The sequence below is a fragment of the Ruditapes philippinarum genome, unplaced genomic scaffold, assembly GCF_026571515.1.
Source record: "Ruditapes philippinarum isolate M1 unplaced genomic scaffold, ASM2657151v2 ctg2680_1_1_1_1, whole genome shotgun sequence".
In the NCBI taxonomy this organism is placed as follows: Eukaryota; Metazoa; Mollusca; class Bivalvia; order Venerida; family Veneridae; genus Ruditapes; species Ruditapes philippinarum.
The window spans coordinates 72137-216315 of NW_026855094.1; the positions used below are offsets into that span (position 1 = coordinate 72137).

Consider the following 144179-nt stretch of genomic DNA (forward strand, 5'->3'; position numbering starts at 1 on the left):
TCAATGACCCCCGGGGCGGGGCCAATTTTGACCCCAGGGCTTTTATTTGAACAAACTTGGTAGACACTTATTAGAACATGTTTCATGCTAAATATCTTAGCTCTAACTCTTTTGGTTCTTTAAAAGAAGATTTTTAAAGTTTTTACTATATGCATATAGGGAAAATCAATGACCCCCTGGGGCGGGGCCAATTTTGACCCCAGGGCCTTTAATTGAACAAACTTGGTAGACACTTGTTAGAACATGTTTGATGCTAAATATCTTAGCCATAGCTCTTTGAGTTCTTTAAAAGAAGATTTTTTAAGTTTTTACTATATGCATATAGGCAAAATCAATGACCCCCCGGGGCGGGGCCAATTTTGACCCCAGGGCTTTTATTTGAACAAACTTGGTAGACACCCATTAGAAGATGTTTCATGCTAAATATCTTAGCTCTAGCTCTTTGGGTTCTTTAAAAGAAGATTTTTTAAGTTTTTACTATATGCATATAGGGAAAATCAATGACCCCCGGGGCGGGGCCAATTTTGACCCCAGGGCTTTTATTTGAACAAACTTGGTAGACACCCATTAGAACATGTTTCATGCTAAATATCTTAGCTCTAGCTCTTAGGGTTCTTTAAAAGAAGATTTTTTAAGTTTTTACTATATGCATATAGGGAAAATCAATGACCCCCCGGGGCGGGGCCAATTTTGACCCCATGGCTTTTATTTGAACAAACTTGGTAGACACTCACTAGAAGATGTTTCATGCCAAATATCTAAGCTCTAGCTCTTATGGTTTTTTAAAAGAAGATATTTAAAGTTTTTTCTTTCGGTTGCCATGGCAACCAGAGTTCTGCATGGAATTAAATTCTTTGAACAATTTTTAAAGGTGACCACCAAAGGAACATTCCTGTGAAGTTTGGATGAAATTGGCTTAGTGGTTTATGAGGAGATGTCATTTAAAGTAAAAGTTTACGGACGACGGACGGACGCCGGACGAAAAGCGATCACAAAAGCTCACCCTGTCACTTTGTGACAGGTGAGCTAAAAATAAACAATGGACGGTTCCAATTTCTGTACAGAGCAAGTCCATTATGCAATTTAGCATGTTATTATTTAAGAACATGTGGTTACAATGTTTGTATGAATCTCAAAAATGTGTTATATGGGTTACATTTGTATTTTTTTGCTAGTCTTTAGTAGCAGTCTTTTTATATCAGCATGCCTTGTACAGAGAACCACTTCTGTAGGTTTATTAATATTATGTTAAAAAGAATTTATTTTTACCAAAAAATCAGTCAGTAGCCCCCACCTATGACAGAAATCCATGCCAATTATTGGTCAGTTATTATTAACGTTAAGCTTTAAAAATTAGTTCCTTTTGTGGATCGCAAACATGTCTTAAAATACCATCTGATCAAAGATTGGAAAAGAGGACCATTTTCAATAAATACTTAATTACATTTGTATGTGGAACTCCTTATACAAAGCAATTGCTTGTAAAGGTGACTTGGTCATTACTCATTTTGTGTAAAAAAAATTCTGTTGTTTTTTTGTTACATCTTTACTGATTTTTTTTTTTTTGTAAAATGTTAACATTATCTCCTGAAGAACTAAAGTGTTTATAACAATTTGTTAAGTTTTTTTAACCATTCATTATTAAGCCAAAGATTTTGCCAATACTTGTCTACTTAAGATTTTAAGAGTCACTTTTGCTCCACTATTCAAAGAATATTGTTGCCGTCCCGCAAACAGCACTAGAGTTGTTTGTATAACACTTGTTTAAGGTCTTACAAGCATTTTGCAGCCATTCCACACATTCAGAGTGTTTGTTTGATACTTCAAACATGTATTTGGGGTTAGTATTGTATGTTACAGTCCAAGACCCATAACTTTTACATTTTTGTAAATTATTTCCCTTGTCAATATTGTATTTTACTGTCCAAGACCCATAACTTTTAGATTTTGTAAATTATTTCCCTTGTCAATATTGTATTTTACTGTCCAAGACCCATAACTTTTGCCTTTTGTGAATTATTTCCCTTTGTGACAATTTGTTTTGTTTTTTGCCTCTATAACGCTGAAGACATAGAGGTGAAATGCCACAAATCTTTTGAAGGTCATAATTGAAGGTCACTGACAAACACAAAAAAATGTTAACTTGATATATAACTTGATTTTGCTGAATTATTCCCCTTTATGAAATCCAATGTCTGTATATGTTTTGTGTATTTCTGTTTGGCATTGTGAATAGTCAAGCATGTATCTTAGTTTTGACAGCTCCTGTTAGTTATATTGTTTATTGTTATTATAATTATGTGACATAACAATTTTTGATGTTTGTTATAGGGTTAATGTTTATTTAGTTTGATGACAATCATATGTTTTAAGTTTGAGATTTTTATTATAATATTGTATATATTTCATACATTACTTTTCATTTCATGAAAGATAATTTGAGATTGTTAAGTTTTGTCATTGTGTACTGTGTACACATGTATATATATATACAAGACAGGGAAAATAGAATATAATTATAAACTCTGGTTCTGAACAAAATTTATAAATTTTCTTTATGTTAACCACACTTACTGAATGTGTAATGAAATATTTTATTATATAATCTATAAATAACTTTGAAATGCTTTTTACTGATTGGTTAATATGTAGCTTTATTTAAAAAATTAACAGGTCAGTTTCAAAGTACATGTATATTCACAAATTTTTTCCTAAAACTAGTTTATTATCATTTGAGTCTGTATTAATTTTGTATTTAGGAACATTACGATTTTGCATTCCTATGTGTTCATTTGAAATATGAGCCGCGTCACAACAAAACCAACACAGTGCGTTTGCGACCAGCATGGATCCAGACCAGCGGCAGATTTGATAAGCTTTACAAGAGTTGTTTATGAATTATATAATAAAACAGATATGGATTTTTTAGCAAATGTATATGATGTGATAGGTACTGAAATATTAATATTGACCCAGGCTATTGTCTTGGCAAATATTTTTTTCCAGTACATACCACTTCATCTGAATATAACATCTGTATATTTTTCTCTTAATTTTACAGTACATAAAAATATATTCATTAAAATGATTGAATTTGTTTTAAGTTGAAATTTAATAAAATGAGGATCTGTTTTCACAATGACACCTGTCATCGTAAGGTCGTACTTTCATCACAATTTTTTTTCAGATAATCATGACCACAGGTACTTAATACCGATAAAAATGCAGCCATACTTATTGGATTTTTAAATGATAATTTACTTTTTTGTTTATGCTTACTGAATATTTATCAAAGCAAGGTAAAATTTTTTTTATAGATTGGTGATGTTTAACTTATATAAAATAATTACCATATTTACAGTAATTGTTTAGAATATGCTAAGTACATTTTGTATGACCAAATTACAAATTTTTGTTAACTAAATTCAATCATTTTGAATTTCTATTGAGATATAATAAATTTTGTTACAAGTTTATTATTGAATTAAAATAATACCTTTTATGGTTATATAAAAAGATATAGATATAGAAAACCCTCTATAATCAAATGGGAAAATAGTCAAAATAGAGAATTTTTTAAATGTTAATAATTCTTCAAAACAGCTTGTAGTGTCAGTATTAGAATTTAATTGATAGGTAATCAAATAAAAGCTCACTCGGAGCTAGCTCAGGTGAGCTAAAAAGGGACTAAATTGTTACATATTTCTGTCTTCCAGGTTATTGTTTTCATTTTTGTCGAGTTTTAATCAACTTTACTGTTTGATCCACCAAATTTTTGACTGGATGTAACTCTTAAGTTTGAGTGATATAGGTTTATTTATTTTTATTACCATAAACCCATATGGGCAATTCACCAGATAATTTTAAGGCCTTGTGTCTGATTAATAAGTTGTATTAAACTGAAGTATTTTTTATAGTTACACATACCCTTTATCTGGAAATAATTTTTAAAAAGAATGAAATATAATTTTTGTATGTAATAATGATGTAGAAGAAATGTATTATTAATATGGTTGTGGCCTATTGGTGAAGGCGTCTGCTTTTGGATCATAAGAATTTTGGGTGGAGTCATACTTTCCTCACAGCAATTTGTTTAAGATTATCACAACAGCAGTACTGGCTATCTTATTACAATCAGATCATAGTTTTCACTCTGTTACTTTACGCTAGGAAGCATAAGACGGTGGAACGTCAATTAGGATATGATTTTAATGAGATTGCCTGTACTGTTTATTTAAGGGTAAGAGATTTAAATGAAAATGATCTAAAATGGAAAAATTTTGATTCATAATAAAGATGAAACAAATAGAATTCTGTTTAAATGAATTCATATCCCACAGAAAAATAATTCATACCCTACATTCAGCAAATTTGATTCATCTGGTCAGACTTCACAGATGTGCAAGCTAGCCTGGCTGTATCCAGCTGGCAAAAGCCAGTCAGTTTTAGTTAGCTGATTAAGGGTTTAAACAAATCAAAGCTTCGCAACTTACTGTTAAGAACAGAACTTGCATTTAATATCAAAACAGCTTATAGAAGAATTAATTTATCAAAAACAGTTACAATAATCAAAATATATGCTATCTATGCTATTCTTAAGAAGTGGTGAAACATTGCATTTTTTAAATAGAGGTTGCAGTATGATGACATTTTATTTTATTAGAAATAAAAATCAAACAATAGAAACAGTGAAACTGTTCAGGAAGTCTGTATACAGTAAAACCTGTGAATAAAGATCATCCTATGGAGAGACCAAACATGACCTTTATAGACAAGTGGGCTTTATTTGGAGGTTACTTTGTTTTTTTTAATCAGTGGAGTTTTGAAAAATGGTCTTTATTTTCAGGCTGATCTTTATTTGGAGGTGGTTTTTAACACAAGTTTTCCTGATATCGGTCATTCAAAACAGCATGCTATTTATCGACTAAAACATAATCTTGATGTCAAATATAAATGTACACATGCAAGTCATTGTTTATGCCATAATTGTGTGGATCAAACAGTAAAGTTTTTGTTATATGTTACATTGAAATTAACTGTATTGTCTAGTCATTTGTGTATAAACTGTTAACATAACTGCTGGTTTTAACCTTATATGTCTTGAAAAATAAAATGAGTATGTATGAATATGCTAAATGTTTTTAGTGTTATTACTATTATCTTTTCAATGAAGTTTTTACTGAAAAATATTAGACATCGACAAATCTAAACACAGTTACCTTTGGCCTCACATGACCTTGACCAAAGTATGTTCCTGTTGTAATTTCACACTGAAAAAAAGGTACAATGGTAAGACACTGAAGTGATGTCCGCAACAAAATTACTCATAATATCTAAACTTGTACAGATGCACCAAAACATTCCCACAAACTTTAGTATAATCAGAATTATAGAACATATTAAGTATTGAGTAATTAAGGGGAAAGGGAAGGCAGAGTGAATTCTTCCTTGATAATGAGTAACTTAAATCAGAGCATTACATACATTTTCAATGGTTATGTGTTACAATGTTTTACTATTGTCCTTTTATTTCATTTGCTGAAAATGTTGGTGATGTTCTAGGGATATAAAGTTGGGGTTTCCTGTTTAAATGGGTACAGGCGGTTTTCAGCTAAAAACTGGTTAGGAAACTCAAAAACCAGTAACCGAAATTAGCTTTAGTTAAAAAAAAATTCTAAACAAGATCTTAGTTTTTAGTAACAAGATATGACATTCTATTAGTATTTCAGTAGTTTTCTCCGATTGCAATATCTGATTGTGTACTGTACTATCCAAATGGAAAATAATTACTTAATTATCAATCTATTGTACTCGTTGTTTAGTACACAAAAATACGAACAAAATGTCATATCTTGTCATGAAGAAATAAAGTTAATGTTGAAAATTATAAGAATTTTAGTACTACGATCCATTAAATGTTTATCATTTATGCTAACCATACTATAATATAAAGCTATAATCACTTACCTGTCCACTTACCTTTTGATAAAAAATTTGTTTGTTTCGTTTTCCGTAAATGATTCATAGCAACTTCCAGCGTTCCTCTTACCATTGACAACTTCTACACATTGTAGTATACATTAGCACCACACCATGGATAACTGCTGCATTTGTTTGTGTGGAATAAATTCCACTGACAATAATTTGAAAGGTACTTCTTTCGGGATTTTTTTTTTTTTTTTTTTTCATTTTATTCTGTTTGGTGGTATTCAAACCACATCTTTTCATTCATTTTATATACACATTTTGTTAACAATATCTTTTCTACAGTCAATTTCTTTTTTTTCTTTTCAACATTTCCTTAGATATTTTTTTTTCTCCAAATATCTTTTCTTTTTCAATCTTTTCAACTTCTCTTTTTTTTTTCAAAATCAATAGCATATCATAAGATGTTCAATCGAGAAAAAAAAATTAAAATACATTCATACTCCATTATCTGTCACAAAAAGCAATACCAACATGTGAGCTATTTTAAACATTTTGTTTCTCTTTTTCTTTCAAAGCTTTGAACTTATTTTTATTTTAGAATACAGAAATCATAACTTGATATTGCAGGGGTTTCATTAGGACCTGACCAGTTGGTAAAGAATCGGACAATTTCCTTTACATCCCTTTCTGGCTGGTACTTATAAACCCTCCTTCTATAATAAATCACCCAGCTTCTTTTACCCTTAACACTCCAAACCATTATTATTATTATATTTTTTTTCAAATTTCAAAACATGCACTTGGTGATTAGCGAAACAGTGCAGCCGTGACCAAGATGGCATATATGATGTCAGATGGCACTAACATATATGCCGGCTAGTCCAGGTCTGCACTGGTGCAGGAGATAGATCTGTGGCCACCAGCCAGCTGAGGGTTCAAGAAATAATTAATCCCCCTTGTATTGTGACAGACAATGTTTACAAGCCAATACTACAAAATATAGTTAACAAATGTCTTTACAAAACAGCTTATCTCTGTCAGTGCTCAATGAAAAAAAATAATAAAACACAAAAAAATTCCAACAACAACAAGAAACATCCCATCATAGAAGAAAACATTTTCTTCAATTTATAAGCAAGCTTAAATTCAAATGCTACAATGTACATAAGAGTTTTTTAACATAACCATGCACATTAGAATGTTTAACAATGTCTTTGAACTATCACTTTTATGCTACAATAAACTTTGAAGTTGTACCATTCTGTAAATTGTTTAAATGCATCAAATTTGCATCATTTTCAACTAATACTCTTCACCTTAACTATTCACTATTTAACTTTACACATATTTGAAAAAAAAACACATATATTTTATAATTTCAATTAATAAGAAACATTAATATAATGATAAAGAACACACAGAAAAAAATGCATTTTATAAAATGCATTTTTATCAACACATTCTATTCCATCATTAATATTATGAAGATATAATATATAAAATTCACAAAAAAAACATGCATCAACTTAAATAAAGAGGTCATAAACCGTACTTCCTTCTTATGAAAGCATATAATTGCAGTTAAGTGTTGAGTAACAGAGATTTCTGATAGTTATAAGCAGGAAGTAATATTATTTTACATAAAAGTACATTCATTTATATACACCTATCATTTTTTGTAGATGGCACACAAAACTAGTGATTGGCATCAAAATAAATAGCACAATTGTTTTTTTAACAACCAAATGTCTTTAATAATTTTTAAAAAAAGGTCAAAAGTTGTCTATGTCATCACCCACAGGTCAAGGTCGCCATGATCTTTCCTCTTCATTTTCCTCCTCTTCGTCTTCCACCCCGGCTAACAGTGCTTCCTCGTCTATTTCCTGTTAACAATTATATAATTTTAAAGTGAATGAGCCTTAGAAATTACATTTTTATATGATTTTTTTTCCTTACCTGAATCATATTTAAATGACGACAACATTGTTTAGATCATATGGTGACAAACCTACCTTAGTGGCAGAGAAAGCCTCAGATACTTTTCCATGCACTATTTCAGGTTGGTTGGGTTTTATGTCGTACTAACACACAAGATGTCATATGGCGACATTCCAGCTTAACTGGTGGAGGAAGACCTCAGGTACTCCTCCGTGCATTATTTCAGACACGCACAGGCACCTAGTAGAACCATAGACATTCCATAAGCTAGCTTAATAGCTTTCTCACAAGAAATCCCTGGCAGAATTCGAACCTACAGTGGTAAGGGGCAAGTGGTCTGAAGTCTAGAACCTTACCACTCAGCCATGGATGCCCCATTATTACTATAATTTCACGTATAAGCAGACTGAATTGAACAAACAACCACAGACTCGGTACAAGTTTAAACCTTACTTTAAACATTCAGCACTTCACCAATTTGCTACAGAAAAGATGAATAACTTGGGGGGTTGCAAAATATTATTATATGATCCATTGACCAACCAAATGCTTTATATATAGGAAAACGTTTAAAATATATTTTTACATCAAACTGTCCCGGCAATATGATGATTATCCAGCTTTCCTGGTGAAGACAGACCTCAAATGCCCCTTCAAACAACATATTAATCAGAAGTTGGCACTGGAGTAGACACACTGACCTAATGTAGGCAGACCAGATAGCTTCCTCTTATTCAAAGTAAAGCCCCTAGCAGAATTTTATTCCAAAAACAGTGATGGTCAAACAAAGTCAGATATCTCAAAAACTGCACCATCTGTATAGATTGTCAATGTCATGTATGTAAAAATGTTCTTGTATGTGACGAATATCATGTATTTAAACCAACTGCACCACGGAGTCCACTTAAGCGAGATAAAACAAGCAACATTTCATAAACCAGTAAAAAAGAAAACTGAGCAAACCTCATGATCCTCTGAGTCTGCAGATAAAGAACTTATACTCCTTGAGAAGTCTGGCTTAGGTATATGCCAGTTCATCTTCAACATTTTCGTCTTAAACTTTCCACCGTGTAAAATACCCTGAAATAACACAGTATGTCAAGGAATTAACACTTAGATATGCCTTTTAAAAGATGAAAGGAGGAAAATTATTCTTATTTTGTTTGTTTACAAAATGGCTGGATCTCACACACGGAAGTTCTTATGGCAACATTCATGCTCTAATTTGCAATGAGCCTAAAGTAGCACTCCTTTCCCGTTCAATGTATCAGGCAAGCAACCTCCTCAACCCAGCCACTCTGTATAAAGCAATCTAGTGCATACTTGCTCCATACAAAAAAAATCTTTGTCTTAACAATGCTAATTAATTTGAATTAGCAATAAAAATATTCCTAAGGGTCAAAACTTAATGTTTCAATAATAAAAAACAAAACAAACACCAACAGGTGTTATAAAAAAAATCATACCATTTCTGCTGCCCTGCGTGTTTTAAATGTCACTATTGCACTGGGAATGTCCATATTGAGCTCCACTTTCTCCACTTCCTTCAATTCCTGTAATTGAACAAGTTACAGTTTTTATCTTAAGATTTCACTGGATTTCATTGTTATACAAATCAAATACCATAGAATTAAACCAAATATTGTAAATATTTCTAATTCACAACTAAAATTATAAAAAAAAATTCAATTTCACAGATATATTTTTGTAGCAAGAGCTGTCTGGAAGACAACATGCTCTACTATTCTCAGTGCAAGACACTAAGAAAAGGGGCATAACTCTGCACACTGATAACTCAAAGATTTAAGGGACCTGTGCCCATCATGTTAGATAATCATAGAAAGCAAGTGTGCATAGTTTTAACCCATTTATTTCTTCAGTAGTTTCGGGGATACCAGCTTGCAGTCTTGCATATAACTTACAAAAGTGTGTTGCTGACGCTGGTGTGAGTACAAGAGCTCTCCCTATTCTTCAATTGTCACACTTTAAGTGGAAATCTTATTCATTTATAGCTGTAATCTTCTATAAATCTTACATTTAAATGACTAGTGATTTCTTCTTGCTCTTCCGCATCAAATCCCATCACCTCCACAACTTTTGGTCTTCTATCCAGGGTCCTTATAGCTGCTCCAGCCTTTCCAAACAAAGCACCACGGCCCCTTCCTCTTCCAAAGGCAGGAGGACCAGCTGGTGGGGTAATACCACTGGCCACCCAGGTAGTGGCTGCGCGACCTCGAGCTACAGCTCCTCTCCCTCTGCCACGCCCAAGTATACCCATAGAATTTGCCTATAGAAACATGGTTAATAAAGTACATGACAAAAATTTGAAAATAGCCACAACTTTTTTCTTCCGTTTAAATCTCGTTTACTGGCCCTGTAAAATTTCATGTGCATGTTATCTAGCTTTAAAATAAATGCCTATTGTTTAATATGAACCCAATATAGGTACTTACATTATCTTAATAAAACCTCTATCTATTTTTATTACAAGCTATCTGGCAGCTCACTGAAATTCTTGACAAATAAGGCACCAACTTTAAATATGCTTTGTATGTTTGATAACAAGATCTTAAAATGTTTACAATTTGAAATCTGATATTAAAGTAAATTGAAACTATTCTTAAGATACTCCCATATATTCAAACTATAAAGGAACTCCACTGACATCCAAAAGCCTAAAAATATGAAATTTGATATTCTTACAAAGAACAGCTGGGGCACATAAAACGAAAGAAATGCAAAAGGTAATAAATTAAGCAATATACTCTGAAATAAATTGAAAATCACATTTTCATGTTAAATTTAGTCTGATTTGAGTGAAAAACGGTGCAACGCTTTCTAATTTTAGGTCATTTTTCAAAATAAGAATAAATATCCTGGAAAAACAGAGTGAGCAAATGATCTGAAATTTTGAACACAAGTTATTGGTCTACGTCTTCATCTAATGAAGCATTAGACTAATCTAAATTATTTCCAGTCCTGTCTCTCTCAGTGGAGTCCCTTTACCACACAAATGTATTGAATCTACGTACCACTTTAGTAAGCTCGTTCAATTTTTTCTTCAGTTCTAACGTCTCCTCGCCTGTCGAAGGTTTCGTCATCAGCTCCAGCTCCATGTCTAAGATCTCTTTCTTAGCTTGCTCCGGGGATTTCACAGTAATGCCAGTCACCGGCAGCCCTCCTATCTCCAGCTTTAATCCTATACCACCGGTACTTAACTCTGTCTTTAACTTATCTATACTGTTACTTAATGTCTTTAAGGTCTGGAAAAAAGGTGTATAAGAATATTTTTAACAATGATGGATGCTCATTGATGACAATTTGGAAAATGAAAAACATGGCGTTACGGTAAGGAAAATGTGAACAACAGCTGTCAGTAGAACAGCATGTTCAACTGTTCTCTGCTTGGAGCCTGGATAATGTAGAATTTTCTAAATTCAAAAAGGCCATAGTTCTGTTAAATATCAAGAATGACAAGTATAACAATAATCAGAAATTCTTAACTCTTATCATGATTTTCAAGGTTATAAGGAGGTAGCTGAAGGCTAAAATGATTGTCTCAAATGCATTTGTGGCCCCCTCAAAACACTCTTTGTTGTATGTGAATGCTCACCAAATTTAAAATGGACAAATTAAAATTTGACAATGCTGGATCATGGTATGTCAGTATGTAGATACATGTATATCAGTTTGTATCAGTATATCACCATGGTGATAAAAATAGAAAATAGATGCATGGTTACCTCCATAATAGCTTTCTTGTTTGGTTCTTTCATGTCTTTATTTTTCTCTAATGTTGCTATCAGTTTCTGAAAATAAAATGCAGTTCAAGTCAGAAAGATATGCAGACAAATTCAGATTTAAAAAGTGGGGTAAAAGAGTGAACTCATAATCAAGTTTGTAAACAGAGGTTTTCATCTTTTCCTTCTTTTTTGTTAACCTGCACCATTACTATCATACAGCAACTTTCAAACTTTACAGGGGAAGGAAGATCTCAGGTGCCCCTCTATGCATTTTTAATATTTCAGGCACAAGCTTGAGGTCAATCAAAAAATAAACCTTTACTTTACTAATATTAGGCAATTCAGGATGCACTTGGTATGTCAATTCAGGCATTGGTAACATGTGTAAAATATAAACTACTAATAAATAACAATCACACCTTTTGTTGTTCAATCTGCCTCTTCAATAGATCCTGCTTATTTTTCTGTATCTCTAACTTCTTAGCTGCAGCCTCCTGAAAGTAAAATGACCAAAATAATTAATATATACACCCTAGATTTCCAGAAATTAACTTGCCTTTCTTTAGATCTAGAAATATCCATTTCTAATTAAAGGGATTTACGAAGTATGTTTATCAAACAGTCTTTACACACATATTATTTCAGGCATGAGTGGGCATTCATGTAGAACAACAATCTTTCCTAGGCTGTCTAGCTAGCTATACAAATGTATATATTTCTCATCCTTAAGGGATTTGAACCAACGGCATCCAGGGTCAAATGCTTTGAAGTCAGTGATATTAACAACTTGGAATGGAAGCGACTTGCACTTTTTATCAAGTAAATATACCATGAAGATAGTCCTATAAAACCATCTTACAGTGAAAGTAAAGTTACTAGATATAAAGAAACAGCTAAAATCAACAATAAAAGATGCAGATAATAACAAGAAAAGGTTTAAAGTGGCGTAATGGCCCAGTGGTTAAGCTGTCAAAGGTTCATAGGGTCATGTTCTACACAGTTCTCTTTCTCCTATCAGAATACTAATTGAGCAGACCTGTACCTCATGTGAGAAACATATGCTAAAAGTCTTTACAAACCTTCTTCATAGCATCCATCTGTTTAACTTTTTCCATTTTAGATACAAAGTCTGCCGCTTTCACAGCTGTAGGACTGGACAATGAAGCCTGAGCCTTGGCCCGTGCAGCCATTGCTGCTGCAGCTGGGTTGAAAACAGTCTTACTAATTCCAGTTGTAATATATGATATACTCTGAAACAATGGAAAAATAGTCAAGCCAATTTTTCTCCTATAAACTAAACACAAAAACACTAAAAACTTATAATTGGTTTCAATTTTTTCCCTTTGCATTATCATTCTTTAACAAACATTTGGATTCGGTAGTTTTTTTGTGTGTGTTTTCTTTTTGATATTTTGGAAAGTGGGTTTCAATTCATGATTTTCCTGAGACCGGGTTTTATGTCACATAAGGAACCTCTAGATCTCAGGGCCCCTCCATGCAGTCCTGTATAAGCCAGCTAGAGAGGTCCCTCATGTACACGAACCCCTAGTCCCCAACAGGTATCAAACCCTTAGCAAGCACAGAAATGCAGGTGTTTTGAAGTCAGATCCATGATAAAAAAGGTTAATACAATTCAATTATATGTACGTACATGTACCTATTACAGGGACTTTCTAGCTATTATGTTGGAGGCATCAAGGGGGTGGGGGTGGAGGGAACTAGGAAATCGACTGAATGACTGACTGACTTATGAAACAAAAGTGACCAGTTATTTTCTCACAAATTCTCACTATTATTACCATATTTTGTGCTGAGAGGTAATTAATAAAACTTTTCAATTAACTTACAAATTTTTCAAACTTATTCATAATGCTCAGAACTTATGTCAATATTAATCAATTGAATCAGTGATATAAGGGAGAAAAAAAAAATCTTTTTAAAGAGGGGAAGAGGCTTTTATTCGCTTCAGCAAAATTGTAAAATAACTGCCCTGAAATACTAGACATAACCATTTATACCTGTTCTGCGTGTGTCACAGTGGGGGAAGTATCTGATGTCACCGCATTTTCTGTGGATTTTTTAATGAGATTATTCAATTGCATTTTGCTTGCTGGTGGTATGGGTCCGAGCCTTGACTTCAGTGAAACATTAGAGTCTTCTTGCGCTACACCCTGTGTGGTAGTAGATACTGGAGAAGCATCCTGCAAAAAATAAACAGAAATATATTATTGGCATATAGTGACTTCTAAGAAAAACTAGAACTATAACCGAAAGTGATAAATACCCCAGCAAATAGGTTTTATCCCTAAAACAGAAGCCACCACAAAAAGGGGTCAAACCTGACATTGTCTTATATATAATATCAAATGCAACAAGAGCTGTCGGTAGGACAGCATGCTCGACTATTCTTAGTGCTTGATAGTAAAAAAAATGCCTGATACAGTTACCTCCTCCTGTTTACAGGTTGGGGTCATGATGGTGAACAAGTGTGCAAAGTTTCAAAGCCATATGTCAATGGACTTTGAAAATATTTGAACTATTACAAAAACTTTAACGTAAATTCTAAGTCGAAAAAGTGGCATAATTCTGTCAAAATGCTTAATAGAGTTACCTCCTGCTGTCTACAGGTTGGGGTCATGATGTTGAACAAGTGTGCAAAGTTTCAAAGCCATATGTCTATGGACTTTGAAAATATTTGAACTATTACAAAAACTTAAACGGAAATTCTAAGTCGAAAAAGGGGCATAATTCTGTCAAAATGCTTGATAGAGTTACCTCCTCCTGTCTACAGGTTGGGGTCATGATGGTGAACAAGAGTGCAAAGTTTCAAAGCCATATGTCAATGGACTTTGAAAATATTTGAACTATTACAAAAACTTTAACGTAAATTCTAAGTCGAAAAAGGGGCATAATTCTGTCAAAATGCTTGATAGAGTTACCTCCTCCTGTCTACAGGTTGGGGTCATGATGGTGAACAAGTGTGCAAAGTTTCAAAGCCATATGTCAATGGACTTTGAAAATATTTGAACTATTACAAAAACTTTAACATAAGTGGTTACGCCGACGCCGACGCTCGGGTGACTGCAATAGCTCTACTTATTCTTATCGAATAGTCGAGCTAAAAACAATGATAGAGGCCTTTATTAGTGAAACTCAGTTAAAGGTCATTGTCTCATTATGAATAACTCAATTTAAAAGTTTGATCCTTTATAGCAAATTTTAAAAGTAAAAAGAGACCCTAAAAGATCATTTAAAGTTTTAAATTAGATTCACATAAGACAGTATGATGATGTTGTCCAGCATTTAATTGGGTTCAAATATTAATCATATCTGTGCATAAATCACTGTTATACACGATTCAAATCAATTTTTTAATGTGTCCTTCAGTGTCAAAGACAATTAAATGTGAAGGTCAAACCAACATCCATGTAGTCTGACCAGGCTCTATATATTAACTGTTCAATTTTTGTATTTTGATATTGAAATCCCTTGAACTTTGAATGGACTGTTTCAAATTCAAAGCAAAGCTGGACAGATCCAATATAGAAATATAGTAGGTTATGGGTTAACCTATTCTCAGGCACTTTGATTTCTGCAGAAATTTCCTACACCTTGTCTTAAACAAGCAGATATTTTTTCTCAATCCATTATTAACAAGGAAGAAGTTTAGGTGATAAACAGACCTGGGGATAATTACAGTAATTGATATAATTATTTTGCATTTTATTTTAAATTTTATAAAGATTTTATTTCAATCATCTGGACAGAGTCCAAGATTTACATTGTCATACATGATATTCAATAGCCAAGTGAAGGAACATAAATTATGTAATTATGTAATAGCAATTAAGTGGCAGTTTACCAACTTTGTTGGTTTTTATACAAATTACAATGCATTTCTTAACTGTTTTACATTGATCATTTAATCAAAACTTCCTGTTAATTTCAATCCAGCCTGAACACTTTGTGATCAAAACTATATTAAAATGACGGTTTAAAAAAAATTTTTGCTGCATTTTAATTGATTTGAATGCCAGACACTTTTTGAAAATCAAGTAATGAGAAAATTTTTTTTTTTCTTTTTGTCAGAAAAAAAATGGATATGTTAATTTTTCTTCTCATATTTCATATGCTTGGAAATATCAATGGGAAAGATTCGACTGATTTAAGTGAAAATGTCATCAATCTTCAACAAAGATGCCAACAATCAGGTTTCATGCTGAGGTGTAATTATTTACCGAAAGAAATACCAGAGAACGTCACAGGTGTATATATTGAAGATAACTATAATGACATTGAATGTGATCGTGAAACCTTTCACTCTAATACATGGACTCTCGTGAAGAATTTAGAAATTAAAACTACAAGCCTTTCTTTAAAAATTATTCCATATCTTGCTCTACATTCAAAATGTTTCTACTCATTAGTACAGTTACAGGAGCTTCATCTACAATCGGACAATATTTATATCTCAGAAACGGCATTTGAGGGTTTGGATAAACTGCGGCTTCTAGATTTTACTGGATGCTCAAGGCTTAGTATAGTGTCATTAAAAACAGCTCTGTGGGGAAGGAACAAAGTACCAAACTTAACAACAATAAATTTGTCTCAAGCCAGTACTTCCATGGACCCAGAGTATCTTCAATTCGATTCTGAATTATTTCATGTTTTATTTCAAAAGCCTATTACGAAGATTGATGCCAACACAGCTCAAGTAAGCGTATTTAACTTTACTGAAATGTTCACAGTATCAACAGGTTTAAAATATCTGAACATTTCCGATACTATAATCAGTAATGCCAATATAAATGGATTGACAAGTCAAAACTGTAAAACCAAGTTAACATCAGTGGACTTAAGTTACGCTAAACTACCAGCTGATTTTGTCTATCCAGGAAAAATACATTTGTCATATATATCAATTTCATCAGATATTCTAGGTAATGGTATTTTAACAGCATTGCTGTCCACAAAGATATTAAACATTAGTGGAATTTACACAGAAAGAAATTTGCTTTGGATAGAAAATGTCACTTTCATTATTCTGAAGCCTCTCATATGGACAACTGAAGAGTTAATTGCGAATGAAATGAACTTAGGAAGACTTGACTTCCGAGTGGTATCTGGCAACTTTTCAGTTCAAACTCTTAAGAAGCTAGCCCTGAATAATAACCTGATAGACTTTGTGCATCCAAGTTTTCTAGCAATATTTCCAAATTTGAAAACTGTTGAAGTTTCAGGAAATAAACTACATCAAATGGCAAAAGAGAACCGTTCAGATTTCGAAACACTTTTAAGTCCTCTCCATCTTTTAAAAGAAGTCCATTTGTCGAACAATGGGCTTAAAGAAATACCAGTAACATTTTTTCAAAACAACATCAATGTTGAAACAATTGACCTATCTAAGAATAACTTGGAACAGGTGAACTTCGACCTGAAAAACTTAGTTCATTTAAGAGTGTTGAATCTTGAAGGAAACAACATTGTGCGACTAAATGAAAACTCACTGAACAACCTAAATATACTCATTCATCAAAGTGACCCAAAATTACATATCAATCTAAGATCCAATCCTTTATCCTGCAGTACTTGCCAAGACAAAGCTTCTATCAAATGGTTTTGGAGAGCCATTAAAACAAAAATAACCAATCAAAAACTTCAATGTCGCAACAAAGATGGACAACAAGAATTTATCGATGTTCAAATCTTACAAAACATACAAAGAATATGTCAAAGAAAAGTGATCATCTTAGCATCCTCACTGACAACTGGCTTTTTCTTACTGGTTATACTAATTATTTCAATTATAGTATACAAGAAAAGAAAAACAATGAAAAAACTCAAACACAGGAACACAGTTCTCAAAAACCTGCGAGTCGGAGAAAACATGTACGAATATGTGGCATTTCTTGGATACAGTAGTGATGATGAAAGATTTGTAAATGCGAATGTATTGAAACAAATGAACCAAACACTTCAACAAATCACCGGAATTAATCGTGACCTTGTGTGTACAGGTGATCGGTGCTTTCATCCCGGGCAAATGATTCACAATGAAATCGCCTCAAGCTTAGACAGGATTTGTACAATGGTTATCATGGTAACAGATTCCTACTGTACAAGTATGTATTGTCGAAGTGAATTTGATCAAGCCCTCCTTCATGGAAAACCAATCATTCTAATGCTGTGTGGTAAAGTCAACTTGGATTTGATGCCCCTAGCTATGAAGCAACTTTACCGCAGGAATGCCCGAATATTATGGACGGAGGAGAACGGGGAATATGTTTTGAAAACAACATGGGAAAATGTCTGTTTGTCAATTCTTGATCTCGTTAAATAAAAGAGGAAAAAAACTAATTGCCACGATGGCAAACATAGAGATATAAAAAAAAAACACTTTTTATTTGAAAGATGAAACAAAATGCCAAAGCTGGCCAATAAATAATGGTTTCAGACCACCAAAGAGATCAAATTAAAAAAAAAAAAAAAGAATTATCAAAGAATGAATGAAATTAAAAAATTTGCATTAGAGTCAGCTATCGATGACATTTTGCGTGACAGATTTATTCAGGCTTCTGATTTCCTATTATTGTTATGATCAATTTGTTACAAACATATAAAGCTGTCTATAGTTGTGACACATATAACGCATGTCAGTAGAGCTTTAAGTTAGAAAATATTGACATGCTAAAGTCTAAATTCTGAAAACTTGTATAACTTAGTAGTTTGCAACCCACGCTTTTTAATGGAATACACATTATTATTCACTGGGCACTAATTGTCCTGTTTGGTTCAATCCACAAATTTAAGATCCAATGAAATCTTATTTCGTCTGCTGTACAATTTAATCATGTTATTTGCATTTTACTTGAATTATGTGTGCACAAACAGACACTCCATAATTTAAGATCTTTTTTTGACAAAACCATGAAAATTCATGCCCTGCAATTTAAATGAATTTTCAAGTAGATTTAGTTTGACAATATTGTTATATTATGGCAGATTGAGTTTATTGGTTGATTTGAGCCGTGTCACGACAAAACTAACATAATGGGTTTGCGACCAGCATGGATCCAGACCAGCCTGCGCATCCACGCAGTCTGATCAGGATCCATGCTGTTCGCTTACAAACCCTATAGCAAGTAGATAAACTGATAGCGAACAGCATGGATCCTGGTCAGACTGTGCGGATGTGCAGGTTGGTCTGGATCCATGCTGGTAGCAATCGCACTATGTTGGTTTTGTCGTGATGCGGCTCATTTATGTTTTGTACAAAAATTATGTTTATCAGGAGATGCTTTGCTGTAAGCATTGAATTGGTGGTTTTAATTTATGAGTTTCTTTTGAAATAAAATATGAAGATGCAGGAGACAATTTCTTCATGAATGAATTTAGTATGCAAGTTGTACAATTATTTAGTTTGCATGTTTAGGCATTTTATCACTGATACTTAAAAGTTTTTATAGATTTGCAGATTTGATTTCGTTAAAACTGTTTTGTTTGAACTATCTTTAAGAGCAGGCCAACTGTCAATAACTATTGTGGAACGATAGTTGTAAAAAAAAAAAGATGACTGTATAATAATTGCGTGGATGTAAGTTTGTTTTGGGTGTAAATAATGATCAAACAAGTTTGATATCATGTGACGTTTGTCATACATGTATATACCAAGGTTACATGAATATTAAATGATAAGATTATTTTCCTCCACGCTTACACTTACAAATAACAATTCAATATGATTGCACATTAGTTGTTATTTTCTTCTTTTTGTTTGTTGTGCTATTATTACTCATTTGTAATTATGCATTGAAAGTAACTAGTGTACTGATATGTGTTGTTACTGAGCATATGCTGGAAATAAATTCACATCAGTCTTTGACTTTCTTTTCAATCCTGTATTATATCATGCTTTTGTATCATAATTGTATATGATTGAACTTTATAAAATAAATACTGTTTAAACCAAATGATAAGAAAAACAAGCAATTATCATAGTATTGCAAGCAATCCATAAGTCCCCTACGGGTAAGAGCCCAAGCAACATTCTGAAGGGCCATTGGCCATTCACTTATGTTCCTATTTTAAGTAAATTTGTTGAAAAAGTTCTTTAAAAGTGATCACAGGAAACAGTTTTTATGTACAGACAGACGGACTGAAGGACACTCTAAAGTTATTTTTTAAACATCCCTGTTATCAAAATATAACATTTTTAAAATCCTATCATGATTAATGAAGTTGGAGTAAAAATTACCAATTTCTCAAAAAAAAAATCTAAGTTCAAAAGGGGCATAATTCTGGAAAAAGTCTTGCTAGAGTATTGAACACTCACAAATGTTGAGTGATAATAAGAAACATTAATATGAAGTTTGAAGTAGATACATTCAGAAAAAGAAGTTATCAAAAAAAAAAAAAAACAATGTTTTTCATGAAAATTTTAAGTTCAAGGGAGGTAATTCTGATAAATTTTGTGCTAGAGTTGTAAATCTTGTCACATATGATGTGGTTGATTACAAGCAACTTATATTTAAAGTTTGAAGAAAATACCTTATGAAATAAAGAACTTATAGTGAAAAAACTTAAAAACTAGAATCAGAAATCTTGAAATTCAGTCTATTTGTTGCCATAGCAACCATAATTTTCAACATAGGAAGATAAGAAAAGGATGTGCATAATTTCCATACTGCCATATACCCATATGTCAAGTTTCATAAACATATTTTCAGTACTTTTTGTGTTATCACTGGATCCAGGTTATGTGTAAAATTTGCCATATTTTCAGTCTATTTGTTGCCATAGCAACCAGAATTTTCAACAAAGGAAGAAAAGAAAAAGATGTGCATAATCTCCATACTGCCATCTATCCATATATCAAGTTTCATAAAAATATTTTCAGTACTTTTTGCGTTATTGCGGGATCCAGGTTATGTGTAAAATTTGCCATATTTTCAGTCTATTTGTTGCCATAGCAAAACCAGAATTTTCAACATAGGAAGAAAAGAAAAAGACGTGCATAATCTCCATACTGCCATCTATCCATATATCAAGTTTCATTAAAATATTTTCAGTACTTTTTGTGTTATTGCGGGATCCAGTTTTGTGGACGGACGGACGGACAGACAGACGGACGGAGGGTTAACCTAAAGTCCCCTCCGGTAAACTGGTAGGGGACTAATGACGTAACACCATTTGCGTGGTTAAAATAAAATATCCAAATATTAAAGTACTTTAGTTCCGGTCTGCTACAAACATACACTTCTGCATGTTATTCCAGCACTATTGTCAAAGCTTGAAATAGCCTGTGGATTTTAATTCTACATTTAAAACGCTGCCACATGTTTAAACAAGTTATGAAATGCTGCTGTTAAAAATTTGCAATTTAATTTATTTGATGATCTATAATTATGTACTTAAGTAAAAAACATATTTAAACTTTATCATTTTTGATTTATTTTACCTTAAATCTTTTTTCATATCACAAGTCTTGGATTGCGTTTAAATGTTTTAATTTAATATGAAATATCAACATAGCACCCTTCAAGGTGTGTGCCTATTGTTGTAAAATGTAAAAAGAAACTGTTCTGCCTTGAAAAATGTAAATCTATATGTAAGATGTAATTTTACCCAGCCCAAAGCACTTAAATTCTATCCACTTTAACTACATGTAACATTTCATAATAAGCAGAAGAAATAACCATACACTGTAATGTAGTAGGAACTAGAAATGTGTCATCATGCCACGGATGCCCCCGCATGCAGCCAAAATTTCAGATGTTATAATATTTAGTTCCAAATTTGTTTGCACAAATTATTGTTTTCATTTTAAGTTCAAAGCCCTTAAAACTTTTCAACGTTTACACAAACCATTTTCATACAATGTTCAAGGCACTGAAATTATTCAGTCTTAACCTTTTGAAAATAGCATATTTCATATTTGTAGCCAAAATAATGGCTACATACATTTCCACAAAAGTATGAGTGCTGAAACTGAAAATTCAAAATTTTTCCAACATTCAAGAAGGATAAGTTTGTCCAAAATCATTGAACCATGACCAAATTCAAACTTAAACTGCTTATTCCTAAGATGTATCTATATTATTTTCAAAGTGAAAGGGACATAACTCTGCCAAAAAATCATCGAACCATGACCAAATTCCAACTTGACCTGCCCATTCCTTTGACATATCCATATGTCAAATTTGAGTTGAATATGTAACACTGTTGGGTAGATAATGAACAGAAACTGTAAATTTCATATTATTTTCAAAGTGAAAGGGACATTACTCTGCCAAAAATCATTGAACCATGACCAAATTCGAACTTGGCCTGGGCATTCCAAAAACATATCCATATGTGAAATTTGAGTTGAATGTGTTGTACTGTTGGGGAGATAATAAACAGAAACTGAAAATTTCATATTATTTTCAAAGTAAAAGGAGCATAACTCTGCAAAAAACATTGAACCATGACCAAATTCAAACTTGACCTGTATTTTTCTCATGACATATCCATATGTCAAATTTGAGTTGAATGTGTTGTACCGTTGGGAGATAATGAACGGAAACTGAAAATTTCATATTATTTTCAAAGTAAAAGGAGCATAACTCTGCAAAAATCATCAAACCATGACCAAATTCGAACTTGACCTGTATTTTCTCATGACATATCCATATGTCAAATTTGATTTGAATGTGTTGTACCGTTGGGGAGACAATGAACGGAAACTGAAAATTTCATATTATTTTCAAAGTAAAAGGGGCATAACTCTGCCAAAAATCATCGAACCATGACCAAATTCGAACTTGACCTGTATTTTCTCATGACATATCCATATGTCAAATTTGATTTGAATGTGTTGTACCGTTGGGGAGATAATGAACGGAAACTGAAAATTTCATATTATTTTCAAAGTAAAAGGGGCATAACTCTGCCAAAAATCATCGAACCATGACCAAATTCGAACTTGACCTGTATTTTCTCATGACATATCCATATGTCAAATTTGATTTGAATGTGTTGTACCGTTGGGGAGATAATGAACGGAAACTGAAAATTTCATATTATTTTCAAAGTAAAAGGGGCATAACTCTGCCAAAATCATCGAACCATGACCAAATTCGAACTTGACCTGTATTTTCTCATGACATATCCATATGTCAAATTTGATTTGAATGTGTTGTACTGTTGGGGAGATAATGAACGGAAACTGAAAATTTCATATTATTTTCAAAGTAAAAGGGGCATAACTCTGCCAAAAATCATCGAACCATGACCAAATTCGAACTTGACCTGTATTTTCTCATGACATATCCATATGTCAAATTTGATTTGAATGTGTTGTACCGTTGGGAGATAATGAACGGAAACTGAAAATTTCATATTATTTTCAAAGTAAAAGGGCATAACTCTGCCAAAAATCATCGAACCATGACCAAATTCGAACTTGACCTGTATTTTCTCATGACATATCCATATGTCAAATTTGATTTGAATGTGTTTGTACCGTTGGGGAGACAATGAACGGAAACTGAAAATTTCATATTATTTTCAAAGTAAAAGGGGCATAACTCTGGCCAAAAATCATCGAACCATGACCAAATTCGAACTTGACCTGTATTTTCTCATGACATATCCATATGTCAAATTTGATTTGAATGTGTTGTACCGTTGGGGAGATAATGAACGGAAACTGAAAATTTCATATTATTTTCAAAGTAAAAGGGGCATAACTCTGCAAAAATCATCGAACCATGACCAAATTCGAACTTGACCTGTATTTTCTCATGACATATCCATATGTCAAATTTGATTTGAATGTGTTGTACCGTTGGGGAGATAATGAACGGAAACTGAAAATTTCATATTATTTTCAAAGTAAAAGGGGCATAACTCTGCCAAAAATCATCGAACCATGACCAAATTCGAACTTGACCTGTATTTTCTCATGACATATCCATATGTCAAATTTGAGTTGAATGTGTTGTACTGTTGGGGAGATAATGAACGGAAACTGAAAATTTCATATTATTTTCAAAGTAAAAGGGGCATAACTCTGCCAAAAATCATCGAACCATGACCAAATTCGAACTTGACCTGTATTTTCTCATGACATATCCATATGTCAAATTTGATTTGAATGTGTTGTACTGTTGGGGAGATAATGAACGGAAACTGAAAATTTCATATTATTTTCAAAGTAAAAGGGGCATAACTCTGCCAAAAATCATCGAACCATGACCAAATTCGAACTTGACCTGTATTTTCTCATGACATATCCATATGCCAAATTTGAGTTGAATATGTGCAACCGTTACTAAGAAAATGAACAGAAACTGATGATGACGGAATGACAGAATGACGGAATGACGGAATATCGGAAGGACGGAATGACGGAAGGACGGAACAGGGTAACACTATATGCCCCGGCCATTACATGGCGGGGGCATAAAAATTGCAAATCTGACAAAATTTGTAAGAAACATGCAAAGTGTCAACTGGATAGAGTGGCTATATTTTTACATTTATTTCAAGTATCACTATCCTTATGCATTACTTCCACTTTGATGAGTACTTAAATAGGATATAAGTACTATCAACTGCATTGAAACTGAAGGTCATGGGTTCAACCTTTTTTTCTCTCTTTTTTCCCCCCCTCTTTTTCTCTAAACATTACATACAAGGTATGATTAAAAAGTTCATGGACTGTAGCTCAACTGTTCACATCTTTTAATTTAAGTACTTTATTTTACAAGAGACAAATATCCAAATATGACCTTTATATACTGTGAAAAAAATCAATATAATATGTTCACAAATGATAATTCTATGAAAACTACCAATAACAAGGGGTACGCTAACTTGTGTGTACTCACAATACAACAAATAATGTAAATGATGTCCCAAAATAAATAAAACAAATAAACCATCGTCATTAACTTTGAAAGTACTCTCACGAGTATTCAATGTCTCTGGATAATGTATTAGTATTACGAAATTACCAAGCCTTAGCCACAAGTATAGAGCCAGTTGCGGACGGACCAGGCTCTATATTGTACGTAGCCCTTTTTTGCCTTTTGATATTGAAATCCCTCAACTTTAATATAGACTATTCCAATATAATAGATGGGCACATCCATTTCATAAATGCAGTTGGTTAAGGACATTCATTTTTTTTAATAAATATTTTTTTGTAAGAGACTTACCTGGTTGGTAGTATCTTTGTTTTTCTGATGCCAGAATAGTTTGATAAATCGGTTGTTAAATACCGGCTCAGGACATTTATAACAGCTGAGAGCCTCCTGGTTACTGGAGAATGACACCAGGGCAGCCTCTGGGTCTCCTTCAAACTTCACCTATAATTCAAAGTAAATCTAATGAACCTATTAAATTATTTCTTTAAATAGCAAAGCTTCATATTTTTTTCAAGATTTTCTCCTATTTCTACCAGTACAGTTTACAAGCACTTAATATTGTTACTTTTTCCCCAAAATATTGCTAACTTTCATTTATTTGTTGTCATTGTCATTACTTATATTTTTCCTCAAAGAATATGTAACTTCACGATCAAATTGACCAACAAGGGTGAGAAAAACAACAAACATCTCCACTGCTATCGCAAAAATATTAAACATAAACAGGCTTAAGTTTTTAAGGTTAAAGTTCATCAAGTTAAAGTCATAAAGAAGCTATTCTTTAAAAAAAAGTATAATCATTAAAAGATAATAAAAGGGAAATAACTCTGAATATCACTAAGTCATCTTTATGAAACATAACTGAGTAATTAAATCATAAATAAACTAATACTAACATGCACCTTCATTAAATCATCAAGTTAATGCAGTAATGGGTTAAATCTAATCAAATTTAATAGGAGTTAACGCCTAACTGCACTAAGATGATGAAATATGCTTATGAAAATACTTCCATACATGTTTTTCCCCCTATTTCCTTTAAGATTGATAGAACATGTACAATAATATGTTCAATAATCTTCTAGATAAAAAGTATAAAAGCTGTGAATAAGAACAGAAACTTTAGTCTATAAAAATGACTTTACCTGTATATTTGTGAGTGAACCAAACTTTCCAAAATGTTCATTTATTTTGGCTATGTTGTTGAACTCTTGTGGTATCTTTCTAACTTCTAATGTACAATTTGTCTGATCAGGACGTCTGTAACCTGTATGTACAGAAATACTCGTCATCATAGTAAACTAACTGACATTTTGTCAGGAATCTATGTTGAAAGTTGAGTTTCAATTCATACCAACACTACTTATTTTTTGTTTGGTTTTACATCGCACAAACACAGTATTAGTCATATGGGGACATTCCAGTTTTTCTGGTGGAAAAAGACCTCAGGTGCCCTTTTGTGCGTTATTTCAGGCTCAACAGCCACCTGAGTGGAGCCATGGACATTCCATACTTCAGCTGGATTGCTTCCTCAAATGAAAAAATCAAAAGTCCCTGTAGGGATTCGAACCCAGTGCAGTGACAGACAAGTGAATTCAACGACCTGAACCATTTGGCCATGGACTATTCATGAACTATACTATTAAGGTCATATGGCAACTTTCCAGCTTTACTAGTTGAAGAAATCCTTGAATTCTCCTCTGTGAATTATTTCAGGCACAAGTGGTCATCCGAGTAGAAACACTGACCTTATGTTAGGTAGCTGGATAGCTTCTTAACATGAAAGAATACAAAGTCCTTGGCAAGACTTTAACAAACAGCAATGAGAGGCAAATGGTTTAAAGTTAGAGACCTTAACAAGTCTGTCACTAATACTTTATATTGAATACCAAGGTCATTTTGTTCATTCAAAGAATCGAGTGAACACAGTGTTACAATGCGACGATATCTTTAAATAAAGCCCACAGGCCGGAGTATCACATAACAAGCAAAATCTTTGAATTGATATCCTTAGTCTATGATATAAAATACTTGATTGAAGATAATGATTATGTACCTTGGAATATGACTGAAAATTATTTCTTGGTATCTTTACTTATAATGTTAACACTGTGTCTAGATTCAATTTTTATGCATTAAAAAACTTCGTCTTTGTACAATAAGGAATTGATGGGAATGGTGTCATAATATAAATACATATACAAATCCCTACCTCCAATACGGTTATAATCAAATGGTTTCCTTGGCCCTGAGAATCTCTGATATGGATGGAACCTCTGTTGATGATGTTGGAAATGACCTTGAGGTCCTGGTGGGGGACCAGTTGATGTTGTTTCTGCAACTGGTACCCCTGGGGGTGGGGGTTGAGACAATGACAAAGGGGGCTCATCTTTAGGGGCTATCACAGTTCTAGTTGATGATGATGGAGTATCCTCATCGTCTTGGTCATCTATAGAGTAATGTATAGGTGTACAGTGATAATTATAATAAACATAAAATATCAACTACTTGTATAGATACAATGTGATGAAAGGGACATAAACATAATATTATATTATCACTACTGCATGTTTGTAAACCATGTCAGGGACAAGCTGTTGTTTCCTTAAGCAACTTAGGTCTAGTTAGTTGATTTCAGTCTCTATAATCTTCCTTCACAATCAAAACAAAATTAATTCTGTATAAACTACCAATTTTTTACTTGCTTCATTATTAAGCTTTACTATAAATGCCACATTTCATTTTCACAAAATTTCACATTTTGTGACCAATTTTCAAAATTCAAAGGCCCTATCATCAAGTCACTGTTAAATTAATTTACACCTACCTTTGACTTCCCTTCTGACAGTAAGGTTTACTAGATCTCCTCTGGTACCAAGTCTTGACTTCACTGGAACATGATTGGGTGGTGGGACTGTAGGGGGCGGACCTTTCATAAAAGGGGGCATGTTGTCAGGGCCTCCAGGCCAAAATGGAGGCGGACCTGATCTTGTGAGTCCTGGTGCTTCAGGATTGTATGGCTCCTGATGACGGAAATCTGGAAATGTATTGCATTTAAAGTGTACTTAAAGCATATGTAAAATGGGCAGTAGTACAAAATGATCCTAAGATTTTAAACTAGAAATGTGTCTATAGGACACGGGTGCCCCCACCGCGCCACTGTTCTGTCAATCTTATGACTCTAGATCAAATATTTTTTGAAAACTAAAAATCTTTTACTAAGTAAAGGGCAAGAACTTTACAAATACTGAATAAATCCACAAGCAAACCCCAAGGTGCATAAGTACACATGATGACCAACATTCTTGTAAACTTTCAGGCCTACAAGTGAAATACTTTTTAAGCTATGAATAACAAGTTGAAAATTGCAAATTTATACTACTTTAAGTCAAGGGCAATAACATTAACAAAACTGAAAAAAATCCACATGCAAAGTCCTAGGTGCATAGCTTCACAGTGATGTGAATCATTATTCCTGTAATTTAGTGATGGTGATCATTATTCCTGTAAAGTTGGTTGATTCTAACTCAAGCACTCAAGGAACAAATAACAAAATAATGAAACGGTTTTTACTAAGTCAAGGGAAATAACTCTACAAATACTGGATAAATCCACAAGCAAAACCCCAGCTGCAAAACTAAATATGCTAAGCAACCTTCCCGTAAGGTTTAATGACTCTATGTCAAATCCTTTTTGAGTTAGATGCGACACAAGTTGAAAATTGCAAAAAAAATTCTAAGTCAAGGGCAATAACTCTAAAAATACGAAATAAATCCAGACGAAAATATCCGGTGCACAATGACACATGCTGATCAATATTCCTGTAAAGTTTCATGACTCTATGTCAAATACTTTTTGAGTTACATGCGACACAAGTTGAAAATTGCAAAATTTTACTAAGTCAAGGGCAATTACTCTAAAAATACTAAAAATATCCAGAGGAAAATACCCAGGTGCACAACTACAAATGTTGATCAACATTCCTGTAAAGTTTCATGACTCTAGGTCAAATACTTTTTGAGTTACATGCGACACAAGTTGAAAATTGCAAAATTTTACTAAGTCAAGGGCAATAACTCTGAAAATACTAAAAATATCCAGATGAAAATACCCAGGTGCACAACTACACATGCTGATCAACATTCCTGTAAAGTTTCATGACTGTAGGTCAAATACTTTTTGAGTTACATGCGACAAAAGAGAACGGACGGAAGGACAGACAAGGGTAAATCTAAATGCCCGCCACTAAAGCGGGGGGCACAAAAAATTAACAAGCGCAGTCGGTACAACAGCGTGCAATACTATTCTAAGAGCTTGACAATAAAACAAGAGCCTGGATAATTTAGAATTTTTTTTTGAAGTTCAAAAAGGGCCATATTTCTGTAAAAATCCATGTCAGAGTTATGGGTCTTGAATAGTGACCTCCTTATAATGCTTCCAAATATGGTTTCAAGTTTTCAACCCATTCCCTTCAGTAGTTTTGGAGATATCAACTTACATGCAAAATTACAATCAAAGTGTGACACTGACTCCAATGCCTGGGTGAGGATAATACCTCTCCCTATTCTTCGAATACACGTTGTAATAGTCAAGCTAAAACATTCATGATAATTTACTGCAAAATCTATAAGTTGCATTTAAAGTCACACAGGTACAGTTGATGTCATATATAAACTTTCTAGCTTATGTTTTTAATCTACAAAATATTGTACAATGAGTTTAATGGTACTCAACCTATTATATGGTACCCTATCTATATACTACACTATAACAGGAGAAAATGGAAAAGTAGAAAAAAGTAAAGATGAACTGTACTCAGCTTACACATTCTACCCTTTTCTCTGATAAATGCTCTGATAAAATGAATACCTACCAGGTCGAACATGTATTGGTGGACCGGGCATTCTGTTGGAGAAAAATCCAGGGGGTGGAATACCCATGTGCATAGGGGGTGGGGGGCCTGGTGGATGTCCAGAATGATGAGGTGGGTGACCTGCAAGGTAAGTTTTTAAACATACATTCTAGCTAATCCAGATAGTTCACACTTTGCTTGATCTATATTTTGTGTATATGAATCTTATACTATATGGAATAAGTGGAAATATTTTTAACTGCTATATGTTGTAATTGTGCATCTTTATATACGTTCAAAAATCACCTAAAGGAACACACTGCAGAAGACTAAAGGGGCTGTTCAATTTATTATTTCAAGAAGAAGCAGGCACAAATATAGTACCACTGACTTTGTTTGTTTGTTTTGGGTTTTCACATCACATCGACACAGTATAGGTCATATTGCACAGCTTTACTGGTGGAGGAAGAACTCAGGTGCCCTTCCGAGAATTATTTCAGGTACGAACAGGCACCTGAGCAGAACCACTGACATTCCGTGAGCTAGCTGGATAGCTTCCTCACATGAAAGAATCCAAAGTCCCTGTCGGGATTCGAACCCACAGCGGTGAGGGGCAAGTGGTTTGAAGTCAACGACCTTAACCACTCGGCCACAGACGCCCCCTAGTACCACTGACATTCTATAAACAAGTTGGAAAGCCTCCTAGCAACAACAGAATCTTAAAATGTATTAGTTTTAATTGGGTTTTACGTCACACCAACACAGTATAGGTCATATGGCAACATACCAGCTATCCTGGTTGAAGAAGACCTCAGGTGTCCTTTCGTGCATACTTTCAGGCATAAATGGGCACTTGAGTAGAACCACAGATGTTCCTTAAGCGTAAAGTGTATATAACTACATGTATAAATCTGCTGCCTAAAGTTTACAAAAAGTTTATTGTTTAAATTTTTTGGGAAAAAAAAGAGAATACATTGTGAACTTTCAAAATATCTGTATGAAAAGAAGTATGTTTGTATATACATGTGGGATAAGTAGTTGGTAATTTGCCTAGAAAAATTAGGTCGTGGCAAGTTATCCACCACAGCCTTTTAAGTGGACCGACTACCCAGATATTACCAAAAATTTGATAAAATCAGCATAAAAACCAGAAAACAAACATTTTACAATCAAAATCACTATGACGGATATTGATCAATGTAATTTGACTAACCTGACGGATATTGTGAAACACTTTCCACGACTACCGGGTCATTTCCATGATCATATACACACAGGTCTCCCCTAACACAAAATCCTTTCTCTGAAAACATGATCAATGTAACATTAAGGCAAACAGATGTCACATCTTGTATTGTGTTATAAAGATATTTAGTAACACTGTATCAAAAGAAAGCTCAATAATATGTATCATATGTTGAAAATTGTATCAAAGTTCCTCCTATGTAAGGCCTCCATAATTAGCAATGTTCCCTTACATGTGTGAAAATTACCTTAGATCAAGCACTTTTTTCACACATTTAACTTACAGATTGTTTTATCCCTGCAACAAAAACATTAAAAAGCAATTTTTCCAAACTTAAGAATTGAGGGCAATCACCTCTTAATGAATGACAACCTCACCAACCAACAACTCTACTATAGGCCACATCCTCTTCTTACAATGCATAATGCAGTTTAAACGCAATTTTAAAACGTACTGCAATAGTTTTTCCAAACACTTTGCCAAAAAAAACCCCAAAACAACATGATTTTCCCAAATTTAAGATTATAAGACAACAATAACAACAACAAAACACAAGGATCAAAGAAAAAATAATTTCATTAACGCACCATCATAGTCCCTACATCGTATCCCAGATGCTGACTGCACCTCTCCGTATCTCCCAGACGTGTGTGTCACAACAGAGATAGAGCTGTGCGAGTCAGCCGGAGTTGGATTAGAACTATCAGCCAGTCCATTCTCTTGCGTTGGTGTTGGACCTCGACTATCTAAGCTGTTTCTACGCACTGCAAAAATCAATAATTTTGCATTATTAATATTGTAATAAAGCTAAGCAATTGATCATATTACATTTTCATTATTTAATAAATTTTAAAGCCATCACAAGAACATACTCCTGAAGAAACAAAGTATTGCTTTCTCAATTCACTGACAATAATTTTCTACTAAAAAAACTTTCAAAATGAATTTAATTTCCCCTATACCAGAGTGATTTGAAAGCAAAATGTTAAAGGAACATTTGATACCACAAAACCTATAGACTCAAGGCTATATGAAGATTAGAATATTAGACCCAATCATTGCAAGATTTCAATTTTCTATATTTTTAATTATTTTAACTAGTCTATTTTCATTTCAAATTTTATTCTATTTCCAAGAAACATTGATAAAGTTTATTTTGAAACTGATCTTAATAGGTCTCTATTAAAATATATCACTTTTCAAAGTATTCTTCACAACAATTACCTTTTCTTACAGGTGATCTAGACCTTGATCTGTTAGGTGACAATGGTGACCTTGATCTTGGACTTCTTGAACCTACAGGAGACCTTGACCTTTTTCTGGGTGACCTTGATCTAAATCTTGGTGAAATTGAGCGTCTGTACGGAGATCTTCCCCTCGGTGACCTTGCTCTGACCTCACGTCTTGGTGAACGTGCACCTGGTGACCTCGAACGTAATCTTCCTACAGGCGACCTTGACCTTATACGACCTCCAGGTGAGCGTGACCTTATTCTTCCACCAGGGGAACGTGATCTGATACGACCGCCAGGTGATCTTGATCTGATTCTTCCAGCAGGTGACTTTGATTTCAAGCCTCCTCCAGGTGACCTTGATCTAATCCTACCTCCTGGTGACCTTGACCTAATTCTTTCTCTTGATCTACTCCTTGGTGACCTTGACCAGCTTCTGGACCATGATCTTGATCGGGAGCGTCCTCGACCACGACCTCTGATAGGTCTAAAAGGTGACCTTCGTCTATATGGTGACCTTGATCTGTATCTTCTTAATCTAGGACTTGTTGATCGTCTACGAGGATAACCTCTGTCAAAATTCCGTCTTTCATCTACTCTTCTTCTCCTATCATCTCTGCATATATATATCATATATATATGTAATTTTTTAGAAAGTAATTTGGAATCACATTTAACACAAAGAGATTTATGAAATTATGTATAAGATGTGCAAAATTCAGTTGCATATCATAGACACTCAAATCACTTCATCAGGTTATGTGTTAACATTCCTGCATTACTTACACAGGAAGACCTTAAAATTAGTACCTTTCTGTGCACATAGCCTGATAGGGGTACCTTAATAGAATCAAAGACCTTCTTTAAGTAGTTTAACAAATTTCAAACATGATAAAATTCAACATCTTTGGAGTGATATAATTCTACAGATGGATGCGAGTTAATGACTTGAAAATTCTAGCCTAAATGGCTCTTTGGACAGAACCGGAATCATTTTGTGATACAATTTCTATCCACTTTGCCATCACAAATACAACATGTTTTCGTCTCCCTATGATTTAAACATCACATTACTAACTTTCATAGCCTTCTCTATTTTGACAATTTTCTCAAATATGATTTTTTATCTTAACTTTTAGGGTAGTTGATTTCAGCCAGACTGCACCAAGGCAGAAACACTGACTGTCAATGACCTGGCTAAATAGCTCCCTCTCATGAGAGTCAAACACACTGCTTTATCACAAACAAGTGTTTCCTTTCTTGATACATTACATAGATAGTCTGAAAAACTTACTCTCTGGATCTAGTTCTAGGAGATAAGCTTCTTGATCGAGATTTTCTAGGTCGGTTTTCTCCTATTGGAAATGCTTTCTGTAAATCCTGTAAAAACATACAAGCATGTTAATCTTGGTAAGCTTTATACACATATAAATATATTCTCTATTGTAAAGATCTTTTTGCATGCTTCTATGAAATAATTTCTGATTACCCAAATTTCAAAATATTGAGCAAAACACAGCTATTATTCAAATCCAAAGTAGGATACCTGACCAAATAACCAAAAAATAATTTTTAATGATACTTCAACAATTTACACTTAAATATTTTGTTCAATAAACATGCTAGATATAAAACCATGTGTTTAAATACAAACATATTTAATATTTCAATTCATTTGGTATACGCCAGTACTGACTCTTAATGAAAGGGTATTGATATTGTACTTTTTATACTTTATTGGTACCAAAAATAAGAATTTAATGTACTACTAAATAAATGTTGTAAAGATATTGCATACTGTGAAATAAATTAATTTTGCTGCCATGAAATTTGAAATTTTGAGCAAATGGCATAGAAGGTATGTTGACATGGTCTCAAATTCTAGCATTTCCGATAACAGAAAAAATCACTAGTATATGGACAACTTTAATAATTTCATTTGGGCCTACAAAGTGATATCACAGTATGTTATAAGAATTTACCTCTTCTCTTTTAATATCTATTTTTGATGTGGATGTAACCAGTTGCTGGTCACTTGGTGCCAGGGTAGCATCATTCTCTGTGGGTGGGGCTTCATCTGGGGCGGCACTGTCTGGGAGAGGGGCAGCTGTCTCCTCTTTCTCTTTGATGTATGACTTGTTATCTATCACTTCAAATAATGTGTCCACAAAATCTTTTGTTTCTAGAATTCCAATAAGTAAACACAGTTTTAATCTAACTCTGTAAGCTTTGATAATATATGCAGTGTGTGAATTAAATAAGCTACAACTAAAAACATACAAGCCATTGATTTTTTTTACTTAATTTGGAAGAAGCCTTAGTCTCTTGATTTTGGGAAAAATTATCACTAAAATTGCTAATTTGGGAAGTAAAAAAAATCAGGTTTAAGTTCAGATTTTTGGGAAAACTGCATGATTTTAAAGAAAATTTCAATTGGGAAGAGGCCTTTTATTAGAGTCTGTTTAATAAGCAGGAAAATCACAGCCAGCAGTAACCTTTCTAAGCCTCAATCAAACAAGATAGCACATGATAATTTTTGTTAACTAAAGAGTGACAATCAATGTAACTAAACATGCAAATTTAGTAAATTACAGTAGATATATTAAGTTTATCAAGTACAATAAAGTTACAGAATGTAGAGATACAAATTAGCCTAGATTATTCCGTTTAGAGATTATAGCACTGTTAAAAACTGGTACTTTTTCAATATTTAGGGGAAAAAAAAGAAAGTCAGCAATACTCACTTGTCTGTAAAAAGACATCTAGCTGGTCAGTACAACTGTCCTTGAGTTCTGAGATGGGTTTATCTTTCTTCACAAGTGCCACAACATACTTGGCTAGTGCACTCGGATCTGCCTCACAACTGCAAACATACATAACAAAGGTTTGAGAACATGTGTATGCATGTTTGTACGTGTTTTAGGAATAATACTTATACTCTAGGCCTTTGAAATTTGAATTTTAGCAATGTTTTGTTTATAACAAGAAACTTACATGCTAGGTTGTCACCTAGATTTGATTCAAGTATGAAAAAACCTATTAAACTAATCTCTTTACAAATTTATCCACAGATATAAAAACAACTCACATACTTTATTATCATTTCAGTTTGTTTTGAAGTTATGTAAAGCTCAAAGAAATTTTCTTAAATTTGTTCACCGAACAGTCCATCTAACCCACGCTCAAAGATAACCAGAAATTACCAATTTCTCTGCAAGTGAATGACTACTTATTCCACATGATACCTGAATCACAAATGAATTTTAACGACAGTTTTACTCAATTATTACAATAGGAATATCAGCCGAAATCAGAGAAATTATTATCTGAACATTATATGTACTTTCTACACATGCACTTACATTGGTGACAATTGAGCTGTTAGCCAGTCTTTCAACTGCTCTAAGTCATCTATCAACATGTCTGAAGCTGTAATTCTATTTGTAGCTGAAACAGAGAGTATCAAAACAAATCAATTTTTTTTTCATTTCATTGCATTGAAATCACAGCCTTTAAAATGAGTGCAAATCTAGCATAAATCTCCATTTACTAGTAAATCTATTTTTAAAAAGTCTAAGATCACTGCTACATGTATATTTATGTAACTGTAGCAACATAAGAGTAAAATTGCAAAAAAGTAACAACAGTCATTATTAGTCTGTAGTTGAATTGATTGACAAACTTGATTGGAAAAAAAAGAAAAGATATACTGGTTAGGGAGATAACTTCGGCTGGTTGATAAACTCGGCTTTTTATAATTTAATCGAGTTATCGGATTTTTTAATCTAATCAAGCTCACCATCTCATAGTCGTACTATCGCTGGAATTCGACAATATCTGGAAATTTTGTCTATTTAAAGAATAACACAGACTTTTACCTGTTTGTTTACAAAACATGCCTATAAAAAGTATGGGAATCCCATTGTTGTGCCCATGCGCAGTAGATGCTCATTTGGAGGCCCGCACAGGGTTACTTTTATATATTGACCGACTACCATTAAGCACACGACGTTTACGTATACATTTTGTAGATGAAATTCAGACTCACTTTTGTGAAGAAAAGTAAAATATTAACGTTAAAATCATTTATATATTACATAGTATGTTGCATATAATATCGTGTTATCATAGATATTCATTATACTAACGTTATGCTCAACAATTTTGGTAAATAATATTTTTTATTTGACATAAATGAACAGCAAAAAAATAATAAAATGTCTAAACATGTTATTTTACATTTTAACTTACTCATTTAAGAAGAAAAACAAAGAGCCGGAATTATCTACTCGAGCGCGTTATAAATATCCTTTTTACGTACCTCTTCCAGGGCCTCTAAAAAAATACCCGTTATGTTTCTAACTATATATTTTATGGTGATACCAGAAAATCGAAGAGCTGAAGTTTTTTAATGGGCAAGATTCATCAGAATACGTAAACAAATAAATGAAATATGCACTAAAAACACCGATTTTCGGCCGAGTTTATCTCCCAAACCAGTATAGTCCGATGTAGGTAGCGCAATGCTCTTTTTCCTTTCTTAAGTAAACCCCTTAGTTTTATGGCATACCAGGTCTAGCACTGCTCATAAATTCCATGGCTGACAAAAGTAATTGAAATTTATAGATAGTCTAGAAATTTAAAGATTTTTCAATCCATAAACTTACCTATATTCAATGTGAAATTTGCTGTTTTTAGTTGTACACTAATATGTATACGCAACATAAGACAAGTTGTCTTATTGATTGTAAATATTTACAAATGTAATTGGGTGAGTTTCATCTTTGTTTGATGATTTTGAAATTTTTGTTAAAAGCGAAAATTGAAAGTTATCAAATTGTTCTGAATCTTACCATACTGTTACATTTAATACATAACCTTATTCATATTAACCTGCAGTTTTGTATTTTAATGCAACTTCTACTAATTTCTTTCTTAAAGTCTGTAATTTACTGATAAAAAAATCTGTATAAATAAGTATTTTCCAAAAATTTACAGACTGTCCATAAATATTATGAAATCCTAGACCTGATAAAGGGGGATGAAGTGTCTTCAAAATTTGAGGGGTGAAGTGTCTGATTTCATGATATTTATGGACAGTCTGTAAATTTTTGGAAAATACTTATTTATACAGAATAATAATTTATATTCCAGGATGGTGATAGAATTTTTGGTGGCAGATCTATTGAGATAGAACTAGAAACGTGTCATAGGACACCGGTGCCCCCACACTCCACCGATTTGTCAATCTTATGTCTCTACCGTAAAGATTTGAAAGCCAGAACTAGATTACTTTATGAATGCAAAATGTTATAAATTATATTATGTATATTTATTCAGTCAAATCTTACTGAACTTAAATAATATTAACTAGCATTCTAATTATTTATCAATGTTACGAAATAGGCACAGTCCGAATATACAGAGCGTAAAAGTGGGAGGGGTAAAAAATTATGCTTCATAATTCGAATTATTTAACTAATCATACAACCAAACATAAAATGTTCACGACAGAGGAAAGATAAGAAACGTGTGCTCTTTCAAATGATCAACAGATTCGATTTTTTTCTTTTAGTTTACTTCTTTTAGGGGCGACTACTTACCACAGCTGGAAAAATAACGTACCAGTTCTGAAAATAAAAATCTCGTTTCAAGTCACGTGATAACATGAACACTAATTTGCGAATCTCGCGAGAATGTGGACGAGATAAAAACATGTGGTGGGCAAATTGAGATCGAGATTCGGATAGAAATTTTGTTTTTAAATAATTTTGTGTGAAAAATGCCTCCAAAGAATAAACAGATCATTCCTGAATGGAACCAATGTATACACTGCAGTAGAATATTGGGTTATAGAGACCTGTCAAAGCACAAAGATGAATGTTTGAGCAACAAATCATTTTCACATGGTTATGTTTTACACAATATTTTCAACGCAGTTGTCTGCCCTTTACCTGAAGGCAAAGGTTTGCATTTTAGCTTTTGAATTTATTTACAGAGATAGCAAAAATGTGACATTTTTTTCCTTTAAATATTTAGGCATACAGTACTGCACTGCAGCAGCAGCATATATATTGCAGTACTATATAGCATTTATGAGTATTGAGCAATACACCAATAAACACTTTCCCCAAATAGCAGACGACAGGCTATTCAGTAGGTTTTCGAGTAAGGCCACTATTCCATTGGTACGTGATCCGTGTCCGGTGTAGTCAGTGAGTAATATTCCATAGGTACGTTTTTAATTTTCAATATACTTTTAATAACAGAGGATAATATTTTGTATTATGACATAATTTCATTCTAATACCAAAACCAGTTGTAACATCAAAGAATGGGGTAAAAAGAAAAAGGAAAAACATTGAATACCAGTTAGGTTTTGGAATAACATCTCTTTTGCAACCGAAGACCAGATGATGTTTTTTTAATCTGTCATTGGTGCATCTTAAACTTATGGGTTCTCCAACACTATTTTGGTGAGCTTTTTAGTATTTTCTTTCTAAATCGATGAAGTATTTAATTTCATTCGAGACATTTTGTCGTGACGAGACCTGTTCATGTCTGTCCGCGTCCGTAAAAAAGAATTACAGTCAACCCGGCCCAGGGTTCGAATTTAAGCTGGCATACTGGCAAAATGCAAGTTAAAATCTAATAATGCCAGTATAAATTACTCTAGCTGGCATTTATTTGCAAGTGACTGTTCATTTTGGATGTTTACATTATTGTTATCTTCTGAGCTGATGATGATGATACTGCAGTAACTGATGATGTTTACCTTAAAAACTTAAAAATAAATTTTAAGTTGCTCTACAGGTATTTATTTTTTCTGTGACTATATTTTGATGGATTATTTATAATAGCGAAACACTATTGGTTAGAACATCCAAGATGTTTTATCAGGGTCCAATGTTAATGCGTAGCACTCCTCTGTAAAGTGTTTACTTTTAAGCTTAAATATTTATTTATTTTAAGTAGATCAGTCCTCTGAGTTTTAAGATTGTTGGTGTAATCAAGTACAAAATATGCTTAAATTAATGAAGGCCCCAAGAAATTCCATAACATGAACAAGTTTATAACTGTACATTGTTACCAGTGGGTGTTCCTCTGGTAAATCGAATCTGATCCCTTAACAATTGTTTATCATTTATAAATTAATGTGTTGAAATGTTTTTGTTTCTTTACAAGAAGACATCTGTGTTTACCAGTTATAAAGATGTTTCTGATATTCAATGGACATTCAAGCTTAATATCATTTGTCATACCAGATGTTCAAAATATATTGTCATTGTGTATTATAATAATAATAATAAGATACGTGATCATGGAAATGCCAGTTGACTACCTCATATAGCCAGTTAAGGTATGAGCCTCCTAATGGGCACTATAAGGAACTCTAAAATTGACAACATAGGTCAGTTATATACCTTAAAAGACACAAGAATGCAAAATTTAAACAAAGTTTACCGTATGGTTTGCGAGTTAGGGAGGTTTTTCTAAAGTAAAACTTGGCTATTAGAAGGGCTCTTTTTTAGAAATGAGAAACTCTAATTATTCTATTATATAATCATTATGAAATAATGTTTTCCTGTAGAAAATATTTTAGAAACAAATAATAGCATTCAGCTAACAAATGACCCATCAAAATTATTGTTTCTACTCAAAATGTTTGAAATATGTATATAAATGTTACCCTACCCCACCCATTTTAAGTAGTTGTTTGATCATTTTCCTACTTGGAGGGCCTTATTCAAAATATCCCTAAAATTTACTCAAATCAGGGGCTGTTTTCAAAGTTTGCATAAATTTTCTTAAAAGTATATTGGATGCACTTGTCAAATATAAAATATTTTTACCGTCTAGTTTTTATTTTATTAGACTTTGAAAATATCAGGTACCATATTTTATAATAAATTTTGCACAATTTAGCCAAAAAATACCAATAATAATTTTATAATTTAAATGAAACACTTTTTTCTTATCAAGAGTGATCTGAGAGACACAAAAAATGTTCAAAGAAAAAAAAAAGAAAGAAAAAAAAAGTTGCCTCTTCTGGGGCTTGAACCCGCGCCCCTCAGTTTCAATGCAGTTGACAGTAGTTCTAGCCTATTTGAGTACTCTTCAAAGTGGAGGTAATGCATTAGGTGGCTCATACCTTAAACATTTGATCACTTGCAAAAATCTGCAAGTAGAAAATCTTGCTAAATTCTAACCCTGCGGCCCAATGTTAACCCGGCCCCAAGTCAACCTGGCCTCAAAATTGGTCAACCCGGCACCAAAATTGGTCAATCTGGCCCCACAGTATTTTTATTTGGTCAATGCGGCCCCAAAATTGGTCAGTGCGGCCCCAAAATCGGTCATGCCGGCCCCAAAATATATATTTTCAAAGAAAACTATTCAGGTCATTTTGTTGTATGATGGAATAAAAATGATTTATTATTAATTGAATATTATTAACTATAGAACAATAGTTAAAAAACATGAACTGGCATAAAAGTGTCGGTAAATTTAATTGCGCAGATTAAGACTTTAATATGCAATAGAGATAATGAATAATTATATAACATCAACAATTATATATACATCAACATTATTTCAGATGTGATAATCAAACAGTTTAAAAGGGTATAGCTATGAAAACAAATCCTTTAAATAAGTTGGTAGTATCTTTCATGTCTTTATTCGATGTAAATTAAAGATGGTTTCGTGAGTGTTAATGCGATAATTAGGAAGAAATGCATAGAATTTCGAGTTAAAAGGTTTGTATAAATTAAGTTTCCAACAATCTTTTTTTCAGTACTGGACTATTACTAAGTCTTCGAAAAATTGATAGTGTTTTGTGTATAATCACTTCATGTCATTATGACTGATAACTGTATTGATTGTGGATATATTGTGCGTGACAGACAGGAGGCAGTGACCTGCGATACCTGTGATAGATGGCAGAATCTCTATAATTAATCTTACTTAAAAACTGTTCATGGAAACACTTTAGTGTGCTTTTGGTAATTTCTTTTTTTTTAACATACAATAACATAGTAATGATTTGAACACATTAAGGTTTCTTTTCCATGATATATCAATAAAAAAGTTTTGTTTTTTCTTAAAACTTCTATCGTAGAGAGGTTAAGGTTGAAGATAGACATCACCTATTTTCGCGACGGTAAAAACAGTAAACTATGAATGTGTTGCTTGTTTGTTAATATTGATAGTTTTTATATAACATAAATAATAAAAGATATCAGCCTTTAAATTTTGTTGTTGTTTTTGTTGTTAATTTTTATTTCATTTCTTGATAAGTGTTTATATTTTAAAGCAAAATAAATAATTTAAAAAAATGGGGCCGGGTTGACCAGAAATAACATTGGTGATGACGGAAGCGGGCCACTGATCACGTATAAATGGAATAGCGGCCTAAAGATAACCGGTAGCTTATCTCACTGTATAACTCGTATGTAAAATGGTCTGACATATGGTAGGTTTAAAAGTTAACTTAAATACAAAGTGATCCCTCGGAAGCATTAATCACAACAAAATAACAAGAGAATTGCAGACTCGGTTTGATTGAGTCTGTACATAAGTCAGATGCTATTAAGTCATGGTTCTGGTAAGGAAGAGCACGAGGCATTTTAGGGGAAAATATTAGCATTTTTAGGGGAATATATACCTTTTTTTGGCTAGGGGAAACATCCTTTATTCGGCTGTAAATACAGTGAAAAAAATCACTGATAGGGGGGTCCCTTGTCCATCCTTCCGTCCGTCAGTTCCCTTTTTGTGTCTCACGTAACTCAAAAGTAATTGACCTCGAGTCATGAAACCCAGTATGTGAAGTTTTGCACCTGTGTATTTTCGTGTGGATATTTTTAGTATTTTTAGAGTTATTGCCCTTGAATTAGTAAAAATTTGCAATTTTCCACTTGTGTCGCATGTAACTAAAAAAGTATTTGACCTATAGTCATGAAACCTTACAAGAATGTTTAGGGTCAGCATGTGTAGTTGTGCACCTGAGTATTTTCGTGTGGATATTTTTAGTATTTTTAGAGTTATTGCCCTTGACTAAGTAAAAAATTGCAATTTTCAACTTGTGTCGCACGTAACTATAAAAAGTATTTGACCTAGAGTCATGAAACCTTACAAGAATGTTGCTCAGCATGTATGGTTGTGCACCTGGGTATTTTCGTGTGGATATTTTTAGAGTTATTGCCCTTGACTTAGTAAAAATTTGCAATTTTCAACTTGTGTCTCACACGTAACTCAAAAAGTATTTGACCTAGAGTCATGAAACCTTACAAGAATGTTGCTCAGTATGTTTAGTTGTGCACCTGGGTATTTTCGTGTGGATATGTTTAGTATTTTTAGAGTTATTGCCCTTGACTTAGTAAAAATTTACAATATTTAACTTGTGTTGCACGTAACTCAAAAAGTTTATATGACCTGTAGGCCTGAAAGTTTACAAGAATGTTGGTCAACATGTGTACTTAAGCACTTAATAGGGTTTTTCTTATGGATTTATTCAGTATTTCTAGTATTTGCCCTTTACTTAATAAAAGATTTTTAGTTTTCCACTTGGGCACATGTGGGGGGCACTGGTGTCCTATGGACACATTTCTAGTTCTATCTCAATAGATCTGTCACCAAAAATTCTATCACCGTCCTTGAGTATACATTATTATTATAATTAGTAGGCAAATCTTATGAATTGTCAAGTCGGATAAAAAAATCTGAACATTTTTATTTAACACCGTCAAAATAAAAGACGTATAAAGTTATGGGAGCCAGAACTAATGTCCCAGCTGATTTATCTATGACTCTTTGCCTACCTTGCATACTATTGTGATAATTTTATATCATCTCTACTGATGGGAATAAATTTTATTACACAAGTATCAAGTTAAAAAAATAAGTAAACCACCCACAAATATTCATGCCCTTGGTATTGGGCAGCATAAAGATGATGTTGAAAAAGGTTTTCCATTCAATTTAAATATGAATGCAAAGTTAAAGTATGCTATTAACAGGTCTAATGAAATTGCAATTATGTATGATTATGATTATACAACCTGATTTGTACTTTTCAGGAGGAAATATTGACTTGCCCGTTCAGATGAAAAAAGATCTAATTCTGATGAATCCCTCTGTCATGCAGCTGTGTGGATTTTACATTGGAGGCTTATGTGTGCTGAACAAGACTCACATCAGAACATGTTGGCCATGTAGCAGTGTTGGTCTGTCATCTGTGGCCATTTCAGACAGCACAGAGGGTGTAAGACAAGGGGAGCTTGTCTCTTTAGAGCTGTTTATAGACCCACTACAGCAGGCTTTAGAGGTTATGCTGATGTCAAGGTAGGCATTTTCAGTCTAATTGTCTGAGCCACCACTGGCACATGATTAAAAGGGCAGGGCCTTTTTATCCTTCTTTGCTCTAGCTGGTATCCTGCTACTTCCCCAAGACGAATTACTACATTTTCCCGACAGACAAGTCTAAAATTCCCCTCCTGGCAAACATTTCCCCTTTAAAATTGAAGAATAAAACTTGTAAACAATTTTTTTCATTTAAAAAAGATAAAAGTGTTTTTGTCCAATGAAAGCTAATAATTTAATTACCCACTAAGATGGAAATTTATTGTCCCTAAGAAATTCCTGACTTTTATTTCCCCTAAGTTAGAAAAGGATAATAACTTGGATCATCATAATAAAATTTTGTGTATTTCAGTGAATGTAGCCCTGTGTTCAAAGACGAAATGTTTTTACAGTTTTTATCAAGATGTAAAGGTAAGTTTTTAAGATCTTTTTGTTATTAGATGTACCTCACCTGTATATAAGTTAAGAGATTATATGAAATGTAAATATTAATACATAATGAAATGTGAATATTTATAACAATGATCTTATATTCATAAGAACAAATTTTTGTTCTGTATCATGTGATACCTTTCAATTTATATTAAAGTGTTACACAAAATGTTGTTTGCCGTTAATGGCTGACACATCCAAAAAAAGACATTTTGGGATTTAATGAATTTTTTTATGCAAGATTACCTTAAAAGACCTTAAAGAGGAATACTTTGCAATGAAAAAGTAACTATATTTTATTATAATTATAATAATAAATAAACATGGACAAAACATGCACACATTAAAAAAGAATATACATAATGTATATACAGTGAAACCTCTGCAAAGTGGCTCTATGTAGATCAACTACCCCTTTACAAGAACATTTTCAATTTTTATGCCCCCGCCATGTAATGGCCGGGGCATATAGTGTTACCCTGTTCCGTCATTCCGTCCTTCCATCCTTCCGGCCTTCCGTCATTCTGTCATTCCGTCATCATCAGTTTCCGTTCATTATCTTAAGAACGGTTGCACACATTCAACTCAAATTTGACATATGGATATATCATGAGAAAATACAGGTCAAGTTCGAATTTGGTCATGGTTTGATGATTTTTGGCAGAGTTATGCCCCTTTTACTTTGAAAATAATATGAAATATCAGTTTCCGTTCATTATCTCCCCAACGGTACAACACATTCAACTCAAACTTGACATATGGATATGTCATGAGAAAATACAGGTCAAGTTCGAATTTGGTCATGGTTTGATGATTTTTGGCAGAGTTATGCCCCTTTTACTTTGAAAATAATATGAAATTTTCAGTTTCCGTTCATTATCTCCCCAACGGTACAACACATTCAACTCAAACTTGACATATGGATATGTCATGAGAAAATACAAGTCAAGTTCAAATTTGGTCATGGTTCGATGATTTTTGGCAGAGTTATGCCCCTTTTACTTTGAAAATAAAATGAAATTTTCAGTTTCCTTTCAAATTCTCCCCAACGGTACAACACATTCAACTCAAACTTGACATATGGATATGTCATGAGAAAATACAGGTCAAGTTCGAATTTGGTCATGGTTTGATGATTTTTGGCAGAGTTATGCCCCTTTTACTTTGAAAATAATATGAAATTTTCAGTTTCCGTTCATTATCTCCCCAAAGGTACAACACATTCAACTCAAACTTGACATACGGATGAGTCAAAGGAATTGGCAGGTCAAGTTCAAATTTGGTCATGGTTCAATGATTTTTGGCAGACTAATGCCCCTTTCACTTTGAAAATAATATGAAATTTACAGTTTCTGTTCATTATCTACCCAACAGTGTTACATATTCAACTTAAATTTGACATATAGATGTGTCAAGGGAATGGGCAGGTCAAGTTGGAATTTGGTCATGGTTTGATGATTTTTTGGCAGAGTTATGTCCCTTTCACTTTGAAAATAATATAGATACTTCTTAGGAATAAGCAGTTTAAGTTTGAATTTGGTTGTGGTTCAATGATTTAGACAAACTTATCTTTCCTGAATGTAGGAAAAATTTTGAACTTTCAGTTTCAGCACTCATACTTTTAGCCATTATTTTGGCTACAAATATGCAATATGCTATTTTTAAAAGGTTAAGACTGAATAATTTCAGTGCCTTGAACAGTGTATGAAAATGGTTTGTGTTAACATTGAAAAGTTTTAAGGGCTTTGAACTTAAAATGAAAAAAAAAAATTAATGCACCATCTGAAATTTTGGCTGCATGCGGGGGCATCCGTGGCATGATGACACATTTCTAGTTCTTATAGTGAGACATAACAGTAGATTAATCCTTCTCTAGAGTAACACCTTTCATCAACAACCAAAATCTTTGCCTCCCAAAGGGTGTTGCTTAGCAGAGGTAGTACTGTATAATTTACTAGTGTATTCAAAAAACGTTTTATGTACAGCAAATAAGATTGTGATTTTATCTTTAATACTAGTATTTATTATATACTTATAAATGAAATATTGAGAAATATTGATCATGTTGATGAAATAAAAAAAAACATATTTTCATTTTCAACATTTTCACTGTAAAATATTTATTTTCACTGCAGTGAGACATATTTAGTAATTTACCGTATTTTCACTGGTGTCTTGGCAGACTACTTTCTGCTATATTCAGCCAATATATAAAATTTAAGAGAAAGTAATTCAAATTTTGATGTCAAAAAAGAGAAAAATGTATATAATAAACAGAAAATTCAATTTGCTTCTACAAATACAGGATTTATTTCCATCTTGTGGTATGAAAATTATCATATTTCACTCGTGGCTACCACCACTCATGAAATATTTATTTTCATACCACTCAATGAAATAAATACTGTATTTATAGAAAAAACTTGAATTTCCTCTATATATTGTTTCATCATTTATGATGATTTTGAAACAAACAGGAAGTGATGTCATGTTTTGATGATGTCATGATTATGTTTGTTGGGGCCAAAAACTTTACTCTAGTTTGTATTTTCTGTTGGTGTAGTTTCATAAATATACATAAAGAGGTTTTATATTTACATATACAAAACATCCCTCGTAATATTTTGAATGAAAGTCAAGTAAGAGAATTGTTCTGAAAAGACAAAATTAGATATTTTCCCCCTCAGCGAATGTAGGGCTGGATATTGCAGTATTATTACGAGTAGATAAAGTACTATCAGAATTTCACTAAAACTCTTTCAAGACACCAGCAGTGATGATATGATGCATTATCTATGGCTATGCCCTCCATTTATAGTCCAGTGAGTCTGCTGATCTATATACATTTATTAGACATTGACACTTGTTTGATCAGAGTTATAGAAAAGAAATCCATGAAGTGACATTGGAATGTTCCAAATTCAAAAACAGGAAATGTCCATTATTGCATTATACAATTTTAACAGTCAAATGTATGTAAAACAGTAGCATTTTCCAAATTCATATTGACTAGTCTTCGGGTGACACCTTGCAGGTATGTATTACATTTATGTTTCTATTTACTTGAATGATCTGACCCTTCGTCTGATGGCAGCAACAGATTTTAGTAGATCATTGGCAATGTAGGTTCAGCTGCAGACTGATTTTTTGACCAAAACACAAGATATCTACATTTAATTTAATTGTGGTATTGTCTTTGTAATCTGTATAGAAAACATACTTATAATGTGGTTTCAGGATTATAATTATATACTTGAAGCAAACATAAGTCACTTTTGTGGGGGCAAAATTGGCATGATGCATTTAATCTACTTATATTATGCTAAAAGAATATCTTAATAATATGAGCTGCATAGTAAGTTTTGTTATCTGAAACTGAGAATATCTAACTATTTTCTAAGAAAAAGTGTAGGTATTGTTATCGCTGTGGTGTCGGCGTTATAATGCAAAAACCACAATGTAGCCCATAACTTAAACAATTTTAAAGGTATCCATATGAAAGTTTGAATGCTTGCTTTTCATGACAAGAGGTAGTTGTAAGACAAGGGGCATCATTCTGAGAGTTATATATTTGGAGTTATGCCCCTTGACTATCCCAGGAAATCATGAAAAGTCCTGAAAACAAATGATGAAACTCATTATATAAAAAGGTTTATAAAAATTTAAAAATGCCTCTTGAAGTTTGACTGCAAAATTTTCCTTCCCAATGCTCTTATCTGGGTTTTCTTTTGTATTTCTCGTAACAATTTGGTACCATGATTTTTTCATTGGCCTAAATACACCATTGTCTAAGGGTTGTAGGAAGTGAGTTGCATTTGGTACAAGTCTGTATAGTTCTATCCCTTTCTCTCTGGCAAAGGTAAAAACATCCAAATCAATGTGACTGCTTACACTATCAATGAGTAATATTACTGGTCTGTCTGGACATGCATACTTATCAAAATATTGGAGAAACTTGAAAAATGTCTTTGCATTCATCCATCCTTTGTCAGTATACTCTATGACTACCTTTCCTGCTGTTAATCAAAGGGTCATATGCTGAAGGCTGAGGACTAGGGTATACCAAAAATGGTGGGATGATATCACCCTCAGCATTACCACAGAACATGGCAGTCAACCTCTTCTTACTGTTGCCACTCAAATGTGGCAAGTTCCTTAGGTATTCTGACTTTGTTGGCCCAATCACAGATCCAGCCTTACTCCTCATAGAAAACCCTGACTCATCTGCATTGTAGACTCATTTTGGTTTGTCCAGCAGATGAAGCTGAGAAACAAACTTGTAATAATTAGAGAACCACTTATCAAGTTCTGTAGAGGTAACTTTAGCCCTTGAACTTTCCAAAGATGACTCTATTCTTATCTCAACTAAATGAGCATTACGTGCCATAAATCTGTAATACCATGTATAACTTGGGCGATCATTTTTAAAGTTATTCTTCCGTTTGTCTTTCTTTAAAATACCACAAACAAATTTTAAAAAGTCTGCCATACCTAAACCCATACCTCTTCTAGACATTTCAGCCAACCATGTAGCCTTTTCCTCTTCCTCTTTTGCACTAAAAACAGGCCTTGGGCCATTTCTACTCTCTAACAAAATATCCCCAGCAATCCTACGCCTCAAAAAACTTTCAGATAAGTTTGTTTTTTTGGCAGCTTTCAGAACTGACATCCCATTTAAAACCTCTTTCATGGCAAACTTTACTCTTTCTATTTTACCTTGGGATTTCCTAAACCCTCTCTTGTATTTTATAATACTTTTTGGGTGTGACATTAAGACTTAGTAATTCTCAAAAAACAAAACTTTCTAACAGGTGACTCTTATGCTGTACGATTCTAAACCACGTATTTCATGATTAAGATTTCATGATGTATATCCGCGTGATTCTTCCTTTAACCCACACATCTGAAGTCATAACAGTGACTCCAATAAATGTGCTCAACACATTACCTTAGACAAGTTGAGACTTGTAGTTGCATTATTTTAAACGGAAAAAAATTAATAATTAAAATGGCTGAAAGATTTATGAACAAATTTTTGGATATGTTTCACAAGATATTGGATGATTATCGGACTGCAAGCAGTCAGATAGTAAGTGAGCTGCGTGCTGAAAACAATAGGCTAAGTCAGGAATTGTATAATTGTCAACAAGACCTACATGCAGCACATAGAAATTGATAAAAACACAAAATTAGTTGAAGAAAACATCAATTTGAAAAAGCAAACACAAATTTGATGCAACAAAATGAAGTTTTGAATACTAATTTGACGGCTTGTCAGAATTCTATCAAAAATTTGACTTAAGAAAAGATAATACTAAATTTGTCAAATGTAAAATTCAAAGAAAAAAATGAAAGGGATAGTGTTCAAATATGGGACTAAACAAAAGAACTTGAAAACTGTTCAAGATCAGTAGACAACATAAAGGCTGAAAACAAAAAAATGAAGCAAACTGTCGATAGGAAAATCAACATTTACATACAACTTCAAAATGAAAGAGATGAACTCTAAACAAAATATATTAAACTGTTTAATCAATTAAGATTGATAGTGATTGAATCTGCTGCTGATAAAGGTACTAATAGTGATGATAATGACGGTCATGACAATAATGGTGACAACAATAATGATGATGACAATTATGGCGATGGCAATAATGGTGGTGACAACAATAATGATGTCAGTAATAATAACAAAGACAATAATGCTGATGCCAGTATTGGCAATGACAATAATGATAATACCAATAATGACGATGATGCTAACCATCAACAACACACCACCACCAGGAAGAGGAAGGCAATATTAGACGAATCAATCTGACAAAAGGTTCGTAAAATTATCAAAATATGACGACATTTCAGACAGTCATTCTGTTAAATTAATATTTGAATGGTTATATTTTATCTTTAATATTGTGGTAGAAAACATACTTGCAGAAAGATAGATATTGCTTTGGTCAGATGTGGGAAGGTGTCTATATGATGATAAATTGGGAAGGTTTTTTTCTGATGAAATTCTTTCTGACGGAGTAGTTCTTTCTGATGAAGTTCTTTCTGATAAAGTTCTTTTTGATGAAGTTCTTTTTGATGGAATGGTCTTTTTGATGAAGTTCTTTCTGATGAAGTTCTTTCTAATGAAGTTCTTTCTGATGAAGTAGTTCTTTCTGATGAAGTTCTTTCTAATGAAGTTCTTTCTGATGAAGTTCTTTCTGATGGAGGTCTTTCTGATGGAGTAGTTCTTTGTGATGAAGTTCTTTCTGACGGAGTAGTTCTTTCTGATGTAAACTATAATTATAAAACAATGTATTAGTTAAAAATCATTGTCAGCAAAACTTATAAATAACATTAGTCCTGTCATATTCGACCTCTGTGGGACTATGTAATATGAGACTTGTGTGGGACTATGTCAAGATAGTCGCTTATCGTAGTCTGTGTTGTTGTTGAAGGGACATTATATGACTAAAACATAAAATACAATTATTTAATAATTCAAAGTAATTAATTCAAACTCATTTTAAGATATTATTCTTAACATAATTTCAGTTGTGCAAACTTTATTTATTGTCAAATACATAAGGATAAGTCTAAACTGAAACTCGCAACTAAATTATTCTACATGCTTATATTAGCCTTGAATTCATGTAACATTGTAAACTTACATGACATTCCCACTCAGCTGAGCCTGATCTCAGAGTTACAGTTCAACTTTAGGAAGTGTATCTGTAGGCATTATCTTCAGATATTCCTGGTATAGAAACAATCTCAACATTTGAAAAATTTTGTAAACTCAAAACACTGCTCGTCATACGGTTAAATTCAATTAACGGCACATTTTTGTAGATTCTTTCAGTGGTGTATACCCCTGGTGTGTCGTATACGCAGACAATTTTATGAGAGCTATCAATGTTTGAGCCACAGCGATGATCTATATGCCCTTTTCTCATACATTCGTGCCTCTTGAGCGCTAAATCAGCGCATGCGCAGTAAATGTTTATCACATGAAAGTAATTTTTGGTCAATCATGTATACTCAACTCTCATTTTTGTTATTTAAATTCAATAAACATGAAAAACAATTATCTATTTTTAGTATCTTACATTTTTTATGACGACCTTGACCATCTGAATCTATCAAACGCTTTCTCATTCATTTCGTGCTTTTTGATTGGTCCTCCGTGTTACGGTGTATTATTTAACCCTAAGGTCAGTATACTAAGTTCAATTTAAAAAGTGTCCATTTGCTGGCATATAATCATAAAACTTGTGTCAGTGGTGTGTCTTGCTAAAGAACAACAGCCTTTAAAAATCATATCCATACTAGTTTTAATGAACATTTTTAATGTTGTTTTCTGATTTCTTCTAACAAGGTAAGTAAACTGATAAGAGTATCTGACCTTCTATGCAATATAGCAACATTTGACCTAAATACATAAATGTGTATTTTGATTCTAAAAGCATTAATTTATATGCTTATTTTGTTTCTGTGTGTGTAGATATAAATTAATTTGCTCCCTAGAACAAAAGGATGCACACCACAAAGATATAACTAAACAAATTGCAAATGTTAATTGAATGTTAATTGGTCATTATATTTTGTTGTGTCACTTTTTAAGAATAGTATATAATGATAAATCTAACACGGAGCAAAGGAAATTTCGTCACGTGACATGAAAAAAATGGACGCCGGCAAATATGAAACATGAAAATTTTACGAAAAAGTTGGATTTTTTTGCAAATTATGGATAAAAAGTGAGTTTTTTTGTGTTTAATAGCAGAAGTAACAAAGTATGGACACGATTTAGCAAATTATTCATGGATTTACACCTGTTTTTTTCTCATTTTCTGTTGATGAGTGCTAGCCTGCAAGTTGTCAAAACAGTTGCATAGTAATCGGATTCGCACGCGATGCGCACGAGCGTATATTCTGTAGGCACGAAATGTATGAGAAGGCACGAATGAATGAGAAATTGGGATATATATCTGTTCACATTGACATACGTTAAATAAAAGAAAAAGCAAGAAATTATTTGTACAATGCTCGCCCATTTTAACTAAATTGAAATGAGGCTAATTAGAAATAATGGTTATATAATGCCATTACCCTTTAACGTTTTTTTTTGGTATGAGCACACTAAATTTTTTTAAACAATCAGCGACCCATGTTCATGGTTATAAATAAGCTTTCCAGCTGTTGCTGTACAATAATAAAAGCCTGAGGCGAATCTTAGAGCAAATACCAGCTCCATTGGGATTGTTTAAACGACCTGTATTTAACAGTCTATGCAAAAGTATACTTGATATGTAGGGTCTCATCATGCTGCGCCCTTTAAATAGCCTGAACCAATAGTTCCAATTTAAATCTCTCGCTTTTCTGGCATCTTGTTTACTTAAAGACAATGAAGGAACCATGCCTGAAATAATTGTAAACATTGATACATTTGGTTCCATAAACATAGATATATTCCATTCTGAAACGATTGACACTTAATATTTTCAATTAATCAACTTTTATCTGATTAATGTGACAGACATAATAGCATATTTCCTGTTTTTAACAGATCTTCTTTATTTTTGTTGGCGTAAAGTCTCTCAAAATTTCTTTCATAGCCATTAAAACAACTTTCGTTGTCTTGTTTTTTGCCGTAAAATAAAAGAACATAAAATATACTTATTACTACAATTTATTTCTAAATGTTGTTCACATATTTTCATTTTCTTCTCTTTGTTGTTGCGACTTTTTAGTCAATCTTTTCCCCTATCCATGGCATATCTTAGCCACTCCTTCATTGTCTTCTCAATTTCATTATTAGTAGACCCCTGTCTACTTCCTCTTACAGCATCTGAAATTTATACAGTTTACTGATTTTATTTAAATATACACTACTAATTAGAATTTACTAGTTAAAAAGGCACATAAATCTGAAAAAATTTAAACAGAGCTAAAGGGATAAGACTTTGATATTAAAGAAATATTTTAAATTACAAGTCAATAGAGTTAATAGTAACAGAGATATTTGACAAAATTAAAAATTCTAACCCAAAATTTTTAAGTTAAAAAGTGGCATAATTCTGTCAAAATGCAAACAGAGTTATAATGATTATTTACAACACTAAAGAGTCATATCTTACACTCACGGTGTAAAATAATTTTCTAGCACCGGTGAAATCACCTTTGAAAATTATTAAAAATACAAACCTAATATGACTTTCTTAAGTCTTAAGTTTTTCGAATGTTTTTTTCGAGCCTTTTCTAACCCAGTTGTATTCTAGGGTAACTTCCTGAGACAAAGTGTGAGACATAACACGGTGAACATTGCTCTCCACACTATCTCCTCCAATTAGACATAAGTTTGCTGTCTAAAATGAATGAAAAACAATTTTTGCAGTTGGGTAAAGTAAATTGTGTTTAATGCGAAGTTAGACTTTAAATTAAATTTACACAAAGTTTCGTATACACTCTACTAAAATGAGTGGTGTAACTGTTAAAAAGTCTAGTAACAAAGCAGAAGTTTGCAAATAACTCATAATCAATTTTGTCCAAACTAAACTCTTCCACAAGATGAATTATCTTTTACCGTATAGGAGTGTATTAAAAGAAACAATTCTATAATATTCATCTGATTTTAGAAACAAAATACATAAAAAATACTAAATAAAATATAACAAAACATTAAAAATGTTTATGCACTTGGACTGTTATATGTCAGTCTGAATAATTTCACTTTTTTGGCTTTTTTGGGTAGGTAGGGAAGGGGAAACAAATTAAATTCTATTTTAGGCCTTATATTCTACAAGATATGCCCCAGACAAAACTTAAAGCATGAAAATTAACAAAGGGCACTTTACACTAAAAATTTGGAAGTATGAGTAACAGTTCTTATGCACTGCACTTGACATCTATGAGATCTATCTACATATGAAATTTCAAGTTGATACAACTGAAAGTTTATGAGATATGCCCTGGACAATAGAAAGCAAGACACCACAGCCAAAAGTAGCCCATATATGTTCAACAGTTGCCTCGTCAGGCCACACCATGAAATTGTGTATCTATAGATCATGAAAAACAAAAATAAATATGTACATTTAACATACATAATCGCATTTGTCAACCCGAATTCCTCTGCTTTAGTAGTAGTGCTCTTCAGATGAGTTATGCTCAAGGGTATTTGGGCTCCTGTCTGAAAATGTCATCTCTAAACGGAATAATATATTCTACATAAAATTATCATGATTCAAAATTTGTAAATGAAAAAGAAAAAGAAAACCATATAGACATATACAAGAGACCATCATAACACAAGTGGGTAAACTGGTTAGCATAGCAAACTTATGATTATAGAAGCCAATAGCAGAGATCTGCTGAGGACGCGATTTTGCGCCATTGGCGCTAAAAAAATGAGAATGGCGCAGGAAAATCGGCAGCAAAGGGCCATGGGCGCATCTTAGAAAACCAAACTGTCTGCTGGGTTATTTAGTCATCCAGGCAAAACTGGTACCAACAGCAACATGTTACCCATGCTCCTGTAATTACGCATATTCTTGAGTTTATCCATTCCCCTATAGCTTTTGTCCATGTTATCTACTTACCGCATTTCTTCTCATAATCCCTTTCCCACACAGATACTCATTTCTACTACTGTAAATTTAATCCAATAAAACAAACAAACAAATTATACAACTACTTAATATTTAAAATGATTATCGGTTACTGAAAAAAAAGTGCTGCTATTTTAAGAAATGCTGTAAGTTACAGTATAATCTGACAGGTGTTCAACTTGATCAACCCTTAGGTCACTGAAGTTCACGCAAGTTTTGGCTGATGAAGTGTAAAAAAAGATGTATATTTCGTCATCAGAATATTTGACAGGGTGATTATCCAATCAGAGAAACATTGTGCATGACTTTTTTCATGATCAAAAGGTCTGTCGGCAAATGTCTTTGATGTATGCTGTCTACACAGAGGCATACAAGGGGCAATAAAATTCGTCAATATACAGTGGTAAGGGACATTTGGTGCAAAGTACGAACAATTAAATGGATAATGCACAATATACATGTAAGACATTACAAGTAAGAACCAGCAATTATGTGAGTAAGAACCAGCAATTATGTGAATAAATTTGCATATCAAATTTTTGAGCAGCCATTTAAAAAATATTTTGCCTGCAATTAATATGAGTTAAAAAGTTACCATGTAGGCATAATTTTTAATTATTGGTTAAGTACTGAATTATAAGTGAACCACATGTCATAAAATATGATTTAAGTTTTATTACCAGGGAAATTCAATTATCTACAAACTTTTTAACAGTTATTTTGGTCAATGTTTACTTATTTTCCCAAGGCCCATACTTTGGTAAAAATGGCCCATCATTTTCAGACCAAGTGGGCCCAGGGCCCAGTACTTTCAAATTCTTGGCAGATCTCTGCAATAGGCATGTATATTGCCACTGACAATCGTATTGTGATATGTTACTAAGTGTATCTCAGTATGTACCGAAACGTATTGTCGAACATTTTTGACATACATGTACTTATCACTAATTTATGTGGTGCAATAGTTTATAAAAACAACATCTTTATTTATTGTCAAATACACAAATACACACCACTGGATAAATCTAAACTAAAATTCGCAACTCAATTATTCTACATGCTTATATTAGCCTTGAATTCAGGTAACATTGTAAACTTACATTGCATTCCCACTCAGCTGAGCCTGATCTCAGAGTTACAGTACAACTTTAGGAAGTGTATCTGCAGGCATTATCTTCAGATATTCCTGGTATAGAAACAATCTCAACATTTGGAAAATTTTGTAAACTCAAAACACTGCTTGTCATGTTAAATTCAATTAACCGCATGTTTTTGTAGATTCTTTGAGTGGTGTATACACCCTGTTTGTCATATTCGCAGACAATTCTATTAGAGCTATCATTATGTTTGATCCACAGCGTTCATCTATATATATATCTGTTTACATTGACATACGTTAAATAAAAGAAAAAGCAAGAAATTATTTGTAAAATGCTCGCCCATTTTAACTAAATTGAAATGAGGCTAATTAGAAATAATGGTTGTATAAATGCCTTTACCCTTTAACGTTTTTTTTTGGTATGAGCACACTAAATTTTTTTAAACAATCAGCGACCCATGTTCATGGTTATAAAAAAGCTTTCCAGCTGTTGCTGTACGAAAATAAAAGCCTGAGGTTAATCTTAGAGCAAATACCAGCTCCATTGGGATTGTTTAAACGACATGTATTTAACAGTCTATGCATAAGTATACTCGATATGTAGGGTCTCATCATGCTGCGCCCTTTAAATAGCCTGAACCAATAGTTCCAATTTAAATCTCTCGCTTTTCTGGCATCTTGTTTACTTAAAGACAATGAAGGAACCATGCCTGAAATAATTGTAAACATTGATACATTTGGTTCCATAAACATAGATATATTCCATTGTGAAACAATTGACACTTAATAAATTCAATTCATCAACTTTTATCTGATTAATGTGACAGACATAATAGCATATTTCCTGTTTTTAACAGATCTTCTTTATTTTTGTTGGCGTAATGTCTCTCAAAATTTCTTTCATAGCCATTTAAACAACTTTCCCCGTCTTGTTTTTTGCAGTAAAATAAAAGAACATAAAATATACTAATTATTACAATTTATTACTAAATGTTGTTCACATATCATTTTCTTCATTTTCTTCTCTTTGTTGTTTGTTGGTTATAAAAAAGCTTTCCAGCTGTTGCTGTACGAAAATAAAAGCCTGAGGCGAATCTTAGAGCAAATACCAGCTCCATTGGGATTGTTTAAACGACCTGTATTTAACAGTCTATGCATAAGTATACTCGATATGTAGGGTCTCATCATGCTGCGCCCTTTAAATAGCCTGAACCAATAGTTCCAATTTAAATCTCTCGCTTTTCTGGCATCTTGTTTACTTAAAGACAATGAAGGAACCATGCCTGAAATAATTGTAAACATTGATACATTTGGTTCCATAAACATAGATATATTCCATTGTGAAACAATTGACACTTAATAAATTCAATTCATCAACTTTTATCTGATTAATGTGACAGACATAATAGCATATTTCCTGTTTTTCACAGATCTTCTTTATTTTTGTTGGCGTGATGTCTCTCAAAATTTCTTTCATAGCCATTAAAACAACTTTCGCTCTCTTGTTTTTTGCCGTAAAATAAAAGAACATAAAATATACTAATTATTACAATTTATTACTAAATGTTGTTCACATATCATTTTCTTCATTTTCTTCTCTTTGTTGTTGCAACTTTTTAGTCAATCTCTTCCTTGGCCCGCCTTCCCTATCCTTGACATATCTTAGCCACTCCTTCATTGTCTTCTCGATTTCATTATTAGTAGACCCCTGTCTACTTCCTCTTACAGCATCTGAAATTTATACATTTTACTGATTTTATTTAAATATACACTACTAATTAGAATTTACTAGTTAAAAGGCACATAAATCTGAAAAAATGCAAACAGAGCTAAGGGGATAAGACTTTGATAGTAAAGAAATATTTAGAATTACAAGTCAATAGATTTAATAGTAGCAGAGATATTTGACATAATTGAAAATTGAAAATTTTAATCTAAAATTTTAAGTTAAAAAGAGACATTTAAAATAAATTCTGTCAAAATGCAAAACAGAGTTATGATGATCATTTACAACACAAGAGTCATATCTTACACCCACGGCGTAAAATAATTTTCTAGCACCAGTGAAATCACTTTTGAAAAAGTAAAAATACAAACCTTAAATATGACTTTTTTAAGTCTAAGTTTTTCGAATGGTTTTTTTTTTAGCCTTTTCCAATCCAGTTGTATTCTAGGGTAACTTCCTGAGACAAAGTGTGTGACATAACACGGCGAACATTGCTCTCCACACTATCTCCTCCAATTAGACATAAATTTGCTGTCTGAAATGAAGAAAAAAACAATTTTTGAAGACGGGGTAAAGTAATTTGTGTTTAATGCGATCATGAAAAACATAAATAAATATGGACTGTTTTATAACTGTACATTTTAACCATACATAAGGCGCAGTTTGTCAACCCCAAATTCATTGCTATGGTAGGGTAGTTGCTCTTCAGTTGAGTTGTGCTCCCCAGGGTATTTGGGCTCCCTGTTCTGGGAAAAGTATTTGTTTAATATAACAGGTATCAATTTGAAATGTATTCTGCTTAAACGGAATAGAAATTCTAACAATCATGATACAAAAATTTGTAAATGAAAAAGTTAAAAAAGAACCATAATAAACATATACAAGAGACCATCATAACTTCAGTGCGGGGTAACTGGTTAGATAGCAAACTTACGATTATAAAGGAGCCACATAGGCATGATATATTGCCCACTGCACAATCTATGTGTATTGCGATACGCCACTAAAGTGTAATCGCCAGTACGTTACCGGATAACGTATTGTCGAACATTTTTTACATACTTATCACTAATTCATGTGGTGCAATAGTTTATAAAAACAACATCTTTTCATAGCAAGAAATCAGCGTTGTGAAATTTTACTCAACTAGCCACAATTTCACATGATCATTGATATAAACAATGTGTTTAAAACCAATTTTTCAAACAATTCATATTCATCACTGTTATTTGTCACCATTTTGGTAAGGGACACTACTCTTGATAGCATGTACCGGTTAGACTGTTTCGTACCGATACGAATCGTACCCAGGCTTTTCGTACCCCAGTTGTGCGGTACACCGGTATATTTTTACACCACTAGGAGCCAATTAAGACAAACCTTGAGCCTGTTTTCAGTATTAAAGAAGCTGATCTGAAGATGGAAGGCAAAAATAAAGAATTGTGTTGTATGAAAAAAAAAATGAAAAAAAAAACAAATAAGGGAAGTTGATCCTGATGTGCAAACCTAAATCACCCTTTATTCAGAAAAAAAAATAATATACATGTTATTTAACCAACAAATGAGACTAGGTTCTCAAAAAGGCTGTCTCGTCCTAAAGATATTTGTGACAAACACTGCATCATCACTGTCACATGTTTTAATTCATTTACCTTACCTTTTCTTGGCCTTTTCACATTCACCTCGCCAATACTCCACATCCTGTGTGAGGGTCAATATGTATTTGTTTTGGTCACTGATTTGTTCCTCTTTTTGGAGACGTTCTGCACAAGTTACATCTGACAGCATAGACATGAATGATGAAGGTATTGCTATGCTAGAAGAGTGCGGTGAAGAAAACTGGTGGGGTGCAGGTGAATCAGAAGGTAGTGTGGTTGTTGCTGCAGTTCATGAATTTTTACATTCATGAACAGTTCAAGAATTTTATTCAACACAATTTTAATGTCACATTTGCACTTCATGTTCTGGAAATGAACAGTTCATGAACTTCCTTGGGGAAAGGAAGTTACTAATAATGAATTATTTAAGAACAACTGTTTTTGAATAATTCATGAACTATTCATGCAAAAATGTATGAAATGCTCTTGGAAAAAAACGGAAATGTGTATTTAATTTTCTAAATAACTTGAGTATTCTTTAATTGCCTTCAAAAATTTTTGAATTCCACATATGACTTTATTTTACCCAGGAAACTTATTAAAGCATACAATGTTTTTATACAAAAATAAAATGTTTAAGTGTAGGGAATTTTAAACTAGTAATAAATTTCCCCTTATCCCCATTTGCTGATTACAAAATTTAAATATGCCTTTTAGTTTTTGAAATACAACAAATTACACTAAAAAACGAAAAACCCCCTCTTGAAAATTGACTAGAAGGCTTAAATTCCCCCGCCCCCAATTTAAAGATAAGATTGTTGAAAATCTCATTTTAAATTTTTAACTACCATTTAAAAAACACTTTCATAGTTTTTCCCGTCTTAAAATTTAAAGACTTTGAAAAACTGAATATCCAATCCTTTAGTTTGATGACAAGACCCAAAACTTGAAAAAAAATGGGGGTCTGTAAAATTTACTTTCTGCAGAGAACTTTTTGGTAATTTTCGAATTTCTTCACAAACATTTCTCTTCCGATGCCTGTTTTTGTAATAACAAGTCTTTCTAATGTTTGCATTTTTTGTTGATTTAGTGCTGGTCTCACTGATTCTCCAGACTTTATTGGGGTTTTTTTTTTTCGGTTTTGCTTGACAGTCTTAAGCTCGTCTTCAGAAAAAAATGTCTAGGCAAAATCTGAACAGTGCCGTACCAATATCTTGATGGAGAGAGGTGACTTACCAACGCACTGCTCTTTCCTCATCATTTGTGAGTCACAGGTGCTTGTGGCTAGAGACTCTTTTTGTATTTTCCTTTTCTTCCCCCTTTAAGCTTTAATTATCTTTTCCCAAACTGAAAAAATTTATACAAAAATTTCAAAAAACCAAAATTAATAAAAATGTTTCTATTTGGGAAGCCCCCGGCGCCCCCTTTTTGTAAAACAGAAAAAGTACACCCACCATGCAAAAAAAGGGAAATATTTGAAAAAACTGAAAAGGGGCCCCCCCGAAAAAGAAGGGGGTAAAAATTTTAGGGGGACTTGGCCCAGCTCAAAAATCCTTTTAGAAACCCCAACATTTTGTCCCTTTTGAATTTTTTTTTTTCTTGCTCGGGTTCCCCCTTTTTTTTGCTGATTTTCCCAGAACTTGACTGACTGGGACCCTTTTCCATAGATGATAGGGGTGAAATAAGGGGAGTTTCCGGGGTTTTAAAACCAATTTTTAAATCATTAAAATTTATGGGAAAAATGGGATTTATATCGGGACTATTTCCAGATGTCTTATTATTGTCTACTGCAGCCTTGAAGTCTCTCTTTAGGGACTTAAATTTATTCTCACATTGTTTCGCGGTTACTTCAATGCCCTCTTTATTCATTGCTTCTTGAATCTTTCAAACAAATATTTAGTCAACTGAATATTTATATGTGAAAATCATCTGGAGCTTAAGTTTATTGGCTACCTACTGCGCTAAAAATTGAATGTATACATATTATATTATGAACTTACAGTTAGCTGGGACTTTCTTCCTCTGTGAATAATTTTAGTAGCCCGGCTTCAACAGCCTCAAATGGGCCCTTCTTGCGTGAAATAATTCTCTCAAGTTCTTCTTCGGCATCATTTTTTGTCACATTTGTTTTAAGTTTTCTCTTCAGTCTCCTCAATTCTGATTTACGAACGTACCCATCTAAAATCACTTCTAGCTGAGCACGTGTTACATACCTGAAAAAAAAAAATTAGTGCAATATGTCAGCCACTGCAAGTTAAAGAACAAGAAATAAAAAGTCATAAATAGCACTAGAAACTAGACAGAGTATTACAGAGTATTATTTGGTACCGTCAAAGTTTCCCATCACTAACTCAATTCTGCATTTCTCACCTCACCTTCTGTCGTTTACACTTTCCATGGTCTCACACAAACAGAATATGCCAGGGTTCTAAAGTATGTGTCTGGGTCAAGACGCCATGGAATGTTGGGTTTTCTGGTGGTCATAAAACACTTTTGAATGTTTTTCCTGTGGCATAGATCTTAGGTCAGAACGGGCAGGATCCGATCTTGATATCGCTTTTGGCTGTTGGCTGCTTTTCTGCCATTATTCAACCAAGGGTAATTTAACCTCTGAATTAATGCTTCAGCCACTCTGAAGCCAATTACCCTTTGGGCTTGCTAGCAGTTTCTACCCTTTTGTTCTACCGGTTTGGATTTACTTTGCTCTTTAGTTATAATTTCAACATTTTTGCTTGTTTTTCTGTTACTTTTATAGAATTAAAAATCTCAACACACTTTTGGAGTTTTAATTATTAATTTTAATTTCCAAATTTTTAATAAGAACTGTTCATCTTCTAAAGGTCCTCCCCTTATTTAAAAGGAAAATCAAAAAACATGATGCCATTTTACAATGTATAAATTTTGGTATGAAAATTCTAAATAGAATACTTCAATGGTCCAAATTCAAACATTTGGTAAACATAGTATTTCAGATATTCATATACATTTTCTTACAAAAGAGTATCTACCTTCATTTTGTTAGTTTTACCGTGCCTTACGGACTCCACTCTGGCTCTGTCTGTCCTCCCAGATGCAGGGTTTTTAGATTTCCTTCTTCCACTTCCTTGTCCCCTTACACCTGAGCCACCGGGTCACTAACAAAAAAACAGAACCCAAAAAAACATGCCACTTGTTATAGACTTTTTATGACAAATTATTACAATTCAGTTGATAACAGAACATACATAAAAGCTATGCTATCTATTTAGAAAATAGCAATTTTTGTAGGTTTTATTGTTTCAGTAACATAACTTTATCAAAAAGTTAGTAAAACAGTGTTTAGAGAAACTGCATCAGTTTTCTTTAAAAATGTAAAGAAATTCAAAAGTATGCATGTTTGTTAATTTTTTAATAAAAAAATGTGTGCATTGTTTTGACATGTTTAAGAATTTAATAAAGTTTTGTAGGCGATGTAGGCTAATATTAGGGCTGGAAATTAGCCATTTTTTATGAAATTTTCAAAAGGGTAGGGATATATTTAGGGGTATGCTTATTGTCAAACCCTGTTGATAATGTATATATTTCATTAATGCCGCAATCAAAAAATGTTGATCAGAGTATTAGGAGATTTGAAGAGGTAAACCAACATGACAAAGGTTTTTATGCTTAATGAATAAAAAAAAATATTTTGACCAACTTTTATAAGTTTCATTAACATTTGATATAAAAAGAGACCACAACAAAGTTGATCTCTGAAATAGATGATATGTTTTTCTTGGACAGTACAGGGTGATCTCTATTTTTGACCATAACTTGACCAATCAAAGTAGTTTTCTAAGATATTACATCCTTACAAATTTTGACAGGGATCCAGCTAATATGTTGTTTTCTACAATGTAGACAAACTTACTTTTGGTGACAATTGTGTAGTTAACAGGTAAACAGATCCTCACCAACTTATCTTTTCAGCACAACAACAGCAGCAACAGGTACTTGTTGAAACAAACAAAAATTAGGTCTTGGGTTGATGAATATAATATTTTTTTGTAAAAAACTTAGGTTATTTACATTTTTTAAACGGTAGTTATTATTTTTTCAACCATCTGTATATACATGTTTCTTACAATACATGAAAGCACAATTTATAATTTTACAACTGGATAATTTCTGGACTAGGATAGTAAAGACACATGTGTTTTAGAATAGTATAACTATATTGATTATGACAAAGGTTTGCTTATTTCTCTGAGTCAGTCTTTAGAGACAATTTCCATTACTTCAATTGTTTCGTAAGATTTATAATGCTGTAGTTTGATGCTAGTTTATTACACTGTATTGAAAACAGATTTAGCAAAGGCTCAAGGCTCAGTTACTTCTGACCATGATTTTACTGTAGATATTGCACAAGCAGTCTCAGTTTTGGTTTTCTCAAACAATGCTTAAGTTATGAGAGAAAAGAAACAGTATCCAGGGGTGAAGGCCCTTTGACTGTTTCTCCCTCATTTCAATTGCAAAAAAAAAAGAAAAATGTTTGACATCATGTTAATCATTGTTTTAAATTGAGGAAAACAAAGGGAAAAAGGTAAATATTAAATATTCACAACATTTTCTGTATTTGGTGTGATTTTTAATGAAAAGGTAGCCACTTTGAATGCAAAACAAATGGCCCCAAAATAAAGTTGGATGATGAAACCTAAAGTAGACAGGTTTATTGTGGGAGGAGAGATGATTCTCCTGGGCCAAAGGCACTGTGAATCATTTCTTGTCCCACTTATAATTTGCTTAAAAGGTTCTGCCAACCCAAGAAAAGAAAAATGAAATTGGTTGTGGTTAAATGGAAATCGCTGAATAAGCCAAGCCAGGCTTCACTTCCTATGGAAAAATAAACTAACATTTAATGGCAAGTCAGTCATTAAAGAAAATAATGGAGTATTTTAAGTTCTGTCCAGAAATTATTCAATGCATAAGTTGATGCTTACCAAGAGGTGATACTAATTTATGCAAATTAAAATTAAATATTATAATAAAACATATTTACTGTCAGTATGAAAGTGATAATTGAAAAAACAGATAGCTCAAGAGAATGATGAAGATGAATTATTATATTTATTGATATTAATTTTAATAGGAAATCAACTTATTGTTTTCCTAATTCAATATTAAGAGGCAAGATAAGAAGTTCATATATGTTTATTTGAAAATGAAAGAGACTTTTTCATCTCTGGGAATTTATGAGTCAAATTAATATAATGTAATTATATTTTGAAAGCAAAGTGACTTTTCTGATTTATTTGTTAAAAACATGATTTGAAATGTAGCATTGGTACCTGTTGTTGATTCTTGTATAAAGCATAGGCAAGTATCAGGTTACAATGTACTACTTGGCAAGACAGATAGTAAGATAAGGTCAAAAATTTACATTACAATCAAAGACATCAACTTTTGACTTTGACTTTTCTTTTATGACAGGTTTTTTTTTCTTGTCAATTTTTTTTTATGACAAGAAAAACCATATTGGAAACGTTTATGAATATATAAGTTCACTTTAAAGTTTATGCCCCAAAGCACTAGAAGTTTTCAGATTTTAAGAGGACACAAATTGTTAAAATAAAGGTAATACTGGTATATTTTCTATTTACTCTTTAATGCAATTTTATTATGTAATGATCTATTGAAAGATGATATTTATTAATATTTAGGTAGGTTATAGAACACTGGTGTCTCACATGGTCTTTTTACTTCATAAAACCTTTTTTTAGAGATTTATAGAAAAAAAAAAACAATAATTACCATTTACATACCTAGGTTCATTCAGTTGTACATGCATAATGATTATACTGCTAATAATTATACATGTAACAAGAAGATAGGTCAAAGCAGCTTATTTTATCTCATAAGTTGAAAAAATTTGATTGATTTTGGATGCAGTTAGGAATACTTATTTTTTTGGGGAAATAGATTTGTAAGTGTCTTTGATATAAGGTAACTCCAATTTCTCCAACATAAATGTAACCTAGGCAGTTGCATAAATGACTTTGCTGATTTAGTTGTTAGGTTGCACACCAAATATAAGGCCCCATTTACACCATTAAATGTGTTAGATTCAATGGCATACATGCAATAATTTACATAATTAGTATTATCTTACCAAACTTTGGAAAGGGGACTTGGTGGAAGAGAATCCCTTCTAAATCGTACTTTGTCTATAAAGCTTCCAATTTTCTCTGTGCCCACAGAAAAGAACTTTAAATTTCATTAGCTCTATAATATTATAGTACATACTTCAATAGCCTAATGAATTTACTGCTATTGTCAAATATCATACAACTAATTGACTGGGATGCTCCTGGAAGCCTCCTAGCTGATGACACTATTGAGTTTTGAAGAGATAGGCTTAAGTGTCATTGATTTCTTCAATGTTCTTACTTAAAGGTCATCCCCAAATATCCATTAAATGGATGATGGCCCATTGTCTTTGCTGCATGTTGTGATGTATTCTTGATTTGAAGCTTACTCACCTTGAAGTTAACTTGGTGTAACATAGCCAACAAGCTGACTAATGCATCTGTATATTCTTGTGTATTATAAGTTTCTCTTTCTGTTTTGTCAGACATATATTTCTATGCTATTTGGACAACTGATGAGAAAATCCTCGAATTTTTGACAAATTCATATCCCAATTTCTCAAAAATCTTCCCCTAGTCCAGTGTTGACCTCTTGCATTGTGAATATTATTGTCACAAATAAGCTTTGTTTTTTGCTGGCGCACCTGAGCAAATTTAAGTTTGATTTCTTGGACACATCTTTAGTATGTGGTACATTGTCACTGCTATAAAAATCTCATTCATTGTCAGAAATATCGGCTCTATTAATTTGTACTCTCACATTATGTCCACTTCTGTAACCTTCCATATAATGAGGATTTACATTTTCATATTTTTCAGAATCATTATAGTCGGGCTCAAAATGATCTTCATTTTCTATGGTATTCTCTGAATTCCCAGTGTTCTTATCTGGCATATCTAACAGGATCCTGGCTTCTCAAAGCTTTTAATTTGGCTCCAGATAAACTGTCTGTATTAAATGGCTTGTATTGTGTAGAAACATCATGCACTTGTTGCTATATGGGGCATGGTTGTAAGTAGTGTTGACAGAAAAGTCATTTGCAGATGTATTGATGACTTATATGCAAAAAAAAAACCTACATATTGGATGAAAGTTAATTATTTTGAAAATCCTGAATTCACTTCTTTTATTGATTGTTTTATCTCAGAGATTTCTGACATAAATTGTGGTACACATAAAGTACATGCAACCTTCATCTAGATATAAATAATGATAAATTTGTTTGCTGTCTGAGGTCAGTAATGTCTATTGTGATTCCACTGACTTTATGCTCTTCAAACCACTTGCTTCTCTATACTGTAAGTCCAAGCCGAGTGTTGTCAGATTTTACATATAAGAAAGCTATTCAGCTAGCTTACTCAGGTGCCCGTTTGTGCCTGAAATAATTCACAGAGGGGCATATCTGAGGTCTTTCTCCACAGTAAAGCTGGAAAGTGGCCATACAACCTGTACAGTGTTGGTGCAACACTTAACACCCCCCCCCCCCTCCTTATTCCCCTGCACACACACACAGAATACATGTCTGCCATAATCTTTAAGTAAATCCTGTTCCTATGACTGAGTCAGATTACTTGACTGAGTTTATGACTTAAGGCCTGGCAGTAAACCTTTAACATAAATCTGTGGCAGGTTTTGATATTTTTATGTGTGGACAAAGGTCACTCCATATATTCCTGAAAGTTATATTGCATATTATAGAACCTTTGTGATTGATTACAAAAAGGTTTATGATACAATCAATTGAGTTATTTTCAAACACAATTAACACCAGGATCTGCTCTGAGCAGGTCTAGGAGCCTCTCAAGGCTGAAGATCTAGTTGGTCCAGGTTTAAGTCGGATAAGAGTTATCAATTCTGACCTCGCCAAGGCCGGCCACATTTGAATTATCCAAAATCTTGGCCAAGCACTCCAACCTCTCATCTTTGACCTTCACCTTGAGATGAATGCAACAGATAACGACACCCCCCTCATTAACCCAGGATTGGGTCAGTGAATCCAAAGGATAGTTGTCAGGGTCAAATTTGTGCCTGTTTTTCTCCTGTGCGCTACCATAACATAACCACAAAATTGTGTTCACAATACAACAAGTTCATTTCCTTATTTTTGATACTGTATAATCATTTAAAAGTTCTTTTTATATAAAATAATTCGATTAACATGAAAATATATGAAGTAATTTAATGTTTTATTTAAAAATAAATATTTATGCATAATTATAATTTGTTTTAAAGTCAAGTAAGTAAAAAAATAAAGCAAAATCCCCCCCCAAATAAACGAGACTTACCTCAGTTAAAGTTGATGTTTGTTTGGGATTCTTTGTAGTCATATAACACTGACGAGATCAGATGAGATGCACACGATGATCAGCCAATAACCTCAGACTTCAACACCAAAAATACTTCCTTTACAGAAAATTCAATCAAACACCTATATCATAGAAAAGGGTGGGCAAAACAAAAAAGGGTAGGGCATCTGATAGACAACTATTTTTTGAACAGGGATCAATACTGATTTGTGTTGGTGAATAATAAAACCAACACTTTCTATTAAAGAGACTGTATCACTAACATTGTTCTGGCATTCAATTTTAGAATCGCCCATTAATAACGAGTCATCAATATAACCAGAATTTGTGTAGCCCATTTTGCGTAACTTGGCATAAATTGGTTTCATTAACTTTGTAAAGAGTTTAGGAGCACAGCCAATACCATTAGGTAAAAAAGTATACTGATAAATTTCATTTTTCCATTTAAATCTTAAAAATTTTCTATGTTCTTTGCAGATAGGTACCAAGTAGTATGCATGACACAAATCAACCAAGGCAAACCACATATTTGTCTTAATTAATTTCAATGTGGATTCAAAAGTATCCATTTTAAAATGATCATATTCTACATGCTTATTTAACTTAAATTAAGAATCATTCTAAGTTCACCATCTTTTTTCGGTCTTGTGAAAATTGGAGAAATAAACTGACCTTCAGTTTTTTGGACTTGTTCCAAAACATTCATGCTTAATAACTTGACCAGTTCTTTTTCAATTATATTCAAAGGTAGCTTACTACCATGCTGTTCTCATGATAAACCTTCAGAATCTATTCCATTATCATAATTATCATCATAATTTGAACCATCATAGTCAAAATAACCATGGCTGTAATCATCAGACTGATATTCATAAAGGTGGTCAACCCTAATGGTCAAAGACTCCACTTTCTCATTTGTTTTGTCATGTCACGTAAAATCATCAAGGCTTCACAATTTGAAACCGGAAATATTGTGACTTACAGTTGATGAAGACGATTTCACTGGTGTCTTCTTAGTAGAAGCCAACTTTTTCCCTTTATCTGTGTTTTCTTTCGGATTTTCCGTACTTTGTGTGGTCTTCTGTGAAGAACTTGACCCATTTTTTTATCGTATTCATTCCGTAAAGGAAACCAAATATCAAATAGAAAGACTAGCAAAATAAGGTTCTTATCGTAACAAAAAGTGAAACGATCAAATAAACCAGAACCTACTTCAACAAATTATCCACCCACGTGGAAATATCGGCTAGTAGAGTAAAAACGAACCGTGTCTGTTCACTCTGAAAATCGTATACGCACTGAGGTTATCGGCTGATCGCCACATGCATCTCATCTGAGATCGGAAGTGTTATGACGTAAAAGAATCTTATTTGTTTTAATTGAAAAATAATTCATGTTAATACATATAATTTTAAATATGGGTTATTTATGTATTTATATATTTTCATTGGCTTTCATAATGTATATATTTAAACTTAATCCATATTTACAAGAATATTTGCTTCTATCTACCAAATGACATTTTGTTTAAAAAAAGTCAGGACCAGGATTCAAGCCTGGGTCTCCAAACTAGGAAGCCTAGTATTCTTCTCCACTGGACCATCCTGACATTATGTATAAAAGCAAGTCATTTGGTGATAAAGTACATAAAAGTATACCAGTATTGTTAAGTTGATAGAAGGTTTCTCACAACAGTCACTGTAGAATTTAAAGAAAATCACAATACGGCATGTTGTTTAAAAATAATCAAAGTGACCTTTATTTTCTATTTCTTGATATATTTTTCAATATCGAATGAGAAAATTCTTCCCCTCTGCATTTTCAGGGACTTGGGACCCTCAACTGTGTATACAATTGGTTGCATTACAAGAATTGTCTTTTTTTCACTTATCCAAATGTACTTTGCATGAGGTATCTTCTAAGATGTCATCTCCATGTGGACGTTTTCGCTGTGAAGAGTTACACAAAATAGTCATGATAATTATATATATGACATTAATTAGACTTCACACGCGTTATCACTCTCAGAATGTCAGATAAATGTCATCTCCATGTGGATGTTTTCACTGTGAAGGGTTTAAAATTCACACAATAGTCATAATAATTATATATATGACATGAATTAAAATTCACACAAGGTATCACCCTAAGAATGTCAGATAAATGTCATCTCCATGTGGAAGTTTTCACAGTTAAGAGTTTCACACAAAAGTCACAATAATAATATTAAATTTGTAATAATTATATTTATAACATTAATTAGACTTCACACAAAGGTATCACCCTAAGAATGTCAGATATTTATAATAATGTCATCTCCATGCAGTTAAGAGTTACATAAAGTAGACATAATAATTATAGATGAAAATTTATTAAACTTCACCCAAGGTATCAATCTAAGAATGTCAGATAATGTCATCTCTATTTATAGCACAAATTCCAATAGCATGGAACACATATCAAAATGTCCTTGATGAAATGTCAGATACAGTTAATAACAATTAGTTAGATAACACTGAAGGAATTGTTCCTATTTTGTATAATTTTGTTTTGTTTTCCATAACATTTGGCTTTCAGAGTGCCTCAAGCCACTCTTCATCTTCATAAGATATATCTGCTGTGACTGGGCAGTATCTATTACTAAAATATTGTTTAAACTTCTCATGCCAACCTGAATTCCTTTCATGACCACACTTTTTACAAAAGATGGTTTCCTTTTTAGGTTCATAATTTCTCTTTTTTATTCCAGCTTTTTCATTTTTTTGTTTTTTCGTTCTATAGCATTGAGTAGTATATGGAACTGGTGTCGATATAACCTGTGTTGCAGAACCCTGTGAGGCTGACACAAAAGGTGAAGGATCCTGATCTTTAACTCCTATATTTGAAGGGTTAAAGACAATAGGAAATGCTTTCCCTTCAAAAACAACATACGGATGACTACATTATGCCTCGGGTATCTTCGGTTCAGTTGTGCGACGTCTCTTTAATTTTGCAATTCCAGCAGTCACTGTCAACTGGAAGATTAAATTTGTGATGCTCATCTGTACCAGATGGCAGAACCTTTGGCTTCATCTGAGGCTGGAGTGGTGGAGCACATGTAGCTTGTTCTGGCTGTTTAAATGTGACGCCTTGTAGCAGAACCTGCTTATCCATGGACATCCGGCACGTTTTGTGAACCTAAAAATTGAGATCATAATTTATATACTTTTATCATATTCATAAATATATTTATTGTATGGAAGACATTTATATCCAATTTTTTCTGTTTGTTTGGTATATGCAAATTCATGAAAAAAGACATTTCATATCAAATACAATTAACGTCTGAGCCCCATAATGGTCAATATTGCAATTTGGGAAAATATCATGCTAGTTTTTTTCTATATTAGATGAGAAAATACAGGTCAAGTTCGAATTTGGTCATGGTTCGATGATTTTTGGCAGAGTTATGCCCCTTTTACTTTGAAAATGATATGAAATTTTCAGTTTCCGTTCATTATCTCCCCAACAGTACAACACATTCAACTCAAACTTGACATATGGATACGTCAAAGGAATGCGCAGGTCAAGTTCAAATTTGGTCATGATTCAATGATTTTTGGCAGAGTTATGCCCCTTTCACTTTGAAAATAAGGCCATCCTTAAAAAAATGTTTGTTTGCAGTAACCCGACCCAGAATTTTCAAGGTGGGTAGGTAGGTCGATTTTTTTTTGATTTTTTTTTTTATTTTTTTTATTTTTATTGAACTGTACTCCCAAATAAACATGGAATTTCAAAATGCTGGACAATATATTCTTTAATAATCTGGTAACAATTAATAAATTGATAACAGAATTCTAATTTAATAAGAACTACATTTTATTTCTTCTATTAACCTTTAAAAGAACGAAAACAAAGCACAGGGCATAATTTTCTGATTAAAAAAAAAATAATTTTTTTATCCAGACCATGAAAAAACATTTGAGTAGGGGCAAATTTTGTGAGTCGGTCGCGTTACTGCAAACAAACATTTTTTTAAGGATGGCCTAATATGAAATTTTCAGTTTCCGTTTATTATCTCCCCAACAGTATTACACATTCAACTCAAATTTGACATATGGATATGTGTTCGGATGGTTCAATGATTTTTGGCAGAGTAATGCCCCTTTCACTTTGAAAATAATATGAAATTTACAGTTTCTGTTCATTATCTACCCAACAGTGTTACATATTCAACTCAAATTTGACATATGGATATGTTAAAGGAATGCGCAGGTCAAGTTGGAATTTGGTCATGGTTCGATGATTTTTTTGCAGAGTTATGTCCCTTTTACTTAATGATATAGATACATCTTAGGAATAAGCAGTTTAAGTTTGAATTTGGTCGTGGTTCAATGATTTTGGACAAACTTATCTTTCCTGAATGTTGAAAAAAATTTGAACTTTCAGTTTCAGCACTCGTACTTTTGTGGAAATGGATGTAGCCATTATTTTGGCTACAAATATGCAATATGCTATTTTCAAAAGGTTAAGACTGAATAATTTCAGTGCCTTGAACATTGTATGAAAATGGTTTGTGTTAACATTGAAAAGTTTTAAGGGCTTTGAACTTAAAATGAAAAAAATAATTTGTGCAAACAAATTTGGAACTAAATATTATAACATCTGAAATTTTGGCTGCATCTGCGGGGACATCTGTGGCATGATGACACATTTCTAGTTTTTCAAAGTAAGCGGCAAGTTTAGGCACCACAGACTCTAGAGTCCTCTTTGCGTTGGCCTTCACTATTTTTCGCAGTAAAAACATTTAACAGCCCATATTCTCCTTTTCTCCTGAATATAGTTTTGAAGTGTTCAATGTTCAGACCGAAACTTGCAATATTGTCAGCAGTTGCATTCTTCATCACCCCAGCTGCAATAGGAAATTCGAGAGTTGGAAATTTTTTCTTTTTTTCTTTATTACAGTCCATATTGTATTTAATATCAATTGGTTGAAAACTTTTTACAATCATATAATCATTTTGCGTTGACACCATCAGGGACACAAGCTTCGATAAACATTTTACGTCCGCTTCTGCATTGTGTGCATTGTAGCCCTTGCACAAAAAATCACAGGCTAGATCTTCTTGTTTGTATGAAGTTCTATTTGGATACACATGTTTGAACACAGGTAAAGAATCAACTAGCCCTGTGATAGCTGACAAGAAATTTGGTAGCAATCCACAAACTTTATATGCTGCTGTCAATACAATAAAGTCGAATCGCCTTCCATTGTGGGCAATAATGTAAATATTGTCAAAAGTTTCAAGCCATGATAGAAATTTTTTCAATGCTACATGTTACGGAACTGGTAACACTGTCACACCATCCACTGCCATCACCTTTTCATTAACCATAATAAGTTTGGTAACATTCTTTGCAGCTGATGTGATAGGAATTTTTGGTATAACATACTTGTTGAATGTAGAACCAGTTGACATTTCAACAGCAGCTATCTGGGTGATGTGCGGAATTTGAACTCCCGTTACTGAAACATAAATGATCGTAATTAGTCCCCTACCGGTTTACCGGAGGGGACTTTAGGTTTACCCTCCGTCCGTCTGTCTGTCTGTCCGTCCGTCCGTCCGTCTGTCCGTCCGTCAGTCCGTCCGTCCACAAAACTGGATCCCGCGATAACGCAAAAAGTACTGAAAATATTTTAATGAAACTTGACATATGGATAGATGGCAGTATGGAGATTATGCACGTCTTTTTCTTTTCTTCCTATGTTGAAAATTCTGGTTGCTATGGCAACAAATAGACTGAAAATATGGCAAATTTTACACATAACCTGGATCCCGCGATAACGCAAAAAGTACTGAAAATATTTTTATGAAACTTGATATATGGATAGATGGCAGTATGGAGATTATGCACGTCTTTTTCTTTTCTTCCTATGTTGAAAATTCTGGTTGCTATGGCAACAAATAGATTGAAAATATGGCAAATTTTACACATAACCTGGATCCAGTGATAACACAAAAAGTACTGAAAATATGTTTATGAAACAGGACATATGGGTAGATGGCAGTATGGAAATTATGCACATCCTTTTCTTATCTTCCTATGTTGAAAATTCTGGTTGCTATGGCAACAAATAGACTGAATTTCAAGATTTCTGATTCTAGTTTTTAAGTTTTTTCACTATAAGTTCTTTATTTCTTAAGGTATTTTCTTCAAACTTTAAATATAAGTTGCTTGTCATCAACCACATCATATGTGACAAGGTTCACAACTCTAGCACAAAATTTATCAGAATTACCTCCCTTGAACTTAAAATTTTCATGAAAAAAACATTGTTTTTTTTTTAATAACTTCTTTTTCTGAATGTATCTACTTCAAACTTCATATAAATGTTTCTTATTATCACTCAACATTTGTGAGTGTTCAATACTCTAGCAAGACTATTTCCAGAATTATGCCCCTTTTGAACTTAGACTTTTTTTTGAGAAATTGGTAATTTTTACTCCAACTTCTTCAATCATGATAGGATTTTAAAAATGTTATATTTTGATAACAGGGATGTTTAAAAAATAACTTTAGAGTGTCCTTCAGTCCGTCTGTCTGTACATAAAAACTGTTTCCTGTGATCACTTTTAAAGAACTTTTTCAACAAATTTACTTAAAATAGGAACCTAAGTGAATGGCCAATGGCCCTTCAGAATGTTGCTTGGGCTCTTACCGGTAGGGGACTTATGGATTGCTTGCAATACTATGATAATTGCTTGTTTACTATAAAAATTATGTTCAAAGGTTACAATTACCATTGAATAAAACAAATAAGATCAGTTTTCTATCCAAGGTTCACAGTACTTCATGTATTCTTTTAAAACATAACATACCAAAGAACTAGAAGGTTTTTTGTCAAAAAAAACCCAAAAAAACATAAGTCTCCCAATTATGCACTATTAGGGTTGGTACTGATCAATCCTGTGAGGTTTGGTTGAAGTCCTACTTGCAGTTTGACCTGTGAAAGCCGGACAAGCTTAATGCAGACAGACGGTGAAGGCAAAAACAATGGGAGACATAATTCATTTTGCAAATTAAAACAAAATTTCAGCCTTGCATGAATATAATCTATTACTGCAATTTATGTATGAAAATAAATGTTGTACTCACACACTCCTGAGAACTGTAACAAATTGACTTGGGTAAAGACTAAACCTTGAATATATGTTAAATGGCCACTAGCGCTTAAAGTTCCAAATTGATCACTAAATAAATGTCCCAATGTCCAGCACTGATAAGCGATATCCTGTGACAATTAACATCTTCCTCCTGCGAATCCTTGTAATATGTATCCTCTGATCCAAACGATAAAGAGTATCATCATGTAAAGACCCCGTCTACTTCTCTTCTCTGATCGTACCAATATGTAATACTACAGCATGAAGTCTTCTCATCCTTCGATCCAAATGACAAAGGGTTTAAAAGTCCACAAAATGACTGCTACCCAAAATAATTCCAATGTTCACCAATAATAGTTGAACATATATAAATCCACGCACAAAGAATAGTGCTCTTCACAATAAAATACAGATAAAAATGTTAAGTTCCATAGTGAATCTTTCTATAAGCAGCTAAAAACACTGTATAAAATCCATATGATACCACGTTGGGCGCCAAATGTTACTCTTGGGCTTTTACATAAAGCATTATATATTAAATAAAAACCAAGATGTTGGGTTCTCTTCTCAAGTTCTCATCTTTATTTACATATCTGTCACAAGCAATTACAAATGATGGTTGACAGCTACTTGCAGTTACAACAAGTGACCAGTATATGGTACCAATCACATTCTGCATTACACTCTCTCTCTCAAGTGTGTGCTGCTTTGTCAAGATATATTTCCTCATAAAAAAGTAAGATAAACTTTCAAAAGTTTACAAAGATAACAATCTCAACTATTACACAGAAAAACGTAGGCCATACTGAAAACCCCGCGAATCAGCACGTGATACAAAGAAATTACTATCAACCAATCAAAACACAGTATGCCAACAATAAAGTTCAAAGTGCATGGCAATGACTAAAACTCTTACAAAATAAATTGAAAACACAGTCAGGATGGTTTGGTCACATATGCACATTCCAACCATTGTTCAATACCTCATCATTTGCTTGAAATCGCAATATTGTAAGTCTCATGTAGCTTTACAACTATACAGCAAATGAATGGGCGAGGAACAAATGCAAGCTTAACAGTACTTGCTGGCCAAACTTTTTTTGTTTCTTTATCTAGGGTTAATTGCAAATTGGACTCTTTACCAGTACTTTGTACCTTTCAACTTTTCCACATAATAACTAATGCCATATAAGGCTATAACTCAGGATCTATTGATCTATAGAACTGTACTCCATCTGATTTGCTAAATTTATAGGTTGAAAGAAAGTCACTTACTTAGATCAGTGGTTTTCAGATCAGCTACAATGTAAGTTGGTAGTCCATGTGGTAGAACTTGCTTGAATACTCCATGTGGAATAGGATCTGGCAATTGTTAAATATCCACCTCTTCATCATGACCAATGCCTGCCAGCAAACAGTAAATACACATAAATGAAAAAAAAAGAGTGTAATAATTACTTTGGTCACATAGATAAGGTATCTGTATAATTGTGGTCAATTTCCAAATAATTACGCTCTACTGACGCTTTCTTACCCAAAATAGTTTTAGAATATCTGCCCTGTTTGTCGCTTAGCAGCCATTTTGAACATTCGGATGACGTAATGGTTTCCCGCTATCGTGTTATCCGTTTACTGGTGAATGACGCAAAGGCACAGTTGTTGTAGTAAATTTTATTTTTTCTAGAAAAAAAAAGGGTGATTTAGTCATCTTAATGCAAAGGAATATATACAGTGCCCATCAAAAGTCTGGAGACAAGTCAATAAAAACAAGTATTCTTGGCAAAATGCCCAATTTCATTAATTCTGTATGTATAATGATACATTATAATTCTTTCATGTCACATATGATCACAAAAAACAATGCACAACTTAGATTAAAAGTATAAAATGCCAAATTTTGTCTCTTTAACCTAATAGCACAAAAACCAACAAACAGCAGTACAGAAAAGATCACACAGTTAGTGCTTAGTGTGTCCGCCTCAAGCTGCCAAAACGGCTTGAATTCTTCTAGGTATACTCTTAACTAATGTTCTACATCTATAAACTGTTAACTTATACCAGGAATCACAAACATTGGCAGTTATCTCAGATTACCATGATGCTTGTTCCCGAGCTTCATTTTGATGTCATGCCACAATTTTTCGATAGGGTTGAGGTTTGGAGACTGTGGTGGTCGGTTCTTGAAGCACCTAATGCGGTTCTAGGAGTGCCATTCTTTTACTATCTTGGCCCAGGAGCATTGGACACCATCATCTTGGTACCAGAACTCATCTCCATATCCTAGCAGATGAGGCGATGGTATGGCACAATTGCTTAAAATGTCAATGTAACCTTGGGGAATTCAAGTTTCCATGCACGACCTTCAGAATACCAGATCCCTGGTAGCTCATGGCACCCCATACCATGATTCCACCACCTTGAAATTTCTCTGATGACACAACACATTCGTCAAAAAGAGCTTCACTTGGACGTAGTCTGGAACATGTTGATCTTGCTCTCAGTGGTGAAAAAACAGTGGACAAATAAACCCATGTCACGCCAGAATGTGCTCTAGCAAAAGCCAAATGCTTCCCTCAATGATCATTGGTCAGCAGTGGCTTCTTAATGGCTTGATGACACTCTAATCCAACTTGCTGAAGTCTGCGACAAACTGTGGAATGTGAAGCATTAACTCCAGTCAATTCCCATGACCTCTTGAGCAATGGAACAATGAGTCTCCTGCCTTGTAAAGGTTGCCTGATAAGCAAGAGATCGTCTCTTAGTGTAGAGACCTTTGGGCGGCCCAATCTAAGTCAATAATGGTGACTTCAAGTAATGTCAAATCGATCAAGGATCTTGTGAACAATGGGTCTGGAAGAAGGAAAAGGAAGTTAAGCACAAAAGAGACATCCAAAGCTGATATTGTTCTTGCAAAAGAATTTTAAAGTATTCAGCAAGTGAAAAAATGATCAATTTAAGTAACCAACCTTCCTATTCCCAGAATGTTTGCAATTTCTGAAGCAGCCACTCCTTGACTTCTCAGGGTTTCACAGCGCACTCTGTCTTCATACGGAACCATTGTATTGTAGTGGAACATTCACTAGATTGACCATGGAAGTTATGTTGATATTTGGGGAGACATTTTTTATGGATTATCAAAGGTTTTTGAAGTGACCGAAAACACTAGTTAATTATCAGTTTTCTCTAAAAATATGTAAAACTGTAAGTTTGTCATATCAATATGAAAATCTTATGACTTTCTTAACATTTTTTATGCCAAAAGATAATAAATGGAGGTAATGTTATATTTCAAACAATAAAACTGCATTTGCTGGACAGATTTTGCCAAGTTTACCCAAAAATCAGTGAAATGTTGTGTGTCTCCAGACTTTTGATGGGCACTGTATGTTTATTACACAGAATTGTTAAGTTCATTTTGCTTAATTTGCATATTTTTATGACAATATCATTCGAAAAGATGCGGACAAAAAATTATATATAAGCCTTTTATGATATTACATACCACTGAGAAAGTGTTCCCTTGTTTATGTCTGGTAGCTGTATTTCAGTGTCTTTCATCACTGTGTGGTTGTTAAGAACACATTCTCAAATGCGGCTGTATGCTGACAGAAGCAATCCAAACCTAGTCATCTTTTGTGTGGATTTCCTGATATCTTGAGGGAATATCCTTAACAATTGGAGAATAACCGATTCCGTGTAACGGTTGCTGTCAGGCCACTGTGCTGGACCTTGATTCGGTCCAAGTCAACACCTGCAAATACACAAATAATATGACATATGAAACACAAACAACAAAGGCAAAGCATAAAAACATAAAATAATATATGCAAGTATGCATTTTACATTAACTTAATAAAAAATCATTTTGTTGTAAAGCTCAATTAAACATAAATACACACCTTTTTAAGAACAATACATGAATGTGTTATGTATTATTAGCTCACCAGAGCCGAAGGCTCAGGGTGAGCTATAAGTATCAAAGGGGGATGCTCTGCGTCCGTCAACAATCGTCTTCTCTGAAACTACTGAAATGTACTTCAAATTTGGTCTGTAGCATCCTTGTGACAGTCACACTTGAATTTGCTCATGTCATTCCAATTGGCCCCTTTTAGGGGTCAGCAGAGCTAAAAATAGAAATATCTTTAAACATCTTCTTCTACAGAACTAATTGATGGATGATCACCAAACTTTGTCTGTAGCATTCTTGGGTAGTCTTTTATCAAGCTTGCTCATATTGATGTGATTGGCCCCTTTTAGGGGTCTCTAGGGCTAAAAATAGAAATACCTTTAAACATCTTCTTCTACGGAACTAATTGATGGATGATCACCAAACTTTGTCTGTAGCATTCTTGGGTAGTCGTTTTATCAAGTTTGCTCATATGAATTTGATTGGCCCCTTTTAGGGGCCGCTAGAGCTAAAAATAGAAAAAAACCTTGAAACGTCTATTTCTACAGAACTAATTGATGGATGATCATCAAACTTTGTCTGTAGCATTCTCAGGTAGGGTTTGACTAGCTATGTATGAATAGTTGAATACCCATAATGTTAAGGTAAATGGTACCAGCTGGTTGGTACGCTGAATATGCCTAAGTAAAATTGAAGAGTGTCGATGTATCAATTAATAACATTAGATTTAAAACATGTTTTGTGTGTAGGAAGATTGACACTTGTACTGGTTCCCACTTCTACAGTGCACTAAAGTTAAATAGAATAAATAAATAGAATTTAAAGGAACTTGATTTATTTTTATGCATATTTATTATTCTTTGAACAAAGAAGTAAAACTACTTTTTGTTATTAATAAATGCACACATATGCTATGAAACACTGTAAAGAAATACACAAGGATAGATATTAAAACAGTTATAATGAGTATGTCTACTTAGCACAGTAGGGAGATTTAATCTCTACAACTCCCTCACCACAACAGTCACATGAAACCAAGCCATCTGGACTGGCACCTATAAATGGGATACTTAGGATTTATCCAGAGTCCACTTTGCTGAATTAATAAATTTGAATGTGTTTGTTTCATTACGGACTCGTTTGACTTCAGGGCATCTTTTTCATGTTTACAACCATACACTGTGGCATTATTCCTGAATTTATTAATTCCACATACTGCATGTACTGTTGATATGGCTGGGTTTTCAACATCTCCAACACATACTGCTTTCATATTTGAGGCAGTTATTAGTCCCATACGCAGTCTATGCCACTCTTTGGATTTGCTCTGCTCTTTTGTTAAGATTTCAACATTTTTAGCTTGTTGGTCTAAGTATGGTTTGGATACAATAGATGACCAACTCTGACTGGGTGTTCAATATTTATTTTGATGATGTGAATATGAAACCTATAAAATGAATAAACAATTATAAATACATGAAATACAAAAACACAAATTAAAATACAAATTCAATATCAATATCATTTCAACATTTCATATTTCAAAACAATTCCAACTATTTAATTCATCCATTTCAATACATTTCTTTTAAGTAATTTAAAGTAAAACATATATTTACCAGGTGCAACTGGATGACCTCTGTTATATAAAATTATAAATATCAAATCCGTTCTATAAAGAACAAACGTAAAGTTGATTTATATAAAGACAATATTCAAAATGTTCTATGAAGAACTACTGATGTTAACTCTACAATGCAAAGTTTTAAAATGATTTCTTAGAAAAGGAATGTAAATTGCCCATGCATAAAATGATATGAAATCACTTCTCAACCAATCACATTCTTACTTAAAAATATACAAAGTATTTATGGACATCACTTAACAACACAGGACATAACAAGAGACAGTTCATTGAGCATAGTAACTCACAACAAGAACAAGACACTACCCATAATTCTTATAATGATGAATGAAAATGATGTCATGTGATTATGTCTGAATGAATGAAAATGTACAGTTAGTTATTTACTACAGTGATTACAACTGTGTTTGTAAATATAGGATGAGTATACAGATAGGCAGTAAATTGACCTTATCTCCATATTAATTCCACATACTGCATGTACTGTTGATATGGCTGGGTTTTCAACATCTCCAACACATCCCCTGTGAAAATTTCAAAAGCAGTACAAGAAAAGTTCTTGCACTGGTCAAGAACATTGTTCAAGAATTGTATCTGAACTGCTCTTGATATGTTCAAGAACTGTTCAAGTACATTTTAAAAAATGTTAAATTGGACAATTTTTAGGAACAATAGTTCTTGAGGAGTTCTTAAAACCTGTTCAGAACAGTTTAAGTGCAGTTCTTGAACAGTATTTCTTGAATAGTTCAAGAACAGTATTTCTTGAATAGTTCAAGAACTCTTATTCTTGAACAGTGCATAGACTATTCATGAACAGTGTTCAAGAACACTTCAAGGGCTTTTGTTCCTAAAAATTGTCCAAATTTAAACATTTCTTAAAATGTACTTGAACAGTTCTGAAACATATCAAGAACAGTTCAGATACAATTCTTGAACAATGTTCTTGACCAGTGCAAGAACTTTTCTTGTACTGCTCTTGAAATTTTCACAGGGTTACAAATGACACAATTTGAAAAGGCAGCTAATGGTAATATTTTGGCTATCTGCCTAACATTACACATGGCCTTTACAGTATTTCTAAGCAAAAATATGGATGGAAGGACAGACAAAGCAGCATATCAAAACCTTACCTTGGCACTAAATTGTACCACGGGTGAGCTAAAAAGGTCAGTCTGTATGGTCAACTTGAAGGTCTATGCTAAAGGATTGTTGTGTCCAAGGTTGAAGACAATCCATTGAAAGATAACATATTTGTAGCTACTAATTGCAACAAGAGCTGTTCATCAAGCAGCGGGTTTGACTTTTCTCAGTTCTGGATAGTAAAAAGTACATTATTTACACTTTGACCTGAAAATGCAGTTTTTGATACTAAAAATGTATAGAATCACCTAATTTCACCTAAAATTTTACATTTGTAGGTTGATTAATACCAATGTTATTGAGCGAAAACCATTTTCAGTTTCAAGGTAATAGTGACCTAATGACCTTTGACCTTGTGACCCAAAATCTAACAGGGGTATTCTACTCAATAAATAAAAGGCATCCTATGAAGATTAAACACTCTGGGCCAAATGGAACTTAAGTTATGCTCCATAAACCACAGAAAATTGTGACCCTGACCTTTGACCTTATGACCCTAAAATCAATAGGGTCATGTATTGGACATGGCTGTTCATCCTATAAAATTTTACAGCTGTAGGTTGGTTAATACTTTAGTTATTGAGCAGAAACTGTTTTCAGTTTTAAGGAAATAGTTAATTTGACCTTGTGACCCAAAAATCAATAGGGGTTTTCTATTCAATATGGACAATCATCCTATGAAGTTAGAATATTGTGGGCCAAATGGAACTTAAGTTATGCTCCAGAAACCAAATTGCTAATGGACAGACGGACAGATAGACGGACACCAGGAAGAACTGTTACACCGAATCACTGATGGCTATAAAACACACTAGCATTTTACAATTTTTCTTTCATAGCTTCTCTTCTTGTTGTCTTAATGATATTGTCCATCTTCTTCCTGAGGACATCAGTTTGTAATGATGGACACTTTTTGAGGACTGCTTTTTCAAGAAGTTCCATTTTCTTAGTGTCAAGGGCTGGCCTTGTGTTTGAATCTGGAGATTTTATTGTTTTCTTACCAGTTCGAGAACAAATGATTAGTTCTTCTTTGGTAAAAACACCAAAACATAATTTTTTGAAACACTCGTTAACTTCTTTTTCACTTCCAGACGACAAATGGCTAACCAAGTCCAGCAGTTCATTAACATGTTGCTCCATGCTGAACACCTGTTGGAACCTGGTTCCACTGCTGGCACTATGCTCATCTTCTTCCCTCCTTGGCTTTTTTATCGCCCTTTTTAGTTCCTTCATCTCTTTTTCTAAGATTTCTATCCTTTTTTCCAGAGATCTTTTCTTGCTGAAAATTACATAATATAATAAGATATACAATTATTCTCCAGCAATTTTGATGTTTTTTTAGAGGTTGATATTATTGTAATTCACACCCCTTTTACTTGGTACTTTTACTCTTAAAATACTGGATGCAGTAACGGAGAAAAAACTATGCAAGAAAAATCAATTATGTATAATTATGTATTAAGTTATAGTAAAAAAATAACATTGTTAACATAAATTCCAAGATCAAGGGGAATAACTATGGAAATAGTCACGCTAGAGTTGTGAACCTTGTCACACAACATGTGTGTAATGATAAGAAATATTTGGATTTGCTCTGCTCTTTTGTAAAGATTTCAACATTTTTGGCTTGTTGGTCTGTAACATTTATTGAGTTAAAAATCTCAGCACATTTCTCACGCAGTTCTAATGAGTCCATTTTAATATATTGTTCATCTTTTTAATGGATCAGGGAGCTGCCCATCTCTGAGTTTTTTGGGGATGTATTGTTTTTGATAAGTCCTTGTAACTGCTAGTACAATCATGCACATGACCCTGTGCTATAAAGTTGCTGGAGTGAAAATTTTTTTTCCTCTTTGGTTGGTACAGCTGGGATCTCTGGCAGCTTTACTGTACCCCTAATCTCCACTTCCTCCCTTGTAAATAAGGTATCAAAAAGTAAAATGCCATTCAAAATGAAAAAATAATGAAAATTCTAGTTCTTTTATAAGGAAGCTTCAACCTATGTAGTGCTTTGTTATGTAATGTAGGACAATGTTCTTCATTCCACAAGACTTTAAAAGTGCATGCCTCCAAGTGAAACAAAACCTTTTAAGAAAAGTAAAAATAATAAAAATTTAAAGAAAGATTTTGAGTTATATGCATTGCAGGAGTTATTTTGCAGTATTTATCGCCTATCAAGTTTGCTCATATTAATTTGATTAGCCCTGTTTAAGCTAAAGCTTGAATGCCCCAGGTCATGGCATTTCTTCAAATTATTGTTTAAACATATTCTATGCTCAAGTTTAATATGAGAATATATTGACATTCCAACACTGAAAAGCAGTTGTTTCTGGTGAACGAATCAGAGCCATCATGGCCCTCTTGGCTATGAAAAACAGTGCAAAGGATAATTGTCCGGTTAACAGCAAATGGTTGCTGCTCCTGTGACATTGACTTCAAATCCCTCATCCTCAGCCTTCACAGTACAAATGGTTGCCAACGAAGGATCAGACAAAGCTTATTCTCCTTGTCCTATCCAAATGACAATGGCTCACAAATGCTATTGGAAGACTTACAGTGAGTTCCTTCTCTTCAGGAGACAATTCCAACATGGACTTCAAACTGTCTTCCTAATTGTCTTCAGCATTGAAACCAAAGTTAGAAGACAATGCCACTGCAACAGGTCTGTCATAGCATTTTTGTGTTTCTTGTAAGTAAGGTCTTTGGGCATGAGCATCCTAAAAGCCTCACAGAACTCATGCGCTGTCCTTTTGAAATTGTCTGTGCAGGTTTCATGGAAAACCGGCTCTGCAACATTTTCCAAGTAGGCTAAGAGATTCAACGGCTAAGAGATTCAACATAGTGCTGTTGAACCCCAGTAACCATCTGAGTCAACCAGTTTCATTGCTCCTATCCACCTGTTGGTAACACTTTCTCCACTAACACACAACCAGAATATGCCAGGGAGATGGACCTCCAAATCATGCTTCTGGGTGAAGTCCCTATGTCACCCGGCACTTGGCACCAAGATGTCCTCTAATAGCTGGTGGGCACCACCTTGGAGAGCTTCTCCTCCAAATACTTTGGCCATTCTGATGCCTCCTACCTTTAGGAATCCTTTTCCAACCTTTTCTTTTGTCAGAACCGTGGTAAGGCTTATCCTGAAATATCTTCAGGAGACGCTCTACCACATTTGGCTTGTGGCTACCAGAAGTCACAACATTATTGGCCAATGATCTCAGAGCCGTCAACAGTGCTATGGCCACAATCTCTGATGATGATTGGGCTGCTGCAGCTACAAGGGTTAGAGGGTCCTCTAACTCCATCACTTCAGCCCAAGACTTCTTTATATAAACCTTAACCATTTTTGCATTTAAAAAGTCTTTTTTTTTCTGTGTAAGCATTTGTAAATATAGGCGTGTGCAATAGGTTTGCTGCCCACGTTAACAACTCTACGCCTTCCAGTACCTCTGTTTGGTCTATTGTATGGTCCCAAAATAGAACTAAAAGCCTTCTATTATCTAAACCATTATACTGAGGTTCCTGGCCAGGGAACTAATCGGAGTTACACTAAATGTTGCAGTATTTGCTGTGGTCCTGTCATCTGTAGGTGATATAGGTGTCTGCAATAGGTTTGCTGCCTTCCTTAACAACTGCTGCTCTCTATTGTTGGCTCCTTCAGTGCATGTCATACTGTGGCACATTTATTGTTTGTTACGTCTGCTATAGTTGAGTCAGACAAACCGGTCTCTCCATTTGGTTTTTTGAATGAATTAACCTGTACGAAAATGCCTACCCTGACTACACCCTGATTTGACATGGGATAAGACATTTAATTCCAGCCAGGTTTTTTAAGCTATTCAGTTGACTATAGAGAAGACAGAAATCTATTTTTAGATTTTTTAGTATACAATATATAGTGTTTTCAGGGTGGATTCAACGAAATATTTAAATGAGCCAGAAAAAATACCACCCAGAAATGGAAATCCAGGGCAGAATTTTCTCTCACACAGATTTCTAAAAATAGATTTACTTCTAGTTAAATTGAGAGCAATTTCAGGGTGGGATAAATTTGAAATATTTAAATGAGACATAATTCACCCTGATTTCTGTTTAAAAAGTCAGGCCAGACTTTTTTCCTCCTGTTATTATCCTGCTCTAAAATTTTGCAAATCCCACCCTGAAATTAAAATAAAAATCCACCTAGATTCCTGATCATTTTAGAACCAGCCCAAGAAAATATTCTTAAATACATTGCATCATATAATGAGCATTATGTATTTTAGAATAATAGGTGATAAAAAATAGCTCATAACAAACAAACAAATTAATTTGATGAACATTATGCTGAATTGATCATCTTCACAATTCAGTGGTGGCTATTTGCTTATAAATTTTCATCCATAATATTTGACAAAATAATAATTAATTCAGAATTTTGTTTCACTTATCTGTATTTGATTTTCATACAATTAAATACATTTCAAAAGTCATTCTTGTTTGATATTTCCACTTAGATATCTGCCAGCTGTATTACATAATTCCACTGCTACACAATCTGTAAACATATAAAATAAATAAATATATGAAAGCATTGTAGGAATATGCTATAGACAACTTTCAATTCATAATACATTAATCTATAAGAAAATGTTACACCTTAATATAGAGAAATATGACCATACAGTGTAGTTTTAAAGGTATATTGCATTAATTGCAATCAAATATCAAAAGAACAAAATTGATGAAATTATTTAAAGAAGCTCCAGCATTATAGACATATATGTACTGCCTTTATGAAGTCATTAATACTATGATATTTGCAGGGATGAATACTTTTGATAATTAAAACTGAAACTAATTTTGATAGAATTAAATGAAGAAAATAAAATTACCAGTAATTTTTCTTCCATTGTATTCTTTTGTTCTGCAACTACACCATTTTATTCTGCTTCATCCTCTTGTCACATGTTACTGAAATATTTTGCTTCTGAACCTAAATTTTGGATGTAGAAAAAAACAAACAAATATGCAATCATGTTATAATTTTTAATTCATTTTAAGACTTCAGTGTTGTTTTTTTTCTAGAATGGAATGATCAAAATGTATAGTTTATTTTAGAAAAATTAAGAATGATTTCTATTTTCCCTCCATATTTTAAAACAGGTTTCCTGGAAATTTATTTAAAATCTTTTCAGAATACTGGGCTTACAAAATTCATTATTATATGAAATATTAAAAATATCAAGAACTACATGTAATTTAATTATAACTTACCATTTATCTATCACAATTGGCTGCTAATTTCCCTCCATTTTTTTTTTCAAAATGAATAACAAAGTTTAACACTATTATGCTCCATGTCATATATATGTTTAAGTTTCACAATAAATTTTCCAAGAAAGTTCTGTATCTCTAGGGAAGTTGAATTCTTAAATCTCATTATCTATATAATTATCAAAACTCATTTATATATTAATATATATTTTTTTCTGTGTAAGCATTTGTAAATAAAGGCGTGTGCAATAGGTTTGCTGCCCACGTTAACAACTCTACGCCTTCCAGTACCTCTGTTTGGTCTATTGTATGGTCCCAAAATAGAACTAAAAGCCTTCTATTATCTAAACCATTATACTGAGGTTCCTGGCCAGGGAACTAATCGGAGTTACACTAAATGTTGCAGTATTTGCTGTGGTCCTGTCATCTGTAGGTGATATAGGTGTCTGCAATAGGTTTGCTGCCTTCCTTAACAACTGCTGCTCTCTATTGTTGGCTCCTTCAGTGCATGTCATACTGTGGCACATTTATTGTTTGTTACGTCTGCTATAGTTGAGTCAGACAAACCGGTCTCTCCATTTGGTTTTTTGAATGAATTAAAGACATATGCCTTAATTGCATCCAACAATATTTTATTAAAAGGTTTAGAAATCCTTTCTTTATCATTTTTATTGAGGACCTTTCTGCTCTCTTTTGCACATGATGATGCCAATGTTTTCCTGGTTGAGGGTTCACCAGCAGTTTCTTAGGATTTTCACCTGACCAGATGTATGGTTTGACATTAAAATCTTATCTTTGTTGGCAGACTGTCAGCCACCAGTTTTACTTTCGAAGGTTTGTCATTCATAAATGCCATATTTCCAGACACCCAGATAGGGGAATTGGTTTTATAAAGTAGAATAATTGGTCAAATATAGGCGGATTTTTGTGCCCCCACGATAGTGGCGGGCATTTAGATTTACCCTTGTCCGTCCGTCCTTCCGTCCGTCCGTCCGTTCACTTTTGTGTCGCACGTAACTCAAAAAGTATTTGACCTAGAGTCATGAAACTTTACAGAAATGTTGATCAGCATGTGTAGTTGTGCACCTGGGTATTTTCGTCTGGATATTTTTAGTATTTTCAGAGTAATTGTCCTTGACAAAGTTAAATTTTGCAATTTTCAACTTGTGTCGCATGTCACTCAAAAAGTATTTGACCTAGAGTCATGAAACTTTACAGGAATATTGATCAGCATGTGTAGTTGTGCACCTGGGTATTTTCGTCTGGATATTATTAGTATTTTCAGAGTTATTGCCCTTGACTTAGTAAAATTTTGCAATTTTCAGCTTGTGTTGCTTGTAACTCAAAAAGTATTTGACCTAGAGTCATGAAACTTTACAGGAATGTTGATCAGCATATGAAGTTGTGCACCTGGGTATTTTCGTCTGGATATTTTTAGTATTTTCAGAGTTATTGCCCTTGACTTAGTAAAATTTTGCAATTTTCAGCTTGTGTCGCATGTAACTCAAAAAGTATTTGACCTAGAGTCATGTAACTGTACAGGAATATTGATCAGCATGTGCAGTTGTGCACCAGGTATTTTTGTCTGGATTTATTTAGTACTTTTAGAGTTATTGCCCTTCACTTAGAATTTTTTTGCAATTTTCAACTTGTGTCGCAAGCTACTCAAAAAGGATTTGACATAGTCATTAAACCTTATGGGCAGGTTGCTCAGCATATTTAGATTTGCACCTGGGGTTTCGCTTGTAGATTTATCCAGTATTTGTAGAGTTATTTGCCTTGACTTAGTAAAAAGATTGACAGAACAGTGGCGCGGTGGGGGCACCCGTGTCCTATGGACACATTTCTAGTTTTTATTAACCTCAATCATGTAAACTAGGTGTTATCTTAAATATGCACAAAACATGAAAATATGCATTTCTACAACAATCAATATTTCTATATTTTGAAATTACTATTTTAATAATAATAATAAAATACAATGTAATACTAATAGTAGTAATAAATTGATATCAGCTTAAACTACTTAAAAAATAACATATAAAAGGATAAAACCTTGAAAACTCAAATAAATACATTGTACTAAATCAGTAGCATTGAAGAGTTTCTCTGCTGTATCAATGTTGCATACAAGCATTATTAGCCAGCAATTTTGTTGCAACATACTGAACTTACATGTCAAATGTTTCCTTGAGAATTGCTTTCATCCACCATGATAGAAAATGTTCCACTTCACAGATATCTTGGATGTTCATTTAGTTCTGGGCCCATTACTCTATTTACTATTTATGTTTGTACATTAAGTCCGTTTCAAAGCATATTTATTTTCTTAATCGGAGTCTGGGAACATTTTCTTACACAAGCCACTGAGTGATCAGACACAGAAAATAGCAAATTGTTCAACAACAAACTTTAAAAAACATGAACTCGGCTGGAATGACAGCATCCTGTGGTTGAGTTTCTTTTATCCCTGAATTTACCTTTTGTGATCGCTTTTCATCCGGCGTCCGTTAACTTTTACTTTAAATGACATCTCCTCATAAACCACTAAGCTAATTTCATCCAAACTTCACAGGAATGTTCCTTTGGTGGTCACCTTTGAAAATTGTTCAAAGAATTTAATTCCATGCAGAACTCTGGTTGCCATGGCAACCGAAAGAAAAAACTTTAAATATCTTCTTCTAGATAACCCAAAGAGCTAGAGCTTAGATATTTGGCATGAAACGTCTTGTAGTGAGTGTCTACCAAGATTGTTCAAATAAAAGCCCTGGGGTCAAAATTGGCCCCGCCCCAGGGGGTCATTGATTTTCCCTACATGCATATAGTAAAAACTTAAAAAATCTTCTTTTAACGAACCCAAAGAGCTAGAGCTAAGATATTTAGCATGAAACATCATCTAATTGGTGTCTATGAAGTTTGTTCAAATAAGAGCCCTGGGGTCAAAATTGGCCCCGCCCCAGGGGGTCATTGATTTTCCCTATATGCATATATAGTAAAAACTTAAAAAATCTTCTTTTTACCGAACCCAAAGAGCTAGAGCTAAGATTTTTAGCATGAAACATCTTCTAATGGGTGTCTATGAAGTTTGTTCAAATAAAAGCTCTGGGTTCAAAATTGGCCCCGCCCCAGGGGGTCATTGCCTTTCCCTATATACCTGAAGTAAAAACTTAAAAAAATCTTCTTTTAAAGAACCCAAAGAGCTAGAGCTAAGATATTTATCGTGAAACATGTTCTAATGGATGTCTACCAAGTTTGTTCAAATAAGAGCCCTAGGGTCAAAATTGGCCCCGCCCCGGGGGTCATTGATTTTCCTTATATGTGTATAGCAAAAACTTAAAAAATCTTTTTTGAAAAAACCCAAATAGCTAGAGTTTAGATATTAAGCATGAAACATTTTCTAGTAAGTGTCTACAGATTGTTCAAATAAAAGCCCTGGGGTCAAAACTGTCCCAGCGCAGGTGTGTCATTGTTTTTAACTATATTTGTAAAGAAAAAACTTTAAAAAATCTTCTTTTAAACAACCTAACAAGCTAGACCTTAGATGTTTAGCATGAAACATCTTCTAATGGGTGTCTACCAATTTGTTCAAATAAAAGCGCTGGTGTTTTAACTGGCCCCGCTCCGGGGGCCTATATACAGGTGAGTGATTTCAGGGCCATCATGGCCCTCTTGTTGATAGAATATCAGACAAGTCATATAACTGTGAAAGATGTTTAGGATTCAGTTTCGGAAACAGATCTAACTTGATTGTAATGACCTGATTAGTCAATTTTGGCGAACCGAAACGCTCATCTAATCGCTCCCAAATCTTGGTAAGTGCTTTGTTGGGATTTGCAATGTATGCGCACTTGAGTGACATAACTTGACGTTTGGAATTAGGTCCAAGCCATTTCATTGCAAATCAATTTCTTCATAAGAATTTGCTCCAATTTCTAACACTATGTTTTTGAAAGTTTCTTTCCATCCATGGTAATACTCAAATCATTAAACATAAACAGGTGTGTCAACAACATATCCTTCTTCAGAAGATATTTGGATAGGTCATAGTTCATATCTGTATGATGATCAGCTACACTCTGATGACATGAAGGTGGATAAAGCACTTGAGCCACAGGGTTAAACTTTTTGTCACTAGAAACCCCTGTTAAATAATTAGCAGATCTAAGTTGAGAGTTATCTGAGGGAAGATTCAATGGTTTTCCACCATTGTCTGAATTGTCACAGCTTTCAGAATCGTCATCTTCTGCCAGTTATCTGAGCTCTTCTATTTCACGTTATAGTCTCTTTTTCATTTTAATGACTTCAAGATCGAGTGCAGCTAATTTTAGCTCACCTGTCACAAAGTGACATGGTGAGCTTTTGTGATCGCTTTTTGTCCGCCTGTTGTCCGTCCGTAAACTTTTACTTTAAACGAAATCTCCTCATAAACCACTAATCCAATTTCATCCAAACTTCACAGGATGAAGTAGTCAACTTTAAAAATTGTTCAAAGAATTTAATTTCAAGCAGAACTCTGGTTGCCATGGCAACCGAAAGAAAAAAATTAAAATATCTAAAAATTGGTCCTGCCCCAGGTTTTTTTTTCTTTATGTATATAGTTAAAACTTTAAAAATCTTCTTTTGAAAACCCCAAAGAGCTAAAGCTAAGATATTTAGCATGAAGCATCTTCTAATGGGTGTCTTCCAAGTTTGTTCAAATAAGGGCCCTTTGGTTAAAATTGGACCCCGTCCGGGGGTGGGGGGGGTGTGTCATTGATTTTCCTTATATGTGTATTGTAAAATAGAGCTAGAGTTTAGATACTAAACATGAAATATCTTCTAGTGAGTGTCTACCAAGTGTGTTCAAATAAAAGTCCTGGGGTCAAAATTGACCCTAGGCGAGGTCATTGTTTTTCCTTATATGTACGGTAAAATTCCTAATAAACGCCCCTCCCCTAATAAAGGCCCCCCAGGCCTTTTGATAAGAAAAACATTCTACTTATCAGTGCTGAACTCATGAGTAAATCCATAATTTCATTCAAATCATTCACAATCTATTTTATTTTATAGTATGAACTTTAAAATCTTAACACTTTTTAATGTTATTACCAACACTTGCTAACACTAAATGTATTTACAATGATTTTTGGATTTAGGAAAAACTGTGTTGTAATAATAGCCCCCCTTTTGTAAAATGTTTAGCCCCCGGGGGCGTTTAATAGGAATTTTACGGTATATATTAAAAACTTAAAAAATCTTCTTATAAAAACCCCAAAGAGCTAGAGCATTAAGATATTTATCATGAAACGTCTTCTAATGGGTGTCTACCAAGTTTGTTCAAATAAAAGCCCCTGGTTTTAAATTGGCCTTGGTCCACTCATGGGGCCTATATATATACAGGTGAGCGATTTCAGGGCCATCATGACCCTCTTGTTTCTGCATAATCTACCTTACTGGCTTTACTAGCTCTGCTGGTACTAGACTTGCTGGTTTTCTTTGATACTGTTGAAGGTGCACCAAGGTCATAGCGCAATGTTTTTAATCTGTTCAAGAATTCTCTTACAGAAGTTCTTTGCTCAAGCACCCCAATTAGAGTTGTAATTTCAAACAAACTTTCCTGGTATTTATAGACGTCAAATAATGTAAAAACTCCGCAGACACTTTGTCAAAATCTGTATTGATAGCTGTAGATTTCATTGATTAAATTAAAGTTAAAAGGTCTACAACTTTATCTAAATTTTGATTCTAAGTAATGTGCTTCATCAGAACCTCCCATTTCAGGTCTAGTTTCTTGCGATGCTCTAAGTAACATTTTAAAAGATTGCCATTGCTTTAGGCACCAAAGTTCTTATGCAGCAGGTTTCTTAGACATCAGCAGGCTGATAAAGGTGTAGACTTACACTGACATAGTGACAGACTGATATTAGTATGCAGTACAACAATAAACAGTTATAAACTTTGCTGCCACACGGCGAAAGTCAGCCTTCATAGTATGACATTTACAACAATGTACATATAAGGGTTCAAAACACAGAAGAAGACGGTCAGTTTTCTCATATCCATATTTATTCCTAGATCAGTAGATGAGTGAATGACTATCTGCAGTACAATATGTGATGTCATACAACATGTGATGACATGTGATCAAATGTGGTTTATATTGCAAAATACAAACAATAGTATTAATATTATGAGTAGAAGTACAGTCAATAGAGTATTAAATGGTTTAGAATATAAAACTGAAATATTCTAGTGAAGAAACGATTTTATAATTCATCAATTTACAAACCAAATTTTCTTTAATAGTTTTGTTTAAAACTTTCTAGAATATAAATCTATACTGATTTCAGTTCTCCCTAGATATTGACAATAATTCATAATTATCATTGGCTAATGAATTCATAATTATCATTGGCCTGAATGTCTTTATCCAGCCCACTTTTCATCAAGTCTTTATCATTTTTAGCTAATTTGTTTTGAAGAAAAAGTCAAGCTATTATATGATCACTGTCTTGTTGTTGTCATGCAAAAAACTTTAATCTAGCCCATTATACAAAATTTATGAACACAAAACTTGACATAATTGCTTATCATGACAAGGCACACAGTTGTTGATAAAGGGACATAATTCTGAAAGCTAGATTTTTGGAGTTATCCCCCCTTTAAACTTAGAATTTTTGTTTAAAATTGGTTATTTATATTCAATGCAATAGTTACAGCCCTGTTTAAACATCCAGTGCTCTTATTCAATGTTTTCATTTTCCTTTTTTTTCAGAAAGCAAATATGTTTGCAAGGGTTGCAAAATGGTGATTCAGTACTATGGACAAAAGTTTAATTTTGAAGTGACAAACATTATTGGTCAGACATTGCCATCAGAAACATTTGAACTTCACGGAACTAGAGACGATATTGATGGTGGAAGCTTGTCAGAAAGTATAGCCAATCTTAGTATAACTAATAATGATTCATTTGTTTCTGGGTCAGACGGAACTTCAATGGAATCTAGTTTTGGAAAAAGTGATTATCACAGTGGCGTAGATATTACATCGACACCTTCTTCTAACAGAAAAACTTCAGATAAGTCGAAAGGCAGTGAAGGCAGTTCGATTATAGATTCTGGTCTCAACACATCAATAGAAAAATTGACAACTCCTGTAAAAGAAACAGATAGATCAACTGACAATTTATTTTCACCCCGAACACCCGTCAGTGAAAGGTCATTTAGTGCACATGAAAATTTTTGTACGCCTAAGGTTGAAAAATTTATAGAGAAAAATATTTCACAGAATTTTTATAAAGTAACATCAAAGACTAAGTTTATTATATATAGTGTTGATAGTAATGTAGAGGATAGGGATACAAGTGAGGGAAAAGATGCTGTCAGGTATGCTGATATTGGTGGTATGAAAAAACAGATTGATATGTTGAAAGAAATGGTCCATACGCCTGTAGAGCAGCCTGAACTTTTCAGATCTTTTGGTAAGTTAGAATGCATTCAAAACTGTTGGTAAGTTAAAATATAGTAAGTGGTTTGGTTGTTGACAAAGTTAAAACCACTTGCCCCTCCTCGCTTTGGGTTCGAATCCGGACAGGGTATTTGGATTCTTTCATGCAAGGAAGGTATCTAGCTTGCATATGGAATGTAGGTGGTTCTATTTAGGTGTTGTGCCTGAAATAATTCACAGAAGAGCTCTATCAGTAAAGCTGGAAAATTGCCATTTGACCTATATTGTGTTGGTGCAACGTAAAACCCAAAAAATTTATTAAGTTGATATCATCTGCACTGAATTATGTCTGTGAAATAATTCCATTAGTGTTTTACAGTGAACCATGTTCATTTGGTTCAAGGTCTGCTAGGGCTCCAACTATATTAAAAACCAGTACTTGTTTCTTTAGTAAATGATAAATGTTAACCTATGTCAGTATTACAAACATGCAGTATTTGTATATACATGCATTAGGTCTTCCACCTCCAAGCGGTGTGCTGTTGTTTGGACCAAGTGGCTGTGGTAAGTCAATGTTGGTGAAAGCAGTCATCTCAGAAATCAACATCAATATACAAACAGTGTCAGCCCCAGAGATATGGAGCAAGTAAGGACCCTAAAACAGGGTTTTCATTTCTATCTGAGGCAATAGCTTTACCTTCAACTCATTAATAGGAGAACACATTTTGTTTGTGTTCTCAATCTAAAATATTTTTTCTTTGTTCAATTACTATCTGCAATGCTGGAAAGTCACATGTTTACATGAAGAAAAATCTTTTAATATCATTATATTTTTCTGGTCCTTCGGGATCATTGATTCCAAAACTTTGAGTTGAACATTGAGTACTGCTCAAGCCGGTGCTATGGTTGTGAGGGAGGTTGCACTTTATCATTTAACCTCATTTACAGACTTAATCAAACTGATTTGGAAATTTTCATGTAATTTTGTTGTGATAAATGCTTCCAAGGGGTCATCCTTATGCCAGATTTTGAAAGTTTATTAGTCCCCTACCGGTTAACCGGAGGGGACTTTAGGTTTACCGTCTGGCCGTCCGTCAGTCCGTCTGTCCGTCCGTCCGTCCACAAAACTGGATCCCGCAATAACGCAAAAAATACTGAAAATATTTTAATGAAACTTGATATATGGATAGATGGCAGTATGGAGATTATGCACGTCTTTTTCTTTTCTTCCAATGTTGAAAATTCTGGTTGCTATGGCAACAAATAGACTGAAAATATGGCAAATTTTACACATAACCTGGATCCCGTGATAACACAAAAAGTAATGAAAATATGTTTATGAAACTTGATATATGATTGATGGCAGTATAGAGATTATGCACGTCTTTTTCTTTTCTTCCTATGTTGAAAATTCTGGTTGCTATGGCAACAAATAGACTGAAAATATGGCAAATTTTACACATAATCTGGATGCAGTGATAACACAAAAAGTAATGAAAATATGTTTATGAAACTTGACATATGGGTAGATAGCAGTATGGAAATTATGTACATTCTTTTCTTATCTTCTTATGTTGAAAATTCTGGTTGCTATGGCAACAAATAGACTGAATTTCAAGATTTCTGATTCTAGTTTTTAAGTTTTTTCACTATAAGTTCTTTATTTCTGAAGGTATTTTCATCAAACTTTAAATATAAGTTGCTTGTCATCAACCACATCATATGTGACAAGGTTTACAACTGTAGCACAAAATTTATTAGAATTGCCTCCCTTGAACTTAAAATTTTCATGAAAAAAAACATTGTTTTTTTTTTAATAACTTCTTTTTCTGAATGTATCTACTTCAAACTTCATATAAATGTTTCTTATTATCACTCAACATTTGTGAGTGTTCAATACTCTAGCAAGACTATTTCCAGAATTATGCACCTTTTGAACATAGACTTTTTTTTGAGAAATTGGTAATTTTTACTCCAGCTTTTTTTTTAATAACTTCTTTTTCTGAATGTATCTACTTCAAACTTCATATTAATGTTTCTTATTATCACTCAACATTTGTGAGTGTTCAATACTCTAGCAAGACTATTTCCAGAATTACGCCCCTTTTGAACTTAGACTTTTTTTTGAGAAATTGGTAATTTTTACTCCAACTTCTTCAATCATGAAAGGATTTTAAAAATGTTATATTTTGATAACAGGGATGTTTAAAAAATAACTTTAGAGTGTCCTTCAGTCCGTCTGTCTATACATAAAAACTGTTTCCTGTGATCACTTTTAAAGAACTTTTTCAACAAATTTACTTAAAATAGGAACCTAAGTGAATGGCCAATGGCCCTTCAGAATGTTGCTTGGGCTCTTACAGGTAGGGGACTTATGGATTGCTTGCAATACTATGATAATTGCTTGTTATGTTAGGCGTACAATCTATTTTGTGAAAAAAATATTGTGAAATTATAATGGTTGTTCTTTAGAAGCCAGGATATCATTTATACTTTATATTACAGATTTTATGGCGAGACAGAAACCAAATTAAGAAAAATCTTTGAAGATGCCAGACGACTGTGAGTATTATAAATACAGTTTCTTGTTTTATTCCAAATATGCAATGTTCTTACATACATATTGTAGCAAATGAAACTTTGTATTATTTTATATCAAAGAAAAAAGATGTATTAAGGTAGACGAATTTGGCATAGTTTGCTCGATGGCAATTATTTACTTGTTATAATCCGGCTTTAGCAAGAAAACTCCAATATATTTACAGTGATTTTTCTCACTGAATTGGGGAGAGGCCTTATCCTCTTGATTTTGGGAAAACTTTTCGCTAAAATTTTTGATTTGGGAAGTAAAAAAGCTGGTTTAAGTTAAGATTTTTGGGAAAACTGCATGATTTTAAAGAAAATTTCAATTGGGAAGAGGCCTTTTTTCGGAGTCTGTTATATAAGTAGTAATATCACTGATTTAGTACAATATATTAAAATGAATTTAATTAAATCATTAATAAATTATTTCTTACGAAAAAAATCCGGCTACACCTTGTTAATGTTTGTTATTTTGTTTGACAGAGCTCCCAGTATTATTGTTATAGACGATATAGAGACTTTATGTCCACGTAGAGATGGCAGTCACAGCGAGGTTGAGAAAAGAGTGGTTACCTCCCTTCTTACACTGATGGACGGTATAAATAATGTATGGTATATTTTTACAAAAACTATTATCATAATCTTGGTTTAAATTTTCAGTGATGAACCTCAATGAAGTTTTTATCACTGAATAGACTTTATTCGTTGCTCATCTGTTTCAAAGAAATATTAGTTATTATGATAGATTATGATAGCTGAGTCGTCATGGAATACCTGCTTATCGTGACAAAGTACAGTTGTAAGTCAAGGGGCATAATTCTGAAAGATGTACTTTTGGGGTTATGTCCCTTCTTAACATAATATTTTGTAAAAAAGAGTTGTTCTGAAAAGATAAGTGTTTACACCACATGCTATGCTCTTGTTTTTCATCAAAGGTTGAGAGTGGGAAGTTTGTGATGGTTCTGGGAACTACAAGCAAACCAGATGTTATTGACCCAGCTTTGAGACGACCTGGACGATTTGACAGAGAGATAGAGATTGGGGTACCCTCTGTGTTTGACAGAAGAGAGGTTAGTGCTAAAATAAAAATTCCTTTGCACTAGTATTGTAATGTTGTCAGTGTTGTATATATAACAGACCAAAAACGGGGGTCCGTGGCCCAAAGGTTAAGGTCATTGACTTCAGACTGCTCGCCCCTCAACGCTGTGGGTTCGAATCCGGACAGGGACTTAGGATTCTTTCATGTGAGGAAGCTATCCGGCTAGCTTACGGAACATCGGTGGTTCTTCTTGGGTGCCCATTAGTGACTGAAATAATGCATTGAAAAGCACCCGAGGTCTTCCTCCACTAGTAAAGCTGGAATGTAGCCATATGACCTATACTGTGTAGGTGTGACGTAAAATCAAACAAACAATCAAACAGACCCAAAACAGGTTGGTTTAATTTAGCTTCATTGTATTCATAAAGATATGCTCACAATCAAAGACTCTACAATCACTGAAATATAAACATACATGCAGGGCTAGCCAGACAGGCTTATCAGTACACAGAGGCAGGCTTATATATTCTAGGCTTTGATTGGCTACTACAAGTATTAATGTAGAATTTAATACTTTGTTTTTATACAGTAGTGGTTATGCTGGAAAAAAAACCAATAATCTCTTATTTCATGGTAGCAATTGGCTTATCTAATCTTTGTCTGTACAAAGTAATGGGTTAAAGCAGCTCTTCCTGATTTATGCTAATTTTCATGGAAATTTCTGAAATGTATTAAAAAAATCAAATATTGTCAACTGAAAAAAGAAAGTCATTTACACATTGCAAGTAAATTGCAAAAGAAAGGTCAAAATTTGCAAAATTCTGAAAGATAGCCCTTACTGAATTAGTCACACAGTAGAAATATGGTGAAAATACTGCAAAATCAGTTATTCATTGCATATAACATGTAAATCAATTCTTGGATTGTGAATATTTTTACTTTTCTTAAGGAGTAAACAATATATCAATTATGAAAAAAATTATCTAAATATGTGGTATTCACAAAGAAGTGAAGAAAAAAATTATTATCATTAAAATGACCAGTGAGTAGACAATATATCAATTGTGAACAGTGAAGAAAAAAAAGGCATACAGCACTGTGCATATCGGATGATATTTTAGGTTTATCTCACAAACATTGCCTCACTTGTGTCTCTGTAAAAATGGTATTGCTCAACCGTAAATGTAAATTGAAATGATGTCATTTGTGTTATACAAAATTTAATGAAAAAATGAGTTTTCCTACTGTAAACACTTTTTAGTCCCCTACCGGTTTAACCGGAGGGGACTTTAGGTTTACCCTCCGTCCGTCTGTCCGTCCGTCAGTCCGTCCACAAAACTGGATCCCGCGATAACGCAAAAAGTACTGAAAATATTTTTATGAAACTTGATATATGGATAGATGGCAGTATGGAGATTATGCACGTCTTTTTTATTTCTTCTTATGTTGAAAATTCTGGTTGCTATGGCAACAAGTAGTCTGAAAATATGGCAAATTTAACACATAAACTGGATCCAGTGATAACTCAAAAAGTACTGAAAATATTTTTATGAAACTTGAAGTATGGGTAGATGGCAGTCTGGAGATTATGCACATCTTTTTCTTTTATTCCTATGTTGAAAATTCTGGTTGGTATGGCAACAAATAGCCTGAATTTCAAGATTTCTGATTTAAATTTTTCAGCTTTTTTACTATAAGTTCTTTATTTCTTAAGGTGTTTACTTCAAACTTTAAATATAAGATTCTGGTCATCAACCACATTATATGTGACAAGGTTTACAACTCTAGCACAAAAATTATCAGTATTACCTCCCTTGAACTTAGAATTTTTATGGAAAAAAATGTTGTCTTTTTTAAATAACTTCTTTATTTCCTAATGTATCTACTTCAAACTTCATATATATGTTTCTTATTATCACTCAACATTTTTGAGAAGGTTAAATACTCTAGCAAGAATATTTCCAGAATTATGTCCCCCTTGAACTTAGATTTTTTTTGAGAAATTGGTATTTTTCACTCCAACTTCTTCATTCCTTATAGGATTTACTTTAAAATCCCACATCGTAATAATATGACAAGGTTGTATTAACATAATTTCCTTACTAGGCATGGAAACTTAACACATTACAGTGATATAGACAAACTTAGAACTCAAAAGATTTAAGTTCATTCATGTCGTTCATTCACTGGTAAAATTGAATGGCCAGTGGCCCATCAGAATGTTGCTGGGGTTCTAACCGGTAGGGGACTTATGGATTGCTTGCAATACTATGATAATTGCTTGTTATTTTAGGTATGTTAAAAAGAAGAATATTATATTCATGTAGCTTCATTACTAAATTTATTGAGCTCACTGAATAAAAGCATGTAATTCTCACCAGAGGCCCGCATATTATAAATTTATTCAACTTATTCTATAAATTCAGTATTGAACTTACAAGGATTGCATACTATAAATTCAGTATTTGAACCTATACTCCTTCAATATCCTTTATATGCGAGAATTTCAATAGTTACCACTCTACCCATGATATCATTATATAAATAACACATGGGTTTGTGGGTAACAGTAAAAATATCATCCCGAGGAAAATACTGTTACCCGAGGCGTAGCCGAGGGTAACAGTATTTATACGAGGGATGATACTTTTACTGTTACCCACAAACCCATGTGTTATTAGCTCGACTATTCGAAGAATATGAGAGCTATTGTAGTCAACCCGGCGTCGGCGTCCACGTCGGCGTCTGCGTTGGTTAAAGTTTTTTGTAAAGTCAAATATCTCAATTATTACTTGAGATATTCAATTGAAACTTACAATACTTATTTATAGTAACAAGGTACTTCAGATTGACAAGTTGGATAACTCTGCCTACAATATTGACAGAATTATGCCCCTTTTTAACTTAGAAATTTTGGTTAAAGTTTTTTGTAAAGTCAAATATCTCAATTATTACTTGAGATATTCAATTGAAACTTACAATACTTATTTATAGTAACAAGGTACATCAGATTGACAAGTTGGATAACTCTGCCTACAATATTGACAGAATTATGCCCCTTTTTAACTTAGAAATTTTGGTTAAAGTTTTTGTAAAGTCAAATATCTCAATTATTGCTTGATATATTCAATTGAAACTTACAATACTTATTTATAGTAACAAGGTACATCAGATTGACAAGTTGGATAACTCTGCCTACAATATTGACAGAATTATGCCCCTTTTTAACTTAGAAATTTTGGTTAAAGTTTTTTGTAAAGTCAAATATCTCAATTATTGCTTGATATATTCAATTGAAACTTACAATACCTATTTATAGTAACAAGGTACATCAGATTGACAAGTTGGATAACTCTGCCTACAATATTGACAGAATTATGCCCCTTTTTAACTTAGAAATTTTGATTTAATTTTTTGTAAATTCAAATATCTTAATTATTGCTCGAGATATTCAATTGAAACTTACAATACTTATTTATAGTAACAAGGTACATCAGATTGACAAGTTGGATAACTCTGCCTACAATATTGACAAAATTATGCCCCTTTGGAACTTAGAAATTTTGGTTAAAGTGTTTTTGTTAAGTCAAATATCTGAATTATTGCTTGAGATATTCAATTGAAATTTAAAATACTTTTTTATAGTAACAATGTACATCAGTTTGCAAAATTGCATAACTCTGCCTGCAATATTTGCAGAATTATTTGCCCCTTTGAAACTTAGAAATTTTGGTTAAAGGTCTTCAAAGATATTTACTTGAAACTTTACACATGCACTTAGGGTCATAATTGGAGGCTGATTCATATCCCCTTTTCTACTTAGTCTCTTGGTTAATGTTTACATGCAAGTTTTACATATCTCAATAACTATTAAAGATATTTATTTAAAACTTCACATATGCATTTAGGGTCATAATTGTAGGTCACTGACAAAGATCCATAATTCTATCTTGCATTTAGGCTGATTTTTCTCCCCTTTTTCAACTTAGAAATTCATGGTAAAGTTTTGCTTGTAAGCTGTTATCTCAATAACTACTGAAGGGTTCATGCCTTTTTTGGGACAATTTTATGCATTCATAATAATAAAGCAGTGATTTACTTGATAAAACATCTTAATAAAAAGCCTTTGTACCTTTTCTGTCAAATTTATGTATTCATATGTAATTAGTATTATTATACTCAATAAAACAACCTTGTGACATTACCTTCCAAATAGTCAAGCCAATACTGTATACTTAGACTCTCTCTAAGGCCTATAACATGAATTTATAAAAAAAAATTAGCCCTTTTGTGAATATGAAAAATTTAACATTATCAAGGCTCTTTTACTATCAAGCACTTAGAATAGTCGAGCGTGCTGTCCTACAGACAGCTCTTGTTTATTTTATTACCCCGAACAAATACTGTGATGATCTGAATTTGTCAACTAAATCTAACTGTAACAAAAATAAGCCAAGAGAAGCAATAACTAAACTGTCCTTACCTTGCAAGTTTTAAGTGCACTGTAGGCTTACTTGAGAAGCTGTTTTTCTTTTATTCTTTAGGCAAGTGATGATATCTACCAGTCATAAACATAAAATAAGCTGTGTTTTATTCAGAAAACAAAACACTAACCCATTTATAAGGTTATGATCTGTGAAATCTGTTCCTTCTGCATCCAGAATATTCTTCGCATGTTTTTTGACAAAGTGCATTTAGAAAATAACGATGATATCCTACAGATGTCTGTCCACCAACTCTATCTGTAACGTTTCACTGGTTAAAATTGTTAAATTATCCTTTGTTGCATGATTAAATTGTCTGCATGTTCCAGTTTGACACAAAATTATTTACATTACAATTACTTCTGTTGAAAACGGATGTTTCCTGTTGACTATTCAACAAAAAGATATTTAATACGCGAAAGGGACTCTAGGGTGCAATGAACTAAATTTTATCAGAGTAATAGTTACTTCGGCGATGCCCTATCGTCGAAAATAAGAATGAATCGAGAGAAAAAATGGCGGCCATTTCATTTCATTTTATTTAGAAAATAGACCACGTGACCAGATTTTATACTGTTAAAAAATACTGTTACCTATGTAACAGTACAAAATTCGTAGTCACGTGGTACACTTGCATTAACAGTAAGAATAACTCCCAGAGGCCTATGGGAAATTAACATTACGAAAAAAGTGAGGGGTAATAAAATATATTATTATGAGTAATGCTAATCATTCTATATTTACAATTCAGATTTTAGACTGTATGTTGAGGAGGTTGAATCATGACCTGACAGTACAAGAGATACAGGAAGTTGCTGATGCAGCTCACGGCTATGTTGGTGCTGATTTAGCCGCCCTTTGCAAAGAAGGTATAACTAATATAGCTCTCTTTTGTTGGAAATACATGCTAAATATGGGTTTTAGATTTGCTTCGATGACATTTGGAAGTGTATTCTGTTTAAAGATTTTAAGATCAACATGCTGAAATTAAGCAAGTAATTAAATAGTAAGGACTCCGGCTAGATGGCACTGATTTGCATATTGATCTTGATTTAATGTTAATAGTATAAGCATGATATTGTATATATAAGTTTAAAAGCAAGTATTTTGCTGTTTTCAATTCATAACTTTACCATATTTTAGCAGGGATTTGAAGGCTGGCCATGTTTTATGTTATTATTATCATCAGTTTTATTTTCCCGTCTTACAGCTAGTCTACATTGTATGAAGCGAGTTGGACATCACAGTGACACGGTCTGTTTAACATTGGCTGATTTTAACTATGCAATGACTATGGTACAACCCAGTGCAATGAGAGAAGTCCAGTTGGAGGTCCCTAAGGTAAGCAATGATCAACTTGAATAAAAGTCTTCCTACACTGTATCCCGGAATGGGACAGAGAAATTAAAACTAATTTTATATTTTACAATATATTCTCTCCCAACAGCATTAGGGAAAGGTATTGTACTCACCAAGGCATCATTGTTTGTGTCATTTGGTTAAGTTTTGTCAAGTTTTGCAAGTTAGTATGTTGGAAATAACTGCAGGGAATAGGTTGAAACTTAATGGACTTATTAGAGAGCATAGTAGCATGTCACTTTCCAAGGCCAATAACTCTAAGATAGATTTTGACAGAACTACAGCCCTTTTTGATCTAAGAAAATTCTATATTATTAAGGCTTTTGTTTTACTATCGAGCACCAAATTATCCAGGCTCTTGTTTTACCGTTCGAGCACCAAGAATAGTCAAGCATGTTGTCCTACCAACAGCTCTTGTTATTTTTCAGGTTTTATGGAGTGATATTGGGGGACAGGATCATATTAAGCTGAAGTTGAAACAAGCTGTAGAGTGGCCATTAAAACACCCCGAGGCCTTTACACGAATGGGTATATCCCCACCAAGAGGGATCCTAATGTATGGACCTCCTGGATGTTCTAAAACGATGATAGCCAAGGCGTTGGCAACAGAAAGTGGGCTCAATTTTCTAGCTGTAAAGGTAATGTGTGAAATATATTAGCTTAAACTACACATGTAGTAGTCAATGATTTATTTGTAAAGTTCTAATTATTCAAAGGAAAGAATTTCTAGAATCACTTTTTGTTTTGAATATAAAGTTAAGGCAGTCATAAATGTTTAAACATTTTTATCTTCCATAGAAAGGAAATCTATGTTATTCAAAAGAAGAGTTTTGAAAAGGAGATAGGTTAAAAAGATGGCTGCTAGGTTAGCTTGAGGGTTTTGTATTATAAATTGAGGTTTGGACTAAAAAATGTCTGCTTTTCAACACAGTGATTGGGGTTCAAGCCCTAGTCAGGTCACCAATATGTGTGCTTACTAAAATCGGGTATTGGTTACTTCAACCTGGAAGAGAACTTGAAGCTGCCAGTTATCTGAAGGGAGAACATGTTATAACTAAATCTGGATACAGAAAATATTTTTATATTAAGTTTATCTATATATTAACTAGATACATTTTCTGCTTCAGGGTCCTGAATTGTTTAGTAAATGGGTGGGAGAGTCTGAGAGGGCCGTGAGAGAAGTATTCAGAAAGGCTCGAGTAGCGTCTCCGGCCATTATATTCTTCGATGAGATAGATGCTCTAGCTATAGAAAGAGGGAGGTAAGACAGAAAGATTAAAAGTTCGTTTTTAATTAATAGACTTTGTTCTACTGTCCATTATTGATCTTAGGGATTTCAATACAGCAAAATATATAGTAAAGCCAAATAATGAACACTTAGGTCATACTGCACATTTTAAATTAAACAGTCACTTTTTGTTGCCAGTATAATCAGTTTGTCAGGTAGTAGATCCAGTATTCAATATTCCCATGATTTTTAAAATGAAACTCTAAACTTTAGGTGAACTGTTATGTAAACTGGTAGATCAATTTCTATATAAAGCATATAAAGGTGGTGTATAAACTAAACATGGTTATATTTGTATACAGTTCATCAGGGAGCAGTAATGTAGCTGATCGAGTATTGGCACAGTTATTGACAGAGATAGATGGTGTGGAAGCTTTGAAGAATGTCACGATTGTAGCTGCTACAAACAGACCAGATATGATTGATAAGGTTAAATCTTATTACTTTAGCTTGTAGATAAATAACCTTTATAGCTAGGGCTGGGGGGATGAGGGTTCAGCTCACTAGGGTCGTGTGGTCGTAGTTGCAAAGGTTTCAATTTCATCCTTCTCCACTCTTTGGGTTTTAATTCTGTATTCAGTTGGGGCCATTGCATGTGAGGAAGTTACTTGGCAAAAGTAGAGAAAGTTGGGACTGAATAATACTATTAAGGGCATTTAAGGTCCTCCTTCAGCAGTTAAGCTTGAGGGTCTTCAATGGCCAAGTGGTAACGGTCACTGAATTTTATCAAGTACCACCATGGGTAATTGAGTTAGATAATGTTTAAAAGCTATTGACTTACCCTACAGAAGGTATATGGTTCTGTTAAGGTACTCATTCAAGGGTTAAATAAAAAGAGAATTTTTGGGGTGCAGATAGGAAGGGGCCTTATATGGCCGTTACACTATTTCAGTAGAATTGTACTGAAAATATCAGCCTAATGTATGCATGTGATCTGTCTTATGATATATAACATAAAGTTCAATGATAAATGATTATAATAAACTTGCCTCTGTCAGGTAATTTGTGAATATGTATGTTAGGATTTATAGATATACGTTTTCACAATAAAACGTGCAGAAGGGTACACGTTAAGGAGAATGACTTTTCAGGGTATTTTCTTGTACATTTCACATATTTCTAACCAATAATTGCTTATTTATATGTTTTCACAATAAAAAGAGCAGAAGGGTACACATTAAGGAGAATGACTTTTCAGGGTATTTTCTTGTACATTTCACATATTTCTAGCCAATAATTGCTTATTTTCATTTATTTAATAGGCTTTGTTGAGGCCAGGACGTTTTGACCGGGTGTTGTATGTTCCACTGCCAGATCTGTCCACGAGGGCAGAGATTTTCAACATCAACCTACGTAAAATGCCTGTTGATTCAGACTGCACACCAACCTGGCTTGCTGACTGTACCGCTGGGTATTCTGGAGCCGAGGTTAGTACTGCAAACTCGTGTTTTGTATGATTATAAACTTTAAGAGCCTTTTGCTCATTATCTGAGACATAGTTTTATTAAGTTGAAGAAAAAAATGAGACAAAACCGATGATTGCATCCAATAATAAAAAATCATTTGTTGCAAATACTTAAGTTATTGATTATATTTTATTAGGTGTGAAATATAGTAAAATGTTTTTCTTAATTCACATTAAATGTAAATTGAGTGATATACAGTGAACAATATATGAATTATAGAGAATGATAATTGAGAAAATGATAAACTGTGAATGATAATGTATGCTATACAGTAAATGATATACTGAAAGTGATATAGAGACAAAGATTTAGTCATATACAGTGAGTAGTATACATAACAATATGTGATATAAAGAGTGTTGTGATATAAATGTGTGAAATAGTGATCTACAATAAGTGATATACTGTAAATGATATGCAGTGAGATATATACAGTAGGTGATATAGATTTTAATTATATCATTGATAAATACTGTCCCATTTGCCAAACATACAAGTATGATAATTAGATACAATATTTTCATTGATATACTTTCAGATTTCCTCAGTGTGCCATGAGGCAGCATTGTTTGCTCTACAAGAGGATATCACCTGTCAGTTAGTGAAGAAATCACATTTCCAGCTAGCACTGAATACAGTTACACCTCGTATAAATGACTCTCTCATTAAATTCTATGATGAATATCAGCAAAAAAGTGGTCTTCATACTGTATGAGTAAAATAAAATAGAAAAATAAAATATATGAACAAAAAATGTTTTTGTTTTTGTTTACCAGTATATATATGTGAATAAAATGTACACTGTGAAATGTATTGGAACCCTTGTTTAAGAGAAAAGAAAATGATTTGCTGTGAAATCGGACCATTCTTGTTGGATATATTAGGGAATTAATTTCCAACCATATCCAGTAGGTTCGAATCCCACCAGGGGACGTTGGATTCTTTCATTGAGGAAACTATCAAGCTAGCTTATGAAACGTATTCAATGGTTCTACTTCAAGTGGCTGGAATGATGCATAGACATTGCATCCCTTCCCCAAAAAAAAAATCACTACCAGTGTTGAAATTTGCAGCTAACAATACTGCTTTGACATAATGAGAGCATATTATATGGTTCACAAGAGGATGTGGAAAAACTAGTTTATGATGGCTGAACCTCTAAATTTAATTTTCCAAAAAAATCTTGCACTTGAACCAAAATAATCATGCTCGTTTGAGGAAATACACTTTTAATTAAATGTGGTGGAAAACACATTTACAACAAAATATCCAGTTGGAATTTGGGCCGTCCATAGTTTTAGGGATTTCAATACTGGAATAGTAAAATTGAGTAACCAATAGTAGATTTTCGACAAAGCACTCACTAGCTGGCTTTATTTGCATATGTATGTATGTTGTTCAGTTGCATTGAAATCTATAGCATTTTAAAGACTGTATCGGAATAAATAGATCTAAACAAATCTGAAAATTATAAAATCAGATTAAATTATGTCCGTGATATCTCTATAATGTTACACAACATGGGAACAAAATGATAAATTCTTAATCGTTCATCTACATGTATGTGTTCAAACTTGTAACACACGTAATTATTACACTAGGTATACTGAAGTCAGCGGGTGTTCGGTCAGTCCGTTTCAGATTTCTTGTCCAGGACATAACTCAAAATGTACAAGAGATATCAACTTCAAATTTTGTAGCTAGATAGATTTCATTGAGTAAAAGTGCAGTACAAAAGAATCGTAACTGTGCCTTGCCTAATTTTTTTAGTTATTGACCTTCCTTTATTTTTTTCACTTTGAACTTTTTTGTCCGGGACCCAACTCTGAAACCGCAATAGTCCAAGAAATCCGTGCATAAAATAGGGTGAATTGTGCACCTCTTGTGAAAAGCATGAAACTTGGCATGGTGGCAGGAAATAGTATTTCAATTCATTTTAGCCTGGGATCCACTTTTTAAAAATCCAATATGGCCGCCAAAATCCAAGATGGCCGCCATATATAAAAATTTTCAGAATATTTGGGTATTTCAGCTTTAGTCATACCTAAAATAGTATAAAAAAGCATCAGTTCATTATATTACAGATTAATTTATATTCAGGCCTCTGATCCAGGTTGTGCAAATCCAAAATGGCCGCCAAAATCCAAGATGGCCGCCATTTATTTTTCAAAATATTAAAGTTTTTTAGCTGTATTCTTTACAGGTCAGTATGAGATAGCACCACTTTATTATATTACACATTTATATATTCAAGCCTCGGATCCAGGTTGTGCAAATCCAAGATGGCTGCCAAAATCCAAGATGGCCGCCATATTAAAATTTTCAGAATGTAATAGTTTTCAGCTGTTGTCGTCATTACAGAACAGTATAAAATAAGATCATTTTAAAATTATGGTATTGCATATTTAATTATATTCACGCCTTGGATCTAGGTTTTGCATATCCAACATGCTTGCCGAAATCCAAGATGGCCACCATGTTGAATTTTCCAAAATATGTTAGCTTACCAGCTGTAATCATTTTCAAATTAGTATAAAATAGCACAAATACATTATATTTCATGTTTTTTAACCATACCAGCATGAAGAAAATTTTTGGGAGCCGTATTGTATTTGCCTTTGCCGTCTGTCTGCCGTTCGTCCGCATTAAGCGTGTCCATCTTTCACAGGTCAAACTACAGGTGGGATTTCAACTTAGCTTAACAGGAATAATCAGTACCTTTTTTTTTTTTTTTTTTGATGGGTTTATTTAAGGTCGCCGCCGGAAAGCCCATATGGGCGACCGTACACTCAAGTCGGGCCATCCAAGAGCGTCCCACCGAAATTTTTCGTCGATTTTTTTCCAGCTTTATTGGTGGAGGAAGCCGGGCATTATTTCAGGCACGAGCGGGCACCTGGGTAGAACCACCGACCTTCCGTAAGCCAGCTGGATGGCTTCCTCACATGAAAGATTTCGACCCGAGTGAGGATCGAACCTACAGCTGTGAGGGACCTGTGATCTCAAGTCAGCGACTTTAACCACTCGGCCACGGAGGCCCCCTAATCAGTACCATCCAAAGTTGTGGACATCACCGTCACATTCCGCTTAGCTGCACAACATGGCCGCCAGAGCTAAAAGCTGAAATATCTTGCTCGGCCTTCACTGGTCAAACTACTGGTTGAATATCAACCAAACTTTACAGGAGAGAGCAGAAATATCCCTAGTTGTGCACACACATCACCAGCACATTTCGCTTTGCTGCACAAATTGGTCGTCGGAGCTATAAATAAAAAAAATATTGTCTGGCTTTCACAGGTCAAGTTACTGGTGGGATTTCAATGAAACTTCACATGAGTGACCATGCATAGTTTTGGGAGACATATGTTTTTGTGACAAAAACCCATTTAGTTATGAAACTGTTTTAAAGCATCCAATTCATATTGAAACATGCTCATAATTAAATTGCTTAGATTTATTTTTTCTTGATTTACGAAAACTCAAAAGAAACAAAAGAATATTTAAAACAAAAAAATGGAAGTTAAACTATCTCATAATTTCATTATCTGCCCGTACATAAAAATCTTTTTGCTAATTTTAAGTAATTTCAGGGGCAAGTAACTTGCAATCAAACTAAGCTGAGCCTAATTCCAATGATATGATATGAAGCTGACCTCCTATTGGGTCATTGTGCAAGTGCTAAAGGAATAGTATAGAAACTTTTGTATATTTTTACCAACAGCTATGTAATTTTCCCTAAAAAGAAAACACTTTATAATAATAATTTCAGAGAATTCTAGACTCTGTAATTTGTATTTTGAGTAGAATATAAAGTTAAACGTAACCCAAGACTACTTGAAGTAGTAGTTTATGTTCAGAGTCAAAAGTGACCAGTTCTTAAAAAAATTGTGGATACTATGCTAGTAAATTGCTGAAAATGTTAGAAATAATGATATTTCAACAGTTGTACATCAGGTTGCTTTTATACTAACTTAAGCAAGGTCATGTTTAAAGTGTTATCAACTAATACTAATCAGTATAAATAAGAAAACTGTACTCAATTATCTATAATTAACACCTATTGATCTAGTACTGAACGTCTGTCAAGTTAAAGGTCAATTGTTCATTTTTATTGTGATTCTATGAGTAAATAAATAAAAAAAAAGGCTGAAGAAATGACAACCTCATGAATTAAGCTAAATGCGACATGATTTCACTAGTTCTTGTGTACAGTCCTTTTATGACAGTTGTGGAAACCAAACAGAAATTATTTAATCTAAGTAAACAATTTATAATTTGTTAAAGAGTTTCCATTGTTTTTGAAATACAAAAAAAAACAACAAACAACTGAGATTATAAATCAACTATTATACTGTAATATCAGAAAAAAACATATGATTATGTAGGCTTAATCAGGCATTTCAACTGCTTTAAAATATAAAAGGGAGAAATTAACAAGAAATTTAAGAGCGTTGCCCCTGGATTGCAGCCCCGAAATTCGCAGTAAGTCAGTAAGTTAGTATCTCAATCTTACAATTGGAATCTCATATCAAAATTATCAAATAGAAAGAGCTGCAAAAGTCTAAACTTGATTTCATATAAAGTCACGAATTACTAATCTTAATAATGTTTCATTACAGAAAAACCCAAGATATTTTTGTTCAATATCATTCTGTTTTTCTTGTTTATTCACAAGACCTTGCCAAAATAATGACATAATAAGAGTCTGATTCCGTTATCTATGACACAAAATATATGCTGCTTAAATTACTAATGAAAGGAATACACAGCTGCAGTAAGACGATCACAAGGATGATGCAAACTAAATTTATTAAAAAGAATTGACAGGAGGAGAAACCCTTACGTCTCCGACACAAACTAGTATAAATCATCCTGAACATTTGTTTCAAATAAGCTAAGGAATTGTGTTCACTAAAATATACAATACAATAGAGGATTAATTCACACTTTTCATGCATTAACATCTACAGAAGCGTGAAGACGCATTCTGAGCCCTCATTCTATGGGCTCAGGTTTCAATTTCTGTAGATGTTGATGCACAAAATAATGTATTTATGTCATTCTGTCTCGGTGATTCTACGATATGTTGTTTTCCGCATAAAGAAACTAGTTTTGTATTGATTTTAACTTTAATTTTTGTGTGTTATGTTTTGATAATAAGGTAACTGGGGATCATTATTAAAATCAGCGGCTTTGCATGGTATCAGAATCATGCACATTGACAAGAGCTATAGTGGTAGGACATCATAGAGTGCTCGACTGTTCTCGGTACTTTATAGCTAAACATAAACCTATACTATGAAGAATTCTCTATATTTAAAAGGGACATAATTCAGTCAAAATCCATGACAGAGTTATTGACCTTTAACGGTGACCTTCTATTATGCTAAAAAATAAAAGTATTAGGGTTTAACTTATTCCATCATGAATTTTTTACAAAACCAACTTGCATGAAAAACTTGTAAAGCAGACGCCTTTGGTGTACAATATCACTTGCTCCCTATTCTTTGAAATATCAAGCTAAATAATGTGCTCGCATGGTTTTATCCATAAATGCAAGTTTATTTCTCTGTAAATGTACATCTGTATATGCAGTTTTATGCAGGAATACCACTTTTTTAGTTTGTTATATGTATTAAAAGTGTTGATGATACAAATTACCTTTATTATAGAAATTTGTCAAAATATCATCATTTAATGGCAGCCATATTGGATTTTGAAGCCATATTGAATTTTCTACCAATGCTACTTAAGCATTTTTCCAAGAAATTACTATTTTTTACCTATAATGTCAATTTATATCATTTTCTAGTCATAAATAACTTCATTTTGACATGCCCTGTGTACATTTTAAATTTTGGCGGCCATCTTGGATTTTGGCGGCCATCTTGGATTTTTAAAAAGTGGATCCCAGGCTGAAATAACTTGAAATACCATTCCTTGACACCATGCCAAGTTTCATGCTTTTCACAGAAGGTGCACAATTTTTTCACAAATTTCTTGGACTTTACAAGGGGTATTAACAAAAAAGTTTGTAATTGAGTAGAAGTGCCGTAACTCTTCCTTGCCTAATTTTTTAGTTATTGCACTTTGTTCATTTTCACACTTTAAATACTGTCCAGGACATCACTTGTACGATAAAAGGTATCAACATGAAACCATGTAGGTAGATAGACCTCACTGAGCAGAAGTGTAGAAATCTCGGGGAGAAAAAGAACGAACGTATTGCCCTTAAAAGAAGTCATGAAAACTTTAATTTATCTTATTGATGTATGACAAATAATTGAAAAAAAAATATTTGAAAAAATTCTATAAGCTACTGCATTTTCCTATGTGCACAATTATTTACTAAAAAGCACGTTTTATAACAAACGTGTGTCGGAAGTATTCAGCACTTACGACAATTCCTTGTATTTGGTTATATTCACTGACGTCTTTAGAAATACCCTGGTACTTAAATCTCTATTTTTTTCGGAGTTAAAGCCAGACTTTCACCAAACATTTTGTTCTTCAGAATTACACTTATAGCAAGCAAACAATATGATTTTAGTCTTTCGGCTCTACATTGTTGTGTTTGTGATACTTTAAGTTAATTTTTACTCTAGTTGGATGGTTCTAGTATTCTTTACTTGAATTATGTTTAAATGAGCCACGTCATGACAAAACCAACATAATGGGTTTGCGACCAGCATGGATCCAGATCAGCCTGCGCATCCGTGCAGTCTGATCAGGATCCATGCTGTTCGCTTACAAACCCTATAACAAGTAGAGAAACTGATTGCGAACAGCATGGATCCTGATCAGACTGCGCGGATGCACAGGCTGGTCTTGATCCATGCTGGTCACAAATGCATTACGTTGGTTTTGTCGTGACGCGGCTCAAATACCCTTAGGATTTGCTGCCTGCCTTTTAAATTTATCTTTTGACAGCTTACCTTGTGATAACCTCTGATCCCCTTTCAAAATTCTATATTAGTTAGATTCAATCCTTGTTTTCTGGCTTGGTGCACACACACCTTTTTACTTGGAATCATGCGCCGCTTTTCTTGAAATGGCACTCGCTTGTCGCATAGAAGGTTCTATACTAATCGCCATATGAACACATCTGCAGATGTTTCAAGAATTCAGAATTTTACCATTTCTTGTTTAAACGTTTAATTCTTCTTAAGCCGGTGCTAGGGGACGTGGACGGTAGATTTCACTTTCCCATTCAGCACATCAACAAATTCAAACAAACCGAGAATGGAACCTTTTTTTTTTATTTTACCGTTTTGGACATTCTTTAGGGTTTCTTTTTTCTCTCTGTTTTACACCATTAGCAACTAAAGACTAGTATTTCGGGCTTACACTAGCTTAATGCAACCAATTAGCAGTTACAGTATTTCAGTCTAAATCTGGTCTGGCTAATAGCAACCAAGCAGATGTTACAGTATTTCAGTTTATACTGACATAGCAAGTCTTACATTGGCTTAAAGCAACCAAACGACATCCTCGGTAATCCATGCGTACTCGTTACGTATACACTGATGTATTTATTTCAGCGAAACCATTACCCGTTGATTCCGACGACGTCAAACGACTACAGTATTTCAGTTTTACACTGGCTAGTAGGAACGATTTATTCCCTGCGGTCTGGAGACCGCAGGGTATTGGTACGCGTTTAACTTTTGAGGCATGGAGGAGCACGTGACCTGTTTTCGGTACATGGAGGAGCATGTGATCTGTAAACTATGGAATGCCGGTAGGGACATGCCACTTTGCTTATTTGCCAACTTCTGAATTGCTTATTTGCTAATTGCTGATTTGCCAATTTGCTTATTTGCTAATTGCTGATTTGCCAATTTGCTTATTTGCTAATTGCTTATTTGCTTATATACATAAATTTGTATGCTATTGTCAGGCGATACGTCCGACTCGCGGAGTACGTTTCTTGTTTGATATGAAATAACAAGTCTTTGTTGACTTTATTTCAAGCTCATGACCTATATCATGTTATTATGTTATAAAAGTTTTGTGAATTATACTTGGGACAAATTATGAGCAATCCATCATTACCTACAATATAGGTAGAAAGGCAGTTGGATACTTTTTATTCAATTTCGAAAAAGAAATAAATTCAGTATCAAAAAGTAGTTGTTCTTTTTAATTATCTTGAGTTTCAGTTTTTAGCACTAGGGATGCTATTCTATCCACCAAGGCATTGGTTTTCTTGGTAACTTGTTTTTTTTTCTGTCATATCTCTGTTACATTTTGCTGATTCATGCATCTTACTGCAAACTTTGCATAAACTTTGCGTTACAAGCATGCATACAAAGTACATGAAGAAGCTGTGCCTCTTATATACTGAATGCCAAGGTCACCAAAGTATTGTACTACAAAGCCTTTGTTTTTTTTTGTCATATCTCTGTTACTATTGCTTACAATCTAACTGTAACTTCACATAAGCATTAAATAGGCATCACGCATACACAATATTCAAAGAGGCTTTGTCCATTATACCCTAGGTCATGATCATGGTCTTGGTCACCTGATGGCATGTAAAATGTTAACATGAGAAACGGAAAAGTGTGACCAAATTTTACAGAGCTAAAAACGAAGCCTATTGCTTAAATGCAAAGATAAACCACCCATATTTGGCATGCACCAATTGGATCATTCGTCATACTATGTGTTCGTACCACTAAAATGAGGCCCTACATGACAAATCTGCTGAGAATAACGACATTTTATATGCCATAAAATAAGAAAATAGTTTTGTTTTCAAGTTCTTTTATTTTCAATCTTTACCCAATAATTTTCACTTATATATGACTATATCAAGTGTTTATTATGCCATCAATCTCTGAACTTAGGCTGCACAAACAGATCTATAGCTGCAACACATTATAAGGCATTCTCAAGCACAGACGCTGGGGGTCAGATCCTGTCCCCAACGTGATACGCCTCTGTAAAGACTATATCAAAACTATTCTATTATTTATTTTAATACGAATTTGACATCCGTTACAACGATAAAAACCATTAAGTACTTTATTGAGACTTGGTGGTATATGGTATTTTTTCATACTGGTATATTAAAAAATTGTTTGAAAACCAGTTTTTAACGATGTCCAATTCTTGTTTAAATATTAAAATATTTTTAATAGAGTGTTTACAGGGTCACGTATCACGTTGGGTTCGGGATCTGACCCCAAGCGTCTATAGTTTTCAAGGACATGTCAAGCCATCAGTTGTAGACATATATCTGCGTAGGTATCACAGCAATTAAATTCATTGACCAACAGTATTCTTGGAAAACACTGAATTTACAAGAATACTGTTGGTAAAAGTGAACAGATATGACTCAACTGGTTGTTTTTCATATACTTCCGGCACAGTGTAAAACTATTTCTATTGCAAAAAAGCAAATTAGCAATTGGCAAATAAGCAAAATACGTAAACCAGCGGTTAACAAATAAGCAAAATTAGCAATTTCAGCAATTGGCAAATAAGCAAATTTGTCATTAAGCCTATCAGCCATTGGCAAATAAGCAAATCGGCAATTAGCAAATAAGCAATTCAGCAAGTGGCAAATAAGCAAATTGGCATGTCCCTACCGGCATTCCATAGTATGTAAACCGTACATGATTGGTTAATTGACCTTTTCGAAAACCTGGCTAAATACCGTTTGCCGGTACGTTACGGATTTACCTCTAATTACAACTAATTAAGAACAAAAAACTATTACGTGTTATTTCTAATTTTCTATTATCATTTTACCGTTTTAGGTGGAAAAACTTGAACGATGTGAAAATTATCAATGTTTCTTTAACATGTATCTCAAACTTTACAAACAATAAATTGTTTATACTGAAAATTTACAAAATTAAAATATTCGTAGTGGCATCTGCCATAATAAATAGAGATATTTTCAGCGTAAACTTGTGTGTTTACTTTTTTTTTTTGCTCGGAATAATTCATAAAATGGTAGGCCTATTTTATCATTTTCGTAAAAAGAAATAATTGTTTTATGTTCATCCTTCTCCGGTCATCAGCGGTCGCCAGTTTCCAAAGACATTCTTCTATTTTGATCGATTATTGTCAACTATATTCCTGATACAAACGTTTATTTACCCCCCCCCCCCCCCCCAAAAAAAAAAAAAAAAAAAAATATGTTGAAAATAGTTAAATGAAATATCTTTATCTCATTAAAAATGATCCCCGCAGGAAACCATTTTACTTGTCCTGTCACTTGTATCAATTTCAGCCCGATAACAAGGTGCCGTATATTTTTACTGATCTACGGCAATTGATTGATCACGTGGTATGTATTTTGCCGGACTACTTTTCAGGAAAAAAATATAAAAACTGTCGTTAAATCTTCTGTGTGTAGAATAACGAATTTTGGAAACGTTGATAAAACTTTGTTTGTTTATTTTATTTAACTCTATAATTTTTCAAGCGAAATAAAAATTATTAAAAGTGAAATAAATGTAAAACTTAACTCGTTTGCGACATTAAAATAGCGTACTTGAGCTACATTGTGACGTCACGTAAACAATACTTTAAACGTCTGTACAGCGTTAACGACTGAATGAAAGATATAGGTGTTTTAATTCATTTTCTTAGTTAGACCATTTTCTTTCATTCTAGATAGTTTTCACAACAAAATTCGACAAAAAAAATGTTTTTATTTATCACGTTTATCAAACAAAATGGCGCTCTCAATGTGAAAATACACAGGGAGATAATAAGAACGGCGAGTGCATTGTTGTAGAATAATGCACGCTTCGGGCCTTTTTTGTTTATATAGAAACCTTTCCGATAGTGTGATTAAAGGTAGTTTGCCTAATAAAATTCTTTAAAAAAACGGTGACAGGATAAATAGAATAATAGATTGGTGCCGTGGATGGAGAAAGTTTATCTGGCTCTGCTCCGGAATTTATTGGGTTCGCCTTCGGCTCACCCATTAAATTCCTCCGCCTCGCCAGATAAACTTTCTCCATCCACGGCACCAACCTATTATTCTCTATATAATACACCCAACTAAAAATATTTCAGTCTTGTACTGGCTGATGATTACCTAGTACCTATTTGATCCTTCCCCATATTTTTTTTTAGCTCATCTCCAACAAAGTGACTGGGTGAGCTTTTGTGATCGCTTTTCGTCCGGCGCCCCCGTCCGACGTGCGTCCGTAAACTTTTACTTTAAACGACATCTCCTCATAAACCGCTAAGCCAATTTCACCCAAACTTCACAGGAATGTTCCTTTGGTGGTCACCTTTAAAACTAATTCAAAAAAATAATTCCACGCAGAACTCTGGTTGCCATGGCAACCAAAATATATAACTTAAAATATCTTCTTTTAAATAACCTACAGCATCTTCTAGTGAGTGCCTACCAAATTTGTTCAAATAAAAGCCCCAGGGTTAAATTGGCCCCGCCGCGGGGGTCTGATTTTCCTTACATGTCTATAGTAAAAACTTAAAAAAATCTTTAAAAAAAAAACCCCAAAGAGCAAAAGCTTAGACATTAAGCATAAAACATCTTCAAATGGGTGTCTACAAAGTCTGTTCAGATAAGTCATAGGGTCAAAATTAGCCCCGCCCCAGGAGGTCATTTATTTTCCTTATATATGCATGTATATAGTTAAAACTTAAAAACTTTTCTTGTGAAAATCCAAAAGAGCTAGAGCTTAGATATTTTGCATAAAACATCTTCTAGTGGATTCTACCAAGTTTGTTCAAATAAAAGCCCTAGGGTCATTGGTTTTCTTGATATGTACCATAAATCCTGTATTCGCGATGTTTTAATTTTCGCTATTTCTTCTGGGGTGAAAGGGGCTCCATTAAATCTTTTCTCAGGTGAGCGATCCAGGGCCCTCTGGGCCTTCTTGTTGTAAGTATCTATGAATTTCTTGTAAATTAATCTCTTTAATACTGAGAAGATTAATTTATTTTGCGTTAAATGGTGGTGTTCGACTAGTTTGCTGTCAGGCAAATCTTCACGGTAAAGCTATATGCTGCGCGGTCAACATATAAGTGTAATTAACCATGTTTGTTTGGCTATCAAGTGGGAAAATTTTACTCTGGTTCGTCTCAATTTCTCCCCTGGTTTCTGAAGCAGATTAAAAGACATGTCTGTTTCATTGGCGACGCTTTTTATTTTGGCCTATGAAAGGAGCTGTTATTATAAGCAGTTAATGTCATGCTGTGTTAATTAGTTTTATTTTGATTCGTAAAAATCAAGTAAACAAATATGTTGTTATATTTGTATTTAATAACTTTATGTAAAAAGCGAGTGCATTGTAATATTATTTTCACGAAATTGCAGGCTCAGTTTAACAGCTTGTCCCTTAGCTTTATTGGCAATACTAAACCCCGGATTTCGAATATCGTTGTGGTCTATATTGATGCCGAATTCTTTTTCATTCATTTATATATTTTCAAAATTTCCTACAAGAAGAACGTTCACTTGCAAATGAGTATTAGGATAGGTAATGGAACTGTTGTAGACGATTATCCTATTGATTTTATCCATATTACATTTATCTATTGCACAGAATGATTGTTTTTACAAAGTTGTACCAGTATCCGGATGTTGAAAGCTATCCGATTTTCTGCAATTACTGCTGACACGTGGCCATCTAACTTTTTAATTAATATTTTACCATTACTTTGAAGATCGTTTTAGCACGACATGATGTTGTGTATACATGTTATTTGGTACTTTTAATTTCTTCTCTTTGGCCATTTTTCAACTTGGGTGGTTCCAGTATTCCTACTTGAATACTGTTATAATCACCCTTTAGGATATGTTGCCTGCTTTTTAAATTTGTCTTTTGACGTCTTATCTGTGATATGCAGGCTTCATAACCTCAGATCCCCTTTCAAAATTCCATTTTATTTAGTTCCGCCCATTGGTTTATCGTTTAGGGCAAAAGCATTCTTTTACGTGGGGACCATACACCGCTTTTCATGGAATGGCACTTCTGTGTCACATTGAAAGTTCCGTGATCAAAAATAATATAATTATTTCAACAGATAAATGCACTATTTCAAAAATGAATCTTATTTTCGTAGCCGCGATCTTATTTTCGCGAAAATAGCTTATTTTCGGTATCCATCTATACCGCATCTGCGGATATTTCTAAATTCAAAATTTCACTATTTTCGTGTTAAATGTTGAATTCTGCTTAAGCCGGTGCTAGGGGGCGTGGACGGTTACTTGCACTTTCCAGTACCGTCCATGAACAGGCTTAATCAAACCGAGCCTGCAACATTTTCAATTTTGTTGTGTTGGACTTTCTTTAGGGATTTTGTTTTTCTCTATTTTAATAAAACTGAGCCTGCAACATTTCATAATTTTGCTGTTTATGGTGTTCTTTTGGGTTTCAGGTTTTCTCTATTTTAAGGGGAAGTAACTCATGTTTACTAAATTATTTGTTCTTTTCTGTCTATCTTAGGTATTACTTACTATTTTTGTTGTATAAAATTTACCAGTTGTAAGATCATTCAAAGCATAGAGGCACTGAGGAGTGAATATAGAAAGATTTTTTGACTGGCTTTATATACCTAAGACTGGATTTTTATAGTTATTTCAGTTAGTACATACCTACAGGTATTCTGCAACAGGAATCTTCTAATCACTATGTGAACCTAATTATTATTTTCTATGTGTTTGTATATAAATTGTTAATAAAATAACCTTTGGTAAAAATGAAGGGTAGAAAATTAAAGCTATGCATATACGTGTTCATGTCCATATATTAATATATTAGATCAGAGAAAGGATAACATCCTGAAGTTATCTATTTTAAACACTTGATATATATAATATATATATATATATATATATATATATATATATATATATATATATATATATATATATATATATAATATATATATATATATATATATATATATATATATATACTATATATATAATATATATGCAGTTAGTTATATAGTAAAGTCTAATGGAAGGTTAAAAGAGGGACAGTATTTGTTACTGTAAGAGATATGCATTTAATGTTTAGATACTCACACAACTGTTGTTTTTTTTACTTTTATACTATACATTATAGTTTTCTTTCTAGAAGATTATGAATTCCATCTAAGTACCAATGTTAATAGGATGTTATATTTATTTTTAATGGAAACTGGGAATTATTTATGTAATGTGCATACATGTGTATCTTAGTATATGGATACAATGTGTATTTCTGTATTTAAAGACTTACAGTTATGATGGTTGATACTTGCATTTAAATTTATAAATGATAATACATGTATCGATAAGTCTACAGGTTATAGATGTTTATACCCAGTGTTAGCTGGCTAATAATTACGGAAGAGTATACTGACCCCCCTTATATATTTTTTATGCCTTCAAGAAAAAAAACCCTTTGTATAATACATATCTTTAAAAAAGTGACAAGTTATATGATATCTAAAATAAATCTTGCACAGTTTTATCTGTTATTATACACCATAAATCACAAATATGCATTGTTTCTTCGATGATATTTGGAAATTTAAGAGAACAGAATGTTCTTCTTAACATACAGTAGTTGTACACTTTAGCCTTTATCATATGAATCTCATGAAAAAAAGATGTATGAATTTATAAATTAAATTAGATTCTCTTGGTATAATAAGTCGCATCTATTATTATAATATTAAATGGCCCTTTTTTCGTTTTGATATAAAAAAAAGCATGTATAATCATTGAAAAAGATGTAAGAAATATTTATAGTATAAGTTACTCAAAGTTTCAATACCATTTATATAATAATAATATATATCAGTTAAATTATAATATTTTATATAATACTGGCAAGATACTCGTGTACGCAAGCGTGTTATCATAACGATCAACTTATGTTAGGAAACATATAAAACATCATCTAAGCTAAAAACCCAGGTAAAGAATATATATATATTATATATAATTATATCATCTCTATATCTGTCAAACAAATAGTGCCTCAAAAACATACTGTTTTCAAATAAATAAAAGCGTTTACATCAAGAAAACGTCTGCTTCTTGAGGTAGAATTTCAATGAAAAGAAGAAAAAACATAATTCTTATAAATAAAAGTAAGGTCTTCAGAAAGACTTAAGTTTATAATACGTATCTTTAACAGTATAGTAGCCAAAAAACAGAAAAGATCAATATGAACTATATATATAAATTTTAAAAAAACATTACGAACTATGTTGTTATCATGTATCGTCGTATTTTAAACAGGCATATAAAATATATAAGGGGGGTCAGTATACTCTTCCGTAAATAATAGTATCTATAATAGAGTTTATACATTATAGTTTTCTTTCCCATCCATTAGTACCAATGTTAATGTTAGGATTTTATATTTATTTAATAGAAACTGGGAATTATTAATGTTATATGTGCATACATGTATATCTAAGTATATTGATATGACGAGACTTATAATATTTCTGTATTTAAAGAGTTACAGTTATGACATTATTATTAAAGGATTGAGACTTTCATTTAAAGTTATAAATGATAATACATGTATTGATTGAAAATGTCCTTAAACTTGGATCAAGCAATACAATTAATAAAGTTTTAAAAAATCTTTTTTTAATTTTTCTCTAACATGTGCATAGTTTGAAAAGGATATCTTCTGTCTTATCTATTTGTAATGAAGGGACACCGGTCTCAACCTCCAGGTCTCCAGTCAACCCGACAAAAGACTTTTCATAGAGTGGATTGTTACTTGCCCTTGAATAAATTTGTGCACTAAATTATATAGTAGGTGATTTGTGCCACATGAAAACCAACAAAGTACTAAAAGTAACCGAGCGCCAGATGAAAATATAATCTACCACAAAGTGGTTCGTTTGTTGCATTTTCATGTTAACGCCCGGTGCCCCTGATGCAAAATACAAATCGGCCTTCATAAAATTTCTTGTCATAGAAAAAAGGGATAGTTATTTTTTTATCTGTACAAAAATAGATAAATTAAATGTACATGCATTAGTACAGTTATGTTCACTGTCAAATTGACCTGTTATAAATAATGGCACAACCAATAACTGTCTAAGCCCTTTTCAGTAAAAATAATTATACAATATATAAATTGTTATTTTGATCAATACTTTGAGTATGTAAACAAAAATCTGGAAGCAAAGTGATCCCTTGGAAGAATTAATCACAACAAAATTACAAGAGAATTGCAGACTCTGCTTGATTGAGTCTGTACATGAGGGATAATGAATATATGCAACATCCCTCACGCCCCCTAGCACCGGCTTGAGCGGTACTCAATTCTCAACACTTAATAGTGCTGGCATCAATGATCCCAAAGGACCAGAAAAATATATATAACAACACTGAAGTGAAATACGGGGCAACATTTTACAGCTGTAAGGTTGTTTTTTCTTATTTGTTTAATTAAGAATAAATTTACTTGTTAATTTAAAAATCTACAAAATCTACAAGTATCTGTCACGGCAGATTTATCAGGACTTACGGAAATATTTTACTAAATTTTACAATCGTAACTTTGATTTAATTTCTAAATTCAATTGTAATTTAAAAACTCTTCAGCGACAAGGGATAAGCCAGCCTGGTTTTTATGGCAATGTGATTTACAAACTTCGTAAGATTTTGGGTCATGGTATTTTTTCTGCTGTTTTTACTAAAATCATTAAACGTTTTATTAAAAGAGTTTATGACCCTACTATTTTAAGACATACTGCATGTTTAGTGTTCAACCCTTTTACAGTTGGATTCTACGCTTTCCTCTTTTAATTACATCTGACGGACCAAGTGGGAGACTCTATGACGGATAGTTCTTAAAGCCCTATGGGACTGAATTGTCTTAATGTTCGTCTTCTGCCTTGCTTCGTCAGGTCCTTGTAGGTGATTTTCTTGTTGCTCTGTCTTCCTTTAGGACATTGAGTACTTTTGTTATGGTCATTGGGTTTACTTTTATATGTTTCTACATGATCAGTTTGGTGTTTTACTTATTTAACCTTTTGTAACCACTAACAACTGTTAGAATTTCACTTGGCGGAGATTCATTTTATTTACACTGTCTCGTTTATAGGAACATGGTGGGGCTAAGAGCGAGGTTTGGTGCACCATTAACCGGTTTAAACTCCCCAGCAGTTATTATTATGCTTCTGACCGTTCCTAGGCGGCGCCCCTCTGTGTTCCTCAGATGTATGTCTATGTTGTTTCATACTGTTTTGGTGACACTTTTGCTTGTGTCCCTTGTTGTTTTCTCATCTACGGTAAGTATCTTCCTCCTTTACCCCTAGTTTTTATTTCTTTGATTATCCCCCCTCCCCTCCCTTCCCCCGGTCTCCTGTCCCCTTTGACTTTGTGGGCCTATTATTCAATCATTTGTTTTCTTTGAATTCCTAATCAGCTACAAATTATTTATCATTTAGTGATTAACCTGTCCGTGCTGCCTTGTGCCCTGTCCTGTTTTTGTTTCTCCTTGCCGCTGGTTCTTGTTGCTGGGTCATATGGGGGTTGCGTTCATTGAACGCCGCCTTCCTTGTTGATCTTGTTTATCATATTTTTAGAACTGTTCACTATTTAGGGGAGAAAATGTGTAAGCAGATAGCTCAATCGCTACAGCCGTGGTACATTATTCTGTGGGTCACAGGTTCGAGTTCTGGTCAAGCTGATAGCTCAGTTGGTTTTCTGACAGTCATGGGTTCGAGTCATGGTCAGGCAGTTTCAGTCAGGGTTTAGAAGTGGTTTTTCAACTGACACACATTTGATTCATTTAACAGATTGTATTAAATTTGAAATTAGGCAGTATTGCTTGATACTTTTAGATCTACAAAAGGCATTTGATACAGTTGATCACACTATACTGCACATGAAGAAGTTCTTCTTCTTCTTCATGAAACTTCAAGCATCTGCCATATAGGTAATGACATTCTTACATGGTTCAAGTCTTATCTCTGATAGACAGCATCTGGTGGATGTGGCTGGTACTCATTATACTACTGCTCCGAGTACCCAATGGTGTCCCCCCCCCCCCCGAGTTTCATTTTAGGTCCTCTTTTATGTCTAATATATGTCAATGACATGTCTGCAACCCTAAGCAATAAGCCTTTATTATATGCTGATGACTCAGGTATCCTTGTATCTGATAAAATAAATCTGAAGAAATTCTCTCTTATGGCATGAGTCTTATAAGATTGGTTAATTGACTATAAATTGTCTTTGCATCTTGGAAAGACAGAGTCTATTCTTTTGGTTTAAGTTTCAACTGAAACTGGGCCTAGCCTCCAGGACACCTGTAATGGTATTACTATAAAGTACACATCTTTTGTTAAGTATTTAATAGGTGCAAAACATGATCAATTCTTTTAGCGTCGCCTTTGATGCTTTGTATCAATGCTTTTCTTGTAAATTATTTATAATATCTTGTGATGTATTACAAATATTTTACTCGTCACAGTACTAATCGCAATAAAAAGATCTGTGTTGCAAAGACTAAAATTAAATTTTCCCAGATCTAACCAGTTAAATGTATATTGTTTGAGGGTCCAGTGGTTTAGTGGTTAAAGTCGTTTAAGGATCAATTAACTCTGCCGCTGTGATTTTGAAACCCCTTGGCGATTCAGAATTACTACCAAGTTATTCAGCTAGCTTTCGTAAAGACGGCACGTGATAAACACACAACATCACCCGTGGTCTTCCTCTGCCAATAAAGATTAGCAATCTTCGGATGAGGTGTTCCGATTGAAAGATTGAATTTTGCCATAGATCTTTGCAGTGCCGGTATAACTTGAAATTGAAACATTTTCAAATATAGACTCCTGCTAACATGTCCCCTTTATGACACAGCACACACTAATCGGAAAATATACAGAAGGTTGTCGATGATACATTGTATGCGTAAACGGAACTAAGCAACCAGGAAAAAATGCTTGTATATTTTGACAAAATTTATTTATAAAGGTAAAAATCGTAAACAAAGTAAATGGAATATTATAATTTAAAATAAGGGACATACTCATCGCGGTTAATTTGATAAATGTCATTTAATCTATAATCTAACGGATATCTATTCTGTTCGTGAAATATTCTACGTGTGATAATACCTAACACAGACTGGTCAAACCGATGGCAACGGCCATCATAGTCTTTCCTAGAATCACAATACAGTTTATTCTCACTTCCGTCAGGCGCAATGCAGTTTTTGTTCAATGCGCATGTCACCCAAGCTTCAACGGCAACACGTGATACGCGATCAAAATGAAACATGGCCGTCGTCGCCCAGATTTCACCAAAAGGTCTAAATTTACAACGATCTTCGCCGAGGAACTCGTAAGTGCCATTATCAGTATGATGAGTCATGCTAGATGAGCGTCTGTCATTTGTAGAAACTGTGTGAAGAATACTGTACTTTTTGACGTAGTCTATGGCAGGATCAACGATGCTTGTTGCGAATCTGATTGAGCTATCCATCCACCATACAAAACCAAATTCCATAAATAACATCTGTGTTAAATGTAAGAATATATAAATAATTAAAAAACTAATTGGTTCCGTATTGGGACATATTCATCAAAAAATGTAGTCATTTATAAATGACTAGACGTAACGAATGTAATTTGTGATGCTTTTGCCAAACAACTTTCGCGAAAATCTTCTACGCAGCCACTTTAATAGTAATGATAAAATAATAAGTTTAGAGCAAGTGCTGAATACTCATGTATTCATTATGTCAATAATTTTAACTGAACGTGATTTTCGTATTTTTTGTGCTGTTTATCTTATAACTGATAATAAAATGTATATCAACCCTTGCAGTTACCAGATCTATGCGCATGCTTTCTTATCCTTTCTCCAAGCAAATGAACTAGTTTAGATACATGGGTAAACTACACAAATTTCTTTTCATACAAAGTTATTTCACTTCGGTGTAAATGAATTCAGATACTTACCTGAACAATAATTGGCTTAAATGCGTATGTGTTTAATTCCATGACGTGCGGAGGGAAGTTCTCAAATGGAAATCTCCGTATCTCACACTTGCAACTTCTTTTTAACTAAAATAAGAAATACGCAATTAACAACAGTGTTAAGAAAATGAAAACAAATAAGTTTAAAGTAAATTGTGAAATGTAACGAGATTAAAATGTCAGAAATAGTTGTCGATCGTTTCTGAAAATATATATTTTATACTTAGGTTACTTAATGATTCTTAAGAAGCCGTATTTATATACTAGTATAAGGTAGCAGGTCTCAGAATGGATCCTGAATTTCAAAGTACTTAAGCTAAATGGAAGGTAAGTTAAGCACAATCTTGACATTTAAGACAAGGGTCCTGATATATATACAATGTATATAAACATTACATTCAAGTCAAGAAAAAAATGTATGACGGAATTAAGGACCTTAGAACAAACGGTTCAAAGTGCCCACCTTTTTGTCCATAAAAAGGGGTGGATTCTTGACAAAAATGAATGATATGTAAGTCAAATTTCTATAACTAAATCAAATACTAAAGAAGGATAAATTACAGCCTTGGCTGCATATAAAACATCGGTTACGACGCAGCCAACATAATGGGTTTGCGACCAGCATGGATCCAGACCAGCCTGCGCATCCGCGCAGTCTGATCAGGATCCATGCTGTTCGCTTACCGACTCTATAACAAGTAGAGAACCGATAAGAACAGCATGGATCCTGATCAGACTGCGCGAAAGCGCACGCTGGTCTGGATCCATGCTGGTCGCAAACGCACTATGTTGGTTTTGTCGTGACACGGCTCATATAAAACATCGGTTACGACGCAGCAGACGATGAAATTAACTGAAAATAATTCTGTAAAAAATAACTATTATTACCTTAGTATATTGTAATGACGTCATGCCAAGATCATAAACTATTACATGCAGGTCAGTTCTGTTGCCTAGAAACCTTTCGTGAATTGATTTAAATAATCCTTGAGCACGATAGAAATATTTATTATCAAAGGCAGTCGCGAAAACTGGAAACGTTCTCATTTTATCAGGGCCGGTTTTGTGTACACCAAGTTTATGAAAATATTTCTCAGCAGCACCACGTGGATAATTCATAAGCACTGCCAGGTTGTCCCGTAGAGTTTTATTGAACGTTTCTTTGCACTGGAAAGAAATCTCTGGAAAAAAAGAGAAAAACTTTACAATAAAATTTACAAAATAATGTACGAGTTGTATAAAACAATGTATAAGTTGTATAAAGTTACGTATAGGTTGTATAAAACAATGCAAAGTTGTATAAAAACAATGTTTTTTTTTTTAACAGAATCGTCACCAAGTTACTGCATGAGATGCACCGGGGATTCGAACCCATGACCTCGATACTATTGTACGGAATACCGTTAGGGCCATCGTGGTTATACTTTATAATTCAGAGGGCAATAGTGCGATGACGACAATACGATAGTGCGATGGCGACAGTGAGATAGTGCGATGGCGACAGTGCGATAATGCGATGACGACAGTACGATAATGCGACAATGCGATGGTGACAATGCGATGTCGACAGTGCGATTACGCGATGGCGATAATGCGATGGCGACAATGCAATAATACTATCGCATTAAAATAAGTATAAAATACACGGAAAATGTAATGAACTGTGTGAAACTTTAAAGTCGAGAGAATTTTTGATGAAAAGGATGTTATATTGACATTCAAAAGATATTTAATTGGTCAGTAGAACATAGAGGATATTAAAGTTTTTTAATATGTTTAACCCTTTACCTCATATAGAGAAGTAAAAGATAAATAGTAAAAACAATGCCCTATTTTATCCCCAAACACTTGTACTCGATTGAGAAATGTTATTAAAAAGTGGTCACTTTTTTGCGGCGCACAGTAGGTTAAATCTGCTGACCATATAGTTTAAGAAGGAAAGCAATTTTTACTAATATTGCAAAATAAATTAGTATTTCACGGCAAATATCATTTTCCTCTCATTGTACATCAGCAGTCTCTGAGCGTCAGTTTGGTAGGTAGTTGGTAGTTGGTTATTTGTAATCCCCCACTACCTACCAGCAGGTAGTTGGTTATTTGTAATCCCCCACTATCTACCAGCAGGTAGTTGGTTATTTGTAATACCCCACTACCTACCAGCAGGTAGTTGGTTATTTGTAATCCCCCACTTCCTACCAGCAGGTAGTTGGTTATTTGTAATCCCCCACTACCTACCAGCAGGTAGTTGGTTATTTGTAATCCCCCACTACCTACCAGCAGGTAGTTGATTATTTGTAATCCCCCACTACCTACTAGCAGGTAGTTGGTTATTTGTAATACCCTACTACCTACTAGCAGGTAGTTGGTTATTTGTAATCCCCCACTACCTACCAGCAGGGAGTTGGTTATTCGAACTTTGCATGTTTTCTCTTCACCCCCTTCTCCCCAAATTAAACCCAGTTTTTTCCAGTATAAATAAAATGGATATACGACAGCAAGATAGATGTGTTTTTTGTTTATCAACATTGAAACACCTTGTCTCACTAAGTCCACCAGCGGAAACAGTTGGCTAAAGTACAATATGCTGACCAGTTAAACTTATACGTGTAGTAGAATCTGCTGACCAGTTAAACTTATAGTGAAAATTGATGACTAATTATGTTAGATAGAAGAAAATATTATTTTTTTACAATGTTAGTAATATAATGAATTCTACATCTTACAAAACAATAACACCACTAATGACCAATAACAATTTAATAGATATTACTTAAGTGATTTTAGCAGTATTTTATAGCGACCATTGCTGACCAGTTATTTTTATTAATCATGAACTATATTTGTATTTGTCGAGAAAACTTATGTATGACTGACCAATAAAATATAAGGAATCTTTTTATTTTGTATTTTATACAGACTGTTCAAATTTACATTATTATCATTATCATTTTCCATTACATAATTTTATTTTTGTACACATTTTTGTAATATGATCTATGAATTTGTTTGTCTTTTTTATATAAGTAAAAACAATTATTTCAATTTTTTACATCTTTTAAATGTCAACAAAACATCATTTTCATCTGAAATATTTCTACTATATTAAAGTTTTACACAAATTCTTACATTTTCCGTGTCTGTTTAACTCTTTAAGTATTTCCCCTATCTTTGGATATAAAAATTTTTTTTAGACATTTTTTGTGTACAGAAAAGAAACAAACAAAAAATAATAATAAAAAGGAAAAGAAAAAAAAAGAAAACAAGAAGAAAATGATTTACTGACAAATTTAAAGTAAAATTATTTTCCCATATTCTATACCGTCAGCTTATTCGTCAGCAGTTAAGAACCGCACACGGGAAGGCGATAGTCGACAATGCGATGGCGACAGTGCGACGGCGACAGTGCGATGACGACAGTACGACAATGCGATAGTGCGATGACGACAACACGACAGTTTGATGACGACAATGCGACCATGCGATGGCGACAGTGCGATAACACTTTCACCCTGTCGTCATCGTACTATCGCATTGTCGCCATCGCATTGTGGCTATCGCGCTATCGTATTGACGTCATCGCACTGTCGCCCTCTGTATTTAAACGTATAACCACGATGGCCTTAACGGTATTCCGTACTATTAAGCCATGTTTATGCCAAACTTTGAACACCTTCAGATGTTTTAAGTATCAAAATAAACGGGTTTTTTTTCTGTCATTATATCAAGAATTTATGATTCGACTTTCTTATTGAACGAAATTTATTACGTTATCAAGAATTTATGATTCGGCCGTTTTATACTACATGTAGCTGAACGAAAGTTATTACCGGTGTAAATGTTGAGTCATTCTTCGCAAAAAAGTTTCTTTCATTTTATATCAAGATAGAAATTTTAAAATTTGTGTATACATCAACTTAAATTAAAGTCAAATAAGGCATTCAGATAACCCTTTATCAAGAAAACTTTCCACTTCAGACTTGACATATATATTGTTTGTTCATGAAAGGGCGCCAGTCTAAATGAGCAGATACTCTATTTTCCAAAGTTGTGCCCCCTTTTTTCATCAGTTACTGAAATTTTAACCCTTTTTGTCAAGGTCCGCTTTCTCAAAGTGATTCACTTTAAATTTGATATAACTGTTCACTTTCAAAACATGACACAATTTCAGAAGGGCAGATAATCATAAATTCATTTTTGCAAAGTTATACCCCCCTTTTCCATGTTTTTTTTTCTTCTTTTAAGTTCAGTTTTTTTTTTTAAATTGGAATGCATTTCTAAATGACTGGTTATCTTTTAACTCATTTTTTTCATAGTCTTGTCCCCTTTTCACTTTAAATTTCTTTGTTATTTTTATGGTATATTTCGCAAAAAAGTATCAAATATATTCACACATATTCTTTTTGAAATGAAAGGGAGAGATAATCCTGAAAGCCGTCTTTGCGTTATTATTTTCCTTGTTTGACTTAGAATATTTGCCCTCTTCTATTAAACCGTTAAAGATATTCATTTCAAACTTGAAATATCTGTTGTCTATGAAGGGCACATAACTCTAATGTGCACGTTTGCAGAGTAATGCCTCCTTTTCTATGTTATTTTTATTTAACCACCATCCAGCATTGAGTAAAGTGGAGCGTACAGACCGTGGTAGATAATGGTACAATCTATAACACTGTCTTGCGTACTTACCTTTGGTTCTATCGTCGGGAATAAATCCAGGCGGAATTAAGTTTGGTAAAACAATATTGAAGTCATACTTCCTTCTACCTGAAATGAATAAATTATTTTTATGTTGCTTAGTATTTAACAGATGTAAGCTTGCATTTTTTGTAATACCTTAGTTTTTATTGTGCGCTGCACTGCTGATTTTCAAATTACTTTATAAGAATTCAAAATGATAATAAAACAGATCTTTCTTGATAAATAATTTGTTTGTTTTGATTTTGTTTTGCTTTACAAGATTTCTTACTACTATGACTATATACTAAGACATCATTTCTGGTATAATTATGTTATGTCAAGATTTTTTTACCAGGATGCCTTAATGCTCTTACAATGTACAAGATTCCTTACCAGTATGATTTTATGCTACGACAATTTTTTTTTACCAATTTGACGACACTTCTAATACTAGTATATGCTATAACCAAGATTTCGTACCAGTATGACTTTATGTTAAGATACGATATATCAGTATGACTTTATGCGATGACAAGATTCCTTACTAGTGTTACTTTATGATATAATATATGACAAGACTTTTTACCAAAATTTCCTACCAGTATCACTGTATGTTAAAACAAGTTTTTTATGCCCCCACAATGTGGGAGCATATAGCGTTGCACTTGTCCGTCCGTCAGTCCGTCAATACGTCAGTCCGTCCGTCCGTACGTCCCGAAATCTTGTGAACGCAACTCCTCTAAAACCGGATGGCAGATTTTGCTTAAACTTACAGGGATGAACAACTTTTATGTGTAGATGGTAGTAAAGGAAGGAATTTTCGCTGTGACCAAATTTAACAGAATTATGGCCCTTTGTTGATTTTTTCCCTAGATACTATGTTAGAAATTTTTGTGAACGCAACTCCTCTTAAACCGGATGGCAGATTTTGCTTAAACTTACAGGGATGAACAACCTTAATGTGTAGATGGTAGTAAAGGAAGGAATTTTTGCTGCGACCAAATTTTAACAGAATTATGGCCCTTTTGTTGATTTTTTCACTATATATACTATGTAGAAATTTGTGAACGCAACTCCTCTTAAACCGGATGGCAGATTTTGCTTAAACTTACAGGGATTGAACAACCTTAAGGTGTAGATGGTAGTAAAGGAAGGAATTTTCGCTGCGACCAAATTTACAGAATTATGGGCCTTTGTTGATTTTTTCACTATATACTATGTAGAAATTTTGTGAACGCAACTCCTCTTAAACCGGATGGCAGATTTTGCTTAAACTTCCAGGGATTAACAACCTTAATGTGTAGATTGTAGTCAAGGAAGGAATTTTTGCTGCGACCAAATTTAACAGAGTTATGGCCCTTTGTTGATTTTTAGTTTTCAACTTGTGGCACATGTAGTCCAAAAAATATTTGACCTAGAGTCATAAAATTGACAGAACAGTGGCGTGTGGGGGGCATCCGTGTCCTATGGACACATTTCTAGTTTTCTTCAGGATTGACTATATGCTTTCCAGTGTGACTAAATGCCATGACAATATTTCTTAACAGAAAGATCATTTGCTAAAACAAGATTTATCATTTGTATGACTTATGCTAAGACATTATTTCTTCCCAGTATTACTATATGCAAAGACAATTTTCTTTCTTACCATAATAAGACAAGATTTTTTTAACAGTGTGACTATTTGCTATGACACGTTCTCTTAATAGTGTGACTAAATGCCATAACGAGATTTTTGAACAGAATGACTATATGGTAAAACAATTTTTTTCTACCAGTATGACCTTATGTTAAGACAAAATTTGTTACCAATATGTCTTTATTTATGACACGTTGTCTTACCAGTGTGACTAAATGCTTAGACAATATTTCTTACCAGTATGACTTTATGCTAAGGCAAGATTTCTGACCAGTATGACTAAATGCTATATATGACAAGTTTTCTTATATAAACTAGAGCTATGATAAAATTTCATACCAGTATGACTATATACTATGACAGGATGACTTTATGTTATATATACCTATACATGTTATGGTGAAATTTCTTACCAGTATGAATAGATGCTATATCATTTGAAAGGACTGGCGAAGTTTTCTGATAATCTAAAATAAAGAAAATAATATTTTTTTAAACTTTAATTTACAATGACTCAGTGGTTTGTCTACAATATAGCGTTTTATGTGACGTTAGAGGATAGCAATCATTATGTCACATACAACAACACGTTTCGTCCAGCTTTAAACGACCCTCGTTAGTTTCCGGGTGGTGTCGGGTTTTAGTTATTATGTTTGAGATCTTTATCTAGAGTATTTATTTATTCAGTATAATAAAATAAATACCACACCTAGAACCAACTGTCTACCTTAGGCAAGATAATGTCTATCTGTTAAATCACTTGTCTCGGATGAACACTTCATTCTATTCCCCTCAGTGGGATGTAGTATTGATTTTATGTTTGTTCAATTTTCAGTTCAAGTTTAGTGAAGCTTGACTTTTATAACAAAATAGAACAAATGTCTCATCAAGATTGGCCAAGCGACTAAGTAGTTTCATCAAGACTGGCCAAGCGACTTAGGAGGAGATGTCATTCAAAGCTTAGTTTTAAATTCTGGCAGCAATCTTTTCAGTTTTTGTAAAGGTTAAGATGTGGTGGTGTTGGTGTTGACACCTAGTGTACCCTCCGGATCACGATAACGGGCCACGTTGAATTTACCAGAGCACAGTTCAGCCACGGCATCGTTCCTGGGAAAGCTGTCAAGCCGTTTACCAGTATTAGTTGCCTTCACTTTCGCAAGGAATTGATGACTTCTGTACATGCCAGAGAAGAGGTACAGTGAGAATGACCATCGAAAGGACTTCATGATCAATCAAACCGCCAACAACCTGCGTTGTCCGGGAATCGAACCGGGAATCGCTCGATTCCCAGTCGAACGCTTTACCTATTGAGCTAACCAGACCGCTGATAGTTAAAAGGACAAGACGCTTCCTCATGACATTATTATTGCTGTAAAGTTTCATCAAAATCTACCAAGTAGTTGAAGATGAGATGTCATCGGAAGGTTTTTTCTCTCTACTTTTAGCACCGGTGGCAATCTTGTTCAGTGGACCTGAACCATTTGGGTAATATAATAATTCATAGAGGACCACTTAATAATCATTCCTGTATAGTTTCATCACTATTAACCAAGCGATTTAGTAGCTTAAGTAAAATTGTTAATGACTGACGACGGACACAGGGTTAGCCTGTGCTCCGATGAGATAAAAAGCGAAATTTTATAGGGGTTTAGACGATAGTAAGTTAAATGATCGGACAGTTTTAATGTTATTAAAATTAAAGACTTACATGTCCAATTACCTCCAGTAATGTATGTTTTGGAAACTGACAAATGACTGGCATAGATTGTGACATCTGAAATAGATATTTAACATTTATATTGTACATGTACTAGTCTATTAGGTCGTTGATTAATTCGTAAACAAATAGTTAAAAAAGTAGAAATTAAAATATTGCGTGCTGTAATGTATAGTAAAGTTATATAATTTATGTATATCTTTATTGCGTATATCACTAGGCATACTTTGGGACTTTGGGAACATATTTGGAAAATCTTCCGTAGATCTACTTTGAAACACCAATTTTGCCCAAACTGGCCGAAGTAGTGAACTATTCATTTATAGACCACGTGACTAAAAATGAAAATACCCGAGCAAAGACCATGTGATATTCAAACTGTTTAAAGATGTCCAGATCTAAAAATATATAGTTTATTAATATACATGTTTGGTGGTTGTCCGGTTTACATGGTTATCAACCAGTACAATAAATTGAATAGTCAATCTTTTTAATTAATTCAGCTCAAAACATCTGGAAACAAAGTGACAATAAAAAAATGTGTATAATATATCTAATGTCACTCATAATTCTAAAATCGTAAATTCCACTCACCTTTTGTTTTAATCATATACATAAACATCATCACCATACATAGACAGACAAATCCATATACAGCATACTTCGCCATACCTTGAAATATAACAATTTATCACATAAACCGCGGCGCAGGAGTGTAATAAGGCCAATTAATAAAAACGATATTACACTAGTGTAATAACACTTTGAATCGACGTCATTTGCGCTATACAGAAACATAGCGTTAAAGCGCGCTAATGTTAGCGTTACACTATAGGCGCGTCATTGACAAATTACTCATTTTAACAGTTTACTGTTCTTATTTTACATATGTGATAAATAGAATATTATATTCTTGTAGATTCAATACTAAATTTATTGAACTCGTTGAATAAAACTATATCATGCTCGCCAGAGGCTCGCAGAATATGATTTTATTCAACTCATTCAGTAAATTTAGTATTAAACTACACTCATTAAATATCCTCTATATACTAGATCTATATAGATATTATAATAATTATGTTATAAAATGTAAACATTAGAGCTACAATGCGCTGCATTGCATTGGTATGTTGAGCTGTACATTACATTACATTCTAACACGACCCGTGTTTTTCCCTATTGGAAATAGAAGTAAGTGTGTATAATTATTACGTTCTATATTTAGACATATGACATAACCATTATACATGTGACTTAACCACTAAAAGGAAAGTAAGTACGGAAGCAAATCAGGCGCAATTTAGCTTAATATCAAATACGGCAACATTTATTTGTTGATGTCGTGATAAAATCGAAATAATATATTCAAATCGGTGATTTTATCGCTAGGCCCTCGTGATGTAATACCTCGCACCCGAACGCAAAAACAGTGATTTTATTTAGCGATAAAATCACTGTTTATAAAATTACAGTAGATTCTAGACTATATTTATGTACAGTGCATATCAAAACAGAACAGTAGCCTAGGGTTTTTAACTTGGCGTCATCAATGTGAAGCTTTACGTGACGTCATTCAGTTATCCGCGGACTGCTTATAGTAGATCTACAGAACAATGAAGTTGAAAATATTTTTTTACGTGACTTATTTGAAAGTTGAATTGAAATTTCTGTTAACGTTCCTTCTAATAAGTAGATCTACAATTTTCTGCAAGATGACTCATGTTTCAATTATCTTCTAAGAATTAGTTAGACCTAGTCCAATATATAAGACGTTACAGGCTTGTTATAGTTTATTTCAGTCAAGTCTGGCATCTAATAGTTATTGCTCAAAAACGCATAGCATCATAATTTTTTTTTTAAAAATGTCTATTGTCTTGCCTTTTAAGCTTTATTCAAAAGCTTATCTTCTTCTCTTTTAATTTCATGCTCAATCATACACAAAAACTCTCAAACAATGTACTTATCAATTTAAAATAAAATATAAACATCAATCTATTTTTGTCTATCAGCCGTACTGGTTAAGCAAGGTGCTTTACAGATTGATTCCAAATTTTTGAACGGAAAAATATATTCAAATACACTGACGGTGCATGGGCAATTATTTCGTTAAAAAACTATTCCGTTAGAGTTAAACGCTTGCAATCAGATTTCGCGCACTATACGGCCGCCATTTGTTAATCGGCTGTAAAAGAAATTTTAAATACATGAAAGGATTTAATCCTGATTTTTCGGATGTGACAGTTTAATTATTTTGACAAAAGATATTTATTTTTTAGTTTTGTTCATAAATAGGTCAAAACTAATGTAAATACACGCTGTCTTGTTTTTCGTTCCGCCCGATTTTCTGGCGGAGCATGCTATGGATTTTTGAGCAATTTCGATATGACGTTGCTTTGCCCAAACCGACGTCATATTTATAGGACTAAGCTAGACCTAGCTCTTATACGTGCATAGCTTCACCAATTCTATCATTTTTATGCCGAGCTACCGAGGTAAACCGTAACATTTAAATTATGATTATATGAGTGGACGAATTATTTTTAACATATGCTTTCTTGCAATAAATTCCTCAATAAAAGTATTGCTTAAACAAATAAGCCATTTCAGTAGCTTCCCCTCACATAGATCTAGTACTATTTCCTGTAACAAATTCGTGAAATTATTTAATAAATTTAAAATAGATATAGGACGGACTGGCGCCAGAACAAGGGTGTTCGTATTTCTGTAATGGACAGAATCGGGGCAAACTGTGATAACCAGACGAATGAATTACCAATAAAACATTTAAATTGGACGAAATATAAGTTAATTAAAAAATAATACGTCTTCACTGCTGCATTTCTTCAACCTAGATATAGATCTACTAAAAAAAAAAACAACAGATCGTCGTGCCCATGTTTTCACTTAAAACGTTTCTTAATTCTAATGTCATGAAAAGGTTTAAAGAAACTGTTTTCAATCTGCCTATATAGTACCTGTATGAAAATCGCAGACATCCAAGGTTAATTTTAGGCGGCTGAAGTCTAAACCAAAAGAATTAATGGAAAAATTAAAATTTATTGCGAAAGCCATCTTGGTTTTCAAAATGGCTGACAACTTCCAATGTATTATATTTAACGTAAACCAGCACAAGAAGGCCTTTTCTGGGCTTGTTTTCTTTTATTATAAAAATGCAGTGATACTAATTACGACTTAAACCCGCAGCCTTAGAAAAAACATCCATTAAAACTACATTTTAATGTATTATGTCTTAACGACTTACTATTTGTTTACATGTTTATTAAAGTTTCTTAGCGTAGGTTAGACCGAAATACCGCATCCGTTCTGCACATGTGTATTTACTATTGTGTTCGAGGTCCTTATCCGAAGACCGAAAAGTTGCGATTGATGTTTTCCTCTGTTGTAAGACATTACTAGCCTATAGGCTGTTTATGGTTTATTTTTACGAGACATTTTTCCCTTAGTGAAAGACAATAAAGTTAAAAATGACGTTGACATTTATTTATTTTTCAATTAAGAAATAGATGGTCTGACCAGGGATTTATATTACAATAAATCCGCGTGGTCTGACATAAAACCATGAAGTTATATAAATCTAAACATGTTTAAAGTTATTCAATGAAATTAAGGTGATTTATACATACGACACTTTTTAAAGAAGCTACATCAATACAACAATAAAAAATAATATAAGCGGATGTTTCTTGATTCAAAAATTGACATTTCCATGTTTAAAAAATGAATTCTGCTTAGGCCGGTGCTAGGGGCCTTGGACGGTAGCTTGCAATTTCCTGTACCGTCCATAAACAGGCTCAATCAAACCGATCCTGTTTTCAATTTTGCCGTTTTGGACTTTCATCGGGGATTCTGTTGATTTCAGGTCGTTCAGTTGATGTTGCAATGACATGCATGCCAAGAGACAAAGTCGCTGGTCTGTGAAGATGACAAAGCTATTTTTAAAATATTTGCAAACGGACTTCAAATTTTAAAATGATTTAGTGCCCATTAAGGTTTACACATATGCTGTTTTATCAAAATTAAAAACTTAAATATCTAGTGGTGAATTAAATTGTGCATGTTTAATCTCAGAAACCTGACATAGATTAATTGTCCAAAAAGAATAATGACCTATTATAGTTATAGTACCATTATAATATTTTTGATAATTATTTACAGAAAAATCAATTTGTTTCAAGATCCTGTATGTTGTAATTAAAGATGTGACAACACATAAGTGAAATTTTATATATGTATGTAATTATTCTTCTAAAACAATTTCCGAACACCCAAGAATATATGAAACATTTACTGCAAATGTTTAAACGTATTGTAAGTAATCTTTAAAATATATGCATTCATTTCTTTTTAGACTTTATCAGTAATGAATTTCTAATTACGCCCTTTATTTACATGAAATATAAATTCGGTAACTTCTTTACAAAATTGCTTTTTGAAACTAACAATATTGATAAATCTTCATTTAAACATCATATTTATGATAAAAAAAACATAAAACATTTGAGTTAAAGAATCTTTAAAAGCACATTACTTTTATATTTTAAATAAAAGATGGCCGCCATAGTACTCAATGTTTAAATCATGTTTAACTATCAGCCAAGTATTCCCAAAAGTAATTGAAGCTAAATTCCATGAGGTTTAATGCACATACACAATACGCAATTAACAAGAAATAAGAAATGGTTACGGTCAACGGCGGCCATTTTGATGTGACCTTTAGAAGGGCAAGGACTTTGAGTACAGCCGTGGTAGAGCAAAACATGGGTTCAACATACCAAGATTATGTAAGAACGATTGACTACCTGCTTGTACTAAAATGCCGTTACACTCTGAACGGAGGGTCTTTTCTGAAAATCAAACTAGTCTTAAATCAAGAGACTTAACGTTATCATTTTTTTAATACCGCGGGATCGCTTGAATAAATGATTGGCGCGTGCTATTGATTTCCAATGCACACAACTTTACTAGGACGTTTTTGATATCTATTCAAATAATGATCACTACAAATTTCCTGAGACTGAGTGAAAACCATGTTTGCCAAAAATGTGAACCTCCTCGGTCTCATAAAAAAAGTATTCTATTAAAAAAGTTATGAAAAAAGTTTGAGTAAGTTAACAAGCGATGCAATCGGAACGTCCTCGGCTATTATTTATAATAACACGAAGACTGACGGAAAGGACCGAAAAGTTGCGATTGCATGACAGGTGGTATTTCAGTATAAGAACACCTTTGTGCAATCGTGTTTTCATTATTGTGTCATCGTTCCAAAAAGTTTTAATCACCGTGTTATCGTTTCATCAAGTTTTCATCATCACGTCATACTATCGTCCGTTTTCATCGTCATGTCATAGAAGCAACGCGTTTTCATCACCGTGTCAGTATCCCCTCGTTTTCATCATCGTGTCATAGAATCATCTCGTTTTCATCATCGTGTCATAGAATCATCTCGTTTTCATCATCGTGTCATAGTATCAGCTCGTGTTCATCATCGTGTCATAGTATCACCGCATTTTCATCATCGTGTCATATTATCATCTCGTTTTCATCATCGTGTCATAGTATCATCGCGTTTTCATAATCGTGTCATAGTGTCACCTCGTTTTCAACATCGTGTCATAGTATCACCTCGTTTTCATAATCGTGTCATAGTGTCACCTCGTTTTCATCATCGTGTCATAGAATCACCTTGTTTTCATCATCGTTTCATAGTATCACCGCATTCACACCATCGTGTCATAGTATAACCGCATATACATCATCGTGTCGTAGTATCACTTCGTTTTCATCTCTTAATATACCTCATTTTTATCATCGTGTCATAGTATCAACGCATTTCATCATCGTGCCATATTATCACCTCGTTTTCATCATCGTGTCATATTACCACCTCATTTTCATCATCGTGTCATAATATAACCTCGTTTTCATCATCGTGTCATAGTGTCACCTCGTTTTCATCATCGTGTCATAGTGTCACCTCGTTTTCATCATCGTGTCATAAAATCACCTTGATTCATCATCGTGTCATAGTATCACCGCATTTTCACCATCGTGTAATATTATCATCTCGTTTTAATCATCGAGTCATAGTATCACTTCGTTTTCATCATCCTGCCATATTATCACTCATTTTCATCATAGTGTCACGGTATAATTGCGTTATCAGCTGCGTGCCATTTTATCACTTCGTTTTCATCAACGTGTTATAGTACCACCCCGTTTTCATTATCGTGTCATATTATCACCACGTTTTCATCGCCGTGTTATAGTATCATCGAGTAATCATCATCGTGCACTAGTATAACCTCATTTTCATCATCATGCCATAGTACCATCGCGTTATCATCATCGTGTGAAAGTATCACTGCGTTACCGCCATCGTTTTATTTATATGTTAAATTCTGTCATTTTACAATATTTATTTCTATGTCTGGTTTGTAACATCCATTTAGTATAATAGTATTATAGTTTGTGTGTATGGGCCGGTGGCCAATTAACCTACATACAGTTTGTCTTGTATGTTATCATCATCGCGTTATCATCACTGCGTTATCATCAGCGAATGCATCGTGGTTAATGGCAAAATGAAAAGAAGTGACACCGTAATAAACAACCCGAATTCTTTATCTGTCCAAAACACTGTAGTCATGCACTTAATTCAAGTATTATTCATTGATCTTAAATCATATCTATGTAGGCATGTGGGTCGGAACGTAATCACTTGGTATCTTACTGTTTTGAGTCATATACGAATGACTTTACAGGCAGAACCAGAGGGGGTCATAAGTCAAAATGACTTCAAACATGTTTACATGCATTCATTGTTCATGTGCTTGTGATATTTTAGATTTTATTGTATACATTGGAAATATAAAAATAAATAAAAATCAACTAATTGTGAACTACAAAATAAAACTCGCCATTATTCTTGAATTTTACTAAATGTTCTTAATTAATCATATCATGAAAACCCCTACAGATATCATATGTTAAGGTGAAATCCAATTTTAAATTGTATGAACTACAAATAAAATACATTCAAGTCATGCTGTAATTAACCATTAAGCAATATGGTGTTTTTTTTTAATCGCCTTAGGGTCTTCAAAGTCGCATTTTTTTTATATTATTTAATATTATGTAATTCTATAAGTATGTCGCGTCTTAAACTAAAATGACTGTTTAAAATATAAACATTTCTTAGGATTTTACTCTGCTTAGTGATAAAATATTACGTACTTATTAGAACGCAGTGTACTGCAAAAATGTGTTATATACATTTATAAATAAATGTCAAATTCTTTAGAAATTGAGTACTGAAGAGAATGTATTTATGTCGTAATTTTTTTAAAGTTATATCCCCGCTAGGAACTAGATTGTATAGTAATAGTTGCCAACTTGCCACGGCTTATTTCTATGTGATTTGCGGTTGTGTAAATGGAAATATTAATTAATGAGCCGCGTCACGACAAAACCAACATAATGGGTTTGCATCCGCGCAGTCTGATCAGGATCCATGCTGTTCGCTTACAAAGCCTATTACAAGTAGAGAAACTGACAGCGAACAGCATTGATCTTCGCGGATGCGCAGGCTAGTCTTGATCCTTGCTGGTCGCAAACCCATTATGTTGGTTTTGCCGTGACGCGGCTCATTTCACCAGCGCCTCAAACATTGTGAGATGGGAAGTTGACAACTGCATGCGGAGGATAAGCGTTTATTCATGCATATATACGTTAATGACACAATGACAAGTAGACACAGATGCTGCTGACTCAAAACTATCTTAACGCACTATGTACTGAGTGGGTAAACAAATAAAACATGTAAACTGAAATATGAATAACGGATGTAAACAAACAAACCACACCCGGTGTACACAATATCATATACATAACATTGTATCGTGTCTTGGCTTATTTTAATTTTATATGTGTTAAATTCATGTACATTAATTGTATACTATTTCATACCAGTCAATAACAATTTTTAATGAATAATTTACATACTTATCCGTGTATACAACCGAATAAGTTAATAAATTGGCCATGTGTCAGCGATGGAAAAGTAGATAAAATAATTTGAGCCGCGTCACGACAAAACCAACATAGTGCGTTTGCGACCAGCATGGATCCAGACCAGCCTGCGCGGATGCGCAGACTGGTCTGGATCCATGCTGGTCGCAAACCCATTATGTTGGTTTTGTCGTGACGCGGCTCATTTGCACTGCATTATTTCCTATTTTCCAACACGCTTAACATCTGATAACAAGGGTCATTTAGTGGCCAGTCCCTGCATAGCCAATAACACTTTGTTTTCATTTCAAACATTGAACATAACGCGTGTACTTCATCTCAGAGGTATTAATTAAACAATTTACGGTTAAAAATACACTTTCTGTTTTCTGCAGAAAAAAAATGACCTCGTAGACAAACGGGTTCACCCTACACGATCTTAAAATGTTTATCAGCTTGTTTAGCAGTTCCTGTGGAATCTGAATGTAAACACATTGGTTGAAGCTTTTCTTTAAATGTTCAACAACCGTAGATTTTTCAGTATAAACATACATCAAGTTTGATGTTTTAATTCAATTTCTTATCATTTATTCTCAACAGACCTTCAGTTACAACTTTCACCCAATAACGACAGAGAAAATAATGTATAATTATTTTTTAAAACGATGAAGTAGTAAAAGTAAATAACCATAACAAATATACAAACTATACTAACCTTTTAAATCTTCCTTTTTCATTTAATGTACATCCTTTCACTTGAAATTTCACTGGTCCACTGAATATATTCAATTGGTATCAAGTTACTGTAGCGTAAGGAAAAGGAGACAAAAACTGTAAAGGGAATTTACTCTAAAATCAAAATGAAAATATCTACAAGAGTGCCCTCCCATTTACAAGGAAATTTGCCATATGAAATCATGGTGTACCATCAACACCATTCTCGAATATACATTGAACACAGTTATAGTGGTTGTGCTTGTAGTTTCAAAAACATAATATAATTTGTCTACAAAATAAAGTTCTTTTTTACTTGTATATCTATAAATCAACTTTATATAAGTTAATGAATATAATATAAATTGAATATGAAATAATAAAAATAAACTAACGCATACTCATACTATTTGTGTGCATGTTTATTATTATTATTATTATTATTATTATTACTATTTTTAGCAGCAGCAGCGTAGATTAGACCGAAATACTGATCGGTATCATATGCAGGTCTAAAACAAAAACTCGTGATCATCCGCTCACTCCATAGGTAATGACCTAAAAATATTATTTTTTAATTGGATCTATATTTGCACTTAACACCAATGTTCTATGTAATTATGAATTCATTTCTTTTTTCCGTTTTAACTACCCCGGTTGCCGTTTTAACTACCCCGATTGCCGTTTTAACTACCCCGGTTGATCTATGTTAGATTTTTAGATTTCATGTTTTGCGCTTTTGGACCTCTTTGAATCTCCTATGGTATGCTATAATATATATTTTAGATTGAGTTTTATTCATTTAGGGATTTGCTAAAGCAGCGACTTTGCGAGATTATCGCTTTAAAATTGAATAAATGGCATTCAATGATAGATAGAATAAGCGAGAGAAAATCGCATGTATTCTATACCATTTAATTTCTGCTGAAATATCTAGATTTCTGAACTACACGCTGTAGTTTGTTGTTTTGCTTTTGTTTTGTCGATGGTTTTCATTGACATTTCATATTATTGGATGCCTACAGATATGTAATTAAAACTTTATCATGACATCTTTTGAAATATAGGGTTCATTTCATATTATTTGAGGCCTACATCGATGTAACTAAAAACTATATCAAGACTAAAGATCTAAGCATCTTTTGAAAAATAGCGTTATTTCTGATAAACTTAAGGACTTTGAATCAGCTAAGAGGACAGTATAGGACAGGTCTGAACAACAAATTGATTCTTGACGTGTTCATTAATTTAAGTAGACCTATTTACGTATATAATTATGTTGAATATAATTTTTACATATTATAATATCTACAAATAATGCACAATATCACATAAAATACTATAGTTAGTTAACAACGTGCCTTTGTGTTACTAAACCAAATAGTTTTACATGTATGTCGCTTTAAGTCTATAATCACACATTGTTTTACCTCATGTCTGCTGTAACCTAGTCAGTGATATACATAGCATGTACATTGTATATAGGTCAGACACTGGTATTGTTAAACGGTTAGATGGAAATATCGCTTTGGGAACGGTTCAATATGACCGTCTGACCTGGATATCAATATAATCTTTCGATCAACACCAATCGCATATTCTCGGCACTTTCCGTCAAACTTGTGAATAATCGGCGAGGTAGGTGT

General features: G+C 33.4%; 4 protein-coding genes across 9 annotated transcripts in view; 2 read left to right on the top strand and 2 right to left on the bottom strand.

Moving 5' to 3' along the window:
- Positions 1 to 6594: 6594 nt before the first annotated feature.
- Positions 6595 to 37517, bottom strand: LOC132742090 (RNA-binding protein 26-like). 2 transcript variants are annotated; one of them, XM_060730386.1, is made up of 22 exons: positions 37453 to 37517; positions 35212 to 35296; positions 34594 to 34712; positions 33832 to 34031; positions 33144 to 33229; positions 31843 to 32465; positions 31206 to 31382; positions 30586 to 30675; positions 29394 to 29513; positions 27348 to 27557; positions 26733 to 26969; positions 25666 to 25787; positions 24812 to 24961; positions 13628 to 13810; positions 12689 to 12859; positions 12029 to 12103; positions 11610 to 11675; positions 10899 to 11129; positions 9902 to 10153; positions 9333 to 9419; positions 8830 to 8946; positions 6595 to 7811 (listed from the first exon to the last, which is right to left on the bottom strand). In XM_060730386.1, exons 2-22 carry the CDS (start codon positions 35268 to 35270, stop codon positions 7731 to 7733), a joined length of 3456 nt encoding a protein of 1151 aa, XP_060586369.1. In that variant the 5' UTR covers positions 35271 to 35296; positions 37453 to 37517; the 3' UTR covers positions 6595 to 7730. The 2 variants fall into 2 exon arrangements, with proteins under 2 accessions (XP_060586369.1, XP_060586368.1); XM_060730385.1 differs by lacking the exon at positions 37453 to 37517 and adding an exon at positions 35728 to 35761.
- On the top strand, positions 15425 to 19569 carry LOC132742092 (CD180 antigen-like). The gene has a single exon (XM_060730388.1). It carries the CDS (start codon positions 15706 to 15708, stop codon positions 17947 to 17949), a length of 2244 nt encoding a protein of 747 aa, XP_060586371.1. The 5' UTR covers positions 15425 to 15705; the 3' UTR covers positions 17950 to 19569.
- Positions 37518 to 37535: 18 nt separating the features above from the next.
- LOC132742091 (ATPase family gene 2 protein homolog A-like) lies at positions 37536 to 106549 on the top strand. The gene is made up of 15 exons (XM_060730387.1): positions 37536 to 37815; positions 42925 to 43189; positions 43560 to 43618; positions 92919 to 93623; positions 94106 to 94235; positions 96095 to 96151; positions 96656 to 96779; positions 97108 to 97242; positions 102447 to 102564; positions 102906 to 103036; positions 103483 to 103692; positions 104182 to 104315; positions 104645 to 104771; positions 105605 to 105769; positions 106347 to 106549. Exons 1-15 carry the CDS (start codon positions 37632 to 37634, stop codon positions 106521 to 106523), a joined length of 2721 nt encoding a protein of 906 aa, XP_060586370.1. The 5' UTR covers positions 37536 to 37631; the 3' UTR covers positions 106524 to 106549.
- An 18214-nt stretch (positions 106550 to 124763) lies between these two features.
- LOC132742094 (uncharacterized) overlaps positions 124764 to 144179 on the bottom strand; it is a 19710-nt gene continuing 294 nt past the window's right edge. Inside the window, exons 1-8 of one of the 5 annotated variants that reach the window (XM_060730395.1) lie at positions 142535 to 142612; positions 134383 to 134460; positions 133780 to 133845; positions 132485 to 132538; positions 130442 to 130519; positions 126644 to 126936; positions 125738 to 125842; positions 124764 to 125291 (exon numbers count right to left, since the gene is read on the bottom strand). In XM_060730395.1, the coding sequence (XP_060586378.1) occupies positions 124779 to 125291; positions 125738 to 125842; positions 126644 to 126936; positions 130442 to 130519; positions 132485 to 132538; positions 133780 to 133845; positions 134383 to 134460; positions 142535 to 142556 (1209 nt within the window). In that variant the 5' untranslated portion in view covers positions 142557 to 142612 and the 3' untranslated portion in view covers positions 124764 to 124778. Of the gene's footprint in view, positions 125292 to 125737; positions 125843 to 126643; positions 126937 to 130441; positions 130520 to 132484; positions 132539 to 133779; positions 133846 to 134382; positions 134461 to 137053; positions 137079 to 142534; positions 142613 to 144179 lie in introns of those variants that run through there. The other 4 variants (XM_060730397.1, XM_060730396.1, XM_060730394.1 and 1 more) reach the window with 4 other exon arrangements.

Excerpts from the sequence above, each read along its gene's own strand:
- LOC132742090 (XM_060730385.1), bottom strand. Across the intron at positions 34,713-35,211 it reads ACAGCTCAATTGTCACCAAT|TTGTGAGGCAGATCCGAGTG; the intron begins GTAAGTGCATGT and ends GTATGTTTGCAG. Across the intron at positions 13,811-24,811 it reads ACAAAGATACTACCAACCAG|GATGCTTCTCCAGTATCTAC; the intron begins GTAAGTCTCTTA and ends TATTTTTTGCAG.
- LOC132742092 (XM_060730388.1), top strand. The coding sequence starts at position 15,706 with ATGGATATGTTAATTTTTCTTCTCATATTTCATATGCTTGGAAATATC.
- LOC132742091 (XM_060730387.1), top strand. The coding sequence starts at position 37,632 with ATGCCTCCAAAGAATAAACAGATCATTCCTGAATGGAACCAATGTATA. Across the intron at positions 96,152-96,655 it reads TTTGAAGATGCCAGACGACT|AGCTCCCAGTATTATTGTTA; the intron begins GTGAGTATTATA and ends TTTGTTTGACAG. Across the intron at positions 102,565-102,905 it reads AGCCGCCCTTTGCAAAGAAG|CTAGTCTACATTGTATGAAG; the intron begins GTATAACTAATA and ends CCCGTCTTACAG.